At 44.2% G+C, this 144,050-nt stretch overlaps 4 protein-coding genes across 16 annotated transcripts; 2 read left to right on the top strand and 2 right to left on the bottom strand.

The window, feature by feature from the left end:
- Positions 1-66,233: 66,233 nt before the first annotated feature.
- LOC117737287 (N-alpha-acetyltransferase 15, NatA auxiliary subunit-like) lies at positions 66,234-83,579 on the bottom strand. The gene is made up of 20 exons (XM_034543105.1): positions 83,353-83,579; positions 82,686-82,770; positions 81,288-81,392; positions 81,022-81,179; positions 80,724-80,858; positions 79,481-79,634; positions 79,151-79,270; positions 77,438-77,533; positions 76,788-76,894; positions 76,621-76,693; positions 76,339-76,508; positions 76,079-76,231; positions 74,859-74,987; positions 73,869-74,082; positions 73,352-73,545; positions 70,297-70,405; positions 70,072-70,170; positions 69,653-69,796; positions 67,245-67,342; positions 66,234-66,882 (listed from the first exon to the last, which is right to left on the bottom strand). The coding sequence occupies exons 1-20, from the start codon at positions 83,404-83,406 to the stop codon at positions 66,673-66,675; spliced, it is 2,607 nt and encodes an 868-aa protein (XP_034398996.1). The 5' UTR covers positions 83,407-83,579; the 3' UTR covers positions 66,234-66,672.
- A 5,263-nt stretch (positions 83,580-88,842) lies between these two features.
- si:ch211-235e9.8 (uncharacterized protein LOC100002196 homolog) lies at positions 88,843-104,149 on the top strand. Of its 8 annotated transcripts, XM_034542818.1 has the most exons (9): positions 88,843-89,076; positions 92,528-92,628; positions 92,837-92,942; positions 95,124-95,141; positions 99,311-99,565; positions 101,318-101,556; positions 101,674-102,396; positions 102,615-102,661; positions 102,864-104,149. In XM_034542818.1, exons 1-8 carry the CDS (start codon positions 89,001-89,003, stop codon positions 102,648-102,650), a joined length of 1,554 nt encoding a protein of 517 aa, XP_034398709.1. In that variant the 5' UTR covers positions 88,843-89,000; the 3' UTR covers positions 102,651-102,661; positions 102,864-104,149. The 8 variants fall into 8 exon arrangements, with proteins under 8 accessions (XP_034398709.1, XP_034398703.1, XP_034398704.1 ...); XM_034542812.1 differs by having other exon boundaries at positions 101,318-102,396; XM_034542816.1 differs by lacking the exon at positions 88,843-89,076 and adding an exon at positions 89,746-89,939 and having other exon boundaries at positions 101,318-102,396.
- Positions 104,150-106,757: 2,608 nt separating this feature from the next.
- On the top strand, positions 106,758-113,209 carry LOC117737534 (ETS-related transcription factor Elf-2-like). Of its 2 annotated transcripts, none has more exons than XM_034543569.1 (9): positions 106,758-107,078; positions 107,747-107,830; positions 108,830-109,130; positions 109,520-109,627; positions 109,915-110,034; positions 110,243-110,332; positions 111,296-111,488; positions 111,586-111,840; positions 112,130-113,209. In XM_034543569.1, the coding sequence occupies exons 2-9, from the start codon at positions 107,756-107,758 to the stop codon at positions 112,695-112,697; spliced, it is 1,710 nt and encodes a 569-aa protein (XP_034399460.1). In that variant the 5' UTR covers positions 106,758-107,078; positions 107,747-107,755; the 3' UTR covers positions 112,698-113,209. The 2 variants fall into 2 exon arrangements, with proteins under 2 accessions (XP_034399460.1, XP_034399462.1); XM_034543571.1 differs by having other exon boundaries at positions 106,778-107,078; positions 109,918-110,034.
- A 3,152-nt stretch (positions 113,210-116,361) lies between these two features.
- Positions 116,362-126,035, bottom strand: nocta (nocturnin a). Of its 5 annotated transcripts, none has more exons than XM_034543419.1 (5): positions 125,325-125,385; positions 123,361-123,576; positions 120,443-122,504; positions 117,837-118,088; positions 116,362-117,594 (listed from the first exon to the last, which is right to left on the bottom strand). In XM_034543419.1, the coding sequence occupies exons 3-5, from the start codon at positions 120,459-120,461 to the stop codon at positions 116,729-116,731; spliced, it is 1,137 nt and encodes a 378-aa protein (XP_034399310.1). In that variant the 5' UTR covers positions 120,462-122,504; positions 123,361-123,576; positions 125,325-125,385; the 3' UTR covers positions 116,362-116,728. The 5 variants fall into 5 exon arrangements, with proteins under 5 accessions (XP_034399310.1, XP_034399311.1, XP_034399312.1 ...); XM_034543420.1 differs by lacking the exon at positions 125,325-125,385 and having other exon boundaries at positions 120,443-121,567; positions 122,360-122,504; positions 123,361-124,685; XM_034543421.1 differs by lacking the exon at positions 123,361-123,576 and having other exon boundaries at positions 125,325-125,378.
- Positions 126,036-144,050: the final 18,015 nt, after the last annotated feature.

Genomic DNA, 144,050 nt, shown 5'->3' with positions numbered 1-144,050 from the left:
GGTTTAGGCAACAAAACTACTTAGATTTGTTTTCGGCAAATATTGTTGTTTGGGTTGAAATTACCACGGAAGTCACGGAACTGCATCATTAAATGACTAATAAATCAACATTGACTTCTCTTCACATGGGGAACGAATGGTGGTCTCCTGGCTGAAAGATCACTGTTTGTTGGACCCATCCATCTCCCCGCCCGCCGGGAGCAGACTAACGTTGTTGTCAAGCTGTCGTGAAGCTATTCTCAAGAGCTCTCAGCAGTGCGCCGGAATTGAGGGGTAATATTAACAACAATGGAGAACGCAGAAGATAAAATTGCTATCGCAACTTTTCTAATAGCAGCACTCTGCTTTGATGCCTGGGAATTATCTGGGATTTGGATTATTTACTACTGCCCAACTGCTATTCAATTCACTTTATTTTGTATAGACCAGAATCACATATTACATATTATCCTCAGAGGGCTTTACAAACTGTACACATACAACATCCCTGACCTTTGACCTCACATTGGATCAGGAAAAACTCCCCAAAAATAACCTTTTTACAGGGAAAAAAGTGAAGAAACCTTCAGGAGAGCAACAGAGGAGGATCCCTCTCCCCGGATAGACAGATGCTATAGATGTCATGTGTACAGATGAACAGCGTTACAAAGTTACATAAACATTCAATGAATATGACAGAAATTATGAATAATGAGATGACGCATGGACCGTGATCCAGATTTCCACGATCCATGTAAACAGAATGGGGTAGAGAGGAGGGGCATCAGCAAGGCCATGGCAGGAGGCAGGGCCAATGAGGTAGAAGGCCGGCCCAGACCAGGGCCAAGGGGCAGGAAGCAGGGGCAAGGAGACAGGGGCAAGGAGACAGGGGGCAGGGCCAAGGAGGCAGGGCCTGTTCCAGACACAGCCACGATCCATGGAAACCTGTGAAGCGAGAAAGCACAAAAACTCTGGCGAAGAAGTAGAGACATTCGTCCAAAAAGAGAGAGAAGAGGAGATAGGTGCTCAGTGTATCCTAAAATATCCCCCAGCAGCCTATAAGCCTATAGCAGCATATCAAGGGGCTGGACCAGGGCAAACCTGATTCAGCCCTAACTATAAGCACTATTAAAGAGGAAAGTCTGAAATGAGGTGACTGTGTCTGCTTCCCGGACTGAAAGTGGAAGCTGGTTCCATAAAAGAGGAGCTTGATAACTGAAGACTCTGGCTCCCATCCTACTTTTTAGGACTCTAGGAACCACAAGTAGCCCCGCATTTAGTGAGCGCAGCTCTCTAGTGGGGCAATATGGTACTCAAACCCTTCTTTTGATTTTATGTAACTGACCTATGTAACTTTAATATGTAACGTACAGTACACAGGAACGTGTGTAATTTATATTACGCAACAGACATACCTTATTTTAAAACGATTATGTTTAACTAAATCTTACCAAGTAGTTTTTCTTTGTCTCTGTGTCAATTCACAATGCTTAACCACATGTTTAAATCTGCGAAAATACTTTTCCCTCAACTTGTTCAGTTTCGTTAAATGGGAACGAATATTTTAGACAACCGGGGTTGTTGACAGGACTGATTCAGGGCCAGCTGTTTTTGAGATGTCCTTGATCAAATTGAGTCGGCCTGCTGTATTTTGAATGGATGGTTTCATGCGAAAAGCTTGCATCTACAAAATGACACTAATCTCTTTGCTTTCACATGAGCTAAAGAAAGAGATGTTTCCTTTATTTGCGGAAAAAGGTCTGTGTTAAAAACACAGAGTTCAAAGGCGTTCTTTGTTTAGTGAAAAGCCCAAGAAATAGGAGATACGAGGACTTCAATGGACAAAAGTGATGTATCACACCCGCTGGATGAGATTGACAGCCGCGCTAACTGTTGCTTTGAAGATGTGCATGTGGTGCATACAGATGGACGACAAAGGGAAACCATTCCTGTGCATCTGAAAAAGTCTGCATTAATCAAGTCTCCAAAAGGCAGAGAGATATTCCCACTCGCTGGGGAGGGCCGTAGCAATAAGCGTGCACATGCATATTGATACACACGTACGACATGCAGGGAGAGCTGTAATTTGAATCGACTTTACTGGCAAATTGATTTTCCTTCAGGCCGTTGTTTTAAGTACAGGACAGATTGCAGCGCACTGAAATGGGCTGATACAGCAAGAACCAAGTCTCAGTAACAATACCTTCATTCCCGCATTCACTTCACTAAAAACTAAGAAAAAGCACTACTGAGCTCTTCAAATCATTTGCCTTGTGGATTTTATTTACTGCCCAAGAACCGACACGTTAGCATTGGCCTGATGAGGACGTGTTTACTGCTGTCTGCTCTCCATCTCGTCATCCTGCTTGCTGTTGGAATTACTCCCGTCAAACTGTGACGAGAATGAGTCCATGGGGTTTTTTAATAGAGCCTGTCAGTGTGGGCCTGATGAAAACACACCGATATCTAAAAACTCATTTGATGCTGGCACAAAGGAAAGCAAGCACACACACACACATTCCAAACACTGCTTGTTTTGCTATACTTGCGAGGACCATTGATCACATTCCAGACCCTTATCCGGACGCGGGTTCGCTATCATTGAACTAAAAAAAAGAATGACTATAAATGTGTCCATTTTGGAGAGGCAAGGCTCTGGGATGAAGTGATGACTGAGGGGGCTGTTAAAAATTGCAAGGTGGCTTTTTTTCCAGAAAATAAATAGATTCATCCCCTCAGAAAAGCTAAATAACAACAATATAAGGCAACGTACCCAACGGTACGACGCAAAGATAGCACAGGTCAGTATAAAGAACTATTCATATTTATTTTATTTGTTAATTATTTGTTTTTTACTTTTCATGATGGCTGCCTCCCCTGACCGCATGTCCCTGATACCAGACCAGTCCCTTTGCGGTTTTTCTCAGTTTGTCGTTGTTGTCACGCGGTGTTCAGTTGCATGTTTTCCTGTCACATGACTCTTGGCCACCTGCTGAATCTTCAATAAATCACATAAGTAGTCTTTCTGTTTGGGTCCAATCCCTGTTTGAGTATTCAGAAGGGACGCCAGGCCCTTTTCTTCTCAAAGGAGAGAACAGGGCTGTGTAATTCATAAAGCAAAACGCATGCAGTTTTTAGATAGACTGTATAAAAGGATTGACATTGAAAGCCCCACCAACGTCCACAGCAAGTCATGTCTGTGGTCTGAATTATGTCCATCTGCACAATGTGCTGCAACACTAGTGGTCCACAGATACTGACCTCATCCTTTATTAATTCCATTTTGCTGCATTGTTCCATTACGAGCCGAGCAACACAGTAACCAAACGTCCTGTCTCATCAAAAGATAGTTTATTTATTATGGGATATTGTGCATAAGAACACTGGAGTCCAACTTGGTCAGAAGGCTCCTCTCTGCTCTGATAGGGTCCTGCTTTTACAGGGAAGGACACGGGGGGATGTGATTGGTCATCGCCACACTAGCTGTTAATGTAGTCTGACTAATGCTGTGCGAGAACTCTGCTGCAGTTAGGCTGTGCGCCTCGGGCCACGAAAATTACCACAAATCACTCGCCACACCCGATGGTCTTGTGCTGTGCCCCATTGGTTCGCAGTGATATGAGCCTGAGGTGTTTGGAGGAGCAAAAATAAAAATCTTTCATAAAGGGGGTGGTTGGTTGAATCACTACGGTGTTTTAGCAATTTGTGATGGAAAGTAGTGGAGTGAGCATTTATTTGTACGTCATGGGTTATAAACTTAACTTTAAAGCCTAAAGTCCAGATGCCGGACAACCTTTTGGACATCAGGCTAATTGATTGTCGTTGCATGGCTCTAAAACATTCAACAGTCCTCCCAAAGATAGAAGTACCAAAACACACACACACACATATGCACAGAGCTCCCTGTGAGGTCCATTCCAAGGCCTATTAAATAATCAGATGGGTTCCTTCCCCACTGGCAAAAATCAGAACCAATCGGGCTGCTCCTCAGCAAACCACTGTGTGTGCCTGTTATGTGTGTGTCAGAAAGAGATGGAGGGATTCTGTCTGTGTGCACGCACAATTACAGACGTCAGTGTTGTTTGTCTGTGAGTGTGTGTGTGTGTGTGTGTGTGCGTGCGTGTGCAAGTATGTCTCCTGCAATTCAGTCTCTGAGGAGCAGCTCCAGAAGTAGCGCTGTGTATTTTCAGCCTCCATGGCTCATTTCTCGCCAATGACCCTGTTTGAATTCAGGCCTCAGCGTCTCTTTACCACCAAATCCACCTCCATCCCTTTGATCGCATACCGCCCCCCCCCCTCCTCCCCCCCGTCCCTCGTCCCCCGCCGCCCCTCTCACTGTACACTTTGAAACCCACTCTTTCACTCCATTCTGTCCTCCATTATTTCTCTTCTCCCCTTAGCATTTATCTTGACGGCTGACAGTAAAACTGAGAATACCTTCTATTCATGCATGTATGAAATAACAAGGCGCTTGAAATGACAATCTTGACAGTTGACCCTTGACTAAGCCCCGCCCCCTACTGCTAACCTGTCAGTTGAGCTGCCATAGAGCCCACACTGTCCCTCATTGCAATCCCTGAATAAATAGTATGACTTACTTAACGAAAAAAGCTATTTCCAGAGAGAAGCAGACAGGATCTACATAAAGATGGACGCTAAAGCCGACAGAACCAACACATCACCTGGAGATTGAGGTACAGCTGGGTAGGTGTGTATTCCTTGCTGCAACCATTACAAAGATAAAGCAGAGTATGCCATTAGTGTACCGTCAGCAGCAAGTGTAGCACGTGCAAGAAGTGCTAACGCTAGTAAATGTTGTGCTAACGTACTCTGTTAGCTCCTCAGGTTTTTACATAGAAACGTAACATTTTAGAAATGTATATCTCCTGAAAATCTGAAACCATGGCATGAGACTCTGTGGAGCACAGCTGGATGGTTATCAGGCCCTGATTAGAGCGGGCTGATGATTGGTCAGTAAGCTTTCTGTGGCCCAGACTCAGTGAAGGGTCAATTGTGATGGGTTTTGTGTTCATGCAGGTTTGAAGGAAGCTCTTAAGGAAAGCAGGAGGTCATTCAACTTGACGTCTGACCACGTCTACAGGCATTGTTCATATCTTTACTAAACGCCTGCCAGCATAGTTCTTTCCTGGCTGCCCTCCCTACCTGGTCTCTCTCCAAAAGCGTGATGGCTTTTTCTTTGTTATCTTAACTCCATGAATCGTGCAAACAAGGAAGAGAGAGACTTTCAGAGAGTCCCTCCCAAAAATAATTCAATGTGTTTCACTCGGATGTATACACACAAAGATGTGCACATGCTTTTGAAAATCAAAATGAGGAGTGAAAATGTGAATACTTAGTTGCGACTGATTTGTTATCTAGGCTGGCAAAATAGACAGATTTGCTCCGATTCTAAACTCCTACTTTTTCAACAACAAAGGGGTAGTAGTATACAGAAAGATCAGCTATAAGTTATCATTCTTAGCTGGAGCTAACCTTCAACTGTTGCTCATTAATGTTACTTATGCGAGTAACTGTGATTGATTGTTGTTGGGAGTGATTTCTGCAAACCAGTCCATCGAAGTCTTTTAATGCTTCCAGTCCTGTTTCCCTCCCATTGCAAGTATCCCCTGTTGGGGGAGGACATCCCAATGTCAAACCCTGGTTTGCTTTCACACCTCTACACTCCCCGCTAATCACTGCTTGAAGTAGACTTCTTGTTCAATTGATTGTTAAGGACAATTTAGACGATTGCTGGATGCAGCCCTCCCATTCTTACATTGCAAAGATGTGCAAGGGGAGGCTTGGAGACGCTTTGGGAGTTTGTTTGTGAGTGACATTGAGGTGGGGCATGAGGTCTAGCTAAACTAGTCCACTGGGTCCTCGAGTCCAGCAGACAGGTGGTGATGATGAGGCTGATCCAGGATCAGGTTTGGATAGTGAAAATAAAACAGATATCTGGACTCACATTCAGGGACTAAAAGAGGACCTCAGATATCCAGAAAGTATTTGTAAACCACCTCTACTACCAATACTATTTCTCATACAGTTTATTCATACTTCTGTGGTGATTGTTGTCATCAGAATCAGTCGACAACCAAATCTACAGCCACACTGCGTCGTGGCCATTGTATCGGCCGTGAATAAATGGATCGAGATCTGACCTAATAAAATGATTTCATCAGACTAATATTAAAACCAATTTTAACCTTTTTCTTTTCTCCCGTTTGTCCCTCCTCCCCGTCTGTCTAATTCCTTCTTCATTGCCGTCATCGACCTAAACATAAATGATTCTCCAGAGCCCTGACAGACAAATGCAGAGAGCGGGGATGATGGTGAGCGAGGGGAAGATGAGTAGTAGGCGGAGGAAACAAAGTAAAGCTTTTAATCTGTAAATGGAGAAGGGTAATGGTCATTTAAGCATTAAGATACCACCCCACCCCCCTGTCCGTCTGCTGTTTGCGTCTCCTTAATGCCCCTTAAACATTTATGAAGGCTGATAACAAAGAAAGACCGTAGCTACGCAGAGTAATCGAATCACTGCTGGTTATAGGGCTTTACTCGGAAGAGTGAGGAGGGGAGAGAGAGAGAGAGAGAGAGGCTGGGAATTATGGGGTAAACACGGAGTGACAGTGTGAGAAATGGAGACAGAAAGGGGGAGAATACAAAGAAAAATGTATTAGCTCTTTAAATAGTCATTGCAATGTGAAATTGAACTGCAGTGAGTTGCTGTCATGGAGAATATACCAAACTGTATATTACATTTTTCCCTAAACACATATCTGAAGGGTTCCCCTCCCAAAACACTGTATATTCATTTCACGGGGTGTGTAGTGTAATTCATGACCTGCTACTACTAAAATGCCTGGATTTTCACAAGAAATGCTTTTGAGACAGCTATTGAGTTAGATAATACCCCGTGGTGTGTTTTATACTCTTATAGCTTGTGGTAAGTTTTAATACGATACTGTCAGAGCAGTGGCGTTCAATCATCTGCTGTGAAGGACAAAACACGTGAAGGTTACATTTGAACTGGAAAACACGAGAGTCGACTTTGCCGTATGAAACACCTGTAAGAAATGAAACAACGGTTAGTTAACAGGAACGGCCTTTTACAATAGTTTGGGACTGTTAGATATTAGGATGCCAACATGAACCCGGTGTTCCACTTAGGGGACGGAAATCCAATCAAGCATTGTTTCTTTTAACACTTTTATTGTAAGACGATAAGAGCAATTAGCAAACTGCATGCAATGAACCCTGATTGTTGCATCCTTTTCATAAAATCTATATAAAAAGTAGACGTACTCACCGTGACTTCCCCCATTGGTTTGTGAACTCCTATCTTGAAGTCTCGAGTTCGGAGTACGGCCGTCGCCATGTTGGCTTTTTGCAACCAGTGAACAGAAGTTTCCATATTTGGACTGCGGAGGAGTGACGTAGAGACCATAAACTCATGTTTACAATGTTTACTGAGGGAATGAATCAAGAGAGAAGTAGAGTCCTTTTCTCATAGACTTCTGTACAATCAGGCTTTTTTTTTTTTGCAACCAGAGGAGTCGCCCCCTGCTGGTCAATATAGAGAATGCATGTTTTAAGACACTTCCACATTCGCTTCACTCGGCACTACTGGAAGTTGCCTCGTGGTACTAGCAGAGATCTTAAGCTGTTGAATGACTTGGATAAATGTTCAGCCAATTTGCAAAAGTCCCACTGGGATGTCTCTGGTGGTTGCCATTGTTTTTTTAGGTCTTAAATCATGGTGGGATTCTCCACTCATAAGAGCCCCTCTCCATCCTCCTCGAAGATGTTCTGCTCGATGTAGGACTCTGGACAAGAGAAAGAAAAGATCACCATAAATAGACAACAACAGATATCTGTGAACACTAGACCACCTGTCCAAAAAAAAGCTCACATCATCCACTGGGAAGAGGTCGAAGGTCACGAACACTATTAATGAGTTGAAAACCTGAGAAACCTCCGGCAGGACACTCACATCCAACGGCAGAGCACATCCTTGAACAGACATGGATTGCAGGGGTTATCTCCACCCACCACCTGTTATCATAAGTTCAATACTCAGGTCACATGATGATAACTAAACCATCTCCATGACAACAGAGCAAAAGTCCATTTGCAGGTTACAAGATGTTGGTGAAATTTAAGTGGACCTTGTGCTGAGAATTTGTTGGAGTCCTCTAGCATACCAAACTTATTGACTCAAGACATATTAGTAGTTTTGTAAGGCACGAACGAAATGACATTCCATTTACACCACACATTCATTTATGCAATCTGCATCAATATGTCCCATCAGTACCAGGAAAAACAAGCAGAACGCACTTTGATTGAAATGCAAATCGGATCGGTTTGGCTGAACCTGAATCCAAATGCATTTACATGTGCTTGTCCTCATCCAGATAACATATCCAGATATAGATTGGATTGTAATGCCTGGGTTGAATGGGGTATAGTGGGGTATAATGAGAGGCAAAAGGTGAAAAAAGGTTCAGCACAAAAGGTTATGGAAAGTTGTCTTGAGAAAATAAAACAATGCAGTCGTGGCATGGTACCCATGTGTTTTCTGCCCTCTGGCTGTGTGCAAATCCTCGATAGATAGTCAAATAAACCCCCTTTTTTGGACCGGACACAATTTGGTTATGAATGATCAGTTCAGTGTGACTAATGTTTAATCACCCACATTCTCCCGAATATTAATCCGATATGAATACGACAGCTGACAGTGTATAGGCTATTCTACATCTCGGGGCGAAAAGAATCCACCTTATCGTCCTTTGTTTTTTCTCTCATGGCATTGGTGAATAGATCTGCAGCTATCTCACCTATTTTTAAACTGAAATTAAATGAAAATGACATTTTTGTTTGTAATATCACATGTGGGTGTTGGGTTATGAAAATAGATTTTCCAAATGCGATACATTTTGGAAATAATAATAATAATACATCATAATTGCATTAGTTCTATCTCCCTTCCGCTTCTCTTGCACCACTTTCTCCACTTCTCTTATCCAAATGTCCCTCTGTGTGACCAGTGATGGGTTGTGGTTTGTGCTGATTCCCAGTAGATGTGGCTGAGACAGCACAGACAGATAAAGATGAATTTCTTTCCAAGAGCAGGTGGAGATAACAAAAGTACACTTCCTCATATACGACCTGTAAGTTGGCAGCAGCTCAGCCAGTCATCCAGCTGGAGGAAGTGTGGGAGTTAGGAGGGTGGGGGGGGGTTACTCACGGTTAAATAGAGCCAATCACGGACAGAAAAACGGCATTACACACCACATTAGGCATCGTGGCAACGCTCTCTCACCTCCTTTTTCCCCTTTCTCTCTCGCCCCCCTCACGTTCTCTCTCCCCAGGTGTGCAGCCAGCTGATAGTGTCGGCTTCATTTGCACATTCACTTGAAATTCCCCAGAACTAATAGATTCGACCAGATTCGACTAACTCAATACTGCTGATCTGCAGCTTATTACAGCCAACCAGCCTACTAGCCAATCATTCAACCAACCAGCCAACCGAGGAGCTGAAATATAATAATAAAAATATGATAATGGCTATGAGGTCTGCGTCTGGAGTGTAATCTATGAAGTCAATCCTTTACTATTGTTTTTACGACGCGCTGACGCAATGCACAAAGCACAAAGCTTAATAACAACTCCTGGATGAGTGCCTGCGTACACTCCATCTCCACAAAATGCTTGCATTGTGCATTGCTGAGGTCTGATTGCATGTAGATACACTTCACCTGCACAATGCCGAGGACAGAAAATCAGTGAGAAAAACAGCCTGCACTTTGTGAACTTTGGAGTCACTGGAGAAAATCCATGTGTGATTTTTTAACTGAACTTTTTGGTGAACGTGTGCCTTTTTGAAATATATTGGTGCCCAAGAAAATAACAGTTTAGCTGTTCTTAGATCCACAGCCGCTGTTGTAACTGAAAGAGTGGATGCATCCAAGCTGTGAATTTAAAAATAAAATGCGCATGGAGATGGTTTAGCAGGTATCTTGTATCTTGAGACCTCACCATCCATCGCCCGGGTCACACTGCCTGACTGAATCTGGAGATTCAAGTCTGCATGCAGTCCACAGCAAATAAAATCACTCTTGAATAAAGGGCCTCTCTTACGACATATGAGCACTCTGTGACCCGAGTGCCGCTCCCGTTGTTTGATGGGAAGGAACGAAGAAGATGAAGAGCTCTAGCAACAAGCAACACCTTGCTTGGGTTCAGGCAACAACATTCGGAGGATTAGCAAAAGATTGTGGTTTGGTTTAAAAAGTATGTTAGTTACTTTAAATATATCAGTTTGTTATGAGTAAAATAAACGAAAGAGTGACGCGGTTTAGCTCAGGGCACACACAGCGGTATCCTGGGTGAAAGTCCTGGGTTTGTTGTCCTGGGGTCTCTCCAACACCGACACCAGAAGGCTGATTGTTGATTCCAGAGATACGATCACAGTTTACTTCAGGGACCAGCTCGCCCACGAGCTCCTCGATTTCTGGGTCTGAACACATTCCTTTTCATCTCCTCCCTCTCGGTTGTTGCCTTGATGCTCCGTAAAGAATCATTCATCGATACGGTCGTTTACGTGCAGAAACCTTCATGAGGCGCTTCACGTGGACCATTCATGGCAGAATGTGTGTGTAGATGAGCCATGTTGATTTGGGATTTATAAAAACTGGAAGGCGTACGTATGTTTTATGAATCAGCATTTTTTTTTTGGCATACGCATATTACCCCATATAAGCAGCGTTCCAAGTATGAAAAACCTTGCGTACAAAAGTCCACCTTCCACCATCTCTTTCCTCTCTCTGTCAAACACACACACACACACACACACACACACACACACTCTGATAACGGGTTCGGTGGGTCTGGCATGACTATTGTCCTTTTTATTCCCCTCTGGTTAATGGTTGATCCTCTGGGAAGTATGAATATTCTCAATAAATTCAGATCCATGTTCTTCATATATCTTCACAATCTATCAATGATTTGGTCATACTGTGTTATGTGCGCAGCTGCAGGACTCTGGACCCAAACACCGTCAACACTGGAAAAGGCAGCTTTATTGCTCCACAGGATTCAAAACAAACAAAACAGGCTCACACACATGATCTTCAATGATCTAGACAAGACGAACCGACCAAGGGGAATGACATGAACAGGACTTAAATACACAGGGCTGGTGCAGGTGATTGGACACAGGAGGAAACAATCAGGGACAGGGCAGACAATCACAGGGACAGGAAGTGCAGAGAAACAGAGGACACGAGAGACAAGGACTTCAAAATAAAACAGGAAACACGACACTACAGATCCACTACAGATCCACTACAGATCCTGACATACTGAGTGTCAATACTGTGATTTTATTATGTTGGTTATTCTGTGCACACAACTAGCGTGTCTGTATGTACAGAGAGGGATCCCTCCTCAATCCATTTTTCCATGTTCAAAGGTTTTTTGGGGATTTTTTTCCTTATCCAGACCCGAAGTCTGAGGACGAAGGATATCTGATGCAGTACAGATTATAAAGCCCATGAGGCAAATTTGTGATATTGGGCTGTATAAATAAAGTTGACTTTACCGACTCTAATTGATATCATGCCATGTCAAGATATCCTGGACCACATTTAACATCAAACCTGGTGTCATCACCATCGGGTTACCGCCAGTAGACGGGCAAATATATATAATATAATATATATAATAACCAATGTAAGGAAATGTGATTTAAGCAATGAATCTCCCTTTTCGACTGAAGATGGAGATGGAAGGACATTTGTGAAATGATGGAAATGGAATAGAGCAGAAAGCCGTGAGTGAGACTGAGGGGACATATATAATTATATCTTAGATGTTATAGTACAAAGGGAGGAAATGGAGGAATGAAAGAGGAAGAGATACGTGTTTGTGTTAGACAGGACATGGACTCATAATGAAACATCATTCAAAGATGATCTCACTTCGGAGGTTACAGGCCACTGCGGACAAAAGATGTCCATAATCAATCCAAGCTTTCACAAGTAAACAATGTTCAGCTTTTATTTGTATCAACAAGCTCTTCCCTAGAGTTGCATCAAGATGAGTCCAACGGTGTTGTCAGTTCAGTCGTGCCTAGCATAGGATCGCAGGTTCACACGGATGCATTGAACGTGTGCTTTCGCCACGGAAAGGGGATCCCAATTGACTTCCCATCGGCATGTAATATTAACCCGTTAAGTGCCACCGCCGCGTAGTGCGCGGCTAACAGGTTGTGGTCACTTCATGTGCTTCTGTGAGAACAGATTTGCGTGCGGCTGTATCTCCAAATGGCTCAGTGGGTGGATGAGTCCTAATTCTACCTGTGAAACGCTTCCACGACGCGCTCATGCTCGACTCCCAGCTGTATGCATGAGAGGGTGTGCATCGTAGCCCCGGAGCAGCATAAATACCACAGCTGCTGGTGATACTTTTGTCTTCCCGCGTCGCCAGTTATCAAACTAACATGAGTGCATCGTGCGTACTGATCACTGTATTCAGGGCGCTCCATTCAGAGAGACACTTCTCTTTTGTCTGGAGGAAGGTGCATTCAGAGCCCGGACTAAGACGTGTTGTCACTCGCCTCACAGAATCCGAGGGCTCGGTTAACACTTGATAACACTCCACCTGATTCATCTGAGCATTTATTAAAATATAAATGAAGGCACGGACCTGGTGATGATTAGATCATGTCGGCTTGGCTCTGTTAACTCACTGTACATACACACAACAGAATGTGATGAGTGCATTCAGAATTTACAAAACATTTATGCGTCACTAGCAAAGAAAATTTAATTTTCTGATCATATTGCATACATTTTGAAGGTCAATCTCAGCCATCGGGTCTTTGATACATTGTGTAGCTAAAACACAGACACTCATACCCTGAAGGACAAGTGTGTGAACGCTTCCATATTCTCTTTTCATGGTTTACATTAGGGTTATTGATGCTATATTATGGAGCATGGCGCTGTTTGATGCAATGCATCAAAACCAATGGTGTTGCTAAGTTTTCTTTCATAAAAAGCAGTGGCATTGTGTAAACAAACTGGTATTCAAACGGTTAGAATTTAAAAAAATATATAAATATTTGGTAGTGGTGACTGAAGATGGTAAAAAAAGAAAGAAAAAAGTGTACTGGAACATTTTATTAATATAAACTTTTCTTTTTGACTAAGAACATCAGATCACCGGTTTAGCCACACAATAAACACACCGCCACCAACCGAAGCTGACTTCCCGATTCATGATCCTCAGAGGATGAATACACTTGAAATAGCTCAGATGTATGTGTTTCTAAGACATTGTATAGTATGAGTGTCGAGTATTGTGGTTCATGATCAAATACCAGCGAACCTTATGCTGCATTGAGGGATTATGAGTGACATTTCAGGTGTGCTCACTCCATTCAACTTTCAAATGAAGTGGTCTACGCTGTGAATCACAGAAAACATGACTCATAAAAGGTTCAAGGAAATCAGTCGTGATAACTTTTACATTATCATCGTCAGACGGGGCCAGGAACACGAGCTGTAAACAATACAGTTCTCCCGATAATTATCCAATGAGATCACCTTCCTGTTGTATTTTAGTATCCGCTCAAAGCATAATCACGCGGCCAGTGGACTCGGTTTGTGTGTTTGTGGCGCTGATGAGACACAGAAGCTGTTGAAATGTTAATGTGTTGTCATATTAACGGCTTGCACATTAATCAGTGTGCTCCAGTCGGTTAGTGCTTTGAAAAATACATGAGGTAAACTGAGCTACCTCACGCTACATGTGCTCATCGGTAGATTCATGTTGCTGGAGACGGCTTCATAAGGGCAAGAGGTGGACGTGTCAATGGAGAAGACTACATTACCACTCGTGTTTGAGATCATGTTATCGTGACATTGAGCTGTTTGGTATGTTGAGTGAGAAGAAAGGAGGACGGGAAGGAGAGGAGAGATAAGAAGACAAAGGAAGACTGGATGAAGTGAGGAGAGAAGAGGACAGGGACTGCAGAAAGAGAAGGAAGGAGGCAGGAGAGGAACCGGAGAGGAAGGCTGCGAGAGCGGTAGGACACACGAAAGAATGAACGGGAGGAGCCGACGACACGGATTAAAGAAGTGAGAGAAGAAGAAGAAGAAGAAAGAGCGAAGTGCAGGTACAATGAGCAGCGATGAGGAGGAGGAGGAGGAGGAGGAAAGTAAAGACAGAGAGGTAATGAGGGGGACAGAAGAGAGAAGAACGACTACAACGCTCATTAAAGAAGAGAAGGGCTCCATTAACCAGCAAACCGTCCGTGTGTGTGTGTGTCTGTGTGTGTGTGTCTGTGTGTGTGTGTGTGTGGGTGTGGGTGTGTGAGGGAGAAAGAGAGAGAGAGAGAGAGCATGTGCATCTGATATGTGTGTGTTTGCGCACTTCAGTGGCTGCAGGGCTGTTGTCTGTACCTAATAAGTATAATGATGCCACATAAAGGAACTTCATGGCGTCTCACACACACACACGCTCACAAACAAACACACACACACATACACACACACACAGCCGGGCCAGACTGCAGTGGCTGCTCCTAGCCTCTAATTACATATTGATACAGCAAACAACACAAAGTTAGTATCATAAATGAACAGAACTAAAGCTGGACAAGTAAATAATACAGGACAGTCAGCCTAACACACACACACTTAGACTTAAGGGCTCAGATGAAGATTCAATTACTATGGCCTGTTGTTGTTCACAGCCCGTGGCCACACACACACACACACACACACACACACACACACACACACACACACACACACACACACACCAGCAGTAACTATTAAAGTGCCCCAAAATTAATGAGCTGAATTGTAACTGTAATATGGATATGGCTTCGCATCCTGACGATAATCCATAAAGCAGATCCTTTATTATGGTTTTATGAAGAACTGAAGCATTGCAGAAAACTTAATAACACTGTTTGGCTGACTGACTGGCTACGTGCCCGACATCTGCACTCCCAAAAACTAGAGAAGAAGAAATCAGATTGAATTTGTACTCAATCTCAAATCTTTATTTTGATTTGCTCCCCTAAAACACGTGAAACAAAAAAAACGTAAGTCAGGCAAAGCCTTTCACCCTGATTACGTAATTTGCCAGCTTTACTTAAACTAACCGTCGTTGAGTAGGAGAAGAGGAGCTCACTTGGAATGCCGGGGGCTGCATTTGGCTTCAGGAACCAGTGACACGCAACCCGAGAAGTACCAGATGGAGTTGTTTAAAGCGTTTACCAGATTACAAAACAATGGTTTGGGAGTGTGTCCTCATTGACGCACATCCTTTCGTCACGGCAACCGCATGGTAAACTATAGGAACACTGCGTGTTTGTTACAAAGTCATCTTCCAGGCATGTGCGCTTGCATGTGTGTCATTGGCCAACGCCTACTGGATGAATACAATACTCCCAGTCAAATACTCCCATGGATGATGCCCATGGATGCATCAGGACAATTGGAGACCAGGCAGTTCATTCCTGAACGTTGCTCAGTGGTGCGTGATAATAATAATAATAATACATCGAATTTATATAGCGCTTTTCAAAACACAAAGACGCTTAATGTCTACAATTCTTATTTTACAACTTTTAGGACCTAGAGATTTATATAAGGGCTATAAGCCTCAAAACAAATGATCTGCTTATTTACACACATATCTTTGAAAAATAAGCAATCTCCATAGATAGTATATTTGTTTGTTGTTGTTAAAAGAAGAAGTGTCAAACTAAATCGGCAAGCAGATGGTAATTATCAAATATAAGAAGAATGAACTGGAATATTTAAAAAATATACTATGTGTGCTTTCAGAGAGGTTGGTTCGGATTCATCCTCTGGTAACTATGACTGTCTTAAGGGCAAATCTTTTATATAGGTATTTCCTTACATACATATATTTATGATAAATGCTTTACCTTACCAATGTACACACACTCATGTCGGCGTCTGGGTATATCGCTGCAGGTAGCGTAAACCAGTTATGTACAATTATAATCTCCAGAGTAACTAGTAAGTATATTGTAGCTTTAAGATGAATCCAGTAGAGAAAAAATTGCAATATTTTGCTCTGAAATGTAGTGAGGTAGATGTGTTAAGTAATATAAATGTAAATACTCAAGGTAGAAGTACAGTACAGCTCACTTAATGTACTTAGTTACATTCCATCACCCTTCAATTCATGTTTTTGTATCCCAAATGGTTACATTATTATATCATTTTGTATATGTTATATTGTGTTGTACATGGAGACTCTGTGACAACATGGACTTACTGACCCAGAGTCAGTTTCATCTCATCGTTACAGATATATGTAGATCCAGGACCTGGACCCAACGCGGCCTTAAAAGACCTTTCTCAACAAGCCGAGTGTTAAAGGTCCTGAGCTCCATCAGCCTGGTTATGTCCATGCTGGGTCGGCTTCCATGTCACACATGACTGGGATCCCGACGCGCTGTCCACTCTCAAAGAAGGAAAGAGTGGTTCTTTTACACAATTACAGCAGATTAGAAAAACGGCTGACTTTTGTTACACTTTAATTATCAGGCAAAGATCAGATAATTACAATTAATTTGGTTACGCATTATGGACCATACTCGGTGTCCTATTATGTGCTGTGTTTATAATCCTTTTCAGGGACTCGCAGTGTACATAATTTTCAGACGCAATCAAAATGTTTTAAAAAAGTGTCTTGTACCCAGATTATTTTTAGTTTTTTATTTCTATCCACATATTAAATGATAGAGTCGAGGGGTCGCTCATAACTTCTTTCAGTGATCTCAGTTAAATCAAGTTGCACCAATCCTGTTTTAGAATTCTAATAATAATAAATGCCCGTTCACTTCTATTCAATGCCAATATAGAATAACCTTTGTATTCTTCCAGGCAAATATCCCCTCGGCTGACGACAGTCACACCATTTGCACTAATGTTGAGGGTTCTGCTGGGAACACTGGTATGATGTGTCTCAACAGTCCAAATCTACCTTGAGAACGTCACTAATTGCCCTCTCACAGAAACTTCTCAGGCTGAATGTCTGTTGAGTCCAGCTCATGAGGGCAGAGGCCGAGGACGAATGAACACTGTCTGAAGGCTGTGCACACAAATACCCACTCAACAGCCATGTTTTAATCTGTTGCTTGGAAACAAAAATAATTAACAAGATTAATGAAGCGTATCAAGGCCAAGACCGCCAGTGCTTCACTCCAACTTCCATTATCAATTTTAACAGGACTATGATGCACAAGAACACTACTATTTCATCCAGTGTTTCATTCTATATGTGGTTGTCTTTTGGCAGGATGTGTGTACCGTGTGTCACATCCAACACTTACTTCACACACCGTGTGATGGACACTAAAGTTTCTCTGAATCTGAATTATGAATCTGAATAACTACCATGCTGCGGCTATTTAAAGTTACATGTAGAATGCATTATTTAATCCAAACTTCACTCGATTCCTTTGATGCCATTCCTTTTCCTCGTGGCAGAGTGTTTCCCCACAGGAGAGCATCTGGTGTGTTATCTCCCAGTCTTAAATCACCAGGCAGTGTGAAGGGATCATTGTGGCGGGGGGCTCAGAGCAGATGACGTCCTCTTGGCGGCCGCACTTTACTCTCTTTGTTTGCTTGCTGACATGCAAGTCCTCCATTTTAGAAGAGCCCTCCATGGTTTGGTTATAAGGTCGAATTGTGCCCACAAATTGCTAATTTCACACCATTTCCCACAAATGGCATTAGTTTGAACAGAACAGCAGGGAGCACGGGGGAAATGTATGGATGTGTGGTGCTTCACATGTGCAAAGGAAGCCGACTGTACTAGATCACCGTTATTACTGACAAATCAGTAGCTTTTAACAGTCCATAGAAATAATCATAATGATAACTGAACGAGACTTTGATGAGATACGGCCGAACCAACAAGCAGACGACATGTTTCTTTGTGAGCCAAATGTCCGGATGCTAATGCCTAAATGACACGACGTGTGACAACACAGCGGTGGGCGTCACACTCGGCTATGCATGGCAGACGCAGTCCAGATATTTAGTCTGAGGCGGAGCTACAGCCAAAGGGTTGAGGGGGAACCTGGTGGAGGGCTGCCCCCATCTGTGCGTTTGCAGCACCGACCCAATTAAATGTTGCACCTCGGGTGTTAGATGTTTGCATGAATAAGCACATCACAATGACCACGTTATGCTTTGTTCATACCCGGCTTGGCAACATGCAGATGGGCAAGCTAGGAGCAAAGACCCTGTAAATAAAGACGTCAGAAGAAGAAGTATTAAATGCATTAAAAGCATTATTTTGCTAAGTATTAGCTGCTCTGCACTGGCTCCCTGTAAAATCAAGAATCACATTTAAAATGCTTCTCCTCACCTACAAAGCCTTGATTGGTGATGCACCATCATATCTTAAGGAGCTTGTAGTACCATATTGCCCCACTAGAGAGCTGCGCTCACTAAATGCGGGGCTACTTGTGGTTCCTAGAGTCCTAAAAAGTAGGATGGGAGCCAGAGCCTTCAGTTATCAAGCTCCTCTTTTATGGAACCAGCTTCCACTTTCAGTCCGGGAGGCAGACACAGTCACATCATTATGAAATAGACTTAAGACTTTCCTGTTTGATAGTGCTTATAGTTAGGGCTGAATCAGGTTTGCCCTGGTCGAGCCCCTTGATATGCTGCTATAGGCTTATAGGCTGCTGGGGGATGTTTTAGGATACACTGAGCACCTATCTCATCTTCTCTCTCTCCTTATGGATGAATTTACATCTCTCCATTGCACCTTATTAACTCTGCTTCCTCCCCGGAGTCTTTGTGACTTCACGTCTCATAGGGTCCATTGGACCTGGAGGTGTCTGATGCCTGGTGAGCCGGCCTCCCGCGTTGGCCCTGCTGATGCCCCGCCCCCCCTCCACTCTACCTCCTTCTGTTTCATGGATTGGAGTTCCATTCATACATTGTCATATTCATGTAATGTGTTTATGTAACTTTGTAACTCTGTTCATTCTGTACACATGACATCTATTGCTTCTGTCCATCCGGGGAGAGGGATCCTCCTCTGTTGCTCTCCTGAAGGTTTCTTCCCTTTTTTCCACGTGAAAGGGTTTTTTCTATTTCTTGGGAGTTTTCCTGATTCGATGTGAGGTCAAAGGTCAGGGATGTCATATGTGTACAGATTGTAAAGCCCTCTGAGGCAAATAAGTAATTTGTGATATTGGGCTTTACAAAATAAACTGAAATGAATTGAATTGCATCTGAAAAAGCACAGAGCGCGTGAGACAAAAGTCAAAAGGTGACGGCTGAGCGCCGCGACCGCTTGCTGATCCTTCGCTCCCGATGTGCAGGCCATAGATACGCCGTTGTGACGTGAGTACTTCACCGGCTTCACTACCGCGAGTTTAAACCAGAAACACACTGATATTTATAAGGCCACGATTCACATGTTCAGTATCAAAACAACTGAAAATATTACCATATATGGAAGAATGTCACCCTTGCGTTGGCGTGAGAGGATAAATCTGGAGATCACCATTACTGCACGATTTAACTTCTGGGGACCATGACAGTCTGTGCCAAATTCCACAGCAATCCATCCAATAGTCAAACTATTTCACTGTGGATGAAAGTGATGGAGTGCTAATCCTGAAGCAATCCTGAATTAAGTGAAGTTCTGTAATTACTCACATGTCAAATGGAAGCCAGCACAGAAAGATGATAGGGCAAGGATGAAGGAAAAGAAAGAAGGGGAAGAAGGAGGAGACAGGAAGGGAACAAAGATGGTAAAACCCTCCAAGGCAAATTTGTAATTTGTGATTTTAGGATACACAAAAAAAAACTGAATTGAATTGAATTAAAAGCCGGACAGGAGGATATTAGTGGAAGAAATCTGGGACAAACGGATGGATGAAAGATGAGTAAGAGATGAAGTGGAGATGGACAACACATATTGGGGAAGGCATAAAGAGACCATAAAAGATGAAAGCAGTGTTATATGCGTAGACAGTGTGAGTAAAGGGGTGGCGGTCAAACAGAGTGGAAAATGGGATGAGTAAATAATGAGATGGAGAGCAGAGGAAGCGGGTCTTTAGCTAAGTCAGCTGGCGTGTACTGTAAAACTCCCTGAACCTTTGAATAATTCATAAACACTTCTTTACATGCTGATGATCGCTTTTATTTTATCACTCACATCCACTACAGATAGTCTACTTGATTCCTGAACTTAGTGTAGCATAAATACATTTGTTCATCAAACATCTCTCCCCCCCTCCCCTCTCCACACCACCACCCGCTCCTCTTTGTCAATTCTGCCCGTCTTTATTGCTCTCACTTTATTGCTATTGCTTTATTGATCTATATTCCACCTGCTTTTTTTTTTGTGCACGTCCCTTTGAATTTCTGCTGTTTTGGATTCAACTCGACGTGACTGAACCGATGCTTGAATGGATTGCACTGGGCCACACTGGGTTGGACAGGAAGGAACTGGAGCCTGAACCTGAGTCAAGGGGGCTGGTTTGACTGAACAAATGTACAAAAAGTCCTGGAAACTCACATTTAAAAGGGTTCTTCCTCAGGGTACCATACTTCTGCTCAAGAAACTCCATGTCAAAGCTGTGCTTCTGATCTTTTATTTTAAATCCCATATATTTTACTCTGTTGATGTCTTTACTCGGCTCTTTAGCCGCTAAATGCTCCGACTGTGTGTCTGTTGTTTGGTGCCGTGCAGGTCCATACAGATGGAGGGTTTTATCTGAGCTGAGGGAGCGCTGAGACCACATGGTACGTGTGCCATGAAACCTAAACATCTAACTCCCAAGTAATCTCTCGTGCACGGCTCTGCGGATTGAGTTGCGCCTTCTGGATGGCCACACCCTCCAACAACGCTGATAGTCAAGGGGGCACTGCACTGGCTCTTCAATGTCAAGGGATCATTTGTGTCCTAATGCAGGTCCTCATTGGATTCATTCCGATAAAGTAATGATAAGTGGAGCTTTAAATAGAGTGGAGGACAATGTAAATGTTGTCTTGAGAGAGAGGAATTGTGGGACGTACATGAACCTTTTTTCCGTTAGTTTCTTACATACCTTGGAACAAAAAAGATGATGGAGCAATTATGAGTTGGCCAACAATATTACGAGATATCCTCTGGAGAAAATGTAAATTCACAGCTAATGTCATGGCGAGATGGCCGGACAGTTGATCTGGACCAGCGTGATGGACAGATGGACTGATGGAGTGACAGACCGCTCAGACCGCTGTCCTTGACTTTGTTCACAAAGGGAAAAAACATTACCGTTACCTCATTGGTATTCGTATTTCACTGCATATTTCTGTGGGGGTGTGACATTAGAAAGTGATCCGCAGAGAACAAGTGTCCAAACACAAGCGGAAAATAGAATTGTTTTAACTTTCTTTCGCCCTCAGATGGCCCATCTCAAAAGAAGAGGAGAAGGCGGTAAATAGAAAGTGAGACTAAAGTGGTGGGGGAGGAGTAGTGGGGGGGGGGGGGGGGGGGGGAGAGGAGTCGAGATGGAGCCGGTGAATGAGTGTTGTGGAGGGAGGATGTGGGGAATGATTTGAGGCCTGCAGGTGTTTTCATATCCTAAAAGAGATCGATATGTGCGTTCATTCTGACGCTGACTGTACCGCGCGGCTCCAAATAAATAACCATAATCACAAAACGCCCCGAGATTGACTCTCAATAGAATTATCATTCTTTTCTCTTTGGCAGATTTGGATATTGCTCCTTCAGGGTTCTCAAATGACTTTGTTGTCGAGTGTGCCTGAGTGTGTGCGCGTGAGTGTGTGTGCGTGTTTGTTTATCTGCGTGGTGAGGGCATTCAAATTCCATTGAGTCAATGAACTATGGGCAGTATATGAAGTGTGTATGGGCAATCTTGTGACAGTGTATGGATCTGTGTGAGAGAGTGTGTGTGTGTGTGTGTGTGTGTGTGTGTGTGTGTGTGTGTGTGTGTGTGTGTGTGTGTGTAGGTGTGTGTGTGGGGCCACGGGCTGTGAACAACAACAGGCCACAGTAATTGAATCTTCATCTGAGCCCTTAAGTCACACCTACACACCTACACACACACACACACACACACACACACACACACACACTGTTCAGTCTCATTACAGCATGAGAACAATACAGCAGTAGCTGAAGTGCACAGCAGTAGCTTTTGTCCCTCATCATTAAGAGCTGATGGCCCACTGTGTTTGAGCCCTGAGAGCCGCGAAGAAAAGTGATGCGAGGAGGAAAAGTTGTGAGGTTATGTTTTTAACGGGCGATTATTAATACGTAATCCATGTAAGGGAATGGCTCATCCGGATGAGAGCGAAACCATTAATGCGAGCTTGAAATGCACACAGCACGTCCCGTGATGCAATCTGCCAGAGTCAGTCGGGTGGAAATGCAATTCTCAGTGTGCTGCCTTTCCATCGTGGGCAGGGCCGGCGTCACTGCATGGAGAATCTTCATCGCCGCAGCCCAAAGCAGTCGGCGGTGGCGGCGGGGGCTGAAAAAGAACCCCGCCACCGTCACAGTTGGGGGGGGGGGGCGATTTGCCAATAACAACTACAGCTGTGTTTTGGCACCGGGACGGAGCCCGACGTCTGGTGTGCTGGAGCGTGCCGCACAAAGAGACCCTGGCCCTGTCCTCGGCGGTGCTGACTAATAATTCTCGATCAGAGCCGTCTCCTCTCTGCTCTGGAGTCACCACTACTTTAACTGGTGTACACCCCCACCGGCCCATCACGTCCCCCTGCCTCTCCCTGTCTGTCTCTCCCCGATCCTAATGTAGACCCACTCTGCACAAAAAGCAATGAAATGGAATTGACTGATACCCACAAAATGCATTACGGTTCATAATAATAATAATGATAAACAAACAATAGTGAACGTATAAAGCCCGCCTAGCGGCCCCTAGAGGGCATAAACTAGCTTACACCCTGTAATACAAACATGTTGGGTGCCAGACCGATGCTAGAGGGGAAGGTAGAGAGGTAGAGGTTAGCTTACAGCTTAGTGCCAGTGGCCGAGCTGCTTTATTTGACTGGTTGGTTAATGGACTGTACTTGTACAGCGCCTCTCTGGTCTGCCGAGCACACAAAGCACTCAAACACGTGTCATTCATCCATTCATACGCTCATACCGCTATACCTGCCGGTGTTCCCGTGTCCAGTGGAGGATTGCAGCCTGGCAGTGGGGAAGGTAGTCGGCCACAGCAACGTGAAGTCCGCTGCTAGGCTGAACAATGCTGTGGTCATTTTTCTAGAGAGTAAGCAAGGAGACTGTTCATGGTGCTCAACAACAGGAATGGGGAGTTGAACGTAGAGTTCAAAGTGAGAGTGGATGGGTTTGATTATGTCTGTTTTTTTCGACATCTGATGATATGAAATGTTTTAGTTGTGCTAAGGAGGGACACCAGAGCAAAGCCCGTCCTCAGAAGACATCAGATGGACAGGACGGCGCCAAGAAGAGCCTGAGCCAGAAAGACACGAGGAGGACAGAAGGGACAAGGAGAGGAGTCAAGAGCAACAATATTTTCAAAGATAAACAGAGACATTGACGACGATGACGGGGACGAGTGACCACTGTCCAGGGAAAACTCTAGGACCTCCACATGCTGAAAGGGAGAATGATCTACACAAAATGTGTGAAATTGCTCAACAACAACAAACTGGACTAGAGAGCCGACAATGTGTGGAGTATGGAGCTAAATCCATGCCAATAGTTTTGTTCGTTTGAAAAAAAGATTTGAACCTGAAAATTCAAGGAGAAGGGGCAGAGATGGCCCAGAAAGTGGAGGACGGGGTGACAGAGGTGGTCCAGCAGGTGGGGGGTAGGGGGACAGAGGTGTTCCAGGAAGTGGAGGAGGAGAGGGCTAGAGTGTCTCAGCAGGTGGAAGAGGAGGGGGCAGGGAAGGAAAGATGTGGGCAGGAGGAGGGTGTCGTGTGGTCAGACGGTGAGGTTGACATGGAGGAGGATGAGGAGAAGGGTCAGGCTCACCGTCTCTCTCTCTCTCTCTCTCTCTCTCTCTCTCTCTCTCTCTCTCTCTCTCTCTCTCTCTCTCTCTCTCTCTCTCTCTCTCTCTCTCTCTCTCTCTCTCTCTCTCTCTCTCTCTCTCTCTCTCTCTCTGGACGGATTAAACCTGACAACAGGTAATGAGTTTCTGGCTGGCAAAGCCAACTCTCTTATTAGCAATATCACAGGGAAAGCACTGGTCCCAGAGCGGCGTCACGCTGACATTAATGTGAAAAGGTTCCTGTCCTTCCAGTCTGTATCAATTAGAGTGTGACTCATTGCTGTTGGCAAAACAAATCTATATCTAAAACAGGAAGTGAGAAATAAAAAACAAGGAAGGCATGTTTAGCACCCTTCGCTCTTTGTGGAGAACACTCTTTGCCTCTCTCATGCAACAAACACCAGACCGAGAGGCATGAAACACCAGACGTGTTTATTCTTTGTGTTATTAAAACTGTTCATTACATCCAGTTGTCTAATCCTCTGAACCGATTAATTTATTTTTGTTAACTAACCATTCCAGTGATTCATTCTATGGTGAATATTGAAGGAAAAACTAAGCACGTTTATCATTTAGAAAGTGAAGACGTGCAGAAATAATAATTATACACAGATAACATGGGCTACTGGTCAGCAGTAATTGTTGTTTGCTGGTTCTGTCCTCTCTGCACTGCAGCTTCAAAACTGTGATGAATAATAGTGAACACCTTTTGGAAAAGTCATGGGTCTGTCTTAAACAAAGTAGAATAACATACGACAGAAATATTTTTAAAAGTCACCGCAATTGCTGGAAGGTTGTAAAAGAACACCGAAATGGTTCTCGTCTTCTCTCCCTGACCAATCGATTGGCCCCCGAGCCAGAGACTCTTTTTTTTTTAAAGAGACTATTGTCAATATTTCTGGTTGTTGACTTCTCAAAATTCAAAGGGTTCCGATTGGGATCGGAGTCCTTTTGCTAGCTATATTTAAGCAAAAATATCCCCAAATCTCTGCTCGAATGTTGAGCGTCTGTTCACTCAACACATTCAGGTAGCAGACAGAGATGAGAAGAGCTTCAGAGTAACCCGGTTTGTGTTGGTCTCCCACCACTTTTGCGGCCGCTAAAACTGCACAAATATGACGAAAAGCTTATTTATCCGTGCCCCTAGTTGACAATTATATTTCTGCGAAAGTACATTGTGAGAGAAGCAATACACTAGAGTCAAATTCATTGTATGTGCACACATGCTTAGCCAAATAAAACTGATTACTAGACTTTTAAATCCCGACTGTGGTTTCTCTCTGTCACGTTGAACATTTTAAGGAATGCCTCTGCAGCTCGTTTGTCTTTTTCTCTCTGTCATTCTTCTGCCTCCTGTGTTTTTTGGTTCAAAGGCAACATTCATACTTTTCCACGTGGCCAATTGCGACCAGACGTAAAAACAGGACCATTTGCATTCAGCTGCGAAACTTCACGAGCATGTTTGCGCTGTAATATTGTGTAAATCGGACCTTGAGTAGGAGCAGACAGCGGTCGCTAGTGAGGCTCGAATCATGGTGCTGTCAGTGGCCACAATCCATTCTTCGTGAACTCACCGCTTAGTGTTGCTGGTTGATTACATGTGTCTAAGAAGTGGACCTATTCCTAGTAAAGTCACCAATTGGATTGTTGACTGCGGTTTTGAAACCTCAAATGTGTTGTTGCCATCTTGTTTTTTGCAACCAATGAACAGAAGTGACCATATTTGGACTGTGGAGGAAGTGGAAGCAACCAGTTAATCACCTTGTAGCCCCGCCCTAAAGCATGCCCTGCGTTATGGTCCCATTATTTATTAAATGAACATCACGCTGTATTGAAGAAGACTTGAAACTAGAGATTGAGACCATGAACTCATGTTTACAATGTTTACTGAGGGAATAAATCAAAAGAGAAGTAGAGTCATTTTATATAGACTTCTATACAACCAGACTTATTTTTGCACCCGCAGTAGTCACCCCCTGATCACCAGTGGAGAGAATGCCAGTTTCAGCCACATTGGCTTCACTTTTGAGACCTGGAGGTTGCCGCCTGGTCCAGGAGCCAACTGTCCCACAACCAAAAGGAGAACAAAGAGAGTAGTAAAAAAATAAATAATAATAAGTCAAACTCCATCATCCAGGATGTGATACAGTAAAACTGAAAGTGATGACTTATTTTCTGCTTGACCGGCAACTAATAGTAGCAGTCAAACAGAAATTTGTTAGGGCACATTTCTTTGGGAATATTATTATTGTAAGCTCTCTGCACTGTTGTGACTCTGTGACACATCACACGGGAGTTGGTTTACAGGTTGTGGTTGCAGGATGGATCCATATGTGTTTTCCTGGGACATCAACCCATCACTCAGTTCCTCTCCTCTGAGCCTCCTCCCTCCTCCTCCTCTTCCTCCCTCCCCTTCATTCCTCTTCTCAGGCCAATCTCTATATTTGATGAGTGAATGTGTTTGTGTTTGTGTTTATGTGCGTGTGTGTGTGTGCGTGTGTGTGTGCGTGTGCGTGTGCATCAACGTGGTTGCGCTCGCTCGTACATGTGAGTGTATGTGTGTTTATGCGCGTGTGTCCATATTTGGAAGAGGTCTTAATCAGATTGTGTAACTGAGTGAAATATGAAGAGCTGGGTGATTTCATTAAGGCGGTGGAGTGATGGAGCTCATCACAGCTCACCGACACCTCGGATTTCTCTTTAGTTATCCTCAACATTAATCCAACAAAACAATTCACCTAAGAGCCTCTCTATCTTCCACACCTCCGCCTCCTCCTCTCCGCATTTCATTTTTACTACGCCGTGTCCGGAAAGCCGAGTCGTGCGGTTTATGTTATTCCAGTGTGGATGCAATCAAAACAGAGAGGGGCAGGGAAATAGAGAGCAGATAATGTATATAACCGGTTTATTTACTTGCTTTCATTTTTGCATAATTTTTCCGTCACAAAATCAAACTCTGCACACCAGGAGGCCAGGCGAGCTCTGACATCACAGGAACCAAACTGACAGAGAGAGCAGCAGAGTGGAGGATTGGCTAAAGTATTACAGGGAGACAGACAGGGAGGCAGACAGGGAGACAGACAGGGAGGCAGACAGGGAGACAGACAGGGAGACAGACAGGGAGGCAGACAGGGAGGCAGACAGGGAGACAGACAGGGAGACAGACAGGGAGGCAGACAGGGAGGCAGACAGGGAGGCAGACAGGGAGACAGACAGGGAGGCAGACAGGGAGGCAGACAGGGAGACAGACAGGGAGACAGACAGGGAGGCAGACAGGGAGGCAGACAGGGAGACAGACAGGGAGGCAGACAGGGAGGCAGACAGGGAGACAGACAGGGAGGCAGACAGGGAGGCAGACAGGGAGACAGACAGGGAGGCAGACAGGGAGGCAGACAGGGAGACAGACAGGGAGACAGACAGGGGCAATAGACGGTAACAATAATTTGTGTTTTCACCGCGACAGTTTATTTCATTGTGCTTGTGTTCACACCAAATTGTCTGCGACAGCCCAGCTTGGCCTGCAGTGCCAGGTTTCTACTGACCAGCAGGGGGCGACTCCTCTGGTTGTATAGAAGTCTATATAAAATGACTCCACTTCTCTCTTGATTTATTCCCTCAGTAAACATTGTAAACATGAGTTTATGGTCTCAATATCTACTTTCAAGTCTTCTTCAATACAGCATGATGTTCATTTAATAAATGATGATCATTTAGAGTCAACCAGACCATGAAGCAGAGTATGCTTTAGGGAGGGGCTTACTGTGATTGACAGGTTGCTGCTGCTACCAGAGACATATACACCATCTCTACGTCACTTGTGTTCATCGGTTGCAAAAGAAGAACGACATGCCGAACTTGACCAAGCTCTTCCTGTGAAGATGTCCGTTTATTTATTTTTCTTAAACAGTGTATGCATGCACAAAGCTAACACTGACGCCAGAGTGGTATGTAGAGCATCATCGCGTGGAGCCAACGACCACGCTGCCGTACATCAGGACTCGGGAGTGAGAATGTGTTTTTACGAGTAAATTTCACATTTTATTTTTCAAATGACTATTTGAGTGCTTAGACTTTTTGATACATTTCTTTTGTCCCGAAACATTTGCTGAAGGACTCCACGACATTGATTCCAATGGGCCAAGGTTTCTGATGATGCATACCTGCTGAATCTGAAACAAAATGACACAGACATCTGTTAATATAGTCTCACCACAGCGCTGGGTCAGCTAAAGAAAGGTCTGGCTCCACACATTATCGTTCTGCTATAGGGGGAATAAACACGTGAAATATGCTGCCAATGGCAGGCTTTTACCCACAGTTTACATCTGATGAGTCAGACCGTTGTGTTCAAATGAAAATGCTGAGCGGTGCAGTTTTTACACCAGTAGTACCAATACTTTCACCCATGAAGAAGTATTGGACACAGTACATTCTTTTAAGCATCTTTTCATCACAGCATCTTTCTTTTCAACGCGAGTCCCGAGGGTTCAAAGGAAACATTAGTTTTTTTTATATTTGCATATATGTGTTATCCCTGTGGCTCTAATGCAGAGATCTAGGTCCAGTACATGTTAGTACAAAAGAAATGCCACAAGGCTCTGGTCTACTTGGCCGTAAAGTGATCAGTAAACTGACAATTTGGACACTTTTTAAAACCACCATTGGCCATTTTTGTGTCTTGACTGATCTTACCCTATAACACGGTTTATTATGGCATAAACCATCCACTGCATTTTGGGATGTTATGGACAGTAGGCAATGTCTTTTGCTCCATTTTCAAGGGCACACCGTGATGTGTACATTTCCCCATAAGAGCAGAGACACTCATAAAGTATGAAGTAAATATGGTGCTCGCCAAATAAAGATAAACTGAAAACAAAACTCTTTCTGTACTGGACACTAGACCAGGGACCCACGCACGACGCACAACACAGAGGTAGCAAGTAATAATTCTTTACCGAGTTTCCAGCAGGAACAGAACATTCAGGAACAGAGAAACAAACTAATAAACGCTGGAGAACTTGGTCTGAAAACACAAGACAATCTGGCAGAGGACAAGTGAGGGGACCGAAATAGTGAGTGACTAACGAGGGAACGGGCTGCAGGTGAGACGGGCGTGAGAACAAGGGGAAGGGAATGAAGGATGATCAGCTGTGAAGCAGGATCTGGAATCAGTTAGTAAACAGACCAAATGAAAACATCTATTAAAAGAAACTGTTACAACTTGAAGAGAAAATTAATATAAATATGATTACAGATGACAACCTTCTTCTTTTGTTGCACTTCTAACTATTTAAAATGTCTGATATCTATTTCTAATATAGCTACACAATTTGAAAAGGTCCTTGACATTGAACATGTAAATATGGCCGAGCCTTCAACGTTTTTTTGTTATGCAACTGATACGATTTGACCAAAATCCCACGGAATACAATATTAGTTTGTAATTAAACATATTGCGCCTATTAAGAATGCAATGCACTGAAATGCAGTGTTTGGAGTTTTTTCATTGCACATTTTATTTAGTTTTCACCCCCTCAGAGGAAAGTGAGTCCACCCAGCTAGCAAATTAAGCAGCGTGTAGCCGTCTTGCTTCGTGCCTGATTTGAGAATTAACCCTAGGGCCCATCTTCCTCCTCCACACCTGAACTAACGTGGTTGAACGCCTCAGGAAGATTATGAATAAATGTTGTGAAAGTCTGCCGTGAATTAATCATCATCCCCTCGCCGTGCGGGGGTTATTTTGTAAGAACTGGGAAGTCCCCACCGCCTCCTCCCTTTTCTCTCTGTCCCCAACGAGATGAAAGATGAAAGTTATCCATTCTTTTAGTATATTTGTTGCACTCTTCTATATCTGCATTTTTTTTCTCACCTGGACTTTGAACTGGCACTCGAGTTGTTGTGATGTGATAGTGAGGGAGGAAAAGTGTGTGTGTGTGTGTGTGTGTGTGTGTGTGTGTGTGTGTGTGTACTTGTACAACTGTCTTTGTGAGGACTCATTTGAGTTTCAGACCTTCGGGGGAGGGGCTGGGGTGATTTGTTGACACATAGTCCACGTCATCAAACCTCCGTGTTGTGGTTTTAAAAAATATAAGCACAACTCCACCCATTTTGCGTCATGTGATTGGTCAATGCCTTTACGTGCTGGGAGCTGAGAAAAATCGACCTTGCCTCGAAAAGAAACTATGCTTTTTTGCCCCCTAAAACGTGCACTATGTGTGAAAAAGTAATCACGAAAAAAACAACAGTTTCAAAAAATAGATTGATGTGAAAAAAAATGATGCAGGTAAAAAGCGTCCCTGCTGTGTAAAGGCCCAGAGGCCCTTAGACCCCACTAAAGCATAACGTGTTCTCAACGTGCTTCTGGAAGGAACATCTTCTAAATGTTTCTAAATGAATAAAGACATGATGAAAGGCATTTGGGCGAGGCTGACGTTATTGTAACGTTAAACCACGCCTTATCTAACGTTGTTATTCGGCCGTTTTATATTTTATGTTCACTTTGAGTGAGAAAATGGTTCCAACTAACGTTACGCAATGTTTCTACAGGATGTGACTCTTGTTAAGATCTGTAAATCCTCTCAATTATTTCACTGCTTAACATGAAAATACAATTGCCAAACTAAATGTTAGTCCAGTGAAATCAATCTATTCTATGTCATAACCAGTTGAAGTCTTGTAAAATACTGATCCTCTAGTTCGGGGAAAGGGTTTTTAAGTCCAGTACTTTTCTGACCAGGGATCTGACCAATAGGTCAGAAAAGTAACCGATAAAAGTGACCAATACTTTTAAGTTACATTTGTTTGTTTTCAGGAGAAGATGAGCGAAAAACAATATCACAAAAAAGTTTGTGATATTTACTTTGGGTGAATTAATCATGTTATGGATTTAAAAAATTATCTTTAGATTAAACGATTAGTCGTTAGATTAATGGACTAATTAAATAAATTGTCGTTGTATTAATCAATAAAAAATTATTAGGTGCAATTTTGGAAAGTGAGGTCATTTTGTTCTGTTTGAGTGTTCAGCCTTAAGGTTCAGGTTAGGATCAGGTTTAGGATCAGGCTTAGGATGAGGTTTAGGTTCAGGTTTAGGATCAGGTTTAGGTTCAGGTTTAGGATCAGGTTAGGATCAGGTTTTGGTTTAGGTCTGGGTTGGGGTTAGGGTGAGGGAATGCATTTTGTCAATGAGTGTCCTCACAAAGAAAGAACAACAAATGCTTGTGTGTGTGTGTGTGTGTGTGTGTGTGTGTGTGTGTGTGTGTGTGTGTGTGTGTGTGTGTGTGTGTGTGTGTGTGTGTGTAGGTGTGTGTAGGTGTGTGTGAGATGATGTAGCACGGGCAGTGTAAACACGGTGGATCATGCATGCGTACAAACACATTTACACACACACACACACACGACATTTGGATTCCATTAAAAGTCTTTGTCTCTGATCAATAATTTAATAACATTAAAGGATGAAGGACTCATCATAATCAATACAGCCTCTTCAAGTGTGTGTGTGTGTGTGTGTGTGTGTGTGTGTGTGTGTGTGTGTTTGTGTGAGAGCGCAAACACACACACATGCACACACACGCACACACACACACACACACAGACCCCCGTCACAGTGAACACTGGGTCTGGTCCCAGCCGTATGGCTTGATGCTGCTGTAGACATCTTTGTCATTGTCTCTCAACATTGGTGTTAATGTTGCAATTCACACTGTTTTGCATATTTTATGAGGGGTGGAACAGCACACAAAATGAATTGGTCGATATGCACCTTGGTTTTGGGGTCAAGGTTCGGTATGTTTTCGGTACAGCAGGCTTTTATCTATTAATAACACTTCTTCGCCCCAGCGAATCCTCTATTTGATCATCCACACTTTTGATTTTGCATTCCTGAAGCAACTCACATATTAATATTGCCGAAAGGGGGATTTTTCTACTTTATTTATTGATTTGGAAACAACGCCTGATTTGATACGAATGCAGCATAAGTGAACCAACTACGGAGGCCACGACTATGAATCTTCAGACTGAACGAGACGATTCAAAGTGAATTTTGTGATTTCCACCTTTTACTTACAGGGAGTAAAAAAAGAAGAGCGACTTTAACTAGCAATGAACTGGGAGAACCGTCACCCCCCTACAGGCTGCTGTGAATATGTATTGGAAAAACACATGTCGATGACCTTTAGCGCCACCTTTCCACTGGCACTGGCACTGCCGTCGAAGACGGCGACTTGCCTTTTGAGATTTGCTGAGCACATTTCCCCTCCCCCAGTGTAGGGACCTTTCCATTAGCACCAACATCAGGCCAAAGTCACGACTTTTCACACAAAGTATCTCGTATTTAACTATAACTGAAGCTGAAACGTGACAGGACCCACTATCACAGAACCTTGTGACATCCCAAATTGTCCTCAAACATAGACACGCTGAAATATAGATTTATGTGGCCAAGGTACCCGGTTCGATCCCAGGTCTCCCCATAGTTCATCAAAGTGTCCTTGTGCAAGACACTGAACCCCCAGTCACAGCAGCCCACTGCTCCTAAACTGCTAAAGATGAAGAGACCAAATTTCATTTACGTATGTAATATGACGAATGTAATTTAGTTTATTTTGTTTTTATGTGAAGGTCATTAGGTGAAGCTGCTGGTGTTAATGTGTACTGCATGTGAAACTGGCTGCAGACAGTCCGAATCAGCACAGAACCTCATAGCGTGGTGCGTTCACTTACCGATGTCTGTAAATGAGGTGCACCTGAACGGCGGCGCAACCTCTTGCCTTTCGGCTGCACCGCTCCTCTCCTTAATGTGAATGTGTGTCGTGTGTTTGGGCCGCAAGAGACGCGGAAAGTGGCAACAAAGTTGAAACGGAATCAACTTTCAGAGAACCGCAACATGAGGTCACATGACCGATAATCAATGGGCTATTCTAATCAAATGGGCCAATCAAGTGTACTTCGGAAACTTACTGGGACAACGGGGGAAAAGAAGAACGCCTGGCGGAAAATACCAAAGAACTGGGAGAACTGGTGAATTTTGAAATAAGTCCGAGGCTGACCGGAAGACGACCACACGCACACACACTCCAGACATGTGCTGTGTCTCTATTCACGTGATTCCGTGTGTCCACTTCCATGTGGTACATGTGTTGATGACATGTAGCGTTATGGAGACTTTATACATTACATTACATGTCATTTAGCTGACGCTTTTATCCAAAGCGACTTACAATAAGTGCATTAAACCGTGAGTCCAAACTCAGAACAACAAGAATCAAGAAAGTACAATTTCCTCAATAAAGTTAAACTACAAAGTGCTATCAGTAAGAGACATTTAAGTGATACTAAAGTGCTACTACGGCTCTACCTTCCCTATTCAAGGTATAGTCAAAAAAGATGTGTTTTTAGTTTGCGCCGGAAGATGTAGAGACTTTCTGCTGTCCTGATGTCAATGGGGAGCTCGTTCCACCAATGAGGAGCCAGCACAGCAAACAGTCGCGACTTTGTTGAGTGTTTAGCTCGAAGTGACGGAGCTACAAGCCGATTGGCAGAAGCCGAGCGAAGTGAACGAGCTGGGGTGTGAGGTTAGACCATGTCCTGGGTGTGGACTGGACCCGATCCGATTACGCAATAACCAATGTTTTGAAGTGGAAGCTGCAACCACTGGTCACCAGTGAAGGGAGGGAAGGAGCGGAGTAGTGTGGGTAAATTTCAGGAGGTTAAAGACCAGTCGAGCAGCTGCATTCTGGATGAGCTGTAGAGGTCGAATGACATTAGCAGGTAGACCTGCCAGGAGGGAGTTGCAGTAGTCTAGCTGTGAGATGACCAGAGCCTGGACCAGAACCTCTGCCGTCTTCTGAGTGAGAAGAGGTCGTATTCTCCTGATGTTGTACAGCATGTACCTACAGGAGCGTGTTGTCGCAGTAATGTTGTAATTATACAAATCCAAGTCCATTTCCCAAATAGGTCGGGGGTCCCTCCCCAACCGGTACGTAGCGAAAGCGGCGACCGTCGATGGGGAGAAGTGTCCAACGACCTCCACTCAACGTTTGGACCGTTAGAGCAACATCCGGGTACTCTCAGTACACTGCATGCTCGTCAACGTGAACTCACACGCCGTCGTGACCATGCTCCCCCTGGACATATTTACCTTTAGTCCGCCTAACCTGCAAGAAAATGAAATGAGCGCCACCGACAGAAACGTCAACCCGGGAACCAGACCACCCCTGATAAAGGGCGTCTCGGTAAATGAAGAGGCAAAAGGGAAGTCGCGCCCTGAGTCGTAGTCGCCTCTACTTAAGAGAAGAGCAAAGCCCCGTGTTGGAGTGGGACTGCCGGTGCACAGCGGGGCCCTGGCCGTGCACAGCAGGGCCCCGCTGTGCACCTCCAGGGCCCCGCTGTGCACCTCCAGGGCCCCGCTGTGCACCTCCAGGGCCACGCTGGTGCTCCGTGGCTCTGGCTGTGTCGGTTGTCAGTGCGGCTGTTTGCCTGCGTCGAGGTAAACGTGTCCGTGTTAATACTTCTGTCAGTGTTGTTTGTGCTTCTTCATTGTCATTCTGGCCAGAGTTAAGTACTTTTAAATATGCTGCAGCAACCCTCGCGCTCCACCACCGCTCCTTTTCCCCTTTTTTTCCTTGATTCTATCTCTCTCTCTCTCTGTCAGCGTCTTCCTCCCTTTCTTCATTTACAATCTCCCCACTCACTCCCTCTTCTCTCACATTCCAATTCAGTGTCTTGATTTGGCAGGACATGCTGAGCGAGTGCCGAGGCAATAATGAAAACTGTCAAGCAGCGACAAATGAGCAGGTGAGAGAGACGCAGGGAGAGGGACAGGGAGAGAAAAGAGAGAGAGATGGAGAGAAGAGAGAGACAGGGAGAGAAAAGAGAGAGAGAGATGGAGAGAAGAGAGAGACAGGGAGAGAAAAGAGAGAGAAATGGAGAGAAGAGAGAGGGAGAGACAGGGAGAGAAAAGAGAGAGAGAGAGAGAGAGAGAGACAGGGAGAGAAGAGAGAGAGAGGGAGAGAGACATGAATATGAAGTACTGTCACTGCTGTGACTACTGACAGTCCACTCACGCATGCACGGACACACAAGTCCACCGATAACACGCCGTCACGGCCGATACACACGCTAATACTTCGACGTAAGTGTCGGCCAATACTGATATTTTCAGTCAAATTTCACCAATTAGATGTAAAAAAAGTTTTTTCTCTGTCCAGAGAGCCCAATTTTCATCAACACGGGTTTGACCTCATTCGCTCTGTGTTCCAGAATGTCTGAAAATACAATCTCAACTTCAAAATGCAACCATGTGGCCCAACATTTTTATTTATATACCGTATATTTGCAGACCCAAAATAAAATACAAAAAGACAATATTAATTTAAGATAACAAAGGAGCATCTCTATTTCTTTAAAACTTGAGGAAGTGGAATTCTGTGACTTTCTTTGCCGCTAATAAACAGTTTACAGCCTGCAGCCCGCCGGGCCTCACAGCGCCTCCTCCAAGACACATCAACATTCATAGCCATGTCATGTGCGATATGATTATTGCGTTTAACCTGTGATGCTAGTTCAGTATGTCGTTATGTTATGTCATCTCTCTTTCATATATATTATATATATATATATATATATATATAATATATATGTATATTGATGGTGCTTCTATTGTTGATTGTTCCATGTAAAGTGCCTTGAGTACTTTGTAAAGCACTATATGAACAAAATGTATTATTATTACTTGTTTCAACATTGTCCAATATTACATTCCAATTTCATGTGCAATATTATTTTCATTAACCTATGTGCAATATAAATTTCTAAAATGTTTTCTCTCTCTTTTCTAAAGTTATACATTTTAATATTAACAAAAGTACATTTTACGTTACTAAACAATGCTTTAGCATGTGCAGCGGAAAACATCTGGGCCCAGATGTATGAATGATTCAAAAACACACACAAAAACAATGCATGCCCTGCTCTCCACGCAGGTACTGGTTATTAAAAAAAGTGCAGTGAGAATATTTTACACCTAACCTTACCTAGCATATCTCTCTATATGCCATCTGAATATATGGCATAATGTCAAATACAGTCTTGGGAGAAACGTTAATTAGAGCCTCAATCTTATTACATCATATGACATGGAAGTCTGCATCGATCTGTGTGGTCTAGTTGTAAATTTGTACCGAAGCGTGGGAATAATAATAAATACTATCAGTTTCTATTTTTCATATGACTAGGCCAATCGTCAATCAATACACTATGATGGCGTACAGTATACAGCGGTGTGTTACTGCCGTGCATAGAGACACTAAAGCAGCTGTAGCCCTGTTGGACCTGGTCTGTGGCCGACCAAATAGGACCAGCTGGTCTCCTGTCCAGCCCCGAATGACCAGTCCACCTTAAAAAGAGTGTGTAGTCAACCCACAACTGTTACAGTCAGCAAGTCTCTATAACGCACGTGTACCTACTATACATACCTAATGTGCAGGGCTGCCTCTTAAGGAAGTCAGGTGATGAGGAGTAAAGAGGGACAAAGTCCGCAGAGGGAGGAGATTGGGAAGGATGGATGGGTCACACAAACGAGGGGCACCATAAGTTACTTAAGATACATATTTATTTTACCCCAAACCGACATTATAAAGTGTGTTTAACACCAAGAAATTAAACACCCAATTTGACGAGTCCATTCCTCTCCTGTATCAGGACACGACAGGTCCGTTATCACAGGTTTACAATGGCCACTCGCCACAGGAAGGTGTTTCCTTCTCTCAGGAGGGTCAGAGCTCTCTCAAATCATGCAGGAGATCAACAAGAGGTTGCGGCTGGTCTTCATTTGCAATGTGCCAGACATCCCAGATGAAGAGTGCTGTGACGGGTACTCCTCCTCCTCCTGGATGCAATTTTCAATTCAATTCAGTGTTTTTTTTTTATAGCCCAGAATCCCATATTACAAATTATTATTAAATATTAAATATTATTATTTACAATCTGTGCACATACGACATCCCTGTCCCAGGACCCGGGGATTCATGCTTTGCATTTGTATTTAGGCTCCTTTTAGTAAACATTTTGTTTTGAGCTAATTTTATTGTTTTCAACGATTTCGTGATGTGTTCAAATGTAATTAAAACGTAAGATTTTGATTTTGGCGAAATATTTGATTGAGTAAAGTTGTTTTCCCAAGGAGATGTTTTCACAGCAATATAAAATAAACATGAGAAAGGGAATTATTAACTTACTAATACTTGCTCTAAACAGCTTTTACTATATAATTAAGAGCCAGAAAGTAACGAGGAACGAAAGTAACGAGGGAGGAACGAAAGTAAGTAACAGTGATCATCTCTAATATGAGCAGTGTCGGTTTCTGGCACCAGAAGCAAATTAAATACAAATGCAAAGCATGAATCCAAAAGCAATGCTTAAAAAAATTAATCCTTTGACCAAATCTGTCCGATTCGTTCAGTATCGGTTCTCCGCAGCTGCTTCATACAGAAGCTCCTCCCTCAGTTCATTAAATCCCTGCAGCAGTCTGGAGGCACACGTGTCGACGCATCGCCTAGACAACGGCAACTCGCTGTCCTGACTCCATCACGGTGGAACGAGCTCTCCGTTGACATCGGACAGCGGAAAACAACCGCCGCGCATCTGGGGAACATATTTTCCGCAGAGGGGTGCCGCACAGCATGACGAATGTGCCACAAATGTCGCCGGCTGACGTGGCATCTCTTCGGCAGCTGGAGGCGCCTTCCGGAGCGCCGTAACTACCTGCTGCTGCCACCGAGTGAGCTCGCTGTCCCCCCGCTTTCCTCCCTTCCCTTGCAGACGTTGTGAGTCACTTCCACTTCCTCACGGGCCATAACATCGGAAATATCTTCAATATCAAGCAAACGATGCAACGTATCCTCAGACCGATGGCTCGCGGAGAAGTCACTCATCAGTTCGTGTGCGTTCTCCCAGGAACGCCAGCAACACGTGTCAATTTCTGACACGCGCAAACAATAATAATAAACTTCAGTCTTCACAGGGAACTTAGTTAGTTGTAGGCAACAAAACTGCTTAGTTGGGTTTAGGAAGAGATCGTGAAATATTAAGTTAGCTAGAACTAGAAAAGTTTAGGGACAAGGTCGTCCTTTTTAAAGTGACGTAAGTACGTAACTACTTCAGTACGTAAGTACGCTGGTAATGTGACAAAAACATCAACCTTGACTTCTGTCTCCACATGGGGAACGGACAGCGGTCTCCTGGCTGGAAGACGCATCCACCTCTTTATACTTCCTCGCTCATGATTACGTGGGTAATATCTCAATCCATTTTGTGGAATATCTACGAATGATACATTTGTTTGTGGCTATTGATACGAAGGCTGGGAGAGACCAACATATGCAAAGGCACAAGCCATTGCACTTCATGGGTGTAACGGGTGAGGTAAGGACCCAGAAGCACGACGGACACACGGAAGAGTTCAACAAAGCTTTATTTGGTGCAGAAGACACAACAGGTGACTACCAGGTGCACTGAATGAGCTGATGAGGTGGGTAGAGACGGGTCAGAGCTGTGACGGGTGGTGAGGGGTGAGTGTGATGCAGAGACATGTATTCAATTCAATTCAGTTTATTTTGTATAGCCCAATAGCACAAATTACAAATTATCCTCAGAGGGTACAATCTGTACCCATACGACATCCCTGTCCCAGGACCTCACATCGGATCAGGGACAACTCCCCAAAAATAACCTTTCACAGGGAAAAAAGGTATGGAAGCTGAACGGTGCCAGTAGGTGTCCCATCGATGTTTCTCTGCTTATCTCCATGGGTCACCATAACCTTGTGTATACTAACTACACACAGAGCAGCTCCGGTTATTATCAGCTCTTTCACTGTTGTCACTGACAGAACCTCTGTATAGTAATTGAGAGAGAAAACATAACGTAAAGTGGCTCAATTGGTAATTGTATTGGCTATCGCTGCTCGCGTTAGTGAAGATATAACGGATGAACGGATATATTCAGAGTCACGAGCGCTCTTTGAGCGCGTTCATGCACAACGCTTCATCCCATTCGGAGCCAACCAGAGGGAACTCACGGGACATTAGCGTTTCGTTTTAGAAGTTATCAACTGTTAACACACTAATATATAAATACAAACAAGCATTGAACTACAGAAAAAACACTTGCACGTCAATGACACACATTCAACTGTCGGAGCGTACAGTATACGAGCTATCGAGTGGGTGGAGAGAGAGGAGAGAGAGGCTCCTTGAATCCATCCTTCAGACAACCGACAGCAAGAGGACAGAAGGCGGAGGACGATAGGGGGAGATAATGAAGGAATGAATGGAGCGGCAGATTAGAGAGGAGGAGAGTAAATTGAAAGTATTGAGTAACCGGGAGTGGAGCGGGCGGGTCGAAGAAAGAAGATGCAGCAGAGAGTGAGGTGAGGTGGCAGTCAAAGGAGGACCGGGAGGCAGAGAGGATGTGGGGCTCGGGGATGAAGAGAGGAGAATGTGTGTTTGAAAGGAGGGCGGACGAGGGGCAGAGGGAGGCCACATCAAAGCAGAGGGCCGAGGTTGAAGGAGAGGCCACATGAACATTCTCAGTTACGACACACACTGAACGTGACACGCATGCTGTACGTGTTAGTGGAGCCACGGTTACTTTACAAATAACATTTGAAAGAAAGACTCAACATGGTTCTTGTAATTGAATCCTGTATGTTACCTGTCGGAAATAATGTTTTTTGGGCTCTATATATTGTCTTTTAAATATTTTATTTTCATTCCGCTGGGTTATATTTTCATGCTTTTAGTTTGAAAAGTTGTTTTAGATTTTATTTTACTTCCTGCCGCTGGTGAACTGATTTCCACTAAATACCTGCAGGTGTTGAGCCCTCACCTTTTTTAACAGATGTTGTTTTTAACCAATCGAACATGAAGGCGTAGCCTCTGGAACCAGAAAGAACCGGACAGGCTACAAAATGGAGCAGAGGAGCAACGCTATGCCTGTCTGTGGTTGAAGGTGCTAAATGTCTTCCGACCACTCAAAGCTCTGTAACACTCCATGTCATCATTAACACCCATTCACACACCGGTGGGAGGGGCCACCATGCAAGGTGCCCCCTGCCCATCAGGACCATTCACACACCGATGGCACAGCCTTGGCATGAGACATGGACTGGAGGAGAATGGAGGAGCCATTCCTCTGATGGGAGGACGGCCCATTCTACCTGACAGTCGGACCAGGTGGGTTTGTGAATTGTGAAGCACTCTGGCACGAGAGGCGTGAGCTCGGCGATAGCCATGTGTGTATCGGTGGCCAGGTGTTTCTGGTGGTGGGGTGAGGACTGGAGGCAGAGTCTGAGGACACGGGGGGGAGGGCCGGCTGGGGTTGTAACCAGTATAAATAAATGTACTGAACTCACTGGAGCCTCAGACTCCCTAATCTAGGTGACTTATTTTTTATTGGATATAAAATCATCATATCTCACCCCTGCATTGGCCTTGACACTTCCCGAGAACAGTTTTAACCTTTAAGAAAGGACGGCGCAGTGAAGGGCGATGCTTTAACGGTGAGCCCAGACTGAGCTCACAGTTTGTTCTACAGCCAACACAAGTGGGTCCAAAGTCGGTTCAGAGTGGGGAGCACCACAGGGTGTGGACTCGCTTTATGGAGAGGGAACTGTGGCAAAGATGCTTTTGCAGTGTAGGCCGATAGTGTAGATTAACACATGGTTAACGTTATGAAACTAACAACATATAAAACCACTACTCATAATATTACCATCAGTTATGATAATATTACCATAACTGATGGAAGTGATGTACATGAACAAAATTTGATTTTGTTCATGTACATCACTTTTTTTAAAGTAGTTTTGAAGTAGTTTTGATGCAATTTTTGAAGTAGTTTTGATGCAATTTGTCCGCCGAGTTATCAATATGTGATGTACGTGTTCACAGCATGTTGTATTGTATTTTTTTTAAGTTTTAATAAAAAGAGTATTGCAATATATTGCATGATGTATTGTATCGCTAAATATCGTGATATATATCGTATCGTGACACGTGCATCGCGATACCTATCGTAGTGGGAGGTGCCTGCCAGTACATTACATCACATTACATGTCATTTGGTGCCTGCCAGTCCAGGCTGCACAGCCCTGGTGGAGACCTCTGCCTTCCAGCTGGTGCCTCTCATTTTCTACTACTGCTGAGGCTCCGAGAACAGTTCAGTCACCTGTTTATTGACAGTTGCTTTGAATGCTTAAGAACAGCTGTCGTTCAGCCTCCTTTGTAGTTCATGTCTTGGAGGACATTATGAAGTCTGGCCATTCCTTTGCTGTAATTGATCACCGTCACAGGGTTTGAATGCATAACATATTGCTCAATGCTTTTGTTTTGGCAGTATCGTTTCTGTCAAAAAGTCACGGCAGTGAAGCCAATAATTCAAAGCAAATTGACAAATGAAGGTAAAAATGATGAGAGGGGAAAGCGTGAAACAGAGAAAACGTAATAACTTCAGTGGAATGGGGTCAGCGAGATGGGGAGAGAGAGAGAGAGAGAGAGAGAGAGACATGGACACAGAGCGAGACGGAGAGAGGGAGAATATAAAAAAAGACCAGGCGAGAGCTGGAGGATGAATCGACAGCGATGAATAGGGGGGAGGGGGGGAATAGCCAGGTGAGGAAGGGGGGAGGAAAGGGCAGAAGGGAGAATGATGGAGGGCAGTGGCAGCGAGGGGACGTGGGAGGGGGAGGGAGCCGGCGGCGGCGATGAGAACATTATGGCTGGATAATGAAGAGGTTCCACGCTGTCAGCCAGCACCATTCACCCTGCATGGCTCTGACCCCAAAGTGTCAACAAGCTAAACGACCGAGCAGCAGCGCATTACCGCATGTACACACACTCACAAACACACGCACACACACACACACACAGACGGGCGCACCATCCGCGGATGATGTTCAGACACAATTTTTTGTGTCTAAAGTACCGACTTATTTGTGTAAATGCAAACACATAGTACGCAGTCACTTGTCAATAACGCAGTAATATTAATCACGGTGTACTGTGTTGTGTTCTCAGAACCCTAATAAATGACATGTATACTGATTCACTCACACACACACACGCGTGCGGCAGTGCGTAGCCGGCGCTCCGCTGTTTGCAGAGCAAATATCATATCGGTTATTGGTATTCGTGGCAGTGAAATTCCATAAATTGAGTCAACAGAGGTTGTTTCATGGAGCTAATCTCTGCTCACACATCGGCCACTGCCAGCAAATGGAGTTGAGATCAACGGAGACCTGACTTCCTCTATCTCTCTCTGTCTCTCGCTCTTCTTTTGTCTGCCTCCCTCTCTACCCTAACACCATTCTCTTTATCACACATTTGCACACAGGCACCACTTTCCCTCTTTTTATTCCATCCTCTATATCTCCGTGTGTGTGTGTGTGTGTCTCTCTCTTCCTCTCTCTCACACACACTTTCGTCGTTATGGTTTTTTTCTGGCTGCCGGATGCAAAGCCCTATCTGGGCAGCATAACACTCCTTCTGCTTCAATTCAAACTCCCCTCGGCGTTGCTGACGCGACAGGACAGAAACCTGAAGCTGAAGCGCCGTCCTGTGAGTGGACTTCAGACCGAGTGCAGCAGGGGAGGAGAACTGAAACATGGACGTCTTTGAAAAAGGTGGTTGCTCACAAGTGGCTGAGGCGGTAGTCGGCCTCCAGCCAACGTTAGCTTTTAACCGGCGCTTCGAGAATCATAAACGAGGACGAGGATGCTTTCAATTCTGGTGATACCACCACAAAATTGATACCCACGTATTATAAACCACCTTCATGAGAGGACCAGGCCTGTGTTTGTTACAGGCTCATACAACAGACGGGCCTTTTGTTGGTCATTTCCTGTTTTATAAGTATGTCTTGTCATGTTATTAAGCTCCTCTTTTATGGAACCAGCTTCCACTTTCAGTCCGGGAGGCAGACACAGTCACCTCATTTAAGAATAGACTTAAGACTTTCCTCTTTAATAGTGCTTATAGTTAGGGCTGAATCAGGTTTGCCCTGGTCCAGCCCCTTGATATGCTGCTATAGGCTTATAGGCTGCTGGGGGATGTTTTAGGATACACTGAGCACCTATCTCCTCTTCTCTCTCTCCTTATGGATGAATTTACATCTCTCCATTGCACCTTATTAACTCTTCTTCCTCCCCGGAGTCTTTGTGACTTCACGTCTCATAGGGTCCATTGGACCTGGAGGTGTCTGATGCCTGGTGAGCCGGCCTCCTGCCTTGCCCCCTCCTCTCTACCTCCTTCTGTTTCATGGATTGGAGTTCCATTCATACATTGTCATATTCATGTAATGTGTTTATGTAACTTTGTAACTCTGTTCATTCTGTACACATGACATTTATTGCTTCTGTCCATCCGGGGAGAGGGATCCTCCTCTGTTGCTCTCCTGAAGGTTTCTTCCCTTTTTTCCCTGTCAAAGGTTATTTTTGGGGAGTTTTTCCTGATTCGATGTGAGGTCAAAGGTCAGGGATGTCGTATGTGTACAGATTGTAAAGCCCTCTGAGGATAATTTGTGATATTGGGCTATACAAAATAAACTGAATTGAAATTGAATTGAATGTTTCAGTGAGAGGACTCCATTTTTTTGCTCAACACTCCCTCCACGTTTACTTGTTGTCTTGATAGTCATGTCACACTCACCACTCTGCTGCTGGGAGTTTCTCTTTTTAACAGCAACAAGAGATCACTTACTTATCCACTACTTTGCAGCTGGTTAGGGGAAACATTTCCACTGATGGAAATCACCATGGAACTCATGTGCTATGTTCATTACATACATATTTTTAGATTACATATTTGCTTATGTGTTTACATTTCCAGAAAAGTGATCAGAACATAAAGCCAGGTTCAACTGTCCTCTTTCATTCTGTTGACATAGTAGAGACAAAGATTTGGATGTCTCTTTTTATCACTCAATCTGAAAGTCAACAGTACAGTTAAAAATAATTGCCATGTTTTTTTGGAGTAAAATGTGAAATGAATCAGGCCATGAGTTCTATATGAACAAACGCTTATAAAACCAGCAGAATGTAGAGAGGAATTAAGAGATGCTGAAGTAGAGATTTCTGTCTGAGAAAAAAATAATAATTTTGAGAAAACAGCCTCATAGGGTGCATTTCAAATTCAGAGAATATCTGTGATTGATGTGTTGCCTCCGCACGGCTCTCAACATGGTGATGAGCCGGCGGCTAGCTGCTAACGATGCTAACAGCATGAACAGTGCTGACAGCGGTGGAAATGGTAGTTTATAAAAAGTATCATTAACTCCATTTCCTATGATATGGAGCTTTCGGCCATCGTAAAATCGGCCATTTAGTTAAGAAGGAGTTCATTTGGAAACACTGCTTCCATATCAGGTGTTCAAACAGCACATTCATATGTTTCATGAGGCGTGTAATTCAGCAGATGTTGTATTGTGTTATATGTTAATGTTGTCTAAATTGTGATTATGTAATGTAACTTCTGTTTCATGGATTGTGGAGGTCCATTCATACATTGTCATATTCATGTAATGTGTTTATGTAACTTTGTAAATGCTGTTCATTCTGTACACATGACATCTATTGCTTCTGTCCATCCGGGGAGAGGGATCCTCCTCTGTTGCTCTCCTGAAGGTTTCTTCCCTTTTTTCCCTGTTAAAGGTTATTTTTGGGGAGTTTTTCCTGATTCGATGTGAGGTCAAAGGTCAGGGATGTCGTATGTGTACAGATTGTAAAGCCCTCTGAGGCAAATCTGTCATTTGTGATATTGAGCTATACAAAATAAACTAATTGAATTTCAGTCAAGTCTCTCTTGTGAAAGATGGTTGAGGATGGTGAAATAAAATAAATAAATGTTTGCATAACCCACGCTGTTCTTTCTATTGTGCTTCTGTCCATGCTGATAGAGATTTCCTCCTCTGCTGCCCTCCTGGAGGTGTCTTCCTTTATTTCACCCCTTGTTAAAGGTTTTTTTGGGGTAAAATAAAATTCAAAGTAGTTAGGCATCAGCTAAGAAGTTGTGCTAAAAAAAAAAAGAAAGAAAACAATCACGGCTCGGAGCCACGATTCAAAATGAACCTGCAATCGCAAGCTGTCAGAATCAGCAGGAGGAGGCACGTAGAATCAGCTTTGCAGCTTACATCTCTCTCTCCTCGCGCTCTCTTTCTCCTCCCTCTCTCTCTCTCTCCTCTCTCTCTCTCTTTTTCTCTCCTCTCTCTCTCTCCTCCCTTTCTCTCTCCTCTCTCTTTCTCCTCCTTCTCTTTCTCCTCCTTCTCTCTCTCTCTCCTCTCTCCCTCTCTCTTCCTCTGAATTTCAAATGAAATGGCTTTATTGGCATGACGTATTCAAATCTATAAAACAAACGTGAATGCATGAAGTCCTGCTGGTCGCTGGTTGGTTGGAACAATAGCGCCAGGAAACAGAGCTAACACACGAGCCACCCGGTGCAGGCGACTGTCACTCAGCGACATGGCTGCTGCCAGCTCACTGCAGCTCTCAGTGTCCCGGTAATGTGTCTTCATCTGAGAGCTGCAGAAGACCTTCTTCACACGTTTGTCTTTCCTCTATGGGTCCCATTTGGTGAGGAGGCGACGTTTCAGAGCGCACAGCCGTCGCTCTGCAGGGAGCTCTAGGCTTAGTCTGTACTCTGTCACGGTTCTCTCTAATTGTAGATCAGTAACCATACTCAGATCATCTGCTGTGGTGTCTGTTGAGTCATTTTTTTCTCTGTGCTTTTGTTGCCGTCGGCCAATAGGTGAAGGCGTTTGGTTTGAACTGGCTTGAGTGTAATTGGTGGTGTGTTAGTCGCTGCAGGGCTCGGTAACGATGTCCAAAACTGAATTGCTCTTTTCTGTCTTTCTAATTTTAGCGAGGATTGGCCTAATTCTGCCCTGCGTGTATTAATTGTCGTTTTCCTCTGGGCATGGGGGATAATCTTGCAGGGTCTCATCGGGGTGTTTATCCCATTGAGTGAAATCTTGTTGTGTAAGTGGAGCCGACACCTCGCTGCCATACAGTCCAATTAGTTCAATAACACACTCAGTGAGTTTTAGCCAAATTCTAGTTGGTATTTTGGTTTGGACTTTTTTTTAATGGCACCCTGCATGCTTTTTCTCTCAGTTCATGAACTACCTCATTAAAATGTCCTGTTGAACTTTTTTTGTTTTAAACCTAGTTTATTGTACTGTGAACTCTACATGTTTTATACCTACTGAAAACTTTGGAAGAACATCCTGAGATCTGGACATCAGACAGGGTTGCTGTAGCAGGTCCAGGCTCTGCTGTAGACCGTCTGCTGTGGGGGGACAGAGGGAGCCGGTCTTCTTCAGAGAGCAGGCATTTCATTAGCTGAATGTGGAGACTTACACCATGGATGGGGCACTTTACTATTACAGCAGCCAATCCATCTATTTGAATATGTAAGAGGGCGGGGCTTAGATTACAACTCTGGCAAAAGCCCCTCCCTAAGTTGAATATTTTTTTTTATTTGTTTGTAATTGTATGCAGCACATATTGCCAGAACTAATAATATCAAATGCTTTACAGCAGAAAACAGGACTGGACAACTGTGTCAACATGTTTGTTCAAGCTAAGGTTATTATCAAAGACTTTTACAGCTCTGTCCAGAATGTGAGGTCACGAATGTTAAGTCTCTACCTCCTTCTGTTTCATGGATTGGAGCTCCATTCATACATTGTCATATTCATGTAATGTGTTTATGTAACTTTGTAAATGCTGTTCATTCTGTACACATGACATCTATTCATCTGTCCATCCGGGGAGAGGGATCCTCCTCTGTTGCTCTCCTGAAGGTTTCTTCACTGTCAAAAGGTTATTTTTGGGGAGTTTTTCCTGATTTGATGTGAGGTCAAAGGTCAGGGATGTCGTATGTGTACAGATTGTAAAGCCCTCTGAGGATAATTTGTAATTTGTGATATTGGGCTATACAAAATAAATTGAATTGAATTGAATCTTTGCAGGGGACGACCGTGACTTGCCAATGGCTACACACAAATATGTCTCTGTAAATAGAAATAAAACATGTCGCTTGTTACCAGGAACACGTCTTGTTTAAAACTGAACCAGACATGGCCAAAAAACACCATGCACTAACACCACAAAGTCTTATTTACTCACTTAAGAACGTCGATAAGACGGATTTAGAATTGGTGGAAGGTCAACTCGCCTCTCAAATGAAACAGCAAAATGCATCATAAGGCCACGCCCCTTTGCATCAACATGGAGGAGTGTATTCTGGTCTGACACCCTGTCACGTATGAGAAACGGGGAGGCTGTATACATATATAACCCACAACATGTATTTGTATGTATATGTATCTAAGTCATCGTGAGCCAGAACAGGTGACATAGTATAAGTGCGCTGAGAGAGGAGGTAGTAGGGGGTCAAATAAACACAGGACTTTCATCCAGGAGACGGGTCTTTGTGTCCTGTGTGAACCAGAGGTCCACTTAAATATCAAGTGACTTACACACTGAAGTTCCATCACAAACATGGTTATTTCAATCCAAACAGCAATATTTTTCTTAACCAAATAGCCAATTAGTTTAGTGGCCTAAACACGGAAGGGACTTGAGCTGTGCACTAAGTTTGCCCTCATGATAACAACATCACTTTTTGAAGGACGTCATGCGAAGCGAAACAAATCGAGTATGTGCTGTTGACACATCCGTCCATCTCGACCTCCGCCCCGTTACCGTGACCTAGCTTCCTCCTTCGCTCCTGGTTATTACAGCCAGTAGGGGGCGTCGTCACAAAGGATCTTGCACTGGGTGAAACGACCGATGACATCGCTGTTGCTTTTGAAAGATCTCAAAAGTGTTCTAGCCCCAAGGAGCTAAAAACAATCGGATATGATCATTACCAAAAGTGGACGTATAACTTGTAATAAAAAAATAGATAAACTTACAATCCTGGCTTAAAGACATGCAGGGCACTGGGATAGGCCAGTCCTCCTGTGGCTCTCTCTTTTCATTCATCATGCCCATCCATATTGTCCCTGCCTGTCACCTCCTCTCCTCTGTTTACTCCTGTATGCTCAGTATGTACAGAGTGTCTGCATTATATCCGCCTTTCTTCTTTACCTCCCACTCTCTCCTTATAAGTAGTCTCTCTCTCTCTCTGTGTGTCTCCCTCCCACCCACTCTCCCCCTGCGTATGTGTTTTGGACATCTTTTTCAAACAGGTGAAGACAGCCAACATTTCACAGTGGGATGTTTCGTTAATCAAGTTTGGTTTGCTTTTTTTCAGACCTCCTAAGTCTTTGTTTTGCCCGGTCCGCTATTTTCTTCTAGGCCTCTCTTTATAATTGTTTGTGTGTGTGTGTGTGTGTGTGTGTGTGTGTGTGTGTGTGTGTGTGTGTGTGTGTGTGTGTGTGTTTAAAATAAAGATGTTTCATTAAGTGGCATAGAGTGAAGCCTCTCTCTTTTTTTCTTGTCTTGCTGATAGACCACAGCCATCCGTGGGTGTGTGTGTGTGTGTGTGTGTGTGTGTGTGAGTGTGTGTGTGCGTGTGTGTGTGTGTGTGCAGGTTTGTTGTGGGACAGGATGAGGCGAAAAGCCTCTGATGGCTCCAGTCACTGTCCCTTGAGCCTGCTGGATTAACTGGGACACAGACACACACACACACACACACACACACACACACACACACACACACACACAGGCGGCACAAACACACACAATGAGACAAAACCACACAAACATGCAACTGCCAACTGTATGTGCATACATTTGCATGCATAATCCCACACACATGCACACGCTGACATAATATTGGATGGGACAACACACACAGGAGGAAGATTTGTACGCCATATTTCAGAAAGCAGAGTAAATCGGCGCACGGCCCACTATGCATGCACACCAAAGTAAAATGAAAGAAGATGAAGCACATTCGCACACACACACACACACACACACACAGATCCAGAAGACAATACGCTGTCCATGCATAGACACAAATAGAAACTAAATGCAGAAACAGATTCTCCGTCGACATTGGTCATAGCGAGTTTGATTCCAGGAAGTGTTGCCTTGGCTGTTTTTAGTCCCGGACATTAAATATTTAAAGGGACCAATCACAAAGTTTAATTGAATCTGAGGCCCCTCCCTCCGGGGGGCGACAGGCTCCGATCACAGCCAATTAGAGGCAGATGAGCTTGACAGTAATGGGTGCTATCTGTTAGTCCCTGGAGAGAGAGAGAGAGAGAGAGAGAGGGAAAGAGAGAAGGTTCAGGGTAGCTGTGTGTGTGTGTGTGTGTGTGTGTGTGTGTGTGTGTGCGCGTGTGCGTGTTTGTGTGTGTGTGTGCATGAGAGAGAGAGATAAGATGCAGGGTAGCTTCTGTGATGCATCAACACACTCACCAACCACCCATTCATGCACACACATACACGCACGCACATAAACACAGACTTGAATTGTCCCTCCTTTAGCAATAACCATATTTACAAAGTGTGTGTGTGTGTGTGCGTGTGTGTGTGTGTGTGTGTGTGTGTGTGCGTGCAGAGAAAGAGAGATGGGACATGTAAATCTACGTTAACCTAATTATTCTGTTCGTCCCCTGTGTTTTCTCATTAGAACTCACTGCCAGCAGGGACCAGAGAGAGAGAGAAAGAGAGAGAGGGAGAGAAAGAGAGAGAGAGAAAGAGAGAGAGGGAGGGAGAGAGATATTTAATAAAGCGGATTGAGCCACAAATGAATAGAAAGCAGGGGAAAAGATGGGAGTGATGCAGAGAGATTAGTGTTACGGAGGGACAGAAGACAGCTTGTTGAAAACTGTATGAGCCATGAATTCCCAGAGAGACGCATGACTGAGGTTTCTCACCAATTTAGTACACAGACACACACGCATATTTGTCACATCCAAGTTTGAAATCGCTTTGATTTCATGCCCATAAAAGTTTACAGTTTTGAGATATATTGATTTATTTTAGATTTTGTAATTAAACATCATCTGGCTGAAGAGTTGACAAACAATATGTACAGTATATCTGAGTTATTCACACAACAGCCACAGTATCATATTCAGAAAGAAGTAAAGCAGCAGAGTTCAACATCAGAACATGCTCCATGCCTCACGAGCAACAATGAGAATACAATGAGAATACAGTGAGAATACAATGAGACTACAATGTGACTACAGTGAGACTACAATGAGAATACAGTGAGAATACAATGAGACTACAATGTGACTACAGTGAGACTACAATGAGAATACAGTGAGATTACAATGAGACTACAGTGAGACTACAATGAGACTACAGTGAGAATACAGTGAGACTACAATCAGACTACAGTGACACTACACTGACACTACAGTGAGAATACAGTGAGTCTACAATGAGAATACAGTGAGACTACAATGAGAATACAGTAAGACTACAATGAGACTACAGTGAGAGTATAGTGAGACTACAGTGAGAGTACAATGAGACTACAATGAGACTACAGTGAGACTACAATGATACTACAGTGAGACTCCAGTTAGACTACAATGAGACTGCAGTGAGACTACAATGAAACAACAGTGAAACTACAATGAGACTGCAATGAGACTACAGTGAGACTACAATGAAACAACAGTGAGACTACAATGAGACTGCAATGAAACAACAGTGAGACTACAATGAGACTACAGTGAGACTGCAGTGAGACTACAGTGAGACTACAATGAGACTACAGTTAGACTACAGTTAGACTACAGTGAGACTACAATGAGACTACAGTTAGACTACAGTGAGACTGCAGTGAGACTACAGTGAGACTACAATGAGACTACAATGAGACTACAGTTAGACTACAGTGAGACTGCAATGAGACTACAGTGAGACTACAATGAAACAACAGTGAGACTACAATGAGACTACAGTGAGACTGCAATGAGACTACAGTGAGACTACAATGAAACAACAGTGAGACTACAATGAGACTGCAATGAAACAACAGTGAGACTACAATGAGACTACAGTGAGACTGCAGTGAGACTACAGTGAGACTACAGTGAGACTGCAGTGAGACTACAGTTAGACTACAGTGAGACTACAATGAGACTACAATGAGACTACAATGAGACTACAGTTAGACTACAGTGAGACTGCAGTGAGACTACAGTGAGACTACAATGAGAGTACAACGAGACTGCAGTGAGACTACAGTGAGACTACAATGAGACTACAGTTAGACTACAGTGAGACTGCAGTGAGACTACAGTGAGACTACAGTTAGACTACAGTGAGACTACAGTGAGACTGCAATGAGACTACAGTGAGACGACAATGAGACAACAATGTGACTACAGTGAGAATACAGCAAGACTACAATGAGACTACAGTGAGAGTACAATGAGACTACAATGTGACTACAGTGAGAATACAGTAAGACTACAATGAGACTACAGTGAGAGTACAATGAGACTACAATGAGACTACAGTGAGAGTACAATGAGAATGCAGTAAGACTACAATGAGACTACAGTGAGAGTACAATGAGACTACAGTGAGAGTACAATGAGACTACAGTGAGACTACAATGAGACTACAGTGAGAATACAGTGAGACTACAATGAGAATACAGTGAGACTACAATGAGACTACAGTGAGACTACAATGAGAATACAGTGAGACTACAATGAGACTACAGTGAGACTACAATCAGACTACAGTGAGACTACAGTGAGAATACAGTGAGGCTACAATGAGAATACAGTGAGACTACAATGAGAATACAGTAAGACTACAATGAGACTACAGTGAGAGTACAGTGAGACTACAGTGAGAGTACAATGAGACTACAATGAGACTACAGTGAGACTACAATGATACTACAGTGAGACTCCAGTTAGACTACAATGAGACTACAGTGAGACTACAATGAGACTGCAGTGAGACTACAATGAAACAACAGTGAGACTACAATGAGACTGCAATGAAACAACAGTGAGACTACAATGAGACTACAGTGAGACTGCAGTGAGACTACAGTGAGACTACAATGAGACTACAGTTAGACTACAGTGAGACTGCAGTGAGACTACAGTTAGACTACAGTGAGACTACAATGATACTACAGTTAGACTACAGTGAGACTGCAGTGAGACTACAGTGAGACTACAATGAGACTACAGTTAGACTACAGTGAGACTGCAATGAGACTACAGTGAGACTACAGTGAGACTACAGTGAGACTGCAGTGAGACTACAGTGAGACTACAGTTAGACTACAGTGAGACTACAATGAGACTACAATGAGACTACAGTGAGACTACAATGAGACTACAGTGAGACTACAGTTAGACTACAATGAGACTACAGTGAGACTGCAATGAGACTACAGTGAGACTACAATGAAACAACAATGAGACTACAATGAGACTACAGTTAGACTACAGTGAGACTGCAGTGAGACTACAGTTAGACTACAGTGAGACTACAATGAGACTACAGTTAGACTACAGTGAGACTGCAGTGAGACTACAGTGAGACTACAATGAGAATACAATGAGACTACAGTGAGACTACAGTGAGACTACAATGAGACTACAATGAGACTACAGTTAGACTACAGTGAGACTGCAGTGTGACTACAGTGAGACTACAGTTAGACTACAGTGAGACTACAATGAAACAACAGTGTGACTACAATGAGACTACAATGAGACTACAGTGAGACTACAGTGAGACTACAATGAGACTACAGTTAGACTACAGTGAGACTACAATGAAACAACAGTGTGACTACAATGAGACTACAGTTAGACTACAGTGAGACTACAGTGAGAATACAATGAGAATACAATGAGACTACAGTTAGACTACAGTGAGACTGCAGTGAGACTACAGTTAGACTACAGTTATACTACAGTGAGACTACAATGAGACTACAGTGAGACTACAGTGAGACTACAGTTAGACTACAGTGAGACTACAGTGAGACTACAATGAGAATACAATGAGACTACATTTAGACTACAGTGAGACTACAGTGAGACTACAGTTAGACTACAGTGAGACTACAATGAGACTACAGTTAGACTACAGTGAGACTACAGTTAGACTACAGTGAGACTACAATGAGACTACAGTGAGACTACAGTGAGACTACAATGAGACTACAGTTAGACTACAGTGAGACTACAATGAAACAACAGTGAGACTACAATGAGACTACAGTGAGACTACAGTGAGACTGCAATGAGACTACAGTGAGACTACAATGAAACAATAGGGAGACTACAGTGAGACTACAATGAAACAATAGGGAGACTACAATGAGACTACAGTTAGACTACAATGAGACTACAGTGAGACTACAGTGAGACTGCAATGAGACTACAGTGAGACTACAATGAAACAACAGGGAGACTACAATGAAACAATAGGGAGACTACAATGGTCTCATTGTAGTCTACTGTTAGACTACAATGAGACTACAGTGAGACTACAGTGAGACTGCAATGAGACTACAGTGAGACTACAATGAAACAACAGGGAGACTACAATGAGACTACAGTTAGACTACAATGAGACTACAGTTAGACTACAATGAGACTACAGTGAGACTATAGTGAAACTGCAATGAGAGTATGTTACAACTAACAGACATTTATTTAGCTATTCTTACAGCATAAAAGACAGGAGCAGATCACACTTAGTTCTATTTCTTTCAGAGGTTTAGATGAGAAGATTGATACCAATTTCATGTTAATGAAGCCAGTTAGCTTAGCATAACTTAGCATCAATACTGTCTGGCTGGGTCCAAAGGTAACATAGTCCACCCACCAGCACATCTGAGGCTAACTATATGTATATCTAAATACTTACAAAGTGTTCAATGACCAATAGCAAGCAGTCAGTCACTCTCAGTGAAAAAGAAAAAAAAGAAAATTCTTGAAGAAATTGGAACTCTCATATGAACTCCGGACGATACCGGGACATTGTCCAGGTTTGCCCATTCACACACGTAGCACACAACAGGAGGTTGTCCGTGTCACACGTGTCCACACATACTGGCATGGGCGTAGATTTGCATACAGGGAGGTATACATGTCGCAAAAACAATACTTTAGCAAATACACACAAACACGGAGGCTCAATTGGAAATCACATGCACTTTGTACTGGCAGGGTAAACTTTGTTTAATATCCGGTCCAGCCGACTGGGTTGAGTTGCTCCTCATGTTTGGAAAGGTTATGGGGTTGCAGTGTGCGTGTGGAAGGGGCTGTCTTTTAATCATTTGGGGAATTGTGGGAAAGGAACCATTTCACGAATATTTGAGAGGAAGCAGACAGTGTCAAAAAAGTTAAAACAACCCCAAGTGAGGATTCAGACAAAGAGGACTGCACCAGCAGGAAACTCCCATTGACTTCCACCACTGCTTAATACAAGCACATCTATAATACATCTGCAATATGGCACGTAGAGGAGGAATCCAGGGGGGGGGGGGGGGACAAGATGTTTGTACATTGTTCTTTTGTTTTAATTCCGTCTCTGAATAAACACGACAACGGAGCGCTGTTGCACTTTTCAACTTTTTTTTTTTTCAGCAGGTCTATGGACTTTAATAATTTCTAAATGAGCCAAACATGCATTCATGGGGACAAATCACAGGCAGATCACCATCTCACAGTGGGTGACATTTAATAAGTTACTTATCGTTGAATATGTGCTGTATGTTTGTTTCAGCAATGCGATTTGAAAAGAACTAAATTGGACTGCGCACCGTAACTATCGCTGCGTATCTCTGCAGCCTGCGTGAGCGCTAAAATGAGGCCACTAATTCATTCCCAGAAGCTAAAGGAAAGGCCCGAGAGGCCCTACTTAACTGCAGTGGTGAAGGGAAGTATTCAGATCAGTGGAAGTACCAACACCACACTGTAAATAATGGAAGTATCATCAGGAAAACATAATGTTCACAGTACAAGTACTCAATGAAGGAACATGTCCCCTATGAATGTCAGTGTTGGGGGTTACGCCTTATAAAAGGAACGTGCTATAGTAATACATTAATGCTTTTAGGAGTAGCAAGACATACGACATGTACTACTAATACATACTAATACGATTTTGGTGATATTATTACATTTACGTTGTTAACTAACGCGTTACTACCCAAAATTAAGTGTTTATTGGTTTCATTTGTTTTCATTCGTACGCACCGTACTGCTTCCCCCCGGGCACCATCCCAAAAAATCACAACAACACTATAAGCAGGTGATTTTGATACAAAGCGGTTGGCTAACCACTGACTGGGCACATGGCTCTACAGTGGCTCTTGGATGAGGAGATGATGATCCCCATATGGTTGTCTTAGAAAGGGCCGTGTCATGCATCACATCCTATGCACCTAAAATGTCAAGATAGTAGCCAAAATAGATCATAAAAAGCAACGGGGCGATGCTGGTCTATCATACAACAGCTGTTAGAGTGGTGATGTGTTCCCAAAATATCACGGACCATCAACTCCTATGTTCTATGATGTCAAATAACTGTTTTTGTCGAAGGAGTCTTGTGGCTTAAACTTTATTTCATTGAATCCTGGATTTCCTGCGGCCACGGGACCCAAGGTTCTGAATATGCTTTCCGTCCCCATCAGAAAAGGGTTGTCTGATGGCAAATCAAAGCAATGAAAATATAGCGTACACATAAACTGATATTAATGTCAGGTTTCTAAAATACAATGTATATATTGTATTTATCCACAGCAGTACATTGCTTTGCTCCCATGCTCCAATACCACAGTCTCTTTCTCCAAACTTGGGGCGTGACGACTGCTATCTACTGGGGGGTAATACACTGATTACAGATAAATACCTTATAGAACCCCGGCCCAAAAGAAAAGCCCCCCCCCCCCCCCCCCCCCCCCCCCCCCCGCGCGTAGAGACCAGCCCCCCTTACAATATTGGCAACTGCTGGATTGATGAACTGCAATGTTGACTGTGGTCGGGAATCCCGGGGGAGACGCTGCCGGGTCGGTCTCGCGGAGGGCCAGAGTCGATAACGTTGGCTCAAGTGTACTCTATGTTTACGATATTTCCACCCTCTACCTTTCCGTCAGAAAGCCCTTTCCAACAGGGAGCCGAAGCCGTTATCTACCGGACTCTTTTGACAAAAAGTCATTAGAGCTCGCCGAACACGACCTGCTGGTCTACTGCTGCCTCGGTTGGCAAGTTTGTTTGCATTATTGTGTGACTTTAATATTTCAAAGTGTTAGTTTGAATAAAGTTACAACATCACACCAAAAGACTAACTAACCAATCGAGGCAGCGGTAGACCAGCACCTCCCGTGTTCCGTGAGGTCAAATTAGTGTTTTTTGTCAAAGGCTTTGTAGAGAGCATAGATGGGAATGGTCAGTGGACTTGTCGAGTGCTTTTCTAGTCTCTCGACCACTCAAAGTGCTTCTACGCTACATATTATTAATCCGTTCTAAGGGTTGTCTGATGGCAAACTAAAACAATAAAATATATCGTAAACCCGAAGAATTGTTTTTGTTGGTGTCGAAAATACATTTACACTCCCGCGCTCCAATACTCTGTTTCTACAAACTGGGGTTGTGACGACCGCCATCTACTAGACTTCGGATGAGTTCCTCATCCAATCCCACTTCAAAAAACGGTACGATACCTTTAATATACTAGATGCACATGCACGTATCTGCACCTACTTCTTAGAGGTAGAGAAGTGATGCAAGGCCGACCCTCTGCGTGCCGAAGTCAATCCAGCAGAAGGCTCAGTCAACCACACTCCCCATATCTCCTCCTGTCTGTCGCATGATCCTCCTTTTGACTGGGCTTCACTGATTGGATGCAAGCTGTACCTCAGCTCAGAGGGGGAAAAAAACAAGCTTCTAAGCTGCTGCATCTATTTGATAAAGAACCTGCACGTCTCCAGACGCAGAATACAACCTCTGAAGGTAGCACACACATTTATATCCTCGGCCCAAAAGAAGAAGAAAAATAGGAAGATTTGTCATTGAAATTAAAATTCTAAACGTTGTTGGGGGAGTAGCTCCTTCAACCGAACAGTTACAAGTCAGGGATTTATGTTGTGTAAACAGCGACGGTTGGTCTGCTAAAAAGGTATTTTGTAATTTCAGCTGTTATCTGGGAGGATGCAGGGGTGCTTAATACAGCATCGAATGCATCATTTATGGATTAGTGAGGAAATACAAAAGCAAAGACAAGCTAAAGGGATCGTCCCGACAGTAACAGTCGTGAAATGCTCCAAACAATGCAGAATCAAAAACTAGAACAGGTTACCACCCCCACAATGCATTGGGATTACAATTAATATCCATATTGGGCCTGTTGCTATCGCTCAGTTGTCCTCTTGACTCTCACACACACAGTCAGCGTATGTCAGCTTCACGTTATGTCTTCTGGAACGTGAAGGGGCTTTTTATATTGGAACACTGCAGCGCCAGGACTCCATAAATCCATCACATAAAGCACACAGCACAATAATGCAATACATGACAGACAGCATGCTGGCTCCAGTCTGCCTGAATAAAAGAAAAAACAAAATGTCGCCAAGAATCGCTGGAAAGAGGAGAAAAATGTGAGCGGAGCGAACCCAGACACAGATGGTCTGTGTCGTGGAGCGGGGACATCTGGACCGGCGTGAGAGAGCGCTGGACATCGGAGGCTCACATTGTCTGCGCGGCGTCCTGCTGGCACCTCCGATGCTAACCGCTAGCGGCTGTGGTTTGTGGTCGGGGGGCTTTTCGCCACTGTGTCACTGTCCATTCACACAGACACGCACACACGCTCACAAAGGCATTCTCACAGAGAAACGACGACTTACTTATTAGAGACTCACACAGACAAAAGAGCGCCTGTAATCCCACCCTTGAAGGCTGAGATAGTGGGCTCCCCCCGCTCACACTTGACCGTGCACTACGCTCACTGATAGCGGGCTGAATTTGATGACGCTGGACTCTTTGCTGCGGGGTGAGATATCTCAACAAGCCCTGGACAGCTCGCTGTGAAATTAGGTTTTATTGAATTCTAATGATTTGTGTACCCTGTCCACTTTTCCTCTGTAGCAACAGACAACAATTAGATTAAAGATCTTAAAAATAATATCTGGGTCTCTAGGGCATTCTCTGTTAATATTCAGGTTCCTCAGAGGATATGTATGGACACAATATCAAATGGTAATGGTCAGATTTCTATTACTTATGTTCCCCATAGGATGAACCCTCTCTATTGTTGACACTTCATGAGCTTTCCTCTAGCACCATCCTCAGGCCAAATGTCTTGAAGAAGAAATTCAATAAAAGAAATGTGCAGTCCTTGTTATTTTGCACACACACACACAAACACACACACACACACGGGATCCATAGGCTCGCAGTTGGAGGGACGATAGATCGGGGTCTCCAACCTTTTTTTCCTCCGAGAGCCAATTAGATAAAATGAAAAGCGAAAGCGACTCCTAGCACCAAGTTGTAAATCGCCGATAGAAGGGGGATGATTTCCGTCTTTCTTTATGGCCCTTTAATAATCTTTCAGCCACAGCAGTCATCGCCTCTGTTTCGGTCCCGCCATGGGTGAAAGGCTTCTTGTGTTTAGTTGGGATGTGAACAAAGACCCCGATACGGCGTTGCTGCCTATCTCATCATTTTGGTAAACTATTGACTTTTTAGCTTTGTTTTCAGCTCCTTCACCTTTTCTGTTCCTGGACTGCCCACTGCCAAGTCCCATGAAACATATATATATATATATATATATATATATATATATATATATATATAAATATATATATGTATGTATGTAATTTCAAAGCGTGCTGTATGTTCCGTAAAACGCCAACAATCCTTATGATTATGTCATCTGCATTATCTATCTGTGTCATTCCACCTCATATAGTTTAACACACTTGGCAAGTACATTAAATTAAATGAGTGTGTGTGTGTGTGTGTGTGTGTGTGTGTGTAATGGCTGCCCCGTGGGACATATATATAGCTTAGTATGATTAATAGGCCTTTAAGTTTGCTGAAAAGACTTTATCCATTTACTCATATAGAAGCGGTGTGTGTGTGTGCATGTGTGTGTGTGTGTGTCTGTGCGACCTATGACCTCTGACTATGACTAAAAGATCATCACTCAATGGCACACATGTATAATGGCTCACATTCTCAAACATAGATTGATACTCCAGCACATGATTCTGTTGCCACTGATGTGTCTCTCTCTCTCTCTCTCTCTCTCTCTCTCCCCCCACACACACACCGAGGGTGCCAGTGGGAGGTGTCGCTGGGCAGATAATGGCGAGGTGGCAGGTCAGGAGCTTGAGGGAGGGTTCGAGAGTTAAGAGGTTCAGTGGGGGGACAGCACTCTGGCTGATTGGTTAAGGTCCCATGGGATGGGGGAGGCACTGAGACATGACATCATACTGTCCTGTGAGAGAAGGGGAAGAAAGAGGGGAGAAAGAGAGGGTTGAAGGGCAGAGGGTCATAAAAAGGAGCGTTGGATGGTGACAACAACGCCATCTGCATGAGGTCAACAGCTCATTATCGACAAGCATCCTGGAAAAACTGCAGCTCACCGTTAAGCTCGGTTTAGCCTTTAGAGTTCTTTTCTCCAGGGTAGAAACACTTGATTACGGAAGGTAAGATTCATGTCATGGTCAGAGGATTTGGAGGGTTTCCTTTGTGTAATGTGTAATGCATAGCATCCTGCTCCAAAACAACGAGGGGCAGCATTTCCCCTCTACGACTGGGTCCATACAATCTCAATACAATCGTACAGTCTAACAGACAGTCATCAAAGAAAAGGAAGAAAAAAAACACGAAATAACTTCAGTGGCAAAATAGGCAAATATCCCCAATGCCGTAAACACTGTGTGAGTACTTTGACACAGATTGGAGTCCTACAAATGAAGAACACACACAAAAACTACATTTCATATGGAGGGTGCAGGATGAGTTCTCACAGCCAGAGGAAGAGGCTGTTCTGAGGTCAGCTGATGAGGCTGTGGTATAACATGCATCTGGCTCCAGCTTTGTAGATTCATATCAATCTTCTCATCTTACTCTCAGAAAGAAAAGAAAATAATGTTGAACTATAAAACGATTTACATCACAATCCCTACAGGCTGCTGTCATGAACTATTTCCATAACAGCAATATATGGGGGTTAAGAATGACGAAATATGAGGGAAAAGATTTTTTTTTTATTGAAAGTTATTGTTTTACTGTAATGTAATTGAATCTGTAATTCTCTGCTGTCCAAAAAATACTTAAGTCATATTTGAACCGCCGCAGGAGCACATCTAATATTTTATTACTTTCATTATGCGGTAAATCTAATCCCGTCCAATGTTTCTGTGGAGCGTCTGAACGCGAAGCGTGTCACCTCTAACGTACAGTAGGGCTCGTAAAACAACGCAGTGTTGGCCGCAGTTTTACTACGGTGGGTGGAGAAAGCGAAAGAACGCTCCGTGGTTTATTTGGGAGTGAAAAAGAAGCCGATGGAGGAAAGAAAGAGGAAAGAAAGGCTCCAAAGACATCGGCTCCTACAATCCCCACAATGCAACTCCTTTCAAGTTATTCAACCCTCACACCCCAGTTTGTACTGCAGGCTTCATGTGAGCAATGTTTGGAGACTGTGATTTTAAAAGCCCAATGTTAGGTTAGGGAGAGATCTTCTGATCAATAGTAATAGAAATATACTCACACATGATTAGTATATCAATGTTATTTCTAGGAGACAGGGCTCATTGCAGTCAATGAAAGATGCTGCTTCTTATTGTTCATTCCAAAGTCCTAAACATCATTTTTTATACGTTTTGTATTGTGAAAGGCAATAAGCTTTGCAGCCAAATGGACCCACTATCAGGGCTTTAAGCTCTCACTTCCTCTGACTGATGTCCAGATTGTTCAACAAGTCACAATATCATCACTGGACACAGAAGGAGAGTGAAACCATTGCACCCATCATGTCCTACAGGGCCTGAGTTGAACCATGACATGACGTGAACTCATATCCTGGTAATATATCCCACTTGATGTATTTTTAAATGCCTTTTATTACATTCAACATGTGTTTTCCATAGTTCAATTCAATTCAGTTTATTTTGTATAGCCCAATATCACAAATTACAAATTTTCCTCAGAGGGCTTTATAATCTGTACACATACGACATCCCTGACCTTTGACCTCACATCGGATCAGGAACAACTCCCCAAAAATAACCTTTGACAGGGAAAAAAGTGAAGAAACCTTCAGGAGAGCAACAGAGGAGGATCCCTCTCCCCGGATGGACAGAAGCAATAGATGTCATGTGTACAGAATGAACAGCATTTACAAAGTTACATAAACACATTACATGAATATGACAATGTATGAATGGAACTCCAATCCATGAAACAGAAGGAGGTAGAGAGGAGGGGGCGGGGCATCAGCAGGGCCAACGCGGGAGGCCGGCTCACCAGGCATCAGACACCTCCAGGTCCAATGGACCCTATGAGACGTGAAGTCACAACGACTCCGGGGAGGAAGCAGAGTTAATAATGTGCAATGGAGAGATGTAAATTCATCCATAAGGAGAGAGAGAAAATGAGAGAGGTGCTCAGTGTATCCTAAAACATCCCCCAGCAGTCTATAAGCCTATAGCAGCATATCAAGGGGCTGGACCAGGGCAAACCTGATTCAGCCCTAACTATAAGGCTTGCCTTATAGTTAGTGCTTTACAGGGGCAAGTTAGACTTGCCCCTGTAAAGCACTTTGAGTGGCCTTGTGTCTGAATTGTGCTATATAAATAAACTTGCCTTGCCTTGCCTATAAGGACTATTAAAGAGGAAAGTCTTAAGTCTATTCTTGAATGAGGTGACTGTGTCTGCCTCCCGGACTGAAAGTGGAAGCTGGTTCCATAAAAGAGGAGCTTGATAACTGAAGGCTCTGGCTCCCATCCTACTTTTTAGGACTCTAGGAACCACAAGTAGCCCCGCATTTAGTGAGCACAGCTCTCTAGTGGGGCAATATGGTACTACAAGCTCCTTAAGATATGATGGTGCATCACCAATCAAGGCTTTGTAGGTGAGGAGAAGAATTTTAAATGTGATTCTTGATTTTACAGGGAGCCAGTGCAGCGCAGCTAATACAGGAGTAATGTGATCTCTTTTCTTAGTTTTTGTGAGTACACGAGCTGCAGCATTCTGGATCAACTGGAGGGATTTAAGAGACTTATTAGAGCAGCCTGATAATAAGGAGTTGCAGTAATCTAGTCTGGAAGTAACAAACGCGTGAACCAGCTTTTCTGCATCTTTTTGAGACAAGATGTGCCTGATTTTTGAAATGTTACGTAGATGAAAAAATGCAATCCTTGAGATGTGCTTAACGTGGGAGTTAAAGGACAAGTCTCGGTCAAAGATAACGCCGAGATTCTTTACAGTGGTGTTGGATGCCAGGGCAATGCCATCTACAGAAACAACATCACCAGATAATTGATCTCTGAGGTGTTCAGGGCCCAGTAAAATAACTTCAGTTTTGTCTCCGTATCCATGTTTTTATGTCTTTAAGACACTTGAATTGTAGCAAGCTGGTTGGTCTCCTCTGGTTTGATCGATAGATATAATTGAGTATCGTCTGCATAGCAATGAAAGTTTATGCAGTGTTTCCTGATAATATTGCCCAAAGGAAGCATATATAAGGTAAATAAAATTGGTCCAAGCACAGAACCTTGTGGAACTCCGTGATTAACGTTGGTGGTCATTGAGGCTTCATCGTTTACAAATACAAATTGAGATCGATCTGATAAATAGGATTTAAACCAACTTAGTGCGGTACCTGAAATGCCAATCGACTGATCCAGTCTCTGTAATAGGATGTCATGATCAATGGTGTCGAACGCAGCACTAAGGTCTAATAATACCAGTACAGAGATGAGTCCTTTATCTGATGCAATTAGGAGGTCATTTGTAATTTTCACCAGTGCTGTCTCTGTGCTGTGGTGTTTTCTAAATCCTGACTGAAACTCCTCAAATAAACTATTCTGATGTAGAAAGTCACACAACTGTTATTAAGTGGACCGCCGCGCTGATTGGGGCCTAATCAGATTGAGACTGCTGGGTGTTTGTGATACACTCTAGACTTCTATTTAAAAACCCACAGATTGGTTCCCAAAATCCAATCAATTCACCCCGAATTCTTCAATGATTCTCCTCATGGATCGGTGACGGAATGGATTCCCTGCATTGTGCTGCATGTCGATGAAGCTCAGAGGGAGAGAGGGAGCGAGGGAGAGAGGGAGAGGGGGGAGAGAGGGAGCGAGGGAGAGAGGAAGAGGGGGGAGAGAGGGAGCGAGGGAGAGAGGAAGAGGGGGGAGAGAGGGAGCGAGGGAGAGAGGAAGAGGGGGGAGAGGAAGATTAGAAGAGGGGCATTAGTATTTACAGGATTCACCTCTGACCGGTTCACCTCTCAGGCCTCTCGTTATGCTCCACGCGCACAGTGCTACGTGTTGATGTGATGATGTAATGCACAGTTATAGTTATGAGCCAGACCTTCATAGCGTGCGATGTTTTGACCATTTTGGGTTTGCCAAATGTCGTTTCCCTCCTATTCTTCTTCGCAAGTCTTCACAAGTCCCAAGTAGCCGAATCCTGACAGAGTGGCGACCCGCTCAAATACACTGGCACAGTCATGCTGGTTGTGATTGCCAGTGTGGGTGGAGGGGGGGGGGGCGCTCACCAGTGAAGCCGCCCCCAGCCGTGACGTAATACTGAACAGTGGGAGCCTCACAGGCAGAAGTCACTCATCAGAAGAAGTCCACGCTCTGTATTTTATGACGACTCTGAAATGGATCTCAAGCTCAAGTACAAGAAAGTACCGATGATGACAAATGAATCCTCGTTGTTGGAGTGTTAACACCACGTAGTTCATGGGGGCACACAAACGGATTGTGTGGGCACAAATGCTGGATGAGAGTGAACAGCTGGAGGTGAACGCTGTGGAGATGGGGGACGACATTCTTTTTTCAGGATGTAGAACTTTTTATTTATTTTTTACTAATGCTTGTTTGATATTATTTCTTAATATTACAAAAACAATATAAAATGGTCTGTTTCCGTGGTTTCCCGCATCACTACACTACACTCCCCCCCCCCCCATCACGTGAACCAGGGGTCGGTCCAGCTGAGCCAGGCAGCATTAATACCTATACCATACCTCCTTCTGTTTAATGGATTGTGGAGGTCCATTCATACATTGTCATATTCATGTAATGTGTTTATGTAACTTTGTAACTCTGTTCATTCTGTACACATGACATCTGTTGCTTCTGTCCATCCGGGGAGAGGGATCCTCCTCTGTTGCTCTCCTGAAGGTTTCTTCCCTTTTTTCCCCCGTGAAAGGTTATTTTTGGGGAGTTTTTCCTGATCTGATGTGAGGTCCTGGGACAGGGATGTCGTATGTGTACAGATTGTAAAGCCATCAGAGGATAATTTGTAATTTGTGATATTGGGCTATACAAAATAAACTGAATTGAATTAAGCCCCTGTGGGACTGCAGGATGTGTGAAACCACTCGGCCCTGCTCGATGCTCGATGCTGGGGAAAAGTTCAACCTCCCCACCGTTCCTCTGGGGGACTTCAACATCACCTGCACCATTTAAACCATGCATGTAGATCATGTTTCCTTCTTCCCGCTGTTGTTGCTTCCTTCTTCCCGTTGCTGCTGCTTCCATCTTCCCGCTGTTGCTGCTTCCTTCTTCCCGCTGTTGTTGCTTCCTTCTTCATCATCTTCTTGCTTCTTCCCGCTGCTGCTTCCTTCTTCATCTTCTTCCCGCTGCTGCTGCTTTCTTCATCTTCTTGCTGATTCCCGCTTCTTCCTTCTTCTTCTGATACTTCCCGCTTCTTCCTTGTTCTGCTGCTTCCCGCTTCTTACTTCCCGCTTCTTCCTTCTTCTGCTGCCACTTCCCGCTTCTTCCTTGTTCTGCTGCTTCCTTGTTCTGCTGCTTCCCACTTCTTCCTTGTTCTGCTGCTTCCTTGTTCTGCTGCTTCCTTGTTCTGCTGCTTCCCACTTCTTCCTTGTTCTGCTGCTTCCCACTTCTTCCTTGTTCTGCTGCTTCCTTGTTCTGCTGCTTCCCACTTCTTCCTTCTGCTGCTTCCCGCTTCTTACTTCCCGCTTCTTCCTTCTTCTGCTTCCCGCTTCTTCCTTCTTCTGCTGCCACTTCCCACTTCTTCCTTGTTCTGCTGCTTCCTTGTTCTGCTGCTTCCCACTTCTTCCTTCTGCTGTTTCCCTGTTCTTCCCGCTTCTTCCTCCTCCTTCTACTGCTTCCCGGTTCTTCTGCCGCTTTCCTCTTCTTCTTCACCCACTGCCTCTTTTTCTGTGTATGTCAGTGCTCCTCAATTAGGAGCTCAGAGTTCCTGGGATTCTTAGTGTGAGATATCATAATCATCATCATCATCATCTCCCCTCATATCCAAGGCTGGCCTGCCACCTTGTGGTAAGAGACATATTATCAAGTATTGTAGTACACATTGCAGCTACGTGTCCTGTACTTGAGTACATCCATTTCACAGGACTTTTTATAACTTTTCTTTAAAAAAAAAAGTATTTTGACTTTACAAATGAACAAAGAATATGAGGAGAAAGTGTCTCTCCTACAGTCGACACATTTATAATTATGATAATAAATAAATATATATGAGTAAATATGATCCTCGGTGGAGACAGAGGGGTTTGGATGGAGCATGGTGCGGTTTCAAGAGGCCGACCGTCTGAGTGGTTCATGGACCGTAGGAGCTTTGTGCGCTGCTTACTGTGCTGTTGTCTTGGACGACGCAGTGCTTTTATTACCGGATAGAACTCCGTCTCTTTCAAGAAATCCATCATACAAATGACACAAATACCATAAAGAATAGAAATTTAAAAGGCAGGAACTCAGGCATTCTTAGCCATGTGAGACAGGGAGCGCTTGACAGAAAGAGGAGCAGACAGCAGGGTGGTTTGTCTTGATGGTTCCGGCTCGGCATTGCCCTCTAGTGGTGAGGTCAGGGTTCAAACCTAGTTCTCCTTTCGAGTAAAATGACTGTTCGTAACTTAAATAATAACGTGGAAGCGTGGCAAATAGCAGATCACATTCTGAACACAACGGGACCTTTTGATTTTGGAAACATTGTTTTATTAATCCATTTGTCAGTTTGTAATATATAAATTACTTTTAAAAACGTGAGAAGCAGATGCACCTACAAGAAGGACATGGCATGAAAACACGGGAGTCATAGAAAACCTAGACTGTGTTTAGAGGAGCCATCCATGTCCACATTTCCCAGAATCCTCTCCGTAGCGTATTTATCTGGGTTTTCTTCCCTCAGTTACAGAACTGTGCACAGGGCCGTTTTTTTAAAGAATTTAAAAAAGTTCTATGGGCGTCACCTTCCTCCATGTGCCAGCTCCCTTCCTGTGGCGCTCAGTCCATCAGATCAGTGCAATGCGGGGCCGACTCATAGCAGCCGTAGCACAGGGACCGGGGGGTGGGGGGTTGGGGGGGCAGAGCCGAGGAAAAGGGTGTGTTGGCAGACTGAGGCCTCCTCCTCGTCCGAGCTCACATCTCGTTGGCCACGTCGTCGTGCTCTCCTGCCGACAGGTCTCCGTTGGCACTGATTGTGGCGTTGTTGTCCTGGTAACCGGGAGGCATGAAGGCCAGGCTGTAGGGGTAGATCTTATGGCAGGCGATCCGGTAAGCCTCAGCAGCCTTCTGCTGGCTCTCGCCCAGCTGTCCGTCACGCAGAGCCTCTAGCACCAGAGTACAGATCTGCAGCACACAAAGAGGCGGAGTCAGTCTGGAGGTTTTCAAATTATAAAACTCACAGATGGGATCAGCAATAAAGAAAAAAGGAGCAAATAAAGAAAAATAATTTTGCCAATAAAAATAAAAGATAATAAAAGATTGTATTGTTATGGAATAAAACAAATCTTGTCATTAATGTTTTAATGATGCGTTATAATCAAACAGATCATAGTCCATCTCTAATATCGAATTTATATTCATGTGAACACATCTGGATTTATTCTAGTTTCTTACCAACACTACATTTTACTAAATTACTACACATCATAGGAACGTTATCATTGACCTTTTCACATCCTGATGTAACTGAAGTGAACCTAACATACCTGGATGCTTCTTCTGGACAGAGACTCATCCAGGGCCGTCGCTATCTCACAGGCCATCTTATCAGAGAGCGGCTCCAGGTAGACCATCATCTTAGCAGCTGGGGAAGAAAGAGACACCCTTCAGAACAGCAGCCCTGCAAAGCTTACATGCTGGTCTCACAAGCACCTTTACATCAGGGTCACAAGGTCATACTAGGTCCACCTGCAACATAACCAATCAATACTTCAATGTTGACAAAGAGTATGCAGCAATGCAATGTGTTGTTCTTTAAAAATAAAAGTATTGATGAAGCTTAACCAAAAGATATGGTCTTTTTTTAATACACACCTCCTTCCTTGTCAAAAAGCTGGCGCCTACATCACCCACAATGCAATGCTGGCTCAGGCACAACATTGGCTGGTAGCCTGGAGCCCGACTGGGTTACTGAGGTCTGGAAACTCACTTCACATGCATTTCATTTCCAAACTTGGAGTCTTCAGACCCGAACAACCACTCGGGTGACTTGGGGGGATCCCTCTGGAGACACTAACCGCAATATACTACACCTACCAACACATGCTGGGGCCCACTGACCCCCCTCAAAAGATGCCCACCTTAATAATACGCTCTGGGTCCCGACCTAATGTCTTACTGAATCAAGACTGAATCATATGTAATTATCTTATGAATGAAATACAGATGCTTAGAGGGCGTAGGATAGAGGACAGAGGGCGTAGGATAGAGGACAGAGAGGGTAGGGTAGAGGGCGTAGGACAGAAGGCGTAGGATAGAGGAAAGAGGGCGTAGGATAGAGGACAGAGAGGGTAGGGTAGAGGGCGTAGGAGAGAGGGCGTAGGATAGAGGACAGAGGGCGTAGGATAGAGGACCGAGGGCATAGGATAGAGGACAGAGGACAGAAGGCGTAGGATAGAGGACAGAGGGCGTAGGATAGAGGACAGAGGGCGTAGGATAGAGGATAGAGGGCGTAGGATAGAGGACCGAGGGCGTAGGATAGAGGACAGAGGACAGAAGGCGTAGGATAGAGGACAGAGGGCGTAGGATAGAGGACAGAGGGCGTAGGATAGAGGACAGAGGGCGTAGGATAGAGGACAGAGGACAGAAGGCGTAGGATAGAGGACAGAGGGCGTAGGATAGAGGGCGTAGGATAGAGGACAGAGGGCGTAGGATAGAGGATAGAGGGCGTAGGATAGAGGGCGTAGGATAGAGGACAGAGGGTGTAGGATAGAGGACAGAGGACAGAGGGTGTAGGATAGAGGACAGAGGGCGTAGGATAGAGGACAGAGGGTGTAGGATAGAGGGCGTAGGATAGAGGACAGAGGGCGTAGGATAGAGGACAGAGGACAGAGGGTGTAGGATAGAGGACAGAAGGCGTAGGATAGAGGACAGAGGGCATAGGATAGAGGGCGTAGGATAGAGGATAGAGGGCGTAGGATAGAGGACAGAGGGCGTAGGATAAAAGACATAGGGCGTAGGATAAAAGACATAGGGCGTAGGATAGAGGACAGAGAGCGTAGGATAGAGGACAGAGGACAGAGGGTGTAGGATAGAACAGCGGTCCCCAACCGACCCGGGTCGTAAAAATGTTTTATTTTGATACATCCGTCTTTGCATCCGGCGAGTTGTATTTTTATGGACTTTATGCCGGTCGTATCATTTTATTACGTCATATTTATCGCCCACACTGTGAAGGCCGGTCCGTGAAAATATTGTCGGACACGAAACCGGTCCGTGGCTCACAAAAGGTTGGGGACCGCTGGGAGACAGGAGGACGCAGGGTGCAGAACCGAGGACAGGAGGTCAGAAGACTGAAGGTCAGAGGACAGGAGAAAGACAAGAGAGAGGAGTACAGGAGGAAGGAGGATGTTATTCCTGTTATAGACATGTTAGATGCGTTTCCAGTGAGATATTAATGACTATATGAAGTGCTAACATTACTGCTGCTCTAGTTGTTTTGGACATAGAAATAAATTCCACAACAACAACAACATTGTAAAGGTCCCGAGGGAGGCAGCCTGAGAGAGAACAGGATTCCCCTCTGAAGGGCACTTTCCTGTCATGTGAGAATCACCCTGTGATGAACAATCATCAAGCTGACCGGACATATTTTAAGACCACATTATTGCCAGTACTTTTACTAAGATATTTGGGTTCATGGATTTTTCCAAAACTTTTCCAGGCCTGGAAACTCTTATATTGAATACCCATTACTTTTTTCCCCAGACATAAAATACAGACATGTGCAGTCCACTCTTAGTGGTTTAATCAGGTTTCCACAATGGAGCAGTTCAGGTGGGAGCTGCTCAAACCTTAGGCAGAAATGTGAGAACTCAGAACATCTGAGTAACACAGCAAGAAACCAACTCACTGTGTGTGTGTGTGTGTGTGTGTGTGTGTGTGTGTGTTTTACCGGCCAGTCGGTGTGGGATGGAGCTGGAGTGTTGACTCAGGTAGTTCTTGTTGAAGCTCTGAGGGTTGCTCTCCCCAAACAGCCTGGAGATCTCCTGCTTCAGCACCTCCCTCACTGCCTCTGCCAGGTCTGCATTCTCACGCACTATGAGCGCACACACACACACACACACACACACACACACACACACACAATAAAGGACCCCATATAATCTTAGCTCCGCCCACAGTAGTAAATCACAGACAATTTGTGGTTGCAGTCTACTTGACCTTCACGCTTCTACACTTTGATCACACAATGTGTCTGACCATTCATTCACTTTGTAGCCCCCCACCCTCCCAGTAATATGCTATGAAACATCAGCTCGGTGTGGATTATGAATGGCCCGACACTGAAGCCCAGTATCTGAGCATCTCTACCTCCTTTGAAGAAGCGCACCAGACACTGGTGCAGCCATGGGTTGGAGGGCTCTATGGTCAGCGCCCGCTTTATCGACTGGAGCATCAACAGGTACTTCTCTGAGCAAATAAAAGAAACACAAAAACTGAATGTTAGTTCAATAAGTAATGATGCGGTTACACTCGAGATTCTAAATGATCTGGAATATGAGACAGGATTGTAATTCAATGAGAGACCCGTCAGACCTTTCCTGAAGTAGATCTCGAAGGCCAGGAGGTGAGTCTCGATCTCGTTACGCACAAGGTTCTTCAGAGGGATCAGGAACTTCACCGCCTCCTCCAGAGGATTCTGTGCCTGGTGGAAATAAGTTCAAACACGGTACATGCTGTTAAGTGAATACATTCCAGTGACAATAGTAGATGTTAAAAACTTTACTTCAAGCCAACAACAACAACGGTTACGTTACATACGTTCCTCTAGAACCAGACTGAACTCTTGCATGTGCACTAAACTGAATACTTAACAAACTCCCCTTTCTCTTTAAAGAAAAACAGTCCAAAAAAACCGAAACATTAGTTTTTTCTAAAACCGTAAACAGATAAACAAAGGTTTCAACTAGCAACTTTAATGAATAGAGTTTGAAGATAGGCTTTTTGTGATTAGGTCATTTAGCCTTTGAGTTGCCAGACACCTTTGCCGAGAGCCCTCAGCCGAACGGGTGCAGATTGTCCCCTTCTTAGTCAAGCAGTCAGCGAGCTGTTCCTTGGAGGCTGAGCACATGCTCTGCTGGATGGTCCCAGAGTGGACGAGCTCCTTGATGCTGCTGATTTCGAGGCGGAGTCTCTTTTCAGTCACGCTTTTGGTGGACTTCACCGCATCAAGAAGAGAGTAATTGTCCGTTACACAGACAATGGGCAAATTGTTCCGTGTGCAATCACCTGTGGTCAGTTCGGAGTAGAGTTTAGCCAAAAAGATTGCACTGTCAATGCCATCTGCTAGTGAAGTGGTCAATTGCATGCAGATGGCACACTCCCGGCTCTAGCTCATGCAAATCCACAGCTACATTGTAGGTTGAGGCCATAAGCAAACCCACCGCTGGCTTTGGCTTGCTCTATCTAATGCATGTCTCACAGTTTTTTACAATGTCCTTAAGGATTGTGGTGCATTCAGCATCACCTGAGCAGGCTAGTAGTTTCTTCAGTCTGTCAACAGAGGCATGTCCAAATTGCTTGTGTAGTTTGAACAGAACTTTCTGTTTTTCTTTTGTTGTCATGTTTTCTGTTACGGTGAGAATTTCATGCTCATTCTGGAGGTCATTTTCTTCTGGGTTACTCTCATCTCTAATGTTCACACAACAGTGTCCTGAAGATGTTAGTTCAAGTTTCACTGGTTGTTTAAACATTGTGACTTTGTCATTTTCAATGTCTAAAACGGCGCCTGCTCTTTTCAGTGAAGTTTTAAAAGCAATGGGAGATCTACCGGAACTACTTCTGTTTCAGTTTGACATCTAGTCTGTCCCATCATGGCTGGGATTTTTACTTTCTTTGTAGAATGAACACCTCTCCCATCACCAAACTTAAATGCTCTTACACTCTGTGTGTCCCCCATTTTCTTTAACTCACATTGCGTTAGTCCACTCATGTACTGCACATCTTGACCTGACATTACTTTCACGCTTGCCAGTAAACCGTGTGTGTTCGGCTTGGTCCTATACTTCTCAGCTGTGGCAGCCTAAGTTATAAAGAAGTATGTGGACTAATCATTAGCACGTCAGAATCAGTGTGATGGGGCTTTGTCCAGATATTTTATTTGGCTAAACCCTGCATAAAACATCTCAAACTACCAACGTTTGGAAACTATTACCATCTCTGCCACTTAAGCATCTGCTGAAGGGAATTGTAAGCACTCCAAATGGATGTTCAGTGTGATTATGGTCATTATATACAAAGAGTGGTTCTGTCCACATTAGCTGAAAAATCACACATTTTCGCCAACACCCACACGGAGGTCATTAGCTCCCTCTTGTGGAGAATTATCACCAAAGATTCTCTTCAAGTCTGACTTAACAAACGAAAGCTCTGGGCAAGCGGTAAGTGCCAATAGTTTGTCTTTAACATTAAGTCCTGCAGTGTCTAGTAGCTTGAAAGCTAACACAGCGTCAGGAAGCTCCATCTTGAACTTACATAGTCGGTTGAACCGGCGCTCAAACTCGATAATGTAGTCGACCATAGAGACGCCATTATGTCTTACGATCCGGTCAAACTCCGTGTACGCCTCGTACTGGCGATCTTTTTCCTCTTTAAAAAAAAAAAAAAACAGAGTCCAATTTCGTAAGAAGTATAAGCATTCCTCCATCGACGTTTAAATCCGCTGCGGCGATTTCTAGCGCACTATCCCTCGCTCTTCCCGTCAGCGATAAAGCAACCGCCAAGGCCTGCTTCTTCTTCCACAGGTCCCTCACCAGCCTCCAAACTTCAACCTCATTTTGCCAGCTCTCGTAAGACTTCGGCGGAGTTTTATAATTTCCAGCCGCCATCCTCTGCTACCATGTAAAGTGAATAAATTCCAATGACAACGGTAGAAGTTTAAAGCTTTACTTCAATCCTACAATAACGGTTACGTTACATACGTTCCTCTAGAACCAGACTGAACTCACGCATGTGCACTAAACTGAATACTTAACACATGCGTCACACACACACACACTGGGAAAAACATTCCTTTCAGCTACATTTCAACGGGAGAAAAACCCTGTCCAAGCTTAATAATACGGCCTGTGAGAGTTAGGTAAACATAGGGCCGTGTGCTACAATGCCTCCTGTTTGCCTCAGTGATTCACATTCATGCTAGTCGTCCAGCCTTTACCATCAGCCAGAATACACATAAGTGATTCAACTAGACCGGCAGTCAGATTTGCCATCGCTCACCGACACCGCAGCTCCCCGTCCGTTTCTTTGACCGCTTCACGAGGATTATTTCTTCCCAGCGTTAAACCGGTCTATCCCCCAAATGAAGGAGGACGTCTGACTAGAGATGTAGCCGGCTAACACGTTCATAGATTTAGAGAGGCACAAATATGTGGCAATTGCCATCACCTCCATAATTGGTTGGTTATTGATGCCAAAGATGCACTATTGCAATCAAATGCATGTAGAATACTACCTACTCCAATGAAGCAGTGACCCGTGCTTCTTGGGGTACAGGAGTCAACTCTATACTCTGTTTGTCTATTGTTGTGCTGTGTGTGTGTGTGTGTGTGTGTGTGTGTGTGTGTGTGTGTGTGTGTGTGTGTGTGCCCACCTTGGCCAGTTTGTCTGGTATGAGCTCCTCTTTGGGCCCTCCGATCTCCTCGTCGTCGTCCTCCTTCTTCTTCTTCTGGTTCTTCAGCTGCTTCTCCTTCTCCGTGTTCTTCTTCTCCTCCTCTAGCTGGGCCTTCTTCTGGGCTCTCCGCTGTTTGTTGCGCAACTTCTTCAGCTCCTTGTCGGTCAGATTCTCTACAGAGAGCAAAACAGGAGAGGGGCATATGACTTTTGTTTGTTTTTCACTATTTGTAATGAGCATAAATACATCAAGGAAGTTACCTTCACTACGTTTATCAACATACTACCTAATGTGTGCAGTTGGGAGGAGTGGAACTGGGAAACGGTTATTAACGTCACAGGCGTTAATCCGCTGGTCAATAACGGATCGGAACATTTGAAAAGAGGAGATTTACGGAACGGTCCGGTTTGCGCTCAACATCTCGATGAGTGAGCGTTCACGGACGCTTACGCCAACTGGGCCGGGCTCAGGCCGGGGAAACATAAGGTACACTGACCGTTGTCGGCCTGGCTCTCCTCGTTGTCGTCGGTCAGAGGTTTGTCGTGCAGGGCCAGGTAGATCTGGATGGCGGTCCGAGCGGCTTTGTAGTAGAACGGGTGTTGCCGCAGCACGTCCTCCAGCTTCAGCAGGTCCACATAGGAGCGCAACGTCATCTTCCTCATGCAGTAGGTGTGGAAGTCAAATTGGTCATCCGTGATCTCCACAAAATGCTAATGGTAGAAGAGGGAATGTGTGTGTTTAAACCTGCTGGTTGTACAAGAATGAACGTCACACTCATGATAGGAGTGATGGCAGTGGGGAACAAATTAAAATCTATGATGTGTGACACAAATGTGACACAATCCCTTTACATACACTTTCTGGACTGGAGGTGAGTGCTCGTCATTAGAAGAAGTGGCTCGCTCATCGTGTGGCAGATGAATCAAATTTAACAAGAGAATTGCACCATTTCTTTTAAAACAAAGAAAGCCCATACAACTGACAATGGTCGGGAAAACCCTGATTTTCATAACATTGCCTCGACATGTTGGCAAATTCCACACCATTTAGTGTTTACAGTGGAATCCACAGGGCCCTAGAAATCCTGATATAACTCAACTAGCAGAGTGTTGCAGCATTAAAAGAACAATGTTGCGTTTGGAACAATTTAAACTGGATTAACAATAATAATGCTGCATCTCACTATGAGAGAAACAACTATAGATGTTTTAAGAAACATACAAATGGAAGACATGGGCAACAATACAAAGTGACACAGACGTGCCATGGGAATTTCAAAATAAAAGGGGCTTCTTAGAGATGATGATTTGTATCAATGTTTTCACATTGCATCATCGGTTCTGGATTGTTGATCATTAAATATCCAGATTGATACATCGGTGCACATCTAGAAATGACCAGTGTTACTGGGGCCAATATTACCCGGTCCTAGATGTAGTGAAGGAGGGAGGGGCTTATGGCGGCGATCACGGCTGTGGAAGCTTACCCTCTCAATCTCGTGGCACTTCTTCAGGGCCTCTCCAAACTTGTTCATGTCCTTGTAGGCCAAGGCACACTCGGTCTGGAACCACATGCACTGCATCTCATTCAGGTTCTCCACGGCAGACGCCCCCTCCTAAAAACACACACACACACACACACACACACACACTTCCATCGTCACAGCCAATACCGTGGGCTTTGTAAATGCCCAATTCTTATTGGCTGCAGGTGTCCTGATTCCTGATAATGAGCACCTTTGTAAACAAAAAGCACCGGCTACACTAAATAGAAAAACTCAATTTGAGCATGTTGTTTTTCCAACAATAGATGAGTCCTCCAGTGCCTCGTCCTCTGAACACCAGGGGGTGGAGCTACACTGACATCTCTGAACTCAGGGACACAAATGCAATAAGCTTCACATCCCATTAACAATTGAACTTGCTCTCTTTTGTTTGTGAAAATATTGATATTGATTTGGGAACAATGATGTGGCTGGATAGATAACTAGTCTTCTTGCTTAACAAGTTATATTTACCCATTGACAACCGAAAACAATATTATCGACTGTTGATCTGGCTAGCACAGCATTAGCTTGACTTTGGTGTTATGCTAATCAACATTTTGTGAAAATATAGAGATTGATATGGGGACAATGACATTGCTGGACAGTCTTCTTGTTAAAAATACTGTCAAATCATATTTACTGTTGGACAGACAGTTAGCTTTCTGCCTTGTAACTGAACCAAAGGGTTGAATTAGCGAACTGGAAATATCTCCGGTTGCCAAGTCGTATCTGAGGCCGACCTATTTACTGGAGCAGTGGGCCATGTTTCCATTGCTTAAGAACCTTATGGATGGATATGATTGTTCCAGCCATTAGAAAACCAGAGAAATGAATACAACCAATTGGTTGAAACAAATTGCTTGTTTCAACCTGAAGAAGACCAGTTTCAGTCACAAAAATGTTATTCAAGAATATATAAAATATGTACTATATACACATAGTACATACCACATTTAATACATTTATCCCATTGTCAACAATACCAGATCCAGCTATCTGACTCAGTATCGGCACGTATTTCTAACCATCAAACCAGAACGCTCTTTTTATTATGACACCGCACCAAAGCTACTCATCGGTCTGATGGATGGACACAAGATCTACTGAGCAGATCAAAACGTGAGCCACTTTGTCTTTTGACTCTGCACCCTCTCTCTTACCCGTGTGAACTTGGAGCACATCTCCTCTGCCTCCTTGATGAGGCCGGCCTTCAGCATGTACTTGGCACACTTGGAGTTGATGAAGCGGTCAGCGGTGTCCAGGGCCTGAGCTTCATCCATCCACCGAGCTGCTTCCTTTATGTTGCCCGTGTGCTGCGGGGAAACAACGCGGGGGAAAAGTGTAAATCCTCACGATGCAAAGCAAATGACATCATTCAGGTTCTATAACCTCGTAGGAATGTGTAGCGCTTCTACTCCACCTTGTAGATCTTGGCCTTGATGAGGAAGAGCTCGATGAGCGTGGGCGTGCTGTCTATGGCGGTGTTGATGTACTCCAGAGCGAGGCCGGGCTGGTCTATGAAGTCAAAGTGCTGTGCTAGGAAATACTGGACCCACAACAGGGTGGTGGGGGGCTCCTCCTTCCCATCATCTGCACACACATTTCACAAAAGTCACATTGTGCAATTCAGCAATTCCCATGATAGTACAGTTAGGCCAGTGACAAAGAAAAATAAATAAATGCAAGACACGGCAACACTCACCATTTTCACTAAACATTCGACAGGTTTTTAAACAGGTTTCATATCCAACTACTAGTTCTTCAATGATTGCAACCTGCATGAGAAGAAAACAAGTTCCATTGTTGCTTAATTTCAGACTAGGAATGTCAAGAACAGATACAAACTCATATTATTTTAAATGTCCTGACCTTGTCTTTGTCGGTGTAGAGGGATTTGAGGGTGGTGAAGACGGGTGGGCAGCCTTTACTGAAGTTCATCCTAAGGTAGCTGTCCAGACATTCACCAAACTTCTCCCCTGCCCAGCACAACACACAGTACAGTAAAGTGAGATTTGTATTGAGAAAGATGACAACAATTTATCGGTTGATCCTATACATTGTGAAATGAAGGCAAGAACTAGAGTAACATCTCGTCACAATGACCTTGTTGCTCTCATAAAGAAAGCTTCTCATTTTGGGCTTTCATCAGCTGGAGACAGTTTCCCCAAAAGCACTATATTCATACAATGGCAAGTCGGTCTATCTGTGGGTGCACAGTACTACAAGACATGCCTACCATGATACACGCTCAAACACATCGCTGGATTTTGGTTTTTTTTGGAACAAAAACTCCTTGTTTAGGTTTAGTCACCAAACCCAAATGTTTAAGAAATGGTCCTTAAACCAGAATAGTATCAATTGCATTAATGTATGTTACTTCCAGCCCTGTAAAGTAGTCCAGCACATGTATAGTACAGGGCAGTGATGGCATGAGAAACAGTATACTTAAATGTCACATTAGGAAAACAAAACCAAAAAGACGGATTGCATGGTGGTGCTGCAGGCTGCACTGTGTTTACCTGTGAGGAAATTAAGAGGCAGTCTTCGGAGAACAAGGCCTTTAGGAAACTTCACCCAAGAGTCCTCATAAATCTTTTGACGAGCCTCTACACTTTCTGGAAACACACACACACACACACACACACACACACACACACACACACACTTTAAGGAGAAATACTAATCAACTGAACATACCATCGCCCACTTGGACCCTTTGGCCACCTAGTAAAGGCATGTTTACTGAAGAACAACGGAACCATAGTCTGTGGAGAAACAATGTGGATAAGTCTGATGGAACTTTTTTACTGAGCCCTTACTCTTTCTTTTAGGCGTTTCTGTTTCCCCTTATGGTTTATGAAAAAAAAGATGAAATCGATTAGAGCCAAAGTCTTTTCAGCTGAATTACATCAACGGACACCTGATAAGTCATATCACTACTTTTGTTTTGTATTGATGTTTAACTAGTGTTGGATGTTTAGTTAGTGTATTGGGCTCAAGTAATAACCCAGAAACACACAATCAGTTACTTAGAAAGACAGCAATCTTGTCTGACATTGTTGTTTTTGTCACAACTTTTTAGCAGAGTGGACCACTGTGGATCCATAGTACCCCCCAGCATTAATGACACAGTTGAACATTAACCATCAGAGTGTAAATACAGTTTTACTGATGATGGTTCTCCTCCAATAGTCAGTAGAACATGTGATCAGGACTTCATTTATGTTTTTCTAGTCTCTGATCATGTGACAGTGTAAACAACCAATCAGTGTTTAAACCAACAGGAAGAGCGCTAGTAGTGTTAGCAGCACCGCTAACAGATCCAACGGAGGTTCCATTATGATGCGTTCAGGCTCTGCTCAGTGAAAATGAGTACTGGCTGAAGGTCAATTATAATGTTCTCATGATGTATTTACTTGTAATCTAGTAAAATGTAGTGGTGGTGAGAAACTAGAATAAATCCACTAGTTTGAAGAGATGTTTTTACCAAATTATGAATAGATATTAGAGATATATCATGAGCTGTTTACTTTAAGCAGATTGTAATAAATCATTAAAACTACTAATGACAAGATTTGTTTTGATCCATAAAAATAAAATATTTTATTTCCTAATTTAATTTGTGTTTTTATGAAGAAAGACGAGCTGATATAATCAAACAAGAAAAGCATCCGTGTCTGTTAATATGGAACATCAATAAGTATCGGCAGCAAAAGAACCGGATATGGGATTTAAAAGTTCTATTTGCTCCTTTTTATTTTGTGCTGGTCCGATCCGTGAGTTTTAGGATCCGTTGCTCCGCTATTAGTTATCGATCTAGATTGTTTTGGTGTGAGCTGCCTACATGTCTTCCCCTCGACAGCATAATGAAACTCAGCATCGTCTCTTACCAGAAATCATGACCAAGTTACAAGATAATTCACCGCCCCGGTTGGAGGCAGTTTCATGCAGGAACTACTTTCTCTCTACCGAACTACATCAGCCAACCGCATCACGGCGCAGAAGGAAGCGTGTGTTCTACGTGATGTGGCAGCGTGAGATGTAAACAGTGATGGCATCCTCCTTGGCTAGCTCAGTGGTGCTACGTGGAGCTAGAGTCTTTTAAGTATAGATGCAGGCTTCTTTCTGAACCTTGGTTCCGGTACAGCCCTAATGAATAGCTACGATATTATACGAATTACTCCACCATAGCGAGTGGTCCGCATGGGTGTGGGCCTGAGGATAGTGTTTACCTGGCTTTAAGGCCTTTTCCAGGCCCTGATAGTAGGCCCAGTTCTCAGGATTCCTCTCCTGGAGACTCCTGTAGACTCCATAAGCCTCATCGGGCCTCTCCAGCTTCAGCAGCAGCTCTCCTACACACAAACAAACAAAGGCTTTCTGTGAGTTTGGTACTTTCAACATTAACAAAGTGGTTAACAGTGGTTATATTTTGCAAGTTATTCAGTCTTAAATATGAAGCAGTACTGGAACACAAAGAGTGCTCCTTAGTCAACTTCCACTCTGTTGAACCGACAGAACCTTTTCAAGTTCCTTCTGCATGAACGGCGCCGGCATCAACCCACCTCTCGTTTCCTCTACGGCCAGTTTGTCACAGATCTGTTTCTCGTAGCTGTTGAGGTGCTCCAGGGCCTCCTTGTTTAGGCCGGCCTCCCTCAGAACCTGGTTCTGATACAGCAGCAGTTCACTGTACTCGTAGTCCACCTTGTCTGGAGACGTCTGGAGACACACACACACACACTTCGTGTTCCATTGTTGGATATTCTTTGTGGGCACTAGAGAGGATCATTTCTACACTTGAGAATATAGACACCAGGACTCGGGCCTTGTCTGAAAGTGGATATTTCCCCCCTCTGTTTAAAAAAGATCAAATTACCTTTGACTTACAAAATATCTGTCCACATGAAAACGTCTAAACGATTGCAAAGGCTCAAACAAGTCCCGCCGATCCAGTAGGTGTTGATAAAGTCATCAAATAGTAGAGAAGAACATTGTGAGCTTGTGTAGTGAGCTCATTTTCCTTTGGCACTAGCAGCTTAAGAGCACAAACTATAGCAGCTACTTATTCATTTATAGTTATTTATTTAACTCAAGGACTGCACAGTATTAGAAAGAACTGATGCTGCAATATTTCCTGTGCACCAGCCACACATGCTGAACAGACTTTGAGTCAAAACTGTGGCGGGTCGACCTAGACCGGGGGAAGTAATGGCACTGCATTAGCCGTAGAAAGTAAGAGCAGTGACAGTGTTCCTTCTGTATCAAGCAAAATTCAAGCAAATTTAGAGGAAAAGCAGCAAAAGGAAAATGCGAATGAACGCTCGCCTCCATCCAGGACCAGAATGTGGTGGAGTTTGGTTTAGTGAAATAATAGGAGGTGGCACCGACTCTCCAGTCAGAAAAGCACAAGAGGAAGAAGATGTTGACATCATTAAAAGAGCACAGGTTGAACCTTAAAGTCTGCAATTTCATGGACGTCGTCAATTATTTTCGATATTTTGTTTCCATTGAACTTTGTCACTTTTAAAATCGATACACTCCCTTTTTCCACCTCAGCCAGCATCACCTATTTTGCCATATTTACATACCGTATATGTGTTTTGCTGTGTGGCTAGATTCGAGTGAAGGGAGTATGATTTCTGAGTCAAACACATCATCTTTGCGTCATGTCTCTCCCCTGCAACGCTCCTCAGCCCCCGTTGGCTTCATCATTGCGGAATGTTAACGTAGTCTTGTGAGGGGGAGTCTTGTGTTTGCCTTGGAGAGTGTCGGCTATCTGTGCAGACGTCTGTTGAGCGGTGGCCTTACCTGTTGCGTTTTGCGGAACTCCTCGACGATCTTGGCGGCCATCTCGAAGTCCTCCAGCAGGTGATACGCGACGGCATATCCGATCCACGAGGCCCGCTGGGCTGGGCGGAGCTGCAGCAGCTGGTACCGGGTCTCCTGGCAGAGCACATCAAACGGAAGGCAAGGAAATGTACGTGTTAGAATCATGCGCAACATTGGCTGTCGAAGCTCTCCGTCAACCCTCCTCCCCGGTCCCATGGGTGACGGTCTGACCCTGCATGGTCTCTCGCCCGCAACCTCCCCCCCGTGTGACACTCACCCTGTATCCCTCCAGGTCTCTCATCTGAATCTGCAGCAGGGAGAGGTCTCTCAGGATCTGCAGGTTGTCCTTGTCCCACTTCAGAGCGTTGCGGTAACATTTGATGGCCTCGTCGTACTTTTTGTCAGAGCGCTGCAGCAGGCCGTACACATGCCAGCCTGAAAGATGAGCGAGTTCAGGAAATAGAAACACACAAACACACACACACACCCACACACCACACACCACACACCACACACGTCTTGCGGCGGCGGATGGAAGGATACAGACGTGGCTCTTGAGGTCGTTGCGAAGGCCTCGTCTGACCAGCTCATAGGCATCCTCCTTCTTGCCCAGGCAGTTGAGGGTTAAACCCTTCATGGACAGCGTCTCTGGAGCACAAAGCAGGAGAGGGGAGGAGTGAGAGATACAGGGCATGACTTGTTAAGGGGGACATGGAGCCGTACTTCTGTTACATTTTTAAAAAGTGAATTATTAAAAAAAAGTGACTTTAGGGACAAACTTATTTTCCTTCAGGAATTTCTTTCTTTTGGCGAGTTCAATTCTTCTCTCCTGTCAGCCATGTTTCATGTGAAGACGAGTATTCGTGCATCACAGAATAAGCAGATAAGTCGTTAAGAGAATTTATTCAGCGTTTCCATAATTCATTTAATCCATCCATTATTCAAGCAGATGGGATAAAAAAAATAAAACACCTCAAGTGAGCGTACAAATTCTAATTTTTTTGCAGTTGAGTTTCCATGCAGGTATGAAAATGGGCATACAAATATGTAAACGGGGACACAGCCAGTGACTGATGACACAGAGGTGTATATACAGAGTTATTAACGTCATAGTTTACTTTACAGTATTTTTAAAAATGAGCTTGCCAGCTAAATGGAAAAGGCATGAGTAATAAAGTATGAGGTGCTATTGTATTTTCTTATACAACCACTTAGAAAAGGTACACCTGTTAACAATCACAAAACAACATTACAACTAGAGAGGCCAATCACAGCTCATCAGTCTGCATACATCAGCTGATCAGTAACAACACTGGAGAAACATTTAGAAACAGTCAGGGGATTACTGACAAAAAATGTTCCACTCAGCACACATCTTGGTCAAATTTCTCATTTAGGGGATGTCAGTTTGTTATGTCATATAAACATCAATATGTGCTTGTGTCTGCTTAGAAATAATCTATAATCGCAACACTCTAAAAAGACCGCTGTGTGAGTTTTCTTCTTTATTGCTCCAAATTATTGGTCAACGTTTAATGGACTTGTGTTCATATTGCTTCTTCTGACCACAAAGGGCACTTTCACAGTAATCTATTTATTCATCTAATATAGATTTTATTTTTTTCTCATCAAAACATTCCATTTTGACAAAACAAGTAAATAGATTGTTTGAAAAAACTTTCGACCTGGAAGACATTCAAATCAGAGCGTACAAACTAAGATAAATCCCCACGATTGGACATAATCATTTTTGATATGTCAACATTATCACACACACACACACACCTCACACACTGACGGCAGAGGCTGCCATACCTGCTGCCACCTGACATGCAGCCTGAAGGAGCCGGGAATCGAACTGACAATATTCAGATTAGAGCTCTACCTTTGACCCACACTTTTCCCTAATGACACTTATTGTTTCAATGGCTCGTGCCTTACCTCCATGTTCAGCAAACTTGGGGTTGCCCAGGATGTGCTTGCAGAACTTCAGACCGTTTCTGTACTGCTTGTGCTCGTAGCATCTCTGGAACAGACAACACAGCAGACTTTACACACCAGGCGTCCAAAGGGACAACACGACCCACAACGCTCTGCGGCTCTGAGCCTCGAAGAGTCGGGATGAAGTGCAAGAAATTAAGAATGTGACAGTATTGTAAGTGCTGAATGCAAAACAGTGTTTTCCAGTAAAAAAAAAACACAGCAGAAACAGTCCAGTCAGCGCGATTCTTGCATCATTGAATGAACCCCAATTTGAGGTACAACGTTATGGACGGTGCAGACGAAAAAGAAAAGAAATCCTCAACTGTCCACCTAAAGCTAAGCTGCGCGTGGCTGTCACGTGCCGAGCAGCTTTGTTTCTGTTATACTTTGCCTATGTTTTAAGGCCAGCTGCATGGCTACGACACCACGGCTGGTTGCTGGCCAACTAGTTGCCGTTTCCTTAGTTGCACTGTCACAACAGAGACGTTGTCCTTACGGTGCGTTTGGGCGGACTGAAATGTGTGTGGGTTCATTCCTAGCTACTTGCTCTGACTGCTACAACTGACGGCTACTTGCAAACTAGCATTAGCCGGCGAGCTAACGCGGTCCCAGGCGTTTAGCCTACCAATATTCTCTTGAAGAGAGCATTCTCCTTCGGCGGCAGAGCGACAGTGGGCATTGTGCTGGCTTCCTACGCCTCTGTCGGTTCACACATGAATAATGTCCTCTTTGGAGTCAGGTATTCTAGGACTGTTTTCAGCCTCCTCAGTCTCCAACGTCTCACGTGTTGAAGCCGAGGCCCCCCTTCCGAGCAAAATGGCCGACCCCTCCGGGCCAGGCTGCTCTGAGTCTGCGCGTTGAACACCGACAAACAGGGCTCTGCGTGCGTGCGTGCGTGCGTTTGCGACACCGTGGTGTGTTTAACTGTACATTTAATGACACGCAACCGGTAATATAACTAAACACAGCCTCTGTTGTGGTAGATGGAGAATGTTTATAGTACCGAGTCCTGTGCACATGTATCGAAAGTTGCAAACCACATTCCTAAACTGGGTAACATCAACATCAATCGCTTCAAAATCATAAAAATCCAGATATTTGCAGAGTTACACACGCTATTAGTTTGTTCGTTTTGTTTGTGTTCTAGCGACTTATCGGCGATCATCTACTCAAGTCTCCCAGACCTTCTAATCGAGTGCGGAGTTCATCAGGATCGCAGATCGGATGAAGGGAGCTGCTCTGAAGCTAACATGACTTTCAACCGGTTACTCCCTCGAGCTGCTTTCTTCAGGAGAGGTACGTTTGTGACATAATCGGAATGAGTTCATGGACATGTATTTGTTTCATGAAGACACGTTGCTGTTTTATTGCCTCGCTGTTCACGCGATGTTATTTGTTTTGAAGCCTGACCTTAGCTTAGCTTCATGTAGCATGTAGTTGCTCCCCCATGAAGATGTGCTTTATGTGCCGGTGTGTTTTTAACCTCACGGTAGTGATTCCAGATGATTTACCCACCATTCTTATCACCATGTTCGTACGTAACAGGAAGGGTTACAATCCCATTTGTACCCATTGTATACCTTTCGCTCTGTATGAAGATGAATTCACTCCAGGCGTTATTTATTTCTGCCCTGCTTCTTGTCAAACTAGATCCAAATACAAGCTGCCGAGGGATTCCGTCTTGGGGTTGCAAGGGTCCAGTCCTCTAATCAGGATATTGATTCTACCCTTAATGCTGACTGCCAAAGTCAAGAACATGTTGTTTTTAAACAGTGGGGTTTGTGTTTTGATATTGTGTTATTATTATTATTATTATTTTGCAGGTTTCCACAGCTCCAAGACTGACACGGTTAACCCCAACTGGTTTAGAGTGAGCCTGGCCTTTGGAACGTCCGCTCTCCTTTGGGGCCTGGTAAATGACCTCATGTCTTCTATACAGAACTGACCCTTCCCGCGTCCTGTTTAACTGACACAGGGGGTTCTTGAGTCCCCTGGCCCATTGGGTTGATGTCTGTCACTCATTTATGTCATTGGCAAAGCTATCCACACAGGTATAGGCCTACATGTCTTTCGGCAATATGAAATACTATTTTATTTGTCATGCAGCAGGTTGTATCGGTTGAACTATTTAGCATTTACTGTCCCTCAAAGTGTCTATTAATTTTCCCAGGAGAAGGCAGCAATGTTTTATTTAAACAAAAAACACATTTCACATTTTTGATGTGTGATTTTCTGTAAAGTGCGCTAAATCGGGACAAACAAAAACAGCTTTCTTCATTTTTAACGTCCAAACAATTGCCCCTGTAATCCCAAGTCGTGCTAAAAGGCCAGATACATTTTTTTAAATGTCATTTGGTGTGATATTCTCATCGCAAAAGTAGTTGTCCTTGATTTGATTCATTTAGTTTTAAAGAGAAGGCCTGCAGATTGTTTTTTCGTATTTTCTAGTTTAAAAAGTTCGATAGATTAGTAGTAGTTGAATATGTAGTTGAATATGAAGAACGTTCTAATACCACCATCTCCGTCTTCCACCCGCAGCTCTTCAAGCAGCACAGTGCAGATGACCACGAGTACAAAGTGAGGAATGGCCTGGAATAAGCCCCACGCTGGTACGTGAGCGTTCTGTTGGTTCAGACGATACTGTAATCAACGCACAGTATGTCATTATGTTGTGCATATATATATATATATATATATATATATATATATATATATATATATATATATATATAATTATGAATGATCTGATGCCACATAGCGTGATTGGTATTTTGCCATCCATTGTGAAGATGTCTATTCCTATTAATAGATGAACACATTTAGACGTTATCCTCTTGTCGTTCCTTGTCCTGTTTAGGGGGTCCTTGAGTGCTGTCTGTGCGACGCACCTGTTTGTCCACTTCGTTCTGTTTCCACTGCTCCCGGTTCCTCGCCCTAAATTCTGTGTAAAATAAAATGTAACATGTGAAATGTACACGAGTCATGATCATTTTGTTCACATAATTCCCAGTTGCTGTGTTAGTTTTATTGATGAATATATATATATATTTGACTTTGTTTATTAATGAATCAAATGTGTGAGATGGATGGTGCCTATTTGCTGTTCCAAAGGGCTTGAACCAAAGTATCCAAATAAAAACTAGGTTTCTAGATTTGTAAGCTCTTTATGTTGAAATATAACAGAGCAAGAGGATCCCTACTTTTCAGTGTTCAGACATCAAATAATGTCCTCTAGTTCTGGTTAAACTGTATACACTTTACTGGCAGCAGGCACTGCTCAGATTGTGGTCTTGATATGGAAAAATAGCTTTTATTGTCTTTATGCAACACTGCTCAGATATTATGTCCGACATCTTCACATTAAAAAAACTCAGCATCACGAAAACATTGTCCATCAACTTTCCATACATTGGAGCAGCAGCATCATGATGTAAACACAGTCCACCTCCTCTCGTCCCCCAGAGTCCTGATCTCTGTGCTGCTGTCCCCCAGCCAAGTGCTGCTTGATCCTGGACCAGGATGGAACCAGGTCTCTGTGAAGATGTGGGCTCCACAGTCACCATCCACCCGCTGCTTTCATCCATCCTACCATCCTATTTTCCTGTAAGCAGGGCATCAGACAGCCAGGAGCATTCTGGGTAGTGGAGAAGCCTCAGATCCTAGCTGGGCTAGCCTGTCCCTCTCCTCCCTGGGCCAGTTTGGTGGTGCTTTGGTGGTGCAGGGCCAGTTTGGTGGTGTTTGGTCCAGCAGGTCTGGCTGCCTGATGCCCTGATGTACTTTAATCCCCACGCTTCCTTTCCCAATCTTGATGAATATATTCTGTCATATGCCATTTGTAATAAACATGAAGAAAAGCTCAATGCCTGGAAGCTGCAGCATTGAGGTCCGGTTGTTGGTGGTGTATACCGATTGGTGGGACTTGCTATGGCAACGGCAGCACATGTATTTCGTTACATTTTTTGCTTTTATTTTTATGTTTGTTACTGGAGCACTTATGGCATGGACTGAATACACTAAACACAGACCAACCAGCCAGACCTGCTGAACCAAACACCACTGAACTGCCCCAGGGAGGAGAGATGAGAAGGGCAATAAACTAACCCAGCTTAGACCTGAGGCTTCTCCACTACCCAGCATGCTCCTGGCTGGCTGAGGAAAATGAGGTGAAATAAGACTTCAGGAGAACTCTGTGATGGGAGGTATTCAACAGGCACTGTTTAGCCCACATATTCACAGAGACCTGGTTTATTTAAAGAATGCACTACAGGAATGTACTACCGCGCTGTACAAGTACAAGTCCATTCACCATTTACGTGTCCAGTTTTCAAAATAAGTTCACAAAGGGTTCATACAAAATACAATCGAGTTGAGTCCTCAACTAAAATTTATTATTTAATAACATTTTATTTTAAAATGTAATAGAAGTAATAAGAGGACGCAACATTTTGTCTTCTCGAGGTAACGGGAAAATCAAGGCTATATATATATTTAAAAAACAAATCTTCTTGAGGTAACGGGAAAAACAAGGCTATATATATATCTATTTATAGATCTATATCTATATATCTATTTTATTTTATACTATATCAAAAAATAAAATAAATTGCTCACACAGCCGTTCTTGGCTTACACAAGACAACAGGTGCAGGTTGTTCACCAGCTTTAAGAACAAGAAAAAACACATTCCGTTCTGGATAACTCGGTTATGCATGTAGGCCTATATGAAGAACGAGGCCCTGGGGGCTAACACAAACTTGTCAACAACAAAGTCAAACTTAGAGTCTTCACTTCTGATGTAACCCAAAGCATGCACAGGGAGAACAGAAAGGACCCAGCGTTTCAAAAGGTAGCAATAGGACTTAACCTCAGAGAGAGAGAGAGGTATCTCCAAACAACACACATGTGAATACCAGTCTGTAGAGGTCTAAGGAGTCATACAGCAGCTAGCATGGAGGGCAACACTCATCTGAGCATCTACCATGTGGAGAAATCCACAGAAACATTATGTTGTGCCTGCAAACAGAGCCTATAAAAGCCAGAGTTGGATACAGGAATGAGTAAGCATTTAAAAACAATTTGAAAATAAAGTTTAAATGCAGGGGGAAAAAGACAAATAAATGTAAAACTGTGTCATTCTGTGTCCTCGACCTTCATCCCACTGCCATTTGAGAGGGGTGGAGCAAGATGCGGGCCACCATATGTATGGAGTGTCATTGATGCCTTAAAGCAGCAGGAGCAGTGCTGGAGGTTGACACGCTTTGGTGGGAGAAAGTCTCAATGTACAATGTCTGATCCAGGTTTGGAGCGTGAGACATAAAGAGCACGTTATCTGGACATGGTGACCACCACATGCTGCTTTAAAGAGGGCCGCTGGCGGAGTCCATACAATGCACTCCTTAATACTGATTCATTTCAGATCGTCTTTTTGTGTTCATTATTAGTGGATCCTAAAACTCACGGGTCGGATCAGATCACGGATCAAATCCGCAATAAAGAAAAAAGGGAGCAAATATAACTTTTAGAGATCCCTGATCACGCCGATACTAATTGTTGATCCTTTTTTAGCCATATTGACAGATACAGATCCATTTGTTGTTTGATCATAGCAGCTGGTCTACAAAGGATCCTGAATATATATTTTTTTCATTTCAACCATTTTGTACTAAATGTTATGCTTTTACTTTGGAATATTAATTTATAGTGGGGTTTTTTCTTCATAAAAACACACACATGTATTTTGTGGATTAAAACAAATCTTGTCAATAGTGATGATTTATGATGTATTATAATCTGTTTACAATATTGTAAACAGCTGATAATTCATCCGTTAGCGGTGCTGCTAACGTTATTAGCTCTCCTGGTGGTTTAAACACTGATGATGACGATGATGATGGTAGTTTACAAAGTCACATGATCAGAGACTAGAAAAATATCAACGATGTCCTGATTACATGTTTTACTGGATATTGACTATTTCATTCCGTGATTAATCCGATGGTACAAATCACGGATCAACAGCCGCTCTCATAGTGAAACCTTCCACTATGGTGGCACGCATGACTCCTCATACACCTCACCTTCCTCTGTGGCACTAAGCACCTTCCATACTAAACGACGCCGCACAACCACATAGCGCAACACCAAAGCGGGTCTGCCCTCCGCCTCGCACGCGTGTTCCTCTGACCCAGAACCAGACCGGCACTCATTCATCCAGCACTCGCTGAAACTGCGGCATTTCTCCCTCCCGCCCCAACCGTATCCCGGAGAGCAGCGATGTTTTCCTGCAGAGCGGCGTGGCAAAGGTGCGGGCCTCTGGCGCGGAAAGCAGCCTTCAGGTTGCCCCGGGATGGTGAGTCTTCATCACTGGGGGGGACAATTAGCGACCCCCCCCCCCACGCCCCCTTCACAAAAAAGTTCCTCGTGTTGTTTATCCGTCCCTTTCAACGCCTTTGAACGGGACGGTTTATCACGGCACCCGTCGACTCCTGGCTGATATCGCTGGAATAGTACACGTTGTCCTCGTGCGAATGTCTCTACATAGCCGCTCCACCCCCCACGCCAGCAAGCTGGAGAATTGCAATGGCTGCTCATGGGATGTGAAGGTCAACTCATGCTTCTTTATTGTGTGTGTGTGTGTGTGTGTGTGTGGGGGGGGGGGGGGTCTGAAGCTGTGCAGTAAGAAGTTTGTGGTGTACTTCTACCCCTTGTATGTGAAGTGTGCCATGTGTCCGGTGCGGTTGCTCCTGGCAGACATATGGACACACTTCTGGTTGGAGTGTTTCATAACGACAGAACTCTCCTCTATCCGCCGAGTGTGAACCCGAGCAGCGAACCCTCCGCGGTGTATCGTTCCCGTTGGGCCTTTCTCCATTAAATGATATGTAACTCACGCGTTATGTCAGTGTGACTCGCGGGCACGCGCGTTCTCCCCCCCCCCCCCCCCCGTTTGAAACGTGAACGCAAGCGCACGTTCACGTGTGACCTTCACGAGCGTGGAAACATGGTGGCGGTTGTCGGTCACGTGGCAGTGCGCTCGCGTGACAACGGTCTAACTTAAAGAGTGCGGTGGCATCCCTGTCGTGTAAACAATGCTGCTGACGTAAGCGCGCGCGCGCGCTCGTGCGAGCTCAGTGGCCGCAGTCTCTCCCGATCCCTGATAAATAACCTTATGTAACCACGGCTGACACATGGAATCGTCGGACACTACTTAAGGTGAAGTAGGCGGAGATGGAGGCCTAACTCTAGAAGGCACAACGAGGGGTCATTCAATCAGAGGATCGGCGGTTCGATTCCCGCTAGTGCTTGGGCACATACACTTGACCCCGACTTGCTCCCCTGCGGTGCATGAATGGGTTGGAGTCCTGATGGTAGCAGTGTATGAATTTAATCGTTCTCGTCGCAGATCTCTGCTAATGTTCTGTGTTTAAATTTAGAATCCATCCAGCAATGAGACTAATGTGCAGCTGTTCTCCACTTAACAAGCGGAGGGTATCATGGTTTAATCCTTAATCCTCTTGACCTGCATCCCCTCCACTGCTCATGAACTTTCTCCACCTTATCCCCCCCCCCCAACTCCAACCTGGCGCAGACTTTAGCCGATTAGCCGGTATAAATAACAGGGTGGCGGGGCGTTGTGTCAGAGCTTTGGATTAGTTCCTGAGAACAGGAAGAGTGTAACACCCTCAACACTGGACGGCGCATTAGTTACGGAGAATATGAAGCGTGTAACGCCCTCAGCACTGGACATGACAAAGTCATTGTAAACTGGCTGTGCATAAGGACTACATACAAACCCACTTCAAAGCACTCAAGCTAGCTCTTTAACTTCTTCAACTAGTTCACGACATTGAGTCCTTTTATGTAATCTTGTGTTAATGATATGACGGCGTCCGCCTCACAGAGCGCATTAAATGTTCTCTAATCTTCATCCCCAGCGTTAATACGGCCACGAACGACTGCTAGCCGTCTGCGTTGTTACATCAATGGACCCCACCAGAGGGCGCTGCTGTACAACAAAGTTGTAAGAAGCATCCCATTGGTTGATTTTCTGGGTGCAAGGGTGTACATGTGATATTGTACTTACGTTTACGCGACAGCAGTAGTGATGACTCGTGTGGATTAGTTAACCACAGTACGATTTGGCACTTTTAGCCCCTTGAGCAAAACTTTGGAAATAAACCGTTTGGAACCACATCGACTGGATGTTCTGCTTTCCAGCTCTTCTTTTTGGAGGAGAAACTGTCTGGACAGCAGTTGGATTGAAAGACTTGACTCACCTCTCAGAAAAGCTGGTAGAAACACGAGCGCTGTGCATCGCATGTGGATAATGGCACCAAGGTGGGCTGACTGGGACCAGTTGTACAGACAACCTTTAGACGGAAGGAAATGGGTCCCTTCTTGGCAGAATCATAACCTGGACATCACTGTCGTTGGTGACACGTCACGGCAATCGCAGCGTCTCCCCTCTGACGCACAGTTGTGAGAGTATGGTTTTCTGTGTTTTTGGTGCATCCCTCTCAGCTAAACGCTGTCGGCACTGTTGCTGTTGTTTGCACCGTTAGCTGCGAGCTGCCGGCTCAGCCCTGTTGAAGCAGTTGAGCAGCTCCTATAGGTCGGCCCTCATTTGTCCCTCGTTTATGAAGGTAATTAATTTGTGTGCTGTCTTGAGTATTTCTGGGTGCAGAATCCATCAAAGTATACTGTTTTGATATTACAGTGTTCAAAGTGTTGTGAAATATTCAGGAAAGGAGATGCTCCAATAAACCAAACCAAAGTGTGATGACTGCTCCAGGACCCATTGATTAGAATTAAGTTGGCCAAAGCCTCCTGTGGTATTTTTAAAGCTCCCTGCAACACGTTTTTACAAATGGATATCGTGACAGGCTAGAACCGACCCGGATGCACCCACGGGTGCATCTAACAAGTGCTGACAAGCACAGGTTTGATAAACATACCCTCTTATGCTTGATCTAGTCGAGAGTGGGTGTGAGTTATCATGAGCCGGTCGAGTGCCTTTGGGTGCTTTCTCGCCATATTTCCTGTCTCACTGAGAGAGCTGAAGCTTCCCAGCAGTGCAGCGCGTTATCGCTAACCCTGACCCCGTGGGAAGGTCAGGCTAAACACTGCACTGCTGGGAAGACTAGCCTGGCCCCATACAAAGACGAGTCCGTCACCATTTACAGTCCCGCTCATCCGTCTGCGGATCAATGTGCCGAACCTGGGGCTGTCAAAGGTGGCCAAAACGGCCGTCTGAACGTTTGTTTTCAACAAACACAAAGCGCCTCGGCTTTGAGCCGCTGGGTTCAGCGGTTTGTTTACACGGCGTGACGTAACGCTTGCCGTTGGGACACAGCGTCTCTGCCAACTCGCGGTTGTTGTTAAACGAATCCCTTTTTGAGCTCCACCCAACGTTTCATTTCAATGTTAATTAAGGAAACTGACATTGATTGGCTCCCGTGACGCAGCAGAGCCTTTTTTCTTTTTTCCCCCCAATAATCCAATATAAATAGATTTTTTTTTTTTTAAAGAAATCAAATGTATATTTGAAATCAGAATATTTTGGCGACGGTACTAAGCTAAATGGCAGCCAACAGTTGGCTAAAGGAACCATATGTTCCTGGAGAAGTCGCACGCCGAAACTCAGATTACCAGGAACGTCTTTGGTGGAAGCGCGGCTTAGTGCGCGTGGAGGTCAAAGTGAGAACATGTGATAACGGCTCCATTAGAGGTCAGCGCTGACGAGGTAATGGAGGACGGGTTTAAGAAAGCTCGTAACGTGTGACCTTTTTAATCCCTTCCAGTTGTGCAGCGGCGACCGATGTCGTCGGTCCCCGGAGGGTCCGGCGAGAACATCGTCTACACCTTGCTGTGTGGTGGAGCCATGGTGGCCGCCGTGTCATACGTAAGTCACGTTGTCTTTTTAAATGATCAGTTCATCATTTTGATCTTCATGATACTACGACGATACTAACCTGGACATTGACATTGTGGCCTCAACAAAAAGTTTAAACGGTTCAACAAATGAGCCACACACTGTGCAAAGGAAATCTTTTAATTTCAGGAACTGGAAATGATCAGCTTCCAACTTGTCTTTCCTTCTCTTCCCACAGACCTACAGCACTGTGAACACGGACAGCGCCAGGTTCAACGATCGCGTTGCAGAAATCAATGCGCGGCCCAAGACCGAGTGGGTACCTAAACCATGGCCCCCGAAGAGTAAGTGTTCCTGACCTTTTCTCCAGCAGACTACACAAGTGTTGATCCAAGACCAGATGCCCTCCACTAGTTCACGTTAATGTGTCATACTAACTGATTATTGATTAAAAAGGTTATGCTTATCGTTCAAACCCTAACAACCATGTTAGGGTTTGACCTCCCGATAGCTGGTTTTATTTAAAATCTTCCAGGTTGGCAAATATATCCATTTAAAGCTCCAAGGCTAACTCATTCCTTCTCAACTTCCGAGCATGTGGGTATATAATAAAAAAATATGTATTTTATATAAAAAGTTCCACATGCAACACTACAATCTGAACCAAGAGGTTGAAAATTGTTACAAAAATAACATTGTTGTACTTAAGTTTGTTCCTTTTATGATGTGTCATGAACTTTTAAGATATTTTATTGTAGAGCTATCTTAGAAGAAAAACCCCACTGTCATTTATTAATATTTGTCATTTATTAATATTTGTTGTCTGCTGCGACTGTAGCTCAGAGGTAGAGTTGGGCATCCTGCTGTTGCAACATCAGTGGTTTGATTCCCGGCCATTGGTAGGGTAGGAGAATAAGAAGGGTCTTCTACAAGTCTGTTTACCATGGTCCTAGTCACTGACTGATTACTCGTAGTCTTTCTTTAGGCAGAATTCAAACCGACCGAGGGCAGCTCTTCTTTGTAAAGCCACAGTTCTGCGGCTTTGATGTTGGCAGATGAGCTGCTTCCTTCTGACGGGAGAAAAAAAGGGTTAGAACTCCTTGTTCTCATCAAATAGTAAAATTCAAAAGATTCTTTATTTCCGCCAGCAGTGGTGGCTACTTTTATCTGTCAAAATGACTAAACTTGCCAGCGGTAATATTGTCTGTGTCTAATCAATGTTGGGTAACTTCCCTAAACCCAAACCATGTCCTTATCTCTTTGTGAAGGGACAAACGTTCACTGTGTGCTTTTGCAGTTATACTTTTCTTTTTTTTTTAATTCCTAGCTGAAAAATGGGTCAGCAAGCTACACACGTTTTGGACTAAATATTTGCCAATATGCATTATGTTCAAGCAACCGACAAAAGAAAAGACGCTCGGGCCTCGTTCTGAACCACGTGTGAGTCACGCGGGTCTGACTGTGGACAGCTCCTGGTGCTGAAATGAGGGCTCACGTTTGTCACAAAATTGAACCACGGATCCATTTGAATGACCATTATTTCACCGCACATTTAAAGGATGACAACAGGATATTTTAGAACATACATAAACATTGGTGCACATAATATTCATAATAATAGTGGGTAAGATGTCTGCAGCGTGGTTGTTTCAATTCACACCAGACTGCTCTGCCTCTCTGTGAGCAAACGGATTGAGTTCACCCCGAGCAAAGGATTGTGGGACAGTCCCCCAGATTATCCCTGCTTATTCCAGCAGTAGAGGAGGGAGGAGACATCTCTGACTCAATGCTCGATTGCAGAGCCGTAGTGTAGCCGCCCAGCTGTGTCTGTCGGTAGAGACACGCAGTAAATAGACTGTACTTGAATTGAGCTTTTCTCGTCTTCTGACCACTTAAAGCTCTCTAACACTACATGTCACCATTCACACCCATTTGTACACTGATGGGAGGAGCTACCATGCAAGGTTCCACCTGCCCATCAGGACTAACTGAGATTCACACACCGTAGGCACAGCTGCGGGAGACATTTAGGGTTAAGTGTCTTGCCCAAGGGCACATCGACACGGACTGAACCGTCGATCCTCTGACGACCCTGCTCTAACACTGAGCCAAAGTTGCCCGCTGTGCTGCATTCATCACTAGTTCAGACCCATTGTGGATCTCCACACCCTCCACCAGCGCATCGTCGCTGTGTTGATGTTGAGCATCAAGCGGTGACTGGAACTAGTCCAGCTGGACGATCGGTTCACCGCCGCCCACTAATGGTTGCACGCCTTGAGACCGCGGTGGCTTGACTCGTGCCATTTGTCTTTATGTATGCTTTTTTATGGTTTATATAGAAACCAATTAATTGAAAAGCATATGCAAAGCCATTGTTCTTAGGCTGTAACAGAATATAAATGCCTGTCTGACTGTAATGAGAAAAGGTATCGTTAACTAAACAGTAGCTAAACCACTGCTCATCGCCTGAGACGGCTACTGTGACTCGACTCTATGACAAGAACTGTGTTTCTGTTTGCTTGCAGGCAGGGACGAAGACGAGGGTAAGTGGCGTCGTCTCAGACCTCCAGCATTCCATCCATTAACACTGCCTGAACACTTTCTGAATGCTCACTCAAACGCTGTCTTGGGTTCAAGGGAATGTGGGACATGGGCTTAACTGGGCGTCTCTGCTCTGGGCTCCGTTTACTATCACCACTCCCAACAGTGGTTGCAATGAAAGTCCGTGATCGCACTAATCGCTGTATTTGTTTTAACACTCGTCGTTCCAAGATTAGCCCGTCCATGGTGGGAAGGTAATTCGCCAAGTGATGTACTAAAGGGGAAATAAGTGCCAGGCGTTAGTCTTGAACTTCAAGACATCAACCGAGGTTCTGTGATCTGTTAAAGGGAACATGAATACATTCACAGCATCCTGAGGAGCTCAGCTTTGTCGCTGCCTATATTCTCATTTCATCCATAACATCCTTTTCTTCATAGAGCTTGGCTATACTCAGCCAATCCAATTTTGACACATCCGTCCTCCCATGTGACCCCAGTTTCAACTCTCCTGAACTTTTATCCCACTGGCCAAAAGGCTTAGGCCCAATTACCCACAATGCATAGCAATGTGACATTAAACATGGGGTTACCAGTGGAAACATGGAAACACAAAGACAAAGGTTCCATTTTGAGAAAACAAGTAAATAGATTATTTTAAATAACTCTCCCCCATGAAGACATTGCAATCGGAGCGTAAAAATCCCCACGATTGGACATTGTTGACGTTGTCATGGCAATGTGATATGAACAATTTGACAGCTGACTTCAGTGAGTGCCTGAGGTTGGGCACAGTATAGACTGGGCCTCAGTCTCCAACCGTCTCTTCCTTTGATCCCACTCAGTCCCTAGTCTCTCTCTTCATTGTCTCCCTCGTATCTCTCTGTTTGGAAGAGACTTCAGATGAAACGATCTGTTTCAGAGATATGAGACCAGCTAAAACTTGTTCTCATGAGAGCGCTCGCCATCAACCTCACCAGAGCATCTTGGTAGCAGCTCATATCCATTTTAATTGCTTTGCTACTTCACAATTACTTCTGTGGTTGATATTTAGTTTGACCTTGTGTAAATTTAACTTTTTTTTTAAAGAGCAAGGTTCCGTCCCATTTCTCTAATTCTGTGTATCTTTGCTCTTTTCAGTGTAAAGGTAAAGCTAAGGTCCTCTGTGGCCGCATGGATATCCGTCCTAGAACTGGATTCTTTGGGTCTGAACAGGGAAACAGAGTCCCTCTCTCCTCCCTCCCCCCCTCCCCCCTCCTGTCCTGATAAGAAAGGACGAGTGTGAAGGATATTGATCCCGCGCGCCTTTCTTTCTTCCTTCTTTCCCCCCATCTTGCTGCTTAATGTTAACGTGTAACACCTTGAAGAGGATAAATGGACTCAACAGGAGTGTCTGGATTGTTCTTTAGTCAATGGACTTCATCGCTGCTCAACACCCGTCTGGGTTTGAAGGAGGGGGAATAAAGATGTGTTCATGTGGGACATTTGGTGAACGTAGTCGAGTAAAGCTAACCATTCATATTTAAGACATTAGCATGCACTGTTGTGAGCGTTGGTAGAACATTGGCTCCATCCAGAAGACGCGTGTCCTGTAGATGTATCTGTGCTGAGCGAATAGTTATCATTCAAATAAATGGCTATTCATTAAGACTTGGTGAACCTTTTTATAGCAGCCGTGTTGTATGTGTTTAGTATGGAAAACAAACAAAAGCATTACAAAACAATGACATCATTGATAGATCAAATGGGTCTCAAAGTTGCGTCCTTTGATCGCGATCCTGGATCGATTTCTTAATCCGGAGACGTCAGCGGTTGATGGTCCTATGAAGTAGGCTTTTCCTAAAATTCATAAATGTCACCCAAAATATATACTATTAAAAGATAGATATATATATATTTTAATATAACTAATTGCATGATCCACTCTAGGCGTGCGCCAGGTAGAGATAATAGAATTTTAATAGTATTCATACAAACATTAACACAGAAAAGAGGCACACCATGGCATTAACCTGTAGTTGGGATTGAGACATTAACCCGGGAGGCGCCTGCACTTCAATGTTGAGGAACATTTGGAGGCTCTCGTTCCAGTGGGGCCGAGTGTGGGACTAGCAGCTCCTCCATAATAATAATAATAATGCATTTAATTTATATAGCGCTTTTCATAATACTCAAAGACACTTCACATAATTAAAACATCCTAAAAGCTAAAAATAAATAAATAAGAATAGCTAAAATACAGGTAAAACAAATAAATAGGGACTTTGAGTCGCTCGGACCCTGATAAGAAAACAAAAACAAAAAAACAAACAATCACACATATAAAAGCAGTTCTGAACAGGTGGGTTTTGATTTGCGATTTGAATGAGGAAAGATCAGCGCAGTCTCGGATGAGTTTGGGGAGAGAGTTCCAGAGGGAGGGGGCAGATGTGGAGAAGACTCTGTCACCCCACGTCCGGTGCTTGGTCCTATGTGGGATGGACAGGAGATCCATGGTTCATGCTCAAGTGTTGGGCATTTTACCCGCACCGTGGAGTTCTAGCGTACCAGCTATTGTCAATCCCAATGGTTGACGCTCAAGCGTTGATGGAGTCCAAGTGGACTCCTGGGCCGGTCTCTGACGACGTAGTGCGTTTTCGTCCGCTGGTGGTCAATGTGGATCACGTGGTGGAGGATCCGTTGACTTGGTACTCGAGGGCCCGTCTGCAGCGGTCTCGCTGTCGGAGCTCCAGATAGCTCGTAGTTTGTTAATATGATGGTAAGAACCAAGATTCAACTTCACCCCCTTCTACCCTTGCACCTTGACCCGCACTCCTCCCCCTCCCCCCTCCTCTCTGTTGTCTGCGTCATGCTCGAGTCTGCATGCGGTTTGATGTAGTGAATGTGTCGCCTTCTGCTTTTCTTTCCCACAGAAGAAGTATTCACTGAGGGCCGTGGTATTTGTTTTTGAAGTAGCTCGTCTGGAAGAAGATATTCTGGATCCGCCTGCCAGTAGCTGTGTTTCCATCCAGCTGTCCGTCCCATTTTGTCCACAGCTGACTGAGTTACACAGGTCTTTGCAATGCAACCATGTCCCCACATGTGTCGGTCATATGTTGTGGTCAAGGGGGCAGCATCACTCGATTTTAAATTTTTTATTTCTTTTAAATTCTTCACAATGAGAGTCGCACCGTTATTTATTGTGTGCTGCCTTCTGTTCCTCCCTGGCGGAGTAGTTTTTATTGAAGAATGGCGGCTAACAAAGCTTGTTTCCCTACCTTCGTTCTTTTCTCTCTCAATAAAAGTCCCCCGATGGTGATCCGGTCCCGATCTCAGAGCGCAGACGGACTTCACTGTCAAAGAGTCCCGGTGGAGGACAACAGCTTGCACTGAAAAGACTTGTGTAACCCCCCCCTCCCCCCTCCCCCCCCCCCCATTATCTTTGACAAATATATTCAGCACACATCTTTTTGTCCTCTACATTGTAGAGCTGTCACTCCAAAAGTAAAATATCACGTTTGAGTGAATGAGAAGACTAACGGTTAACCCTCGCTCTGCACCGCGGCCCCGTCCGCTCCGTTCTCATTAACACCGTACCTCAAACCTTTTTCTTTTTCTTCTTAGAGAGGCTTTCTTCAGATTTGGCACAAATGTCCACTTGCGCTCCCAAGGTTTAACCTTGATGACGGTTTGGTGGTCAAAGGTCCCCGCGACGTCATAAAACGTGTTATTATTCTTTCTTTTTTTTCCACACAAATGTTTGAAAGTATAACAAATATGACGTGATGATATTTTGGACGGACATGGATAAACCGCAACCTAACAGTAAGATTGTTTCTGGTCAAATATTAATATTTGTACCCCACTGTTGAAAGGGTGGTTTGAATTTTGGATAAAGAGTGACAGCTCTGCTACATTTGAGTGCGCCCTCTTTGTTGTGTAGTTTAACACACCTTGGATGGAAACCCAGCTCCTGATAATACATTAATAATCTTGTTTAATGCCGCTTAAAAAAAAAAGAAAACATTTCATATTTGAAAAGAGATGTTTTTGCTTGGTTTACTTGCAGCGTTTGTGGCTGTATTTAATATCGGTGTGGGAGGGTGGCTGCTCACTGGAGTAGGTAGAAGAACGGGGTTGTGGGACTCAAACGGGTGCTCTGGCTAACGCGCCCCTTCTGCTTCTTGTGTTCCAGCTGGAGAGGAGGAGGAAGTGGCAGCAGAGGAGGCCAGCGAAGAGGCCGAAGCAGAGCTCGTTGGCGAGGCCGCGGCCTCTGATGGCGAGGGAGAGACCGTGGCCGAGGAGGTCGTCGAGGTGGTCGCCGAAGTGGCCGAGGAAGTGGCGGAGGAAGTAGCCGAGGCCGTGCAGGAAGTGGAGACGGTCGCTGAAGAAGTGGCTCACGCGGCCGAAGCGGTCCAGGAGACCGCCCAGGCGGAGGCCGACAGCAACGGTACGGCTTCTTCACCTGAGGTGGTGGAGGAGGAGGAGGCAGCTGCCTCTGAGGCCTAAAATTCCATACAGTCATTACAGGGACACACACATACACATAGAGCCAGACACAATCTTGACTATCTCTAAACCACTTTACCCAAAGAGCCACTGATAACACTGGGAAAGCTACACTGGTAGCTCGCTGTCTAGAACCACTAGCGGGTAGCTGCTTCTCCTCGGGTGCCTGGGTTCACCGCTTGTTCATCATCCTCTCTCGTCTTCCTCAAGCTGTATATTTTTCTCTCTCATATTTATTGCCGTGGGTATGGAGTGCAAGTGAAACGTTTCTTCTCGTATGGATGACTTCAGGGTTTAGTATTTTTGAGGTGCGCAGCATAGATCACCGTGTGCGATGTCTATATTTGATCAGATCATAACTCTTCCCAGGCAGGTCCCTATTGGTTGACCCCTTTACGCACCGCAGTGAAACATTTCTTAAGTGGCAAAGAGGGTTTTATGTGACTCATTTGCAGTTATGGGTGAAATAAATGTGATCACACATCATGTGTATATAAATATATATATATATTATATATCAACCGACCACACACGGGTAAATGGACGTGGAGAACCGGCAGGAACAGCCCTCAAAAACTGTTCGTATTGGTGTCGTTTTGTTACGAAGGCCCTAATGGTACTTCACGAGATTTGACCAAACCCTGTATTTCATTAAAACCTCTGTAATGTTGTACTTCCTCGCCATGTGTCGCAGAGCAGTTGTGTGTGTGTGTGTGTGTGTGTATCCTACAGCAAAGTGAGATGGAAGCGTGCAAACTCTGTAACTGCTGCAGTGTGCTCTTTGAAGTGTAATGTGGAACTCATGAGAACACATTAGTCACCGAGTGATTTTATCCCAAATGTGATCATATTTTTATTTGACTTATAACTGGTAAATGAGCACTGTGAACATTTTAGGATAATAATAATAATAATAAAACCTGTATCAAAGCGGAAAGGTTTACTGCCGTCTTTAATTTGTCTGAATTGGTCTTTTGATTTCTATTGGTGCTTTACAGTTGACAAGTCCACATGGAACTTGCAGATGTAAACCTTTTTTATTTAAGTGAGCAAATTCAGCTGGATTAAAACACTCACTTAATAAATGCATTTTCACATGCGTTGCATCATCTCCCTGCTTTCCGACACGCCTCTCCTGAGCTGCTGTGACTGCACTGTGTCCGGACACAGCACTAACCTTTTGCACGGTTTGATATGTGTGTCTAGTATGTTCCATTTGTGTCGTTGAAAGTTCCCTGTCTCTTCACAGATACTGTAGATCAGCACTGCATGTTCTGGGGAATAGTAAAAGGAAATTGCAGTGCTGAAATGTAAAGTTTAGTCCATATCAAATATTGATATGCATCAAACCTAAAAAATGCAGTCTTGTACACACTGTGTATCTTCTTGGTAAATGTTTCAAGCGGTGTATTCAAACCTCACCTCAATTCCCATCATTAATTAATTAATTAATTTGTAGACTGTCTGTGGGACGCTGGGTGTTTTCCTATTCTGACATGGAAGAGCTTTATTGGTTTATGGCACTTCATCCACGCCCGTAGCGACTAACACTGCTTTTCCGTTGCACCTTCTTCTGCTGCTAGGCGTTGCCATTGCACCTGCACGTTCCACCAGATTGATTGATTTTCCAAGTGGGAAAAAATATATAACTTCAGCATCAGTGATGTTTGGATGGATGGATTTTGTGTTTCAGTGCCGCTGGCAGCTGCCGCCGCTCTAGAGGTACCAAAGATAACGGAAGAGTTGGCACCGGCTGTTGAAGAAATCGATGAGTCCCTGGCACCAGTTGAGGAGGCTAGTAAGCCAGCAGAAGAGGCCCTTGCCCCAGTAGAATTTGTAGCCGCAGAAGAGGTCCCTGCACCAGTTGAGGTTGCACCAGTGGCTGAAGAGGCTACCGCACCAGTGGTTGAAGAGGCCCCTACACCGGTAGAGGTTGTACCAGTGGTTGAAGAGGCCCCTGCACCGGTAGAGGTTGCACCAGTGGTTGAAGAGGCCCCTGCACCGGTAGAGGTTGCACCAGTGGTTGAAGAGGCCCCTGCACCGGTAGAGGTTGTACCAGTGGTTGAAGAGGCCCCTGCACCGGTAGAGGTTGCACCAGTGGTTGAAGAGGCCCCTGCACCGGTAGAGGTTGTACCAGTGGTTGAAGAGGCCCCTGCACCGGTAGAGGTTGCACCAGTGGTTGAAGAGGCCCCTGCACCGGTAGAGGTTGCACCAGTGGTTGAAGAGGCCCCTGCACCGGTAGAGGTTGCACCAGTGGTTGAAGAGGCTCCTGCACCGGTAGAGGTTGTACCAGTGGTTGAAGAGGCTCCTGCACCGGTAGAGGTTTTACCAGTGGGTGAAGATGCACCGGTAGAAGTTGTACCAGCCCTTGCCCCGGTAGAGGTTGCACCAGTGGTTGAAGAGGCCCCAGTACTGGTTGAGGTTGCACCAGTGGTTGAAGAGGCAGCGGTAGAGGCTGCACCAGCAGAAGAGGCCCCAGCACCGGTTGAAGAAGCCTTGGCAGCAGTAGAACCTGAAGTTACCACAGCTGCTGCTGAAGAACCAGTCACCACCGCAGTTGAAGAAGAAGTTGCGGCAACCCCCGCTGCAGAAGTAAGCCCTGTGGTGGTGGAAGAAACAGCTGGCGAGACCTTGGCAGAAGTTCCAAAGAGAGAGTACATTGTTGTGGTCCTGGAAGGAACACCTAAAGCTGATAAATCTCCCAAAGTGCTTGGAGTGGGGCCCATGACTGGTAGAATCATCCCAGCTCCAGACAACGACCCTGCTTCTGAGGTACCAGATAACTTTGTTCTTTGACCGATCTCAGATTGATCAATCATGTACGGATGCTGATCAGTATTTTCCTCATATGTCCTGAACTTGGTTTCAGAGTGTAGCAGTGTTTTGAGAAAGGGTTCAAGAGACCAATTTGTATCATCAAGATGCGTCATTATGATATATAGTGTTTTTTTAAGATATCTGGTAACGGGTTTTTAAACTCTGCTATTCAGGGTAGGCGACGCCTTCTTAGGATGCAAATGCAGTAGTTCCAAATAAGGTACTGATCCTTTGATTTATTTCTACCGTGGTAGTTCGAGCATGCTGTGGACATTAACTACTTGTTATCAAAATCCTATGCTTCAGGTTCAAATACACTTGAGGGATGTAGAATAGTTTTTTTCCGGTGTATTAATATTGTAATGTCTTCATACGGACAGTGTACACTCCAGTGACCTTTGTGCTTCTGTCCTCTATCACAGTGAACGGCTTCCTGAATGATGACTGTCTATCCCGCAGAAGAAGATGGATGTGCCTTTCTCCAACACTTTAGCCATACTCCCTTTTTAACCATAAAAAAACAACCTGGAAGGGACTAATACTAAATGTAGTTCCAGTGTACAGATAGACATACAGCACAGTGTTCAGTGGCTGCTTTGTGCAGCCATCAACCCGACATATGAACCCATTAATGTGACACTCCACACTGACTTGCATGTGTACTCTCTGGTCCCAGATGAGCAGATCTTTGCTTTGTCCTTTAGTAGCCTCAATAACAGTTATTGAAACTTCAACAGAACCATTCAGTCACCCTTTATGTTGTGTTACTGTCAGTGTTTACCGCCTCAGAAAGCTTACTAGTTTTATGTTTAAAGAAGCAAAGGGGGAGGAGGATGTCTTACTAAATCAGCATTCTTCACAATACCAGACCTCAGGTTTCTTTCTCTCGGTGTGAAAAGAAAGAGAACAGCTGGAACTGCTGTACTATTGAAATGAAGACGCACCTTGAACACCTGGCTCAGCGGCCCTTTGTACAGAAGCTACCTCAGCGTTCCTCGGGTTTTCAGTCATTGGTTGGGGGCGTGGCCAGACATGCAAGCAGCAGATGTTGAGTTTCCTTGTCTGGTGAGTTTGTTCCTCAATTTATGTATGAAATATGGGATATCTTTGTGATATTAAGTTGCAATGTCTTTTAAACTTAGCCAAAAGCTTTCCTGCACCCCTTTGAACTCCATCTCCTCCTAACGTGGTTCATTTGACCTTGGTTGTGGGTTCAGTGGGTCAAAGAAGCAGCTTTTTTTTAATTATTCTTGTCTTCGTTCCAGCGGTCAGGTGTGGACGTGTGATTTAAAGGCTTTGCAGCAAGTATGAACAGTAATGTTTTCAGATGAGCGGCGTGCGACATGAAATGTGCGTGTGTGTGTGTTTTGGAGGTGTTGCGTAATGTCTGAAGTAAAGTGTCCTGTGTGAAATGCTTTGACGGCTCCTGTTGTGATCTTTTCTTTCCTCTTTCACATTTTCTCACCCCTGCTATTGAAGTTCTGGCTGTTAGCTCTCTGTACGGAGTCGCTGAGGGAACATGTGGACTTGACTGAGTATGTATTTGTGTTTTTTTAAATGGAAATGAGATTCATAAATTGACACACTCGTCGGTCTTTGTTGCTCGTAGGTTTCTGTAGTAGGATGTGATGTGGATGCCTTTGACTGAGCAGAGGTTTCACATAACAGTTTTTCTTGTTTTTGCAAAATAAAGTGGGATTAAACATGATTTTTGTGTTGTCATTTTTCTCAGAACAATTGAATGCTTGACTTACCCTAAGTTGACACAAGTGTGTGTGTGTGTGTGTGTGTGTGTTTGTGTGATGTAAAATCACAAACTACTTGCAGCCCCTGTGATAAATTCTGAAAGTGTGAAGTATTGATAGCTGGTAACTGTTGCTTTTATCATTTTTAAGGTTTTGTTGAAATACATTATCACCCTGCAGCGCTCATCTCCTCTGCTCTGTCGGGGATAAACTCCTCCAGCTACACACACACACACACACACGCACACAATGGAGACTGAACTGAAGACAACAACGCTGGTTACTTTCTCAATGAATCAGTTCAACAAGCATGAACATGTAAACAAAAGAGAAACCTAATTCAATCAGCTTCGTCAGTCTCTCGTACTCATACCGTTGTGTAGCTCAGGCAAAAGCTTTTCTATTTTTCTGTTTTAGTGCTAAAACAGAAGTCTAACGGGTTGTTTTTGTGAAAGCAGCTCCTAATTAACATTTGTTTCCAGTGAGATATTAATGACTTCATAAAGTAACTTTGTTGTTGTAAACAACTGTTGCTGGTCTAGAAACAATTAGTTATATCCAATAAATACATCCTAATCCTGCTCTGAGGTATTATTTCGTCACAAAGACAGAGTATTGATAGAGTATTGATAAGAGTAGTAATAACATCCTAAATATATCTATAAATACCTGAAGGACACCATAGTTATTTCCCCACTTAGAAAGCGAGGGCTGAGCTGAGGGGTATTTGGTGGTAATCTGCAACTCACCACTAGATGCCACTAAATCTCACTGTTCTTTTAAACTTCCTGCGAAGAACTTTGAACTGGTAATGAAACAGTCTTAATTGAATACTGATGCTTCTCTGTGACCCACAGATGTAAAGGAGACCACCAGCTATGTCTCGATTGTTATTCTTCATGCTTGAAATCCGATGAAATCGTGCAGGTTCACCAGAAACTCCTTCAGTGCAGAGACCAGCAGAGACCAGCAGAGACCAGCCCACCGTGGGCAGACCCGGTTTCGCTGTCGCCTTCGACGGAAGAAAGAGAGCTTGGCGCCTGTCAGCAGCTCCTCCTCCTCCTCCTCCGATCCCTGGTACTGATGAGGCCCAGGTCAAATTTCCTTTAGGGAATTGCCAATATTTTTGTGAATCAACACCTACCCAGGCCAAAGTTTTTAAGTATAAAATATAAATCTAAAATGTGTTGACACACTGGGGGCTCTACCATGCATGTGCCACCTGCCCCGTGGACTATCTGATCATTCATACACAGCAGGAATACAGTCCATTTTACTTTTTGCTGTTTTTTATCCTAGAAAAAAATTATAAAAGACAGAAGCATATAATAATAATATGAATACATATCAATATTTTACATATTCTCATAATTACATAAGCTATTATTAGAGGCTTCCATAATAATAATAATGAAATAATATCAATGTAAATAAAACTGCCAATATTCACAAACGATAAAGTTGATTGTTTCCTTAAAAAACGATCAAACATGAATTTAACGATGAAAAAAACGTACGAAAAAAACCTTTCCGTAAGTTTGGACCAGGTAGCGTTCCTTCAGCCTACGGGAACAAAGAGCTGTCGCAGCTCCTGTCTAGTTCCAAGAGCTGGTTAGCATCATAGCTAAAGTAACGTTAGCATTTAGAAGCCAGCAGCCAATCAGAGGCAGAGTTAGGGTGGGTCTTCAAGGCCCACTGGGATGTCGAGCTGCTTGGACGGATCAGGGACTGACACGTCCACCCGGATTCAGGGATGAACAGATTTGATTTTGGAGGTCAAAGGTCAAGGTCACTGTGATCTCACGTCTGTCCCATTCTCGTGAATGTGTCAGGAGCGAATTTCCTCAAATTTGGCACAAACATCCATTTGCTATCAAGGGTGAACCTGTGGTCGTCAAAAGGTCACTGTTCCCTCACAAAATAAATTGTTTTGTGTGAAACAAGTTACAGTAGAGGAGGAATGGCACAGCGTACATATCTTTACATTACAATTCATAATGAATCTGAAAAGTTAACAACAGTTTTTAAGGGAGGTTACATATTTACATGTTTTAGTCACGAGGACATGTTGGATACATGAGAATAAGGTGTCAAAGTGCATGAAAGAAGCATCAAGCATCAAGAGATTCATTGAAAACATTCGCCCGAGAGGATCCACCATGTCTGCCAATGAGAAATATTTCACACTAATGTTAAGCATTCTTTGAGGAATTATAATTATAATTATTACTGCATAGACTTTGATTACTTTTTGGTTGTGTTGTGGAATAGACCAAAGACTGTATTGTGTCCCTCATCTCATACATCTCCTTGTTTTCAGACGGATTTTAAAAATGGTGAACCTATCCTTTAATAATCACAAAAAGCTAATCAAATGAATATGAGCGTTGTGCCTACACAATTATTGTATTGATTATTTGACTATGGTATAACTGTTTGTGTAAATTGTAAATTATTCATTTGAGCAGATTAGGTATTTGTATTACACGAGTTTACATTTTACAAAATAAAAACTACACGCGAGGTTGCGCCCATTGTTTTTTGTTTTGGGGTTTGCCCCCATGACGTCACGGCGGTCCGCGCTTTGACCCGCCTGGATCCGCTGCAGCGAAGAAGCGACGCGCCGGAAAGCTACAGGATAGCAAGAAACGAGCCGTGATCAAAACACAACCCCGGGGGCCCGCGTCCGCGTCCGCTCTCTCCTCAGATCTCGGCGCAGGACGGCGATAGGTGTCCGCAAAGTGGTTTGCAAGGGACGGACGACGCACGAACCCGGGTTTTATGCGAGCAAAGGAAGTAGCTGTTACTTTGGCCTCGGCAACTTGGCTGACGTTAGGCCCAGGTAGCGATAGCCGTCGAGCTTTTTCTTTTGACCAGCCAAAGCAAAACAAGGTAAGGGAGAGGAAACTCAAAGCAATAACACACACGCGGGCTCGGGTAGAGCACGGCTCCCGATGCGGACCGGTCTGATTGGACTCTTGGCCCGCCAGCGGCGGTGGACTCCGCCAACCAAGCTAGTTGTGTACGCTAGGCGCGCTGTCAATGTTTGCTAGCCGTATGCTAACGTCTCCCGTCTCCCGTCTCGAGCACGTCCACTGAACATCATGCTAGTTAGCCGGCGCTTTTTAAAGGAGAACGCGCTGCGCGTGTTTGTTTTCGCGGAACGAAAAATGTGCGACGGGACTAAAGTCCCACGACGCGGGCAGGAGTGAAGTCTGGTTCGCTAAGTTAAGTAAAGTAAGCGGCTAGCTAGCAGCAGCTCTGACGTCAGTCGGAGAGCTCGCGCTGTAGTTGTAGCTCCGGAGACGTGAGGAGCCGCGCAGGAAGTAAACACGAGCCCGGGTAGTCCGGGGCGAGGGACGCCGCTGTACAATGAGTCGTGCTGGCATTCAGCCGACGGGTTTCCGTCTGTATTGTGTGTGTTTTGGACTAGGGTTAAGACATGAGAAGAGCCGTGGGGCTTCCACATGACCACACGCACACACAAACAACACCCGCCCCCCCCCCCCCCTCCTCACGCAGTCTCCAGCCTGACCTCATGTCCCTTCTTGTGTCGGTAGGAATGAGTGATGACCTCTGTGGTAGTGTCAGATGGTGGAGGGAACATCGTGGAGTATGTCACCGTGGTGGAGGAGCCTCAGCAGGTAAGCCTTTAATATATAAATAAATCCCCACAACAAGCTGTCAGGGACTTCAGCAAAGCCCGTTATGTTGTCAAAGTTAAAAGAAAAGGCTAGTTATATTAGAATCAGAAATGGTTGTGTAGCAGCATTGTGTTTGTCCATTATAATAACTATAGAGTAATGAAACCATTGTTGTTCGAATCGGTTCCCTAAAAGCTTCGCTTTCACGATGCGGTTCTTTCTGCCACCGGGGTCGCTCTCGGCAAGGCTCCATGATTGTTGTACTGGTTTTGCTCTGCCTTATCATTCTTTATTGAGGATGTATTATTATAATTTTAAGAAAGGTGTACTGCTGCTGATAAATTATATTTCATTTGACTAAATTCTGTGGTCCATTTGTCTAAGAGCGTTTATTATCTTAATACATACTAGTGAAACAAATGTCACTCCCTTAAGACGGATTTGATGGCCGTCAGATTTGTATCCTATATTATATAATGCTGACTACGTTTACATGCGCACTATTATTCCAATATGGCAATATTGCAAAGTTGATCTGGGTTCTGTAAACATCATATTGGATATTCTGAATTATGCCTTGTTCCGAACAGAGCATTTCCCGACTTAGACCTGAGGAATATGTTGATATTCTTCAGCATTTCGGGGCACTCTGTGGACACTTATGCAGCGCATTCAGAATCTGTGCATCGATTGCGACACACAGCCTCTCACCTGCTTACGGCCAGCTCTGTGCGAACTAGCCAACACCTTTTCTAGAGGGGAAACGCACCTACTTTTAAACATCACGAAGGACTCTGGTATCAACAGGTTTTTGAATATGTGCAAATATCACAAAGCTGACCTTTTTAAAGAAGGTGGTTGACGGAATGAAAGGGGGAGGCTGTAATCCGAGTATGTATGGCTCCATGTGTTTAGATTGCACCTGTAAGCCGCTATGAATGAATATTTTTGGACATCACTAAAACTATCGCTTCTCTCACATCTTTCCAAACTGTTCAGTGTGAGCAGCAGCAGGCTGAGGAAGAGGAGGAGGAGGAGGAAGAGGAGGAAGTAGTTCAGCAGGAAATAGAGGCAGTGATCGTGGAAGGTGGCGAGGAGGTGCAGGAAGATGTGGAGGAGGAGGAGGAGGAGGGTGTGCTGCTGCAAGAAGAGGGCTGTCCGGCGGTGATCGTGGAGGAGGTGTCCAGTGCCCAGGTAGAGGAGTGCTACTCTGCACAGGTCCTGGTCTACGACGACGAGACCTACCTGATGCAGGATGTGGCCGAGGAGCAGGAGGTGATCACCGAGGTGTCTGAGACTGGTAAGAGGCTCTCCGAATGTTGCATCAGAAAAAGTAAATGGATTAACAGATACTTGCCACAGCGGCTGAACAATGTTTGCTCTGTTAAGTCGTCTTCTCAAATTCAAATGGATCCGATTCCCCCGCTTCAGTGGCTGAATCTCTGTAGAGAGCTTCTGTTGTGTTCGACTGCAGCAGACTGCCCTCTGCTGGCAGCAACGCTACTCCTACTAGTCTTAGTATTTACACCTGATCACTGGGAACACGAAGGGAGGAACGGACGGAACCCCAGACACAAAGTTTGAAATTTGAGTCCTGGGGTCTCTCCCCAGTTAGCATGTGTGTGCATCGGCCTGTTCACAGACACCCCTCTCTTCCTCTTCCTCTTCCTCTCCCTCTGCTCTTCTCAGTGGAGATGTCCGGTCACGACATGGTGTGTTTCGACAAAACCTTCGAAGCGGCAGAGGCTCTTCTCCACATGGAGTCCCCCGGAGGACTGCACAATGAACGCAACGCAGGTAAAACGCACACCAGCCCCCCCCCCCCCCTGTTTTGCTGGGTAATGTCAGAGAGTAATGCGGGCAGTGAACCTTAACTCGATATGAGCGTCAGTATCTGTTATCTCGGGTGATTGCAGCAGTCGCCGCCTGTTTTCATGTAGAGAACGAGGGTTGGATGGATAAACCCGGTCCAGGCTCTTTCGTTCCCCTCTGGCTCAGATAAATAGTTTTTAGGAAAATGCTGCATAGTCTATCCTATTATTTTGTCCAGGATAATTGTGACATTATTGTGACCTCCCCCCAAGCAGAAGACGTGATGATGGAGACGGTGGTGGAGGTATCGACAGAGTGCGGCCCCATAGAGGAAGAGGAGTCCTTCCCCATCCCTCCAGACTGTGAACCTGCTGTCAAGAGGAAGAGAGGAGGTGAGTGTCACCACAACACAGCTGATTTGACGAGAGGCTCTCCGAGGCCTCATGTCAAACACGTGTCATTGCCTGTAGGTTGTTGCTCGGGGTCTCCATGCCCGAGCCAAACGAGATAAGTCGGCGAAGTAGGGTTTGGACGTGAAACGATGGTGCGGTGCAGGAAGACTCACGTTGGGATTTCCACTTGTTTGTTTGATGGGTGCAGGTGGACGCAAGCCCAAGACGAACCAGCCCGCTTCCAACGGCTCCTTTGGGATGGACCTGGGGATGAAGAAGAGGCCGAGGGAGGGCAAAGGTTTGTCCCAGCTCTGAAGTCAGTGATGCTCAAGTCCACAACATGCCGCACATTTCACTCGCAGTTTAAACTCCATCTGGATGGCCCTGCTCGCTGAAGTGTAGTGAGAGATGAAGGAATGTCATTATATTACTGTACTTGAAGTGACTGAGGAAACCTTTATCTCGTCCTAAATCAGTCTAAATTTCATCCTGGTCCTCTATGACCTCCATCAGTAAACAGACCATCACAGAGAAGAAGGTTTCTACATAGTTATTTTTAAAGCTCGACATTGGTCTGATCCTGGTGAAACCAGATGGTCTCATACATGTTCACATGTTGAGCTCAGACTCCAGCAGAGACCAGTCCACCGTGGACAGACCCGGGTCAGATTTAGCTGCAGCCTCTGACCTGCAGTCTGAATATTTATATATATATATATATATATATATATATATATATATATATATATATATATATATCATAATACAGCTCTAAATGTTTAAGTTTAAGACCTTGTTTTGTTCTTTGATTTTGAGGAGGTTCTCCTCCACCGATGTGCTTTGTTAGAGCGAGTAAGGCACATAAATAAATGTTACGGCGGGATTTAAGTTATAGTTTGGAAATTAAAGACGCATGTAGGTAACCTCATCATTTATAACTAATTCAACCTTTGACTGTTACTTAATGCTACTTTTCAATTCATTAGTTAAAGAAATACATTTAGCCGTGTACAATTCCATTTCAAATGTTTTTTTCAGATCTTATATTGCAACCTAAGCATCTCATCATACATCTGTAATTCTTTAGAGAGAAAAGCCCAAACCATTGGTGGAACGCTTCCTTTGCATCCACCGCCGCCAGATAGTTTATGTGTTGATGATGTACAGGTTCTCATGTGGAATATAAGACTATGTTGTATGAAGCCAGTGTGATTGTTGTCGAGTAGATTGAAAAATTGTGCTTTGTGCCCTCCCCCCTAAGGCAACACCACCTATCTGTGGGAGTTCCTGCTGGAGCTGCTGCAGGACAAAAACACCTGTCCCAGGTACATCAAGTGGATGCAGAGGGAGAAGGGCATCTTCAAGCTGGTCGACTCCAAGGCCGTGTCCAAACTGTGGGGGAAACACAAGAACAAGCCCGACATGAACTATGAGACCATGGGTCGAGCCCTGAGGTCAGCCCGCCACCCGATCCCTCTATTGCCCAGAGTCTGTCTTCGTCATCTCTGACAACCTAGTTCTGATATGGTGTGTGTGTGTGTGTGTGTGCAGGTATTACTACCAGCGCGGTATCCTGGCCAAAGTGGAGGGACAGCGGCTGGCCTACCAGTTCAAAGAAATGCCCAAGAACATCCGGGTGATCGACGACGAGGAGGACGGAGAGGAGGCGGAGGACAGCGAGTGCGTGCTGTCCGGCCAGCTGCCGGCTCACCAGCACGCCACCGTCAGCCTGGGCGCCAACTCTCCCGCTGCCGCCCAGCACCAACAGACCTACATCACCGTCATCGGCGGCAACGCCGGCGCCAGGTCTCTGCTCGCCGTTTGTCATGATATGAGCACGTTAACGTTTGAATGGTAGTTGGTGGGCAAGAGTGTTTTAGTTACAGTTTAAGTGATCACGTTATCTTTGAAATTTAAATCTAACTTACAAACTGTGGTAGGTTTTTATTACTATTAGGTCCTGATTTTATAGATAAGCTTTAGCTGTAGACGGCACGTCTTTTAACTCCGCTACAGAACGCGACCTATTAGTGTATGTTGGTCCCTGACTGTCGAGGGGTGTAACCAATAATCCTCCCTGCGCTTTACCCTGCAGACCCATCCGAGCCCTGCCAGTGGTCATGACCAACTCGCTGGGTCAGGTGACGTTGAACTCCTCTTCGATCCTTACCACCGCCTCGGGGGTCCCGGTAACAGTAGCCAACGCCTCCGCCGGCGCTCCCCCGAAGCTGGTCATCCAGGCTCTGCCCACCATGCTGCCCTCCGGCTCCAAAGCGGGGGAGAAGATCACCATCATCACCATCCCGGCTAGCCAGCTCGCCACACTGATGCAGTCTAACCCGTCTGGCCAGATCGCGCAGCTCTTCCAGGCAAAGCCTGTCATGACGCAGCTGGCGCACGGCGCCGCCAAACAGGCCACCGCCTCCTCGACGATCCAGCTGACGGCGGGCCGGCCGCTGCAGCAGCACCTCGTCCTGGCTAGGCCGGCAGCGGTGGCCCAGCCACTCCCGCAACTCACCATACGGTTCAACCAGCCTCACGCTTTCCCCCCCAAAACCCCCACCCAGCCCTCGAAGCCCCCCAGCAGTCAGCCCGAAGCAGCACAACTGGAGGCAGCAGCACTTGAGGCTCCACCAGCAGCAGCAGAAGCCACCTCTTCCTGAGTGCTCCGGGGCTCTCCGGTGGGGTACAGGAAGTGACCTTTGACACTGCTGAGAAAGTGCCGGACACATCTCTCCCCCCCCCCCACACCACCACCACACCACACACATAGTCACAGTGCTGAGTTGCTCTCTGATTGGCTCAGACAGTAGCCCGACATTGGTCTCCAGCGCCCCACAAAGGATTAAAGGGACAGCCGCACACACGCAGATCCTTTCGGAGCTCAGGAGACATGGGCAGCCTTAGATTGTAAATGAAAAATAAAGTCCTTTTTGTAATCCAACGTAATATAAATGCCTGACGAGACTTGTAAACAGAAATGTAAAAAGCTTTTTTTGATACTCAGCGGGTATGCTTCAGTACAGACGTTTGAATTCATGTCTTTGTTTCCTCTTCTGTTTCATTCTAACAGTTTGTCTGCAGAGCACTGTTTTTACAGTTCATAAAAAAGGGAGTGAAAGGATGTCTGTCCAGATTAAAGAACGAAAAGATGTGTTCCACATCTGAAGGATAATATACTATTTTTTCCCTTTACTATCATTGTATTGAAGTAGATTTTAAAATATGTATTATAAAAAAAAATGACAAATGTGAATCAAGACGTTGAAGTTGTCTTTTTCAGACATCCTATACTATGACTCTGACATAGCATTCTATGACTATGACGTAGAAGACTATGATGTAGCATACTATGACATAGCATACTATGACTCTATGACATAGCATACTATGACTCTGTGACATAGCATACTATGACTATGACGTAGCATACTATGATGTAGAATACTATGACTATGACGTAGCATACTATGACTATGACATAGCATACTATGACTCTGACATAGCATACTATGACTATGACAGCATACTATGACTGACAGCATACTATGACTCTATGACAGCATACTATGACTGACATAGCATACTATGACTATGATGTAGCATACTATGACTATGACATAGCATACTATGACTCTGACAGCATACTATGATGTAGCATACTATGACTCTATGACGTAGCATACTATGATGTAGCATACTATGACTATGACGTAGCATACTATGACTCTATGACATAGCATACTATGACTCTGTGACATAGCATACTATGACTGACATAGCATACTATGACTATGACGTAGCATACTATGACTCTATGACATAACATACTATGATGTAGCATACTATGACGTAGCATACTATGATGTAGCATACTATGACTGACATAGCATACTATGACTCTGACATAGCATACTATGACTCTATGACATAGCATACTATGATGTAGCATACTATGACTGACATAGCATACTATGACTCTGACATAGCATACTATGACTCTATGACATAGCATACTATGACTATGACATAACATACTATGACTATGACATAGCATACTATGACTATGACATAGCATACTATGACTCTATGACATAGCATACTATGACTGTGACATAGCATACTATGACTATGACGTAGCATACTATGACTATGACAGCATACTATGATGTAGCATACTATGACTCTATGACGTAGCATACTATGATGTAGCATACTATGACTATGACATAGCATACTATGACTATGACATAGCATACTATGACTCTATGACAGCATACTATGACTGACATAGCATACTATGACTGACAGCATACTATGACTGTGACATAGCATACTATGACTCTATGACATAGCATACTATGACTCTATGACAGCATACTATGACTGACAGCATACTATGATTCTGACATAGCATACTATGACTCTGACATAGCATACTATGACTGTGACATAGCATACTATGATGTAGCATACTATGACTATGACGTAGCATACTATGATGTAGCATACTATGACTATGACGTAGCATACTATGATGTAGCATACTATGACTCTATGACGTAGCATACTATGATGTAGCATACTATGACTCTATGACGTAGCATACTATGACTATGACATAGCATACTATGATGTAGCATACTATGACTCTATGACGTAGCATACTATGATGTAGCATACTATGACTCTATGACATAGCATACTATGACTCTGACATAGCATACTGACTCTGACATAGCATACTATGACTCTGACATAGCATACTATGACTCTATGACATAGCATACTATGACTGACATAGCATACTATGACTCTGACATAGCATACTATGACTATGACAGCATACTATGACTGACAGCATACTATGACTCTATGACTTAGCATACTATGACTCTAACATAGCATACTATGACTCTGACATAGCATACTATGACTGTGACATAGCATACTATGACTCTATGACATAGCATACTATGACTCTGACATAGCATACTATGATGTAGCATACTATGATGTAGCATACTATGATGTAGCATACTATGACTATGACGTAGCATACTATGAATCTATGACATAGCATACTATGCTGTAGCATACTATGACTATGACGTAGCATACTATGATGTAGCATACTATGACTCTATGACATAGCATACTATGACTCTGACATAGCATACTATGACTGTGACATAGCATACTATGACTCTATGACATAGCATACTATGACTCTGACATAGCATACTATGACTGTGACATAGCATACCATAGTATGCTATGTCACAGTCATAGTATGCTATGTCACAGTCATAGTATGCTATGGCCTCTATGACATAGCATACTATGACTCTGACATAGCATACTATGACTCTATGACATAGCATACTATGACTCTATGACATAGCATACTATGACTATGACGTAGCATACTATGATGTAGCATACTATGACTCTATGACATAGCATACTATGATGTAGCATACTATGACTGATGTAGCATACTATGACTATGATGTAGCATACTATGACGTAGCATACTATGATGTAGCATACTATGACTCTATGACATAGCATACTATGATGTAGCATACTATGACTGATGTAGCATACTATGACTCTATGACATAGCATACTATGACTGACGTAATATACTATGACTGACATAGTAACTATGACGTAATATACTATGACTATGACATAGTATACTATGACTCTATGACGTAGCATACTATGACTATCACGTAGCATACTATGACGTAGCATACTATGACTATGTGTGGACAGTCTGATTTGAGCTGCATATATATATGTATATATATACATGTGTGTGTGTGTGTGTATATATATATATATATATATATATATATATATATATATACACACACATGTATATATATATATATACACATACATACATATACATGTATATATATATATATATATATATATATACACACACATGTATATATATATATATATACACATATATATACACACATATATACACGTTTTACATATACTATAATTTTATGACATCACACAGACTTTTTTTATGACTGACATACTGACTTTTTATAATACTATGACTTCATATCACTTTTTATAACATGATTTTTTCATGATATAATATATATATATATATATATATATATATATATATATCAATATAATGTATTATATTTATATTAGATATACATAATATACTATGGCTTTATAACTTAAAATATAAGTGAATGAATAGAAGACTTCAGATAGGAAATCAGTAAGAATAAAAAAAAGTAAAAATAATAACTTTATTTTTATATATATCTATATATTAACATTTCTCATTGTAGTCACAGCAACAACATTGTCTAAGTGCAGAACCGTCAAAGATTACTTAAATGCAAAATAATGAATGAAAAAACACGAGTAATTGTTGATTATTGTTTAACCAACTGATAGAAAGTACAGAGAATAATGTCATAAATTAATGTAATAATAGTCAGTTGGTCAAAGAGTTCAGCAGAGGAAGCACACAGCTGCCATTTCAGCTGACGTTTGGGTAAAGAAACTGGAGACTGACAAGTCAATGGATCAAATCCCAGTTATTGCTCAAACTACAAGTAGTTTTTCCATCAGAAGTGATGCTCGACAGTCAAACAGTCCTCTCACTCAATGCTCCTATTGGTCCAGGGCTGCTGTGATTGGCAGCCTACATCAGTCTATGGGGCTCCTCCCTGAAGCTGACATCACAGAGCAGCGATAGATGGTCAGAGGGGTAGTGGTATGAGGGGAGGCGGTCTGGGCCGATCTGCTCCTCTGTGGGAATGTCCAGCAGGCACTGCACACTCAAAGCATCGCGGGTGTACCAGATGTAGTCCAGAGTGCTGCAGCTCTCTCCGGAGGGACGGATCTTCCATGAGGTATAGGCGGGCTCCGTCTGCCCGTCGAGGCTCAGCAGCTTGTACGCCGAGTTCAGGCCGAGAGCAGAGGAGCTGAACCGCCGGTAAACGTCCTCCGAGGGCTCTGCGTTGAAGTCTCCGCACACGACCAGGGGGACGGTGCCCGCCGCCGCCTCGTACTCCCCGCCGCCGCTTTGGGACGTTATGCTGCATAAGCTCTGCAGCAAGTCGGCACCCTGCGCGCTCCGCAGCCTCTCCCAGCCGCTACGTGCCTTCAGATGGGTGACAGCCACGCACAGCCGCCGGCCTGTTCCTTGGCACCTCAGCGTCTGGACGATGGCTACCTGGTTGGTGGGCAGCATCATGGCCGACAGCCGCAGATGAGCCGTGGCCTGGAGGGAGAAGCGTGAGCGGCGGTAAAACAGAGCGCAGCCGTCCGGGCCGTTATTCTGCTCCACGTCCAGACAGGGAGACCAGGGCTTGGCCATGAAGCTGCCTTGGTAGCCGAGGCTGGCCATGATTGGCTGAAAGGTGTCATAGTAGTGATCCACCTCCTGCAGGCACAGAATGTCTGGGCGGTAGGTGAGGATCTCCTCCAGGATCAGGTACTTCCTCTCCTGCCAGTTGAGAGCGTCCAGTGGACAGCGGATGAAGCCGTCCTTCCCCTCACCAAGAGCTGGAAAGAGAGAGGTTCATGTTTATGCTCAACTCATTCGTTATCACCCCGGGTTGAGTCAGGCTATATTAGGCACAGCAGTGCTCAGCATAATTTCAAACCATAAATGTGAGCCTCACAGTGGCGCTATGGAACAAGTCAAGGGGTCCCCTCCGTCAGCTGGCTGTACCCTCTGGGGACCATGAATGAACTGACAGACTAACAGACAGAGCCACGCTGCTAGCATGGTTTCTGCAGCTCACCTTGTGCCAGTATATTCCACTGCATGATCCGTATGGGTGGGTCGAGCTTGTGGTGGCAGGGTACCATGCCACTGGGACGGACCAGATCCCGATGTGGCCTGGCCGGACGCCTCTGCAGGGCCTCTTCACACTCTCTGAGCAGCTGGTCCGGGTCGCTCTCGACCCTTTCCTGATCTGGGTTCTCCCCTGGGTCCGGGTCCGGCTGGGCCAACGTACCAAACAACCTGCTGCTGCTGCCGCCCATCGGACAAACTGATGAGGGGAAACAAGGGAGAAATATTCGTGTGGTCATTAAAGACGCTTTGTGTGGCTGTGGAAACAACAACATTGAGAAAGGGAATGGGATGGATGGATTCAAAAAAGATCAACCAGAGTATTTCTGGTGTCAAAATAGCACCCATAAAGAAACAACCCTTTACCCCACGGTGCCCACCGGGCAGGAAGACGAGTTGCATGCGGACCGACATCAATAAAGACAACAGTCAGCGCTTTGGGAAGGACGAAAGGTTTCGTTGCTATTTGGTTGCTTCGTCAGTTACAGAACACACTGAGAACTTGTTCCGACGACTCACTGATGTGCCGATTGTGAGGTTAACCAGAACAGGTCAACCATCCAGCAAATTCAAAAAGGTAGAAAAGGGTACTGACTTCACATGAACGGCTAGCTGGGAACCCAACTGTCAAAAGACAAAGACTGTCTCTCTGGTAGACCGATGACCACACATTCAATACCAGAGAGACACGGCAGGTAGACTTTGACCAATGTTGCTCCACTGGAGACGTGCTGTTGTCCTAGTAACAACTCTAAAGATGCTTGAATTCTATGGTGCTGCGTTTTATCCCTCGGCAGCATCTATTGTTGGTGACACATTAGTAAGTCTGTCCGGGTGAGTATTGGAGACGGCACGAGCTTCAGATTGAGGTCCCGAACCACATCCCCCTGAACCAAACCATGTCCAACCCTATACCTCTCTCACCCTAAAACCAGTCTGCTGCAATGAGAGAGGCCGTCTGCACCTCCATGTAGGGAAGTGATACAATAGGGTAGCTACGCCCTGAATGAAGTCCATGCGACTCCTTTGTGGGAATGAAACAAATATAGTTTACTGCTCTGATGACCTCAAGTCTTTTGATGACTTTGCTGCAAGCACTACTTAGGGAAACCCGGCCTCAAGCTTTACTCAAAGACTCTTTCACATGACCTGAAATTAAATTTCAGACCGACTCAATTCACTGGAGTACAGTATACAGATAAGAAGTATTCACTTTTTAGGAACCAATATGATATTTAATGGTTCCTGATTTTTATTTGGATACCTTTCCATTGTCTACAAAACCCCTTTTTGTCCATTAAGGAAATGCATCCCGCTGTATTCAAGCGTTGCTTAGATTAATAAAAATGAACGACAAACCTTTCGATAATGAACAGTGATTTCAAACTTTTAACCTCGGGATGGCCACGCACAATGTCCCAATGAAATATCTTTTCACATTGTCACGATCTCCACTTTATTACCTGTTCCTGTTTTGTCTCGATTGATCACAAGCCTCCATTTCCAGCACAAGTTCATTCATAACCTGCAGAGCCCTAACCTGTTTCAGCAAGTAAAACCACTCCATCTGCATATATAACAATATGAGAAACAAACAGGAAGGAAAAAAGGGTGCAGAGAGAAAGGGAGGGACAGGGCGGTCAGAGGAGGTGTGTGTTTGGTGGGTACGAGTGTGTGGAGGACGTGGAGGAAGATGCTGCCATTGAATAAGTAGGCAGGGTTTTAATAAGCTGAGTGGTGGCAGGGCTATCACATGCCGTGTGTGTGTGTGTGTGTGTGTGTGTGTGTGTGTGTGTGTGTGTGTGTGTGTGTGTGTGTGTGTGTGTGTGGGTGGGTGTGTGAGGATGGAGGGAAGAGAAAGAGACAAAGTGTGGGTTGTTCTTCTCTTAACCTGGTTACTTCACTAATCATATTTTTGGCTCAGTGTGCTCTATTTCCTGTGATATGAGGGTCCAGAACTGGGATTTCTTTTGAGACATAAAGCTCACTATTGTGCAGGTTGTAAGCCGTAGAGGAAGAGCCTGGAAATATTTGGAACACCGAACTTAGAGCTGCCACGGTGAGCGACGGGTTTTCATGGCATGACAATCGAAATGAAGAGTCCAGTTAAACAGTCAGCCTTCCCCCAACCAACTGATCTCCTTGAAACGCACTACGAGCTCGACGACCAACCTCCCACTAAAACACAGTCACCTGCTGCCAACAATGCAGGGTTTTACCAGCTAAAATGAGGTGGAGCTGGTACCATCCTGATCTCACACACACACACACACACACACACACACACACACACACACACACACACACACACACACACACACACACACACACACACACACACACACACACACACACACACACACACACACACACACACACACACACACACACACACACACACACACACACACACACACACACACACACACACACACACACACACACACACACACACAATGTGTCCATAATGGTTCCTACTAACATGCTCCTTAAACTGGGCAGCGGTCAATATTACGTTTTATTAAAACATTAGAGCAGAAGACCAATAATGACCTGATTCCTTTCCTTTCATGGCCGGCTCCCAGATGGCTCTTTTCTTCCTCTTTGGCAGTTTTGCCAGGCCACTTCCTGGTTCACTCCTGCCGATTATGATGCCAGCGGCACCACGGCGGTGCAATGGTGCTGCCGTCACGGACGACAGAAATCCAACAGGTGGAAAAAGCCCGTTGGAAAATGAGTTTTCCACAAAGACACCCGTCACGAGTTTTGTCAAGAGCAATAATCTTAATTCACGATGCCGGAAAAACACTGCAATGGGGAGAACTCATCTGATGTAACAACGGCCTCATACTTCAACTTCATACGTAGGTATGTCTGGATGCCGAGCGTTTCCACAATGACAATATAATCAGTCAAATTGCAGATTTGATTTAACTGATTCAACACCAACAGATAATTGCACACAGACACAGACACACAGACACACACACACACACACACACACACACACACACATACGTACGTACGTACGTATAGATACACCGTTTTCTGTCTGGTTGTCCCCCTAACGTCGTCCTCCTCTCATCCCTTGCTCTCCTTCCTTGTGGGAGTTTCGAGCAGGCGGTCTGTTGGACTCAGCAAGGACAGTGTGACTCATGTGACTCATGATGAACCGGCCCATTCAAGAAGGCTCTGCCCTCTTCCTCAAGAAAACGAATGAGAGCTCTGCGTCTGAGGCAGACCAGGGAGGAGACGCAGTGAACCGGAGAGCCGGTCAACACTGACTTGCTGCCTGCATTCTCTTTGCGTGTTTGTTGCCACCAGCCAGTACAGTGAAAAGAGTCTGGCTCTGTCTCACTGTAAACAAACTACCGGTTCTACTAACAAGTGCAGCGTGTCTATCTTCAGTAAAACACTTCATCACCACCAAGCCTCGCACTGTAGTTCAGTAGGACTCGATCCCCACATACACCTGCTCAGCAGAACTCTTAAAAGGGAACTATTCAAACTAAACATCTTATTTGTAATCTAAATCTTTATTTTGTTGCCCCTCTCAGCTGATGTGAAATGCATGCTGGGACACTTAATGAGCCAGACTGTGCTGGGTGGTGCTGATTACGCAGACGGATGAAATTCCAGGTCATGGTCTCCTCTGCTGTGCAAACACCAGACAATTCCCTGAAATACCAGAGTGGAATATTAGATTAAGTGGTGCAGGGTGAAAGAGGAATGACGGGTTGCATTGGAGACATGTGACTTTAAATCTTCTGGCCATCTTCCACATTCATTAGAGCCCGAAGAGCAAGCGAACTAGTGTTTCCTTTAGCCCCGCCTCCCAGCTCTCATGCATGAAGGAAAAGGACTCTGGATTCAGCCATCAGTACATGTTTAAACTTTTTGGACCAGTTTGCACTCTTCCTTGGGGCTCGGTACAAACAGACCTCAGACCAGTTGTTTTAGTTGTGTCGACACTGCCGAGCTAACTCAAAGGATTTCCCTTGTGAGTGGAAGATAATGGGCCTGATAGATTGATGTACACATATAGTATGCACTCCCTTGATCCATGACCCCCAATCCCATTACACATGGAGGTCAGTAAAGACCTGCATGTTAGATTAAGAGTTTTAGCCTCCAGAGAAACACGGGGACTGTTACAGAGGCTAATTTAAGGTGCCATTTTGCTGCTGACCCAGGCCACGTGAGGATGTCCAAGCATGTGCGTGACCTCACCATCTCTATGACAGGAGAGACTTGACCCATTTCCTTGTCACAATAACTTAAATAGGCAACCCTTCAACCTGGTTGGACCTGCTTTAAGACTTTGACTCAAACTACGGTTCCTGACTGGCTCACGATTCACCAGCACAAGTTTATCAAGCTCAAGATTTAATTAAAAGGAAGGTCACAAGTGTCACTTTTTACTGGAAATGCTGCCTGTCGAATGTAAAAGCCAAACTCTGACATACTTACACTTGGGTTTCAGCAGCTGTTGCCAGCCAGCTCTCTAATTAGCCGCTATCTACCCAGTCCTGCTCGTCGATGTTGTCTTTGGCAAGTGTTAACAAAACAAGGCCTTACATTCATCAATCTCCCTCTGGGCAAGAAAACAACTTTTCTGCAGACAAAAAACAAAAGGACAATTTTTGAGAGTGCCCCCTAACTAAGTTCAAATTTCTTGGGGTCGCATCTGTGATCATTACGGATCGGAGACATCGGCCACTTTATTTATTCCATCTCCAAAGTCCCAACAGTCAATTGGATGAGCGAGCATCGGGCAGCTCTATTCAATTTCAATTCAGTTTATTTTGTATAGCCCAATATCACAAATTACAAATTTGCCTCAGAGGGCTTTACAATCTGTACACATACGACATCCCTGTCCCAGGACCTCACATCGAATCAGGAAAAACTCCCCAAAAATAACCTTTGACAGGGAAAAAGGGAAGAAACCTTCAGGAGAGCAACAGAGGAGGATCCCTCTCCCCGGATGGACAGAAGCAATAGATGTCATGTGTACAACTCTCTGAGCGCGGAGGAGGCCTCGAAGCACCGATCTGCGTCTGATCTGGTGTTTTAGTCGGGAAATGGAGAGTTGGTGGCGCAGTGTAAACTAGGCATAGAGAGACAGACCTTGTTGTGGTGGGGAGTGGTGAGGCTCAGCTGCAGAGGGGGGAGTGGTTATGGGAACGGTGCTGGAAGGAGGTGTAATTAACCTCAGCTGCAACAGATGTTTTGATTGTGTATCTCCAATATATATATACTAGTAGTGGGGGACAACGGATGGAGAGCATGAGCGGGAATCATATTTCTCTGGGGATTTACTAGAGAACAAACAGTCATCAGAGGGACACAGAAGCAACTCCAAATTAATGCTAATGTTGCTCTGCAGCAGCTGGATGATTAAATAAACAACGGTTTGCCAAGTTTGCCATTTCAAGTTTTGATTAATATTGAATGAAACAATATCAAACCCAGTGTAACGTCAAATCGTTCCATCACTTTGACCCATGTCCTTGTGTGACCTTGAGTCGGCTGTCCGTGTCCATACAGTGTCTGCTGCTGCTTTGTTTCTGATCTTGAGAGAAACGAGGCCTTTGAAATGCAATCTGGTGGTTTGCGTATGGAGGCTGCATTAACTCATCATTACCACCAGGTGAGGCTCTTGATTTCCTCCCGGTCCTCTCAGCCTGTGAAGAAGTGCAGTGTCACAGTTTGCAGTGTCAGGAAGGGAACCCGAGGCTGCTTGAACAGATTACCAGACAGAGGGAACTGCTTAAGAACATCAAGAACATCCTGTATCTCAGTTTTAGAGAAGGGATATACAGAAGTGGTTTCTAAGCAGCACCGTGGCTAAAGAAAGGAAAGCAATTTTAGTAAACGCTAGAAAAGGAGCTATATGCAAGTTAATTTACCACATATTTGTCAAACAATAGATCGTTTGCCTTTTTTCTATATCGTTGATTCTCGTAAAAATAGTTGAAATGAACAGTTGTTTTACTTCAAGGCGACTTGGGCACAACATGTGGAAGCTCTCTCAAACTACGCCCGACCAAAACAAGAAGAGCTCATTCCAAAAACTGACGGTGCCTAGAAAAAACATCTTGGCCACACACTTGTCCACCGTGGGTTTACTTGGAGTGCAGGCTTTCTGTTGTGTGCCTTTGTTCTTCTTCACGGAATAGACTCCACAGACATGTGTCAACATACGTGGTAGTAGAGACTTTGACCTCTCAGAGCTCTCGCAATTGGGTCTATCCCTGCCAGCATATAGTCGTGAAGTTTCTTTTCATGCCCTTTTGGTCTGCACAGGCGTACAACCAGAGTTCTGGTCATATTTATTCTTCTTCAGCATCGAGCGGTCAACAAGCTTTGAAGCATTGCGTTCAAGTACTGACAGTTGGATCAGCTACTTCCTCCCAATCGCGAAAGCTTCAGGTGCCGTCTACGTTGAGCTAGCTAACACGGCTATCCCGCTTGCCAGTCGTGGTCGCTTGACAACCACGTTGGGCGGAGGGCTTTTGAGGCAATGATGCGGCGATGATGATGATGAAGGATACGGAGGCTGGAACACGAGTAGATGACAATCTGGCTTTGCGCATATGGTGAAGTGTTTTGAATGGGGTCACATGACAGAAAACCTGCCAGAATCATTTGAAAAAAACAAACAACACTTTACGTAATGATACGTAAATAACAAAAAACAGCATTTGTGGACGTCATCCGGACACAACCTTTGTGATCGCTATTGACCTCTTGCGGGATCAATGGAGGATCAATCAATGTCTTGGCTTATCTTTATATATATATATATATATATATATATATATATATATATATATATATATATATATATATATATATATATATATAGATATATATTTAGATATATATTTAGATATCTAGATATTTAGATATCTAGACATCTTCGGGGTCGGGAACAAATGCTGTGCAAACGTAGCTCTCCGCTCAAGCTGTCCAGAAGACCTATTTGAAAAGGAGTACTGGGTCCTGTGTGGAAACACACTGCAACTGTTCCCAAGAGTCGTGTCCAACCAGTCCCGTACTGGTTCCCCTCGGAGGCGTTTGGTTGCGATGCTTATTAGTTTCTACAGGTCCAGACTACATATGGGGCAGAGGCCCTCTGTGGAGAGGAAGTAGTCCTGAGGGGAGAACAACCACCTCAGAACCAGCCTTCTGTTGAAGATGCATCACCATCAAAAAAAGTCGCCCCCACACAACAACGCAACTCCGTTTAATAATTAGGGTAATTATGAAGAGCTTTGCTGATTACAACAAATACAACTCAGCTTGTGTCAATATTTCACACTTAGTTTATCAAAATATATAATAAAAAAGAAGGAGTAGGTTTGTACCACAGTTCGAGTCAAAGAAGACGAAGATGTACCGCTGGATGAAATACTGACGAGTACAGTACCTGGTGCTGCCCCGGTGACAGGTGTCCCGTTCGGCTTCAGCTGGGGACAGGTCCCTTTGACCCCCCCTCCTCCTCCTCCTCCTCCTCCTCCTCCTCCTCCTCCTCCTCCTCCTCCTCCTCCAGGGTGACAGCAGCGTGTTCCCGTCGGTGCTGAGACTGCTGCTGGTGAGAAGGGCCTCCTTGCTGTCGGCCCCCCTCGCGAGGAGGACACGCACAGCTGGCTCAGAAAAGCCGAACAGCGACGAGACGGATTCATTCCTTACTGTACCGAGTGTACCGGAGAAATAAGTGCCAGTTCCGGGGGCACCGTGCCGCTCTTCTTTCGCCTCTACTAAAAGAACCGATACATGTATTGAACGGAAAGCTTGAGAATGTCCTTCTTCCACGCGACTCACAGGTGTAACTTCACTTTTTGTCGCCGTGCATTGGAAGGTAACAGAAAGCCGGTACCGGCAAAAAGTTACATCACTCTTCTCGTGAGTCACGGAAGTTCGGCAATTGAGGGTTGAGCCGAAGATGGTCTCGTCCATGACGCCGTACCGATGGCACAGGAACACGTTAGAGCTCACTGCCTTCTGTACGAAGTGAAGTGGCCTCGTGGGAAATATACGTCACTGTTTTATTTTCCTTTGCAAACGGAATTTTAAGTCTAAAATTAAAGTAATTTTAAAAACCGTGATCCCCATCTCGCCACCAGTGGCTCGAGCCGCACTGACGATATTACCAAAGAGGCGGTAACCTGCGAGAAGAGGGCGTTACAGTACCCAATCAGCGACCAGCTCGTTTGGTAGACAGGAATGACGGCGTGACGTCAGAAGCACGCACGAGGTTTCTTTTTAAACTGCATGGCCTTTCCCTGGAAACTGGTCCCGTAAATCCAAAAGAACAGCATGTCCTAGATGGGCTCTGTTAACCTAAAGAATCATCATCATCTTTTTTTTTTCTTCATACAAAGGTTCTATTTGGGAGAGGTGTCATCTGTATTTTAGATGTTACTGATTATTACAAAAATAAATACAAATCATTCTCACTGATGACCGATGGAAATATATTTCCCATAGTCATCTTTATGTGCGTCACGTTCTTTCTTTCTTTCTTATATAACTGTGGGGAAGTACTGCTTGAATGTAAAGCCAAGATTCCCAATTATAAATATAGTAAAGTTGTCATAAACTTGCATTCTGTCATTTAACACTGCTTCCTGTAAATTATTGTTTTCTATGATCCCGGGTTGCTGTTTTTAAAAATCTGATATTGAGTTTGTTGAGGCCAAACTGATGTTCTAAAGCCGTTACATAACCAGGTGAAGGGTCGGTAGTGTCATGATCCAGAGCTTTATACTGTTAATTATTCATTAACTCCAGCAACACAACCGTGCTTTCAAAGAAGCAGGAGTTGTTCAAGGTTTGTTTTCAATGTCAATGTACAGTATGTTTACCTCATAATGTTGGGCAACAGAAGCAAAGGAAACAAGGCAAGCAGGGGAAACAAAAACATCCTGAATACTTAGAACAGATGCTCCACATACAGCAAAATACAATGTTATTTGATAAGATTAGCACTTTTTTGGTCAACTAAAATCATTTAATTTAACTTATCTATTCTCAATTGCCATGCCAGATAATGACTTAACTAGTGTCTTATTTTGAAACATATACATCTTATGGCCTGTACATTATTGTCACATATTAATTTGTTATTAATTATCAAACAGTACTTGCACAGTTACACCGCTCTGAGTGACTAATTGTAACTCTGTTGTGTGCTCCATGTAACTATTATTTAAGTTGAATCACATCTGTTTTAACCCTCTACTGCAGTGTGACCTACAGTAGAAGTGTGACCTTGAATAATTCCAAGTTTCTGTTTAATAAATGCCTAAAGACATTTAAGTGTCTCACATCGCATTTGTTTTCGCTAAAGGAGATTGAAAAGGTTAATTCAATTTTTGCATTAAAAAACATTCTTGTATCGCTTCCACAAAAAATAATACACATCTTTGATTTGTTTAGCCTGTATTTGCAATAATGAACATATTATATTTTGGGGCACTCCCCTAAAGTTTGCGATTTCAGACCAAGTCTGCCTTAACACAACTGTCAAATCACATGGTTGAACCTCATAAACATAGTTTTCTCATAAACCATTATGTGTTCATTCTATAGAGAGATGTGGAAATAGACTATGTGTTCAGTTGTGTTGAACATCTATGTTTTACTTCTCTCTCTTCCCTCTGTTTAGTGTGAAAGAAGGCAGAAGGAGGGGGGGAGGGGAGGGAGCACTCCAGCAGGATGGAGTTGAAGAAGCAGTCTGATGCTGAAGTGGAAGGTGGAGCCGGGTCCTCAACATTCTGTGTGCACATACGGGGCAGCAGCAGGTACGAGATGTCTGATTGGCTGAAGTAAGACCTCTCCCAGCTGCACGTGCCCGACTCCACTTGCAAATGGCTCACAGACTTCCTGTCTGACAGGAAGCAGCATTTGAAGCTGGGAAACACGTCTCTGACTCTTGGACCATCAGTAAGGCTGATGCAACACCCCTCCAGGACTTGTTCGCCTCCAGTACCCAGGATTTTACCTCACGCCACATATACCGCTTCTTCCTGTCAGCTGTTGGGCCCATTAATAAAGTCCGGGCCCCACACTGACTCAGACACTTACATCCCCAGGACAAGTTCTTACAGTTACACACCTTTGCATAACTCTACTCTTTAAACATACACTTGTCACTTTGATAACATACTTGTCTTAACGTACTCTTTATTAGTGAGTAAAACCTCTCAAAAATAAAAGTCCTGCATCGGCAAGCTTACGTACGTAAAAGTACAGAAGTGTATACCTACATTTACTTAAGTCTCTTCAATGTGGAGCTCATTAGTTATATCTATAATGATACATACTATTTATTTATTGTGCGTTTTGCGTCATAATCACAGTCAGCAAAGTAACAAAGTTGTTGTGAAACATGTAACAATAGTCTGACAAGCTGCAAATCCATGAATGCAGATGTGGTACTCTGAATTGTAGAGTTAGCCGTTTTTTTTGCAACCATAGAAATGTCGCTAAGGATGTCGGTACGTAAAGGTACGTAAGGATAAGGCCTCGGGAAACCAAAAAGAGAGGTGCATTCTTGTGCACTGTAAATACGGTGCACAGCATTCTAAGAGCTGGCGGGCGCTGCAAGTGTTTCCTGAGATCTCGTAAACGCTCCTCTGGGAAGCGTCGCTCCGTTGCAGATGAAAGCCTGCAGCCATGTAATGGCACACGTGGAACGAGAGGCCCTGAAGTGCCACCGCCCAGTGGGAGGAGCTCGGCAGTAGAAAGAGCGTGACAACAATACGCCTGAAGAAATGTATCCTCACGTGGCACTGGTCCAACAAAGCTCCAACAAAAGTGCCACGGTGCCTCGAGTTCCTTGTTCCGCGTTCTCCCTTGAACAATGTTCCCCATCACTCATCTTGTTTTCTTTTGGCTGTGTCCTGGTGGCAAAACAAATGTATCAAGTGTTTTGTGTGTACAATCATAATCAGCAAAGTAACTAAGCTGTTGAGAAACATGTATCCAATTTCCCTCAGCCATAACAGGAACTGAATCCCTAGTTGAAGTGGATTAGAAGTATAAAGTAGAAGTTCCCAATGTAACATTCAGCTGATACTATTGTACTTGTATCTACTTAAGTAGGAGTTTGAATGGAGAACCTTTGGAGTAATGGAGCAATCTTTTATTGTTATATGACTATGATTTTGAACAACTTTATTTTCCAACATGTATGATCAGACATTTCTTTGGTTAAGTATTCCACAAAGTCAAAGGAAAACACTTGTGCCAAACTTAATTTTTTGCTGTTATGGATTAACAGCCCAGTCTCCAGGAAAAAATGCTGGCATTGCACATTCCTGCAAACCATGGACACGTTGAATGTCTGACTTTACACTAGTTATGTAACGTTGTGTTGCTTATTGCAGAATGTCGCGCTATATAATCCTCTGGGGGGAAAAGGCCGGTGGTCACTGTTTTGGGGGAGTTACGCTGCGTTATTTTACGTCACTATTGGAATACAAACCACAATCTTTTTTATGACCATAACCTTAACTGAACCAGTCATTTCACGTTAACCACTCGGCACCCTGCGAAACATATTTATGAGAGCCATTTATGGTTCAGAAACGCTGACATCCAACATACTCGATGGCACCATTAGGTCGGGTATGACATGCAGCTTCATCGACAAATCTAATTCGACACGGACTTTTGAGTTGTCCAAAGTCTTTTTCTATACATTTATTTTTATTATCTAGCGTATAATAAAAACACGGGTCTTGTCCGGTCTCACACTTTAACCGTGGCACATCTGTTCAGTCTGTTTCTTCAGCAACTGACACAACCCTCCATCTCCAGAATAAACTTGTTCGCTGAGAAGAGAAAGTAGAGCAGCGTTCAGAGGCGTGAAATGAGTCTTCTTAGTCAATAAAGTGTACATGCAGAGGTTTTACAGAGAGCCACACCAAAGTGCCCCAGTGATGCATAACAGAAATAGAAGTTGCTGCTCAGTGCTGATATCACACTATATGGAGATGTGAGAAGGAAAGGTTATGACTCCCATCGACATATAACGTATGAGCCATGATAAAGACCTGAAACACAGCACACCCTTTCCTCAGCAGTTTTGTACCTCGTTTGACAAAGTCTTGCTGAGAAAGCAAAAGCAAGTGTGTTAAATGATTGTGCATGTCTTATTGTACGTGGGTGTGTGTTCTCAGTCATATTTCTGGGTTATTACCCAGAGCAGGGCGTATATCCTCCTAAATATAGTTTAAGCAGTGTCTCTGCATGCATACACTTTTACTGCTTGGGCTTGTGTGCTAATATTAGCTAAAACGGATTAGACAGGAGAATTTAGCGCCTCATTTGAATAAGGACAAAACAAAATCACAAATTCATGGTGAAAGGCGAGTGCAGTGAAAATCACTTTGAGGAATGCATGGTGTCCACAGTATGTAAAGATGGAGGTGGGTTTGGGTTGGTACATGGTGCCCTACGTCTGTCTGGACACTAAGTGGCACCAAAGCACCACACTGGAACTGTGTCCAAACCTAGACTGAGCTGTATTCACATGGGGATATGTTCTTTATTTTAATATATCTATGTGGTTCTCCACCACAACCCAACATTGTCCCCGTTATTTTTATTAATTCTACACTAATGACATTTGAGAAGATGCAAATCGGATCAAAAGCTGCATGGGGTTGGAAGAGTTTGAGAAGCAAATGCAAATCCAACACGACTGTAATATGGACCAGGAGGAAAAAATATCCAAGTCTTAAACCGTCTATGTGACAGGAATATTGAATAGTAATTTTATTTGCTTATGCAAATCGGTAATTTCAGATATCCAGCCATCCAGCCGGTTTAATAATCTCCCGGGACTGAGTCTTATCACCCAGCACAACGCAAAGAACAGCCAAACAAGCCAAACTTCAGGAGGCTCCATACCTCTGTTGGGGGAGATGCTGCTCAGGACCGACAGCGCATAGTGTGAGTGACAGGAGCTTTGGGTTTATCCTTATTTTGGCAAAACTCAAAATGATGCTACAGGAGGTTGGGGAAAAATCTGTGAACGTGTTGGAAGCCATTGAATCCAAGATAACAGCTGTTCTCCGGGAAGGAGGAAACCAACTCGTAACAGTTTTCTGAGTCTGGTTGGTTTTGGTCATCACATCACCAGAGCCTTCAGTTGTCAAGCTCCTTAAGCATCTTAAGACTTTCCTCTTTGATAACTCTTATAGTTAGGGTTGGCTCAGGTTTATAGTTATGACTGGCTCAGGTTTATAGTTAGGGCTGGTTCAGATTTGCTGGGGGGGGTTACATTCTAGGATACACTGAGCTCCTCTTCTCTCTCTCATCTGTATGAATTGATGTACCATTATAACATATTACTGTCTTCTTCCCCGGAGTCGTTCTGTCACGCCGGAGCACTAATGAAAGAACCCAAATGCACGACCCGAGGCAGAGAGTAAAGTTCACAAGGATTCCTTTATTGATAAAGGTAATATTGCAACAGGATAGAGTCTCTGGAGAAGGACCGCCGAAGGTTCTCCCGATGTAACTGGGGAGGGACTGAGGCCGGTCGGCAAGGCTCTGACCCGCTGTGGGAGAGTAGAATCGTCAACGTAAACAGTCCAGGGTCATTCACAGGAAGGCAGTCAAACTCGGCAGAGGTACAGGCAGGGATCGGGCTTACTCGGAAACGAAGGGACGTAGGAATCAGAACAGGATATCAGGCAGGAAAAACGCTGGTAAGTTGACTCACAGGTGAAGAAAAACGAACTGGCAACGAGACAAGTGAAGCACAGAGTATATATACACACTGGGAGGGGAGTTAACGAGACACAGGTGAAACACATCAGGGCAGGGAAAGGTAATCACATATGAGGAAGTAAAGACAGCAGACATGACACAGGAGGATGATTTCAAAGTAAAACAGGAAGTGACAAGACAACAAGAATAAAAGCACTACCGTCTAGTGACGGTTGTGACACGTTCTCACCTCACAGGTTTCCATGGATTGTGGTTGTATCTGGACCCTGGTCCTGCCTCCTGCCTTGGCCCTGCCTGACATTCACTGCTACTACTCTTATTATTAGTCATTAGTACTATTACTGCTACTATTACTGATTTTATTATCATTACCATTCTATTATTATTCACACTGCTGCTGTCATAATTAATTGTAATCATATTTTCATTATGACTTCTGCTATTATTAGTGCTAGTACTGCTATTACTACTCTCATTATGTGTATCATTCATTTCTATCACATAGATTGTCTGTATTGTTCTTTTATTATGTTGTTTATTCTGTAAACATGACATTATTAATCCTGAGAGAGGGATCCCTCCTATACTAAACCAAATTAACTAAACCAAATCAAATTGAACGGGCTGGGCGGCCCTTCTATGTGGAGTTTGTACGTTCTCTCCGGATTCTCCGGCTTCCTCCCACAGTCCAAAGACATGCCGTTTCATTAATTGATGAGCGTGAGTGGTAGCCTGTCTCTATGTGACAGCCCTGTGATAGGCTGGCAACCTGTCCAGGGTTCCCTGCATTCACCTAATGTCAGCTGGGATCGGCTCCCGCCCTCCAGCGACAAGCAATTACGAATAATGGATGGGTGGATGAATTGAATTGGGAGGAGCTGAGGCCGGGGTGGATGGATGGGTCATACAAACACAAGACGGATCACGTCATATGACCGAACGGCTCATTCTAAGTGTCAGAAAAATAATTCTTATTTTGGAGTGGTCAGAAGACTAGAAAAGCGCTAAAATACAAATACTTTTACCATTTCATTTTCAGGTGAAAACTTAATTGTTAAAATATTCCCTTTTGGCACACAGACCTCCCAAAATGCTGCACACTGGCCCTTTAAATGAGGCCCAGCTCACAAGCCATGAACCGAGTGTTTAAGAGTACGCCGCACCATTTAGCAGGTCAACTGACCAACGTGCACATCTGCAGAATAATACATGCACACTCTGTGTTATGAGAGTATGCATGTTTACCTGCCTAAGCAGGCTTCCTTTCTCACTTTTACCTCAAACCCACATCAAACTTTAATGTCAGCCAAAGAAACTGATGCCCTGCACGTTTTCATGACACATTCTGAAGCCACGCCTCATGTAAAAACAGCAACAATCCAGTGATAACCAGCTGCATGAGACTCATTCACAGTGTTTTCTTATTTAAATAAATGGTTTAAATAACAGCGTGAATTAGAATAACAATGAGATAGATTGATAGCGAGATGGATTGTAAGATCTGAAGAGAAAAGGTTGTAAATTTGCCTCACTACAGTTCTGGAGGTACAACATTAGATAAACGTCCACCTGACATGGAAACCGCCCTAAAACTCCATGCCCTCCAGCTCACTGGAGAGACGGAGAAAGGGCAGTCGGTGAGACTGAGCGATCGATGATGCCTCCTCCACCGCCCAGACCTGAGTGCTATCGATTCACTCTCTCGGTGAAGAGGAGGTGTTGGACTGAAGGTGCTGCCTAAGGGAGTGGAAGAAAAGCGAAAAGAAAGAAAATAAGGGAAAAAGAAAGGTCAAAAGGAAGGTAAAAGATGTGTCCCGAAGCAGGGAGCAGCACAAGCAGGGAGGCCCCGAATGCAGACCCCGAGAGGGCCCGAAAACCATGGACATACCTTCATCAAGAAGAAGTCTTACGAGCAGGAACAGCTGGCAGATACGGGCAAACAGACATGGGCGCCCCGAGACCAGCGGGTAAGTGAGAGGTAGAGATAGAGATGCACTTTCTCCTCCACTGTCAGAAGCTCTGTGCACTAAGAGCTTTCCACTTCTGGCAAATAACAAAGGACCTCATCACCTTTCTCATGTTGAGCCCAGAGGAGGAACTGTCAGTTCTTCTAGGCGAAGGGACAAGAGCCCCTCTGGCAGCTGAATGTGCATCTGCAGTCACTAATAGATCCACAACAGGAAGTTACTGGATTAAACTGTGCAAAGGTGTAATGTGCTGTTCTGCATATGACACCTGTGTATTTCATTTGTAATGTGTCTAATATTATGTCAAGAGCTTTGGCAACATAGAGAGAGAGAGAGAGAGAGAGAGAGAGAGAGAGAGAGAGAGAGAGAGAGAGAGAGAGAGAGAGAGAGAGAGACCATATCAGCAATGCACAGAGCAAAAACATCATGCGCAGCAGATTATAAGGCAGGCTTTTCTTAAAATGTTGTGACTCCATTCTTTCCATTCCATTATCCGAAACCGCTTATCCTATTCAGGGTCACGGGGGGCTGCAGCCGGTCCCAGCTGGGCAAAGGCAGGATACACCCAGTTCATTGGAGGGCACACAGAGTGACAGACGGCCATTCACACCTCGGTTAGTCTCCAATTAACCTGAGCAGCGTGTCTTTGGACTGTGGAAGGAACCCACGCCGCCACGGGAGAACGTGTGAACTCCACACAGAAGGGCCGCCCACACCGGACATCTTGCTGTGAGGGGGCAGTGATAGCCACTCCCCCGCAGCCCATGACTTCATTCTCTTTAAGGTTATTTCTTATTGAAACATCGGCTTTTGACTTTTTATCTGAAAATGTTGTCTCAGAGAAAAACAGATATTTTGACCATGAATATCTTCCTGAACACATGTGAGCTATTGAAGTCCAGTGGTTTGTAAGTGAATTAAAGGGTCATTGAGGTGAACATTAAAAAATATACCAAAAAAATTATTCACCACAATGCAGGAAATTAAACATTTGACGGAGCACATTTCCATCTTCCGGCATGTTTAGTGGGAGAGCGACAGGTTTAAAGAATTGAAATACTTACTGTGGCTCAGTGGGGAGCAGGGTCCTTCAATCAGAGGATCAGCGGTTCGATCCCCTGCTGGGTCCATGTCGATTCTAGGGTTAAGAGATTTAACCCTAGAATTGCTCCCATAAATGTGTGTGAATGATAGTTAGAGGCCTGATAGGCAGGTGGCTCCTCCCATCAGGGTGTGAATGGGTGAATGATGTCATGTAGTGTTAAAGTGCTTTGAGTGGTTGGAAGTCTAGACCAGGTCTAAACAAGTAAAGTCCATTTACTGTCACTGAACCACACAGGACCCCAGGAACTGGTCCCCTGGACTAGGAACCTTATGAGGAGCTCACTGTGTTTCGACTGCAGGGACCCTGATCCAATTTCACTTTTGGGAACATTTTATCCCCCAAAAAAAGTGCACAATTAGGAACATAATTCATAGCAAAATGATGGCGTCTAAAGGATCACTGTCAAAAATACTATAAAATATCCATGGATAAAGGTTGCGCTCATGAACTCAATTACTGAGCATCACACACACACACACACACGCACACACACACACACACACACGCACACACACACACACACACTAGCCGTTGTGTTATGACAATTACAATCATTTTAATTTATAAAAATGATTGTAATTGAGCTCTCCTGAAGATTACATGGATGATGGATTTGAGTGATATGATTAACCATAAAGGCCACTCAAATGCTCTGCTGAAATAAGAGTAGCGGCACCACAGTGGAGTGTCCATTACAAGCAAGAGCCCTTCATTAAACAATTCTTACTTCAAATCAAAATCATCAGTGAAATGTACTTCAGATATCAACAGTGCTCATGATGCAGAATGGCTCTCTTCAGTGCTATATTACTATTAATATTACTATTGAATATAATCTTGGATTATGCCACCAGGTAGGATATTTGTTATCAGTTCACTGAAAGCCAGAAACAACAACATATGCAAACTATGCGGTTGCCTCAAGCTCCAAAAGCACCGGGGGCCCCCAACTCTGCCATTTTAGGCGATAAAAAAAAAAGAATAATGAAATAATAATACAGTTATGTATGTAGCACTTTTTAAACAATGCTACAAAGTGCAGATATAATGAGAAGTATGGACCAAAGGAATTAAAGACAATAACATGAATAAGGTCAGATAAATAGAAATAACAACAGTATAAATAAAAAACGATAGAAGCTAGAGAATCTGTGTGTGTCTGAGTCCAGGAGGCGCAAAGGGTGAGCTGGGAGGGACCAGAGGTCTCCATGGTGATGGTCCACAGGGCACACACACACACACACCAGGCCAATACATCAGACATGTATTTAGTGAGCAATACAATTTTAATTAGGAAACTATGGAGCCAGTGCAGGGAGGCAAGCCAAGGGGTGATGTGCCTCTTTGTTTCAGTAATGAGTCCAGCTGAAGCATTTTGTACCAACTGTAAACGGTGGAGGGAGCCCTGGCTGATACCAGAGTACACAGCGGAAAAAAAGCATGTACAACTTTTTGGAGGTCAACAATTGATAGAAATTGCCTAATTTTGGAGAAAAATAAATAAAAATAGTGATAGGCTGCTAGGATCAAAGTGGCGTGTATACAAAAAAACAGAGAGGAGCCCAGAATGGAGCTTTCAGGGACACGACAAATAAACTGAGCTGTCGAGGATGAAGAGTGACAGAAGAAGGTTCTGTTGGAGAGGTAGCAGCAGACCCTGGCATCATAAGGGCATTTCTTTCTCTTAAATTTAATTTGAGGTCTCGTTCAAACCGTCTTCCATCTCTTCGTCAGTAACCTGACCCATCGGGATCTTCCTTTCTCCTGCACTCTTCTCTCTGGATGGAGGCTGTTGACTGTACTGGTCTTGTGAAGACTGGTCTTGTGAGTCTTGTGTGTGTTTGCATGAAGACCTGCAGGGACTCTGTCTCTCCACAACTTTGATAGTGCTTATAGTTAGGGCTGAATCAGGTTTGCCCTGGTCCAGCCCCTTGATATGCTGCTATAGGCTTATAGGCTGCTGGGGGATGTTTTAGGATACACTGAGCACCTCTCTCCTCTTCTCTCTCTCCTTATGGATGAATTTACATCTCTCCATTGCACCTTATTAATTCTGCTTCCTCCCCGGAGTCGTTGTGACTTCACGTCTCATAGGGTCCATTGGACCTGGAGGTGTCTGATGCTGGTGAGCCGGCCTCCCGCGTTGGCCCTGCTGATTGTCATATTCATGTAATGTGTTCATGTAACTCTGTTCATTCTGTACACATGACATCTATTGCTTCTGTCCATCCGGGGAGAGGGATCCTCCTCTGTTGCTCTCCTGAAGGTTTCTTCCCTTTTTTCCCTGTCAAAGGTTATTTTTGGGGAGTTTTTCCTGATTCGATGTGAGGTCAAAGGTCAGGGATGTCGTATGTGTACAGATTGTAAAGCCCTCTGAGGATAATTTGTAATTTGTGATATTGGGCTATACAAAATAAACTGAATTGAATTGAATTGAACTTCTCCGGTGTTGGATCCATTCTCTCATCCATTCACCCCGCTGACGTTTTTTCTTTTTTAATCGCTGGGTATTTTCTGCTTGACATCTCCTGGTCGAAGGTTGAGCTCTCTCAAAGCGTCCGATGGAAGCCACGAGAGGGATGAACCCGCACGTCGCCGCACTCCAGCTCAGCTCCTTCATGCCCTCATCTTCTTTCCCTTTTCTTTCCCTCGGATAAGATTCACATGTTTACCTCCATGCTCGATTGGTTCTGCACTCGGTGGAGTGGTGCTGGCAGGACTCGACCCATCACCTCTCCACCCTCTTTTCATTTCTCCCTCCTTCTGTTTCCTGTCTCCTTCCACCCGCGGCCTCTGCTGCAGGATACTGCCAGGGCCAAGCAGGAACAAAACCAGCTCACATCAATATGTGGACTGGATTAGCTTTGAAAATGCATCTTACGGTACCGTGTAGATCCCTTTGTGCTGGAGAAGAAGTGGGGGCGACATACTGTCAGTGAGTGCCAGGGCAGAGTAGTAATAGCCTGTGTGTGAGAGGGTTGTGCTGGGGAAGGTCGATGCAATTTTCCAGGGTTGTGTTGCTATTTAACACTTTGATTCCCCCCGAGTATAACATTCCTTGCTGTTTGGCCTTCACAAGGAGTTGCTGCTTATTTTAAGTGGAGGTCAAAAATTGCTTATACACACACATGCGCGCACGCACACACACACACACGCACACACACACACGCACACACACACACACATACACGCACACACACACACACGCACACACACACACACGCGCACACACACACACGTACATTTATCAGGAGGCAAACGCCTCAAATAAAGCGCTTGCGTAACAAAACAGCTCCAGGTCAATGAAAAGCCAAAGAATAGAAATAAGAATGATGTTTCCTCCTTTTTTTTAACGCTAGAGGATTTTTTTTTTTGAACCTTTTACCTTCTCCATCTTCTTCTTTCTCTCTAGTCTCATCAACTCATCACAATAGTCGTGTTACTACTGAGGAGACGACCTTTGTGTTTCCGACCAACAAGCAGGGCTATCCAAGGGTGTAGGTTTGGTTCCATCTTTGTGAACCCTGTACACATGTGAATGCCACACCGACGGATGCATAGTTCTGGGACAGGGATACGACATACGAGAGGGATGTGTACAGATTGTAAAGCCCTCTCAGGCAAATTTGTAATTTGTGATATTGGGTTATACAAAATAAACTGAATTGAATTGAATAGTTCAGCTCATGCTGTCGCTTGCAGGACACATTACACACATTCAGTAGATCACTGTGTGCAGATGTCTGCAGAGAGCCTGAGCATGCAGACTTCAGCCGCCTGCTCGTGGGCACAGAGAGCAGAACGTTGTGTGAGGTCAATGCTGTTCGAGGTTCCAAATTGCCGTTTACGCCGTTATTGTTACCATCCATTCAGACATGTGGGAATGTATTTTCAGGAGGGAGGGCTGCCCTCGATATTTGCATGATATCCACAGGTTAAACGCATGTGTGTTATTATACCCATATGATGCACATTTTCTATAATTCTATAATTGAAATCTGCATGGAAATGATGCATAATCATGATCATAAAGCACTGTGGTTTCACTAACAAGGACCACGCTAGTAGCAATATGGGATTTGGAACAGTTTATGGCGAGGAGGTAAAGTTATGAAGCGGAAGAGGGGTCGAGGGGGAAGGGATGGAGGACGAGGGGTATGGGGTAAGGGAAGGAAAAGGGGTAGAGGGATGAAAGAGAGGATGTTAGAGGGGTCGTGGAGGGGGAGGTGAGAGGGGTGCGATGGTGGGCCGTCGGTGTCCCGGTGGCTGGTGGGAACGGAGGGGCGGAGACTCGTGGCTGGGGGAGTTCCCCGTTGTTCCTGTGAGAGGGAGAGACAAATAGGACAACAAAAAGGGGGTTGGGGGGAGGGATGTGGAGACGGAGTCAAGGAGGGGTGAACAGGTGCGCTGGGCTTAAGGACTTGAGTGCGCGGGAATTGAGCTGCGTTTGGGGCGTGGTCCTTGTTCCCGAAACTAAGTTCTGTAAAACTCCATCGGCTCTGAAGCAACGTTAGTCAGCATCATTGCAACAACCGACAACTCGACTGGTCGCTGTAATCTGTGTTTGAAGTATGAAGCAGTACTAACAAATATATATACACACACACTCCTGCGTGGTAATTTTGAAGCTCCATTAACAGCCTGTTACAAACTATACCACGGTAACTGTAAGAAATAGCACCGGCACTGTCCGCTGAAGATGTTCCCTCGGCCATTCAAATAAAAGTTGAGACAAAATAAACAGCACAACTTCAGAGCATCTTTCCACACACAAATCAATACTAACAAAAGCGTACGTTTTATACACTCAAACCCACTGCGGGATAGTCTGCATTCGAAGCTCCATAATCAAAAACCATGCCTAGGCAAGTGTAAGCAAATAGCGTGAATTAAATCCTCAATTTGAAAGTCATTCATCAGATTTAATTTGTATATATATATATTTTTTTAATTTGTGCACACACGGAAAGCCTAAGGCAGGGAAAGAACCCCTTGTAGGGTACAGAACAGAGCGGACATCAATCACAACAGCATTGACAATGATTAGTCTGACAGCGCATGAAGAGGAGGTGGGAGGTGGAGGAAGCAGCATGGATAGGTCGGCTGAAGCGTCTTTAAATAGGACGCCATGTATGACATTTGCCAATAGATGCAAAGAAGGGAATCAGCTGTACTGTGTATGATCGTGTATGTGACAACAAAACGAGATATACTCTACATAATAAGCCATTTGCAACATAAAGGGTAGTACTTTTTTAAAGTACTGTATGTTTCACTTTCACAAGGAATAAGGACTTACTGATGAGTTTGACAAACTTGTTAATTTCCAAAAATGACTTTTTGGAAGTAATGCTACGTACTTATTTAGAGAGTTAGAGAGAGTTTTTAGCCATGCATGCTTTCTCTGTTGTTTTCATAAACAATATGATATCTGTTTGATAGGAGTGCATGTATTGTATATTGTCCGTTCACACAAAAGATCCGTTGCCGGTTGTCATCGTTTAGCTCGGTTTGTCCGTACTGGACCTGCTCGCTGCGGACCAAATTGAAGACGTTGTTTCCGGTCTTCTGTCTTCTATCTCGTGTTACTTAAGTGAGACGATAACTCACAACACAATAAGAGGTCAATAATGGAGGTTGACCTTTTCTCTCCGTCATTCTCTTCCTCTCCCATAGACGCATTTTAAAAAAAAATTTAAATTGTGTTGCGTTTGTAAGGTTGTCTTACATGTAGCATAGCGTTGCTAAACACAACCCGCTTCCTTTTAATCCAGCTGGTAATTCAGTTTTCAATTCAGTTTATTTTATATAGCCCAATATCACAAATTACCAATTATCCTCAGAGGGCTTTACAATCTGTACACATACGACATCCCTGACCTTTGACCTCACATCGGATCAGGAAAAACTCCCCAAAAATAACCTTTGACAGGGAAAAAAGGGAAGAAACCTTCAGGAGAGCAACAGAGGAGGATCCCTCTCCCCGGATGGACAGAAGCAATAGATGTCATGTGACCAGATGAACAGAGTTACAGAGTTACATAAACACATTACATGAATATGACAATGTATGAATGGGAGCTTGGCTTCATTAATGATCTCTACTCTGGAAACAATGCCGAGCCGTTCCTTTACACCAGTTGGCTACAGTCTTCCCTGATGGGCCCTCGGTAGCTTTGGGCCTCATGCAATTGTGAACCTTTGCGTAATGGAAAGTCTGCCTCTGCTGCTGACTCCCTGAATGGCATGAAGGTCATTTCCTGATCTAGCTCTTTGAGACTTCCTGTCCTAATGTCTCCTATCCTAATTTCTCTCACTCTTCAGGGGACATTACGCTAAATGTAAAGTACTGTCAACACAACACCACCTTATGAATTAAATATGTAAAAGAAACAAATATTCTGTGATTGGGTTTGCTTTATGCAAACTGTGCTGTGGGGCAAAGCATTGTTGTCAGGCCCATTAAATTTGATTGTTGCAGTGTTTACATGACATTTATTAAAATTTTGCCGGTTGGCTCGGCAGCTGTGCATGTTAACGCGGTTATTTTTAGGCGCTTGTAATGGTTTACAGATTATAGTGGGTTGCAGGGCCGACAACAGAGCCTCATAATAAGGACTTAATGAAATATGTGCCTTCAGACACATTCTTGTTTAAAAGATGAGAACTCTCTCTCTTATTCTGTCCGTGCATGTGTGTGTGTGTGGTTTGGCCTTGCCTTTTCATTGCTTCACTCCCTCTCCTCAGCTTTTGCAGAAGAGGCTGTTTATCAAACCAACTGGCTGGAGAAAAAAAAGATGAAGAAGTAATACAAATAGGAAGAAAGATGGATTACACTATACAGGCACAAAAAGTTTCACTCCCATGAGTTCATTATTCTTGTGAATATCTCTAATGGAACAAGCTGGATGCTTTAAACAGCTGTAGTAATAATGCAGATGGATGGGTTGTGCTAGGGCACACACTAAGCATGTTAACTTGAAAATGTTCCCTGCTTTAGTTTGGTCACGTTGGAATACATTTAACACTGACATTAATGCAAATGCTGGAGCAGCTGCACCCCCACTTTTAGACTTGGGGGAGCAAACATGTGTTTTTGAATCCCCACTTTTTGATTATACAGCTCATTTTGTACATTTACACTATTTTAAAAAATGGTTAATCCTGACCGTTTCATAGACCATATATCAAATTGTAAATGGTACTTGTATAGTTCCTTTCTAGTATTCCAACCACTCAAAGTTCTTTATGTTTAACACCCATTCACACCCTGATGGGAGGGGCTACCATGTAAGGTGCCACCTGCCCATCAGGACTATCTAACCATTCATACTCATTCATTCCGCGACTGTAACCTGGCCCGTACTGGTCATACGGTCGTACGGGCCTGCGATATCGTAATTTGTCCTACCTTTGTCTTGCAGCTATAACTAGGCGCCCATGTTGGCTACTTCATCAGCCAGGTTTTTGCCAATAACGGTGTTCGCCCATCTATGCCATCCAACCCTATGCGCAACCCTCTTCAAGTTCAGCCGGGACGACTCTTTACACTCCTTTACAGTCATAATCTCTCTCTCCCTGTCAATACTATATCAGCTGATTTTGGGCATTCATCTTAACTTAGCCAACCAGATTTGGCACAGTTTCCTGAAGCCAATCACATCGCTGCTGTATAACTTTAAAATAGGTTCTCCTCTCTGCTGCTGTGAGTTGTCAGTGCAGCACAATGAGATGTGACCCTCCTCCTCCCCAGTCACCTCCAGTCAGCATCACAGTCCTGCTCCTCGTTCAGAATCACATTGCAGCAACTCCCTTCATCTCCACCACCGTGTCTGGACTACAGGTGGATTCTGCCTTATCAGACCTCAGCATCACTACCTCTATGTTATGCTACCTCAGGATGGAGTCCAATCGCAAAAGACTTTGCACTATTTAAATGTTATGCAATTGTAATAAACTATTGTTGAATTCTAATAAAGTCTCTTCAAGTTTGAACTGAATTGATCCTGATTGAACCGGACATACTTAAACTAATTTACACACACAACTCACACATCACCTCCTGAACTGAAAGGCTGAAGTTTAGTCCTTATTTCATTTAATGAATGGACTTTAATTTGGTTTATCATCGCCAATGTTAAGGTGTTCTGGAGGATTTTGGGGTGAAAACGCTTTAGAAATGCCTGCAGGCTTTTAATGTTATGCATTTTCTGCTGCTGTGGCTGAATTGTTTTCATTGTTGTGATGAATCATCTTTAAAGTTGCACTATGCAAAAATTTCACATTTCACACAATTCATTCAGAGATAACCACCTACACATTACATCATGGATAATCAGCAGTTTTTCCCCGTGTCACCGTCAGTGTCTCTTGACATAGAAGCTCCTGATGTTTAAACTACTGAAAACAGCTTCGGTGCTAGCCGTGCATTTAGTGCACACTTACAGACATCTGTCGTCCATCGTTCTCCCATGATATATTGTTTTGTTTATCTAACTAGTACCCTTGCTTTTGATTTATTAAAAGTCTGCCTATCCTAAGAATATGAGAAATACAACTACACATTTTGAAAGGTACAACTTCAGCTACAGTCAAAACACATTGGGCCTATTTCCAGCAACTCTCAATGCAACAAGTAGAAATATGTATAATCCTATGAGTTCCTAACCTGATCACTTAAATCTATTATTTGTAATGAATGATTATTAAGCCAAAACAACATAATTTATGGCTGCTTTTGAAGCCGTGGTGTCCTATGTTTTGCTGAGACTTGGATGGATCCTGCAGTGCCTGTAGACAGTGGCGTTCAACCAGGTGACTCTTTTTTTGAGTGACAGACTCTGGCAGAAGGGAAGGAGGCAGTGTGTGCATATGAGGTTCTGAGTGGTGTAGTTGGACCCAGATAATAATGAAGGATTAATTGTAGAAACCTGGGGTGACTGAGTCAGCAAAGCTGATCCGGGCAGACTGACGAGAGCTCCAAGAAGAAGAGTTCTGGGTGATTACACAACAGACCGCCGCCTTAAGGTCCTGCTTAGCCCCGTCCGACTTGCAGGTGAATCAGGAAACATGCACTGGAAAACCTGGAAATGCAGTTTGGTGGGCCATATCTTTTAAGGTAACAGTTGCTACAATGCAGGAGGTTGGGAGGGTGGTGTCAAGACTGGCAGGGGCCCCTTCAGAACATTATGGAAACCAGGACAGTAAGTCAGTCTAAACCTAAAGTGGCCAAATAATTACTCCCATCGGGCTTGCCCTATGGATGTTTATGGTCAGTCCAAACAATAAATTGATGTTCAACATTCTTCCAAAACTAGTTTGACAGCAAGTAGCTAAG

This window comes from Cyclopterus lumpus, chromosome 10 (assembly GCF_009769545.1).
Source record: "Cyclopterus lumpus isolate fCycLum1 chromosome 10, fCycLum1.pri, whole genome shotgun sequence".
In the NCBI taxonomy this organism is placed as follows: domain Eukaryota; kingdom Metazoa; phylum Chordata; class Actinopteri; order Perciformes; family Cyclopteridae; genus Cyclopterus; species Cyclopterus lumpus.
The sequence above is the reverse complement of the archived record's forward strand: the minus strand, read 5'-3'. Positions and strand labels throughout refer to the sequence as shown.

What these genes read in the sequence shown, in the direction of transcription:
- LOC117737287 (XM_034543105.1), bottom strand. Translation starts at nt 83,406, where the DNA reads ATGCCCACTGTCGCTCTGCCGCCGAAGGAGAATGCTCTCTTCAAGAGA. An exon ending in GGCCGTAGAGGAAACGAGAG is followed by an intron (nt 79,271 to 79,480) that starts GTGGGTTGATGC and finishes GTTTGTGTGTAG; the next exon opens with GAGAGCTGCTGCTGAAGCTG. An exon ending in TCAAGGCCAAGATCTACAAG is followed by an intron (nt 76,232 to 76,338) that starts GTGGAGTAGAAG and finishes GTTTCCCCGCAG; the next exon opens with CACACGGGCAACATAAAGGA.
- LOC117737534 (XM_034543569.1), top strand. Translation starts at nt 107,756, where the DNA reads ATGACCTCTGTGGTAGTGTCAGATGGTGGAGGGAACATCGTGGAGTAT. An exon ending in TGGTGGAGGAGCCTCAGCAG is followed by an intron (nt 107,831 to 108,829) that starts GTAAGCCTTTAA and finishes CAAACTGTTCAG; the next exon opens with TGTGAGCAGCAGCAGGCTGA. An exon ending in GAGGCCGAGGGAGGGCAAAG is followed by an intron (nt 110,333 to 111,295) that starts GTTTGTCCCAGC and finishes CTCCCCCCTAAG; the next exon opens with GCAACACCACCTATCTGTGG.
- nocta (XM_034543417.1), bottom strand. Translation starts at nt 125,580, where the DNA reads ATGAATCCGTCTCGTCGCTGTTCGGCTTTTCTGAGCCAGCTGTGCGTG. An exon ending in TGTCACCGGGGCAGCACCAG is followed by an intron (nt 118,089 to 125,324) that starts GTACTGTACTCG and finishes TCCCCTCATCAG; the next exon opens with TTTGTCCGATGGGCGGCAGC. An exon ending in GTGGAATATACTGGCACAAG is followed by an intron (nt 117,595 to 117,836) that starts GTGAGCTGCAGA and finishes CTCTCTTTCCAG; the next exon opens with CTCTTGGTGAGGGGAAGGAC.
- si:ch211-235e9.8 (XM_034542812.1), top strand. Translation starts at nt 89,001, where the DNA reads ATGTTTTCCTGCAGAGCGGCGTGGCAAAGGTGCGGGCCTCTGGCGCGG. An exon ending in CTTCAGGTTGCCCCGGGATG is followed by an intron (nt 89,077 to 92,527) that starts GTGAGTCTTCAT and finishes AATCCCTTCCAG; the next exon opens with TTGTGCAGCGGCGACCGATG. An exon ending in ACAACGACCCTGCTTCTGAG is followed by an intron (nt 102,397 to 102,614) that starts GTACCAGATAAC and finishes TCTGCTATTCAG; the next exon opens with GGTAGGCGACGCCTTCTTAG.